Genomic DNA, 114,539 nt, shown 5'->3' on the forward strand with positions numbered 1-114,539 from the left:
GGGAGAAGGCTATGAAAGATAAAATAAATTCCAGTTCCCCAGTGCAGAGAGTTATGAGGATAAGTTACAGGCTGAAAGCGGCAATTAATTTTGTGCTTGTAAAAATATTAAATAAAATATATAATTATTTTGTAAAACAAATAAAATTATGAAGCGTGTCTATAAATATTGTTTAAACGCCTTGTTAGATGGAATTCTATTCTTGACCTTTCCATTCGATGATTACCAAGTTTGAATAGAATGTTGAATAAAAACAACCAAATTTGGCACATTTATTTCATATTTTCAAGCAACTTTCTCCAACGCCCATTTAAAGTCTTCTTATTTTTAAATCCAAGAGCAAGAAGTAAAGTGAAGTCCTTGAACTTTCCACTTGAACGAGGAGGGTCTAACACCTTGATCCGCTTCGCTGCTTAGATAAACAGAGTGTAAGTGCATTTAACAATCGACTGCCCTCAATTACACTCCATGGCCAGAGAGAGAGAGAGAGGAGCAGGGAGAGGTTATAAAGCCTTAAAGTAGCATTCGATATGCGTTGCATTTCATGTGTAAACAGAGCCTGGCAGCTCTGAAAAGTACTGCGAGTACTGTAAGTACTTGTGTAAGCATAAGCACAACAGGGTTGCCAGGTAGCCAGCCAGGTGGAGCGGTGAGGGCAGCCATAAATAAATAAGATTAAGCGGGCCACTCGAGTCCAGTGTCTGTGCGAAATGAGTGAGATGAGGCATCGCGGGGTGGCGGAAAATCCCACCGAACTTGCAACTCCCTCGCACTACAAACAACGTGCCCGGACTTGAGAAACATGAAATAAACATTTGCCACAATGCGAAGGACACCAAAAACATTTCCGCAATGGCATTACATTGCGAAAAATAAATAATGCAAAAAGTTGGTTAAGCAAACAACAAAAAGTTGGTTATTCAAATGTAATATTAAAAAGTGAGAGGTTAAAAAATGAAATGAATTAAAATTAAAAGCCTGATGTGATGGCTTGCAATTTTAGAAATCAGTAATTACGTTAAACATAGATATTATTTTTACAAATAAAAATATTATGACTGATGAATTTAAGAGGGAGAAAAGAGTAAAGAAAAAAGAGCTTAAAATCAAATTAAAAATGTAATAAAGTTGCAAAACAGAATTTTCTACAAAAATAATATTATTTTTGCTGTATTTATTCAGAAAGACGACGTTGCTTTTAAACATCACATTAGGTATTGCTTTAAAGCTCGAAACTAAACTCGTTTTAAATACCATTAAAAAGGTTTCTTAACATCTCAATTGTATCACCTCTTTAAGTCAAGTGTAGAGCCTTCAAAGGCAAACCGAGAAACAGGAGCTGACTGCATTCGGAATCAGCGCTGCATGTTCAAAGTCTGACTTTTCACAGCGTCTTGCGGAGTTCCTTTTCTGCCTCCCAGGGATCGTACACCACCACCACCACCATCGGCAAGTCCTTGTGTCAGTTCTACTCATAATTCAGGAAGTGTGCAGCGCATTTTGTACGGCGTACTTGCATTTCATAACAAGCTGGGCTGCCTGTCTCTGTCTCCAGGACAGCTTAATAAATGTCATAAAAAGTACCCGAGCGCAGAAAGTTCTTCTTTTTTTTTTTTGCTCAAAATCAAGAGCCAACTTTCAAAGTTAACAATTTAATTTCTGAGCAGAGCAGCGTTTTAATGAAATTTCCATTTAATAAGTAACGAAAACAGAGAGTGGCGGAAAATGCAGCCAGGCATTGTTCGCTTTTAATGAGCGCGCAAATAGCCAGCCCGCAAAAGAGCGCTACAAATTTGCACATAACATTAATGCTGGCAAACATTTTGATAATTAATATAAAAATCAGTGGGGCGGCCAGCGCATGCTGTCTGCATTTATTGTTGTTTAATTAATCAGCCATTGAGCACACACAGTGCGGTCGCACGTGGACAATTTGTCATTGATTAATTAAAAATCTGTGGCACCTAAAAGTTGCAACTAAATGGGGAAATGTGCAGAATGTGCATTACCACTCAATGGGAATACTGAATGCAATATATGTTAATGTTTAACAAACTGGTTGTTCATGGATTAAGCCTATTGTTGCGGTTGCAGATATTAATATATGAAATATCACACAAATGCTTCAAATTTTATGAAACCTTTGTAATGTCTGTGAAAGCAGATTGTTTGTTATTTAACCGACAACATTCTTAAATAATTGCAATTTTTTACAATGTGATAATACTCGTCGTTTTGAATATCAAACGATCTCCATTGTTTGCATTTTAAAAGCTTAAACTGTTAACTGGATAAAATTTGCAACTGTTAGGCTCAATCACCGAAAACGCCTTTCATGGGCCTAACATTTAATGTACTTGCCAGAATTTTCCACTTTAATGAGCCTTAAATCATGCCTGTGAATTAACGATTTTGCAGCCCACTTTACGAGAACGTTCTACAAATTTGCATTGTTTTTTACTTGGTATTAAATAATTAGCCGCGAATGAAGCCCGAAAAACAGTTGCAATTAGCGGCACACAAATTGCACTTAATTATATAATAAATTCAATTGACAGCTGCACTTTTTGTCCAGGACATTGTCGCCGGGATTTCATGCATAATTCTGCATTATTTATGGGCTTAGTCTTATCTTTGTTTATGCACTTGTTTGCCATTATGATACAATTATCGCGATATTTAATACTATCGATACTCGCGCCATTTTGTGATACATCACAAAGTTTGCTGCCGACTAATTGGCTTTTGCGGTTTTATCCGATTGCCAGAATGACGTTAATTGTGATTAAATCTCAGCAGCACTCTCCCCTAGCTCCCTTCGCCCCCAGCCATTTACAAAGTGTAATTGAAGATTGTTGCTCGGAAAATGCTTACAAAACCTATTTCATACCCTCTTTCCCCACTCCCTTTACAATCTCTAATTTGCCTCCGGCTGAAGGCACAAAAATGGAAAAGGCAAAATGGCAAACTGAAAATTCAATCAAAAGTGTATACAGTACGGAATTTCATCAGGCATTCCTCTCCATATCAAAGCACAAAAAAAGGGAAGAACAAATATTACAAATAGATTTCAATATCTGGATAAATTTATCAGAAAACAAAATGCACAGCCAGAGCAAAGTTTTTCTTTCTTTAGCCCAAAAGTATCTTTTTTCATCGGATGGAAACTTTTTTCAGGGAAAAAACTTTGTTGTTATGCGCAGATTTCATTTGGATTTGTTTAAAAACGAAACATATTTCCTTGCCGGCCCCGAGATTCAAATATATAGTATAGGTATGGCGGATAAGTGAGGGGCAGATGCAAATTGGGGAACTGGAAAGGCACCGCACAATACCAAACGGCAGGTGAAACCCGCGCCAGACTGTAGACCAACAAACATTTACATAGATACTTCACTTCGTTTGCATATTTTTAGCCAGTTGATTGAGGGGTAATCGCGGGAGTATCAAGTCAATCGAAGAGATAACTCAAAAGTGTCTCTAAAAATTGGCAAAACAAAAATATATTACCTTTTCGGATACCCAATTCTTTTCTCTACCCAATTTATTCTTAGTTCTTGTATTGAAATATAAATTCTGTGACTTAGGTAATCCACAGTTCCAGCAAATCCTTAGTGTAATCTCGCCGAGTCGACAATGTGCCCATTGGAATTTACATGCAAATTTGTTTTGTGCAATTTCCAATGATTTCCCATTCGCTGATAGCTGATGGCCGATAGCACCCCAACGGATGGCCAACGGCGGGAGGATGAGTTGCTGCAGGCTTAAAATCTGTGGTCAACTAACTGTCAGCGCATATTACGCATACGCCCCATGTGCCTAGCCAATGGCTAGGCAGAATGATAAATGACGTCAGCCGGGCTGGGTCAGGGCATATTTTGCGCTGTATTTAGCAGCTAACCAAGCCGTATTAATTAACTTTTATGATGGGCGGCGGTGCGCTCGCAAAGTGGGCCAAAGAAAGTGGGTTAGATGAGTGCTCTACTGTGCGTATGCGTAATATTTCATTATACAGCCGCTATGGCAACCTCCCACTGCTTGCTTCCTTGGGATTTTATCTAGGGCTCTCCTTTGGGGGCCCACAAGATTTATTGCCTGCTTGAGAGATAAAGTCATTATGATGGCATTATGAAAAGGGAAAGGCGACGCCGTGCGGCATTTAGGAGATATGAATCTTTGATGCATGTAATTGCCCCGGAACTCTGTCCATATGTGAGTGTCTGTGTGTGTGTGTGAGTGGCCCGGTTTATCATTGATTTTCCTCAGGCTTTACCATTTATGGTAATTTCGTTCTTCCGTCTTTTTATCGCTTGTCTTGCACTAATTAAAATTTCATTAGCCACACTTCGCCAGGCCATCCATCCATCCATCCATCCATCCATTCAACCGTTCATCCCTGGGCGACCCTTTGAGTTTTGTGATCCCCCACCCGCAGTGCATTAATTATGCATGTCAGAAGTCAGGGCGGCTGAAACGCTCGGCTGACAGCTGTCACCGCAGACAATCAACCGTGTCCCGCCCCAAAGCGCGCATAATCAATAATTTCCGCGGTTGCCAAACACACACGTGTCATTATTATATTACTAGAGTCCTTTTCGTCGCACCTGAAGCTTTTGAGATCGGTTATTAAATGCCCCTGTCCTAGAGTCCTTGTAAGCATTTCACAAGTTCTCGTTTCGCTCATATACAATCTTATTAATTATTCAGTTTCCCCTTCCCAAAAATGCGAAAATCGGTCTGTCCCGATTTGTGCCTCAAAATATCAGTGTTTTCCCCATTACAAAGCCAAAAATTGTCCAAATATGAAATGTCATATGTCACAATAATCGTAATTCGATTGCTAAGATTCCCAAATGATTTGCATTCAAATCTGAGATACTTCAATTTTTTACATTTTTCGCAAATTTTTATGATGGTACCCCTTATAAAAAATGCGAAATTTGGGCAAAAATTAATTTTCTCAAAATCGAAAAACGAGTGATAGGGGTTTTAGGTATTGGTCGTTAGCAGCACAAAACAGTTGTTAATTTAGCTGTAAGTCTTGTTTTGACCAAGATAGAGCTAAGAAGCCGCAAGTAATATTGCAAATTTCTCTCAAAAATTGGTTTTTTGTGTTTTTTAGCCTTTAAATCAGCACTTGCAGCAAGAATCAAAACAATAATGTTAAAAGTAAGTATAGTGGTTTTAAGTTTTGGTAGTCAGCAGCATAAAACAGTCATTGTTTTAGTCGTGCCGCTTGTTTTGACAAAGTTACAGTTAAAAAACGGCAAAAAATCGTATCTCTCTTCTGTCAAAAGGTCGTATACTTGATTCCGAGCCTAAAATATCAGTATTTTGTTCATTACAAAGCCAAAAATGGTCGAAACATGAAATGTTATACCTCGTTGAGTTCGTATTTAAATTCCCCGTCGAACTATGTACCACGCTCAAAAAGTAAATTTTTTGAGATTTTTTGGAGATTTTTACGATGTTCAAAAATGCGATAACCGGTCTGTCCCGATTTGAGCCTCAAAATATTAGTATTTTGTCCATAACAAAGCCAAAAATGGTCGGAATATGGAGTGCCATATGCCGATAGGCTTGTTTTTCAATCTATTTTTAAAATATCCAAGTGCCATTGAAATCTGAAGAAAAAAATATTTTTTCAAATTTTCATAAAAATGATGATGGTACCCCTTACAAAAAAGTGAAATTTGACAAAAAATTTAATTTCCGAAAATCATCGTCATACCCACATAGAAAGTTTGCTTGGGTCGTTAGCTGCACAAAACACTCTTCTTTATAGCTTTGTGTCTTATTTTCACTGAGTTATAAGGATAATGCTGGTAAAAATATCTCAAATTTGGCTAAAAAGTTGTAATCTTGATTCTATGCTCAAAATATCAGTAGAATTCTCACAACAAATCGTCGGAATACGGAGTGTCATACCTCGTTGAGTTCGTATTTTAATTCCCAGTCGAACTGCATACCAGGCTAAAAGGGTAAATTTGTTGGGATTTTTCGGAAAATTGTATGATGGTATCCCGTACAGAACCGTTCAACCCCCCAGTCTGTCCCGATTTGTGTCTCAAAATATCAGTATTTTCCTCATTACGAAGTCAAAAATGGTTAGAATATGGAATGTCATATCTTGTAGAGCTCGTAATTTTATTGCTATGATTCCCAAATGATTTGCATTCAAATCTGAGATACTTTAATTTTTTACATTTTTCGCAAATTTTGATGATGGTACCCCTTATAAAAAATGCGAAATTTTGCCTAAAATGGATTTTCTCAAAATCGAAAAACGAGTGATAGGGGCGGCAAGTAGTGGTCATTAGCAGCACAAAACAGTAGTTATTTTGGCTCTGCGTCCTGTTTTGACCAAGATAGAGCCGAAAAGCCACAAGTAATGTTGCAAATAAGTGTCATTAATAGGTTTTTGGATTTTGTATCCCAAAATATCATTATTTTGTTGATAACACAGCCAATAGTGGACGAAACATGGAATGTTATACCTCGTTGTGTTCGTAACTAAATTCATCGTCGAACTGTGTACTTGGCCTAAAAAGTACATTTTTTGAGATTTTTCGTAAAATTTTATGATGGTACCCCTCTCAAAAATGCTAGTATCAGTATTTCCTTCATAACAAAGCAGGTCAGGATATGGATTGTTATACCTCCGTATACTTATATATGTTCCCGAACTGCAGCTAAGCACACATTGTATTTTGCTTATGCCGCCCTGAACTTTTCCGCCTTTCTGGCATAGTCCATGTTGGCAGCCTTTCAAAACTGCCAAAAGAAATTGCAGACATAGACATGGCGCCTACACAGTGCGCGACAAAAAATTGCCGTCGAAATGGCGGCGCCGATTCGGAAAGGCAGCGGGTCAGCGATGCCAAACGGCATTTCAAGGTGCACCCTTTAAGTGCTCGACATCCGCCGCACTAAGTGGTTTTGCTGATCAAAAAATGTCGATTAAATTTTGTCGACTTCTGCCATTCATTGAGATAGCAAAGTTTGGAATTGAACTGTTGGCAGAAGATTGTGTCATGCATTATGGCCACGAATGAAAACCTAATCCAGATTTGATAGTTATAAATTCAAAACTATTTAATTTGTAATATTTTATGAATTTGATTTGAGTTACTAAGTTGAGAGTTAAGCCAGTAAAGCATTTTCGTTTTTACTTTAACGAAGTTACCGTTTGTGGAAACTTCCTTTTCCTGTGAACCGAATTCAAGCCCCGTCTTTAATCCGGTCGACTCATTTCCCTTTTGGCTTTCCGAATTCTTGCCTTGATTGAATTTCAGTGACTGGCTGCCGGCGGCTGCATCGATAGCGCATATGTTGCCAGTTGCTCGCATCGTGTGGCAAGAAGTTTATTGGAATCGATCGGAGCTCCATCCACGGCTTGGAGCCTCGAAAAAAACGGGGAGCTCAGGCCCGTGCAGTCGCCATTTGCATACCAAGTGGAGTGGGCAACGAAGTGCCAGGGAATTTACCCAGATTTATGTTAATTTATTGAATCTAATTTGATTTTCTCTCACTGTATCGATATGTTCAGTGTCTGTCCGGGAGTAAATCTCGACTGCGAATAAATTCAATCAAGTTTGGTGCATAAATTACACCTTTTTGGCGCCACGCAAAAAGGTGCGTGTCCTTAAGTTACGATAGGGCAAGGCCATTGAAATAACAACAATGCGGCGGCCATTTGTTGCTTTACGCTTTATGTTTATAATGGCAAAAGTTTTGAGGGTTGCCTTTTTATGTCTGTGATATTTGAAGAGGCCCGAGGTCAGGTCATTAAAATGGCAGAAAGGTTGCCCACCCGACTTTCCTGCTTTGTATTCATTAAGTAATTGAGGGAAAGGTGGAGTGCGGGCACAAAGCATCTGGGGTTCTTCTTCTGTGGCATAAATTATTTATATACTAATTTAATTATTATTTAATTTGTCATGATGAGTTGCGCTGGTTAATTTTATAATGATTCCTGTATACGGTATCCTTGCAGTTGCCTGAGTTCCATTTGCTGGATAAAGTAGACCATGCCAGCGGAAATTACTAGATTTAAAAGGAGCCTGAAGTGTCCTGTTATGGTTTTTAAGTTAATATAGCTGCTTCTGTTTATTCTTAACTTATTGGCCAAAAAGCAAATCGAAACAGGTTGACGGTCGCAAATTGAGATTCCTGAAAGGCACTTTGAATACAAATATATTAAATTATTTTGAATAAATTTTAATATAAGTGTACCAACCATTACATCCAGGATATCCAACTGCTTAAAGGTAAGACGCTTCCAGCCATTTCCAGCCAGAATTTCCTTCAGTTCGCAACTTTCATCTGCTTTGAAATTCCAGCTTTTTGCCATCAAGTTGAAATACTTCTCCTGATGTACATTAGCTGCAGCGAGTAGCAGCATCCACAAAGCCAAATGCCAGGATAAGATGAGTACAGATTTCATGATAGGATTTCCAAGATTTTGTATGCTCTCTTGTCCATTCCAAAAGGCTTCATCTTCCAGATCCTCTTGGCTCTTTTGCTTCTGCACAAGCTCAATGGCATTAAATCGGAAATATTGAAGGAGTTCTGCTATTCGAAAATACATGATGTATAGGAAGCATACATAAGACATTCTGAAGTAATGCCCAGCGAAGATGTTCATGTGCTTGTGAACCGAAAACAGATAACGAAGATTGAACTGAAACAGTTTTAAATTCCTTTGTAAACTTAACTCCCTTAAGGTTTCAAGCCATCCTGCATTTATCAGATGATAAAGAATGTGCAGCGCCCATATAAGAACAAACATCAATCGGGGTAGTCCCATTAGGTAGTTGGTAACTTGAAATATTTCAGCAAGGGTGATGGTTTTGGGTTCGCCACTCATTTTAGGCCAGTTGAAATATAAAATTGTCGCTCCAAACACATTCAGTAAGAGAAGCAAGAGTATTCCGTAGATGAGAACCAACCAGGAACATTCCAGGATTAAATGTTTTCCCAGCAGAGCTTTCAACTGCTTATATGCCGATTGTCCTTCATTTACCACTTTCCACAGATAATTCTTTTTGGCCAAAGACCAAATTAGAGTCAGGAAGATATAGATGCTAGTTAGCTTCTCGCTCCATAGTTTGATTTCACTCCTTAGAGGTCTCTTCTCAATATTCAAGGAGTTAACCAGTTGACTTTCCCTTTCCCAATGATAACTCACAAACTGATGGATGACCAATATCAACGTGATAAAAATAGCAGGTAGAAATCGGCACAAGTTTGCTTTTTGCTGATATATCCTTTGAGAGTTACTGAACCTCAACTGAAGAAGCCCAAAAAAGTGCAAAGGAAATCGCAAAACTTTGACTATGTTAAAGATGAAACGAAGTCTCGCCATTTCAGAAAAGAACTAAAAGTTCTCAGGAATGGTATTCATACTATGATCACTCTCCGCAGCCATTAAGTAATTGATAATTAAGTTAATGTGGCTCATTTCGGTGTTTATTATTCACTGGAACTCATCGTAGAAGTAAAAGCGATAGACTTGACTAATTGTTTGGGTCACATTGCCATTGAAATCGTCCTGGGACTCATACTCGTAGTCAGGAAAAGTTAGGTTTTTGTGGAAATAAAGGCGAATAACAAGCATCAATAGAAGTTCACGGATGTGGGTTCTCAGGCAGCTTCTCAGCATAGTTAATGAAATTCTCATTTTGACACATTTGAAGCCAAAAGTTGTTAGATGAAAAGGCATTTTGGTTAACTGCAAAACTGGGTAGTTGTTGGAGAACTGAAAGTGGATTAAAATTACTTCGAATTGGTTAAGCCAAGAACTCACCATCAAAGTAACTACATCCTGTTTGTACTTCACTTTTTCACGCTTTCTCATAAAGGTTACTCCAAAGGCTTGTGGTAAAGTTCTATGTTGCAAGAGCCGCCAGGACTTCAAAACGAAGTTGTTGGGATCATCTCTTAGTTTTAGGTAATTCCTCTGAAATTTTCTATGCTGCTCTTGTAGATTAGAGGCAATTATCAAAATGAGGGTCAACATGAGTAAGTGTAGAGCCAAGGAAATCATTTGAGCAGTCAGTTGTGGCCCAGAACTATGAAGAATCATTAGCATTTTAACCCCCGGCTGGATCATGAAACTTATAATGTGAAGGGCGAAATATCTGGAGACGCTTTGATGAACGCGCCAAATAACCGTTTGCAGCCGTAGCACTCCCTTTAATATAAACAATCTGTCACTTCTCATGTCTTGGCAGAGAAACACATTCAGAGATCTGTAGATACAGCTCAGCCAAATCAGATAGTTACCATAGAACAACAGCTCAAAGTGGTAGATAAATCCCACGCCGAAAATAAAAATACTCTGATAGATAGAATAAATTCTCACTTTCCATAGAAGCAGCAAAATAATCATTGTTAAGAGAAGTAAGGTGTAGATACATTCTCTGTGGATCTTCACGCACAGTCGACTGCCAAGAATCCTTTGCATTGATTTGTGGACACCAGCACATTCATTCAGAAGCTTCGCCAGATGTCTTCTCAGTATCAAAAAGTATACATACAGAGGAACATAAAGCAGGAACACAAACTGATCGTGGATCCATCGATAACTGCAGCAGAGATAGAGCCAGCTGGTAAACAAGTTAACCAAAGCCATTATTTGCACGTAAAGTTGCTCGTCGCATATAAATTTCCTCAGCTGCTCGGAATAACCCACGTTATAGAAACCCAAATATAGGCCGATCCTTCCGGTCTGATACCACACACAAATCAAGTGACACAGGCAAAAGCCCCTGGCCGTTGCGTGTCTCTCCATTCCCGGTAATGGACTAAGTAACTCAACTATCTGAAAGTTATATCGGTAACAGCAATAAACTGTGCATTACATTTATAAATTGAAGCCCTCTGAAAGGTCGTTTATATCATTTGATGACAGGGTATATCGTCATAAGATGTTATCGTTAAAGTAATTAATATAATTAGGCAAGACAAAGTGCTTTGAGTATGTTTAGTCCTGTGTGGCTTTCTTTTCTTGTTTTCCGATTACATTTAATACACTTTACCTTTGTGCTGATGAAACTTCCCGGTATTCTTTTTGACAGTCATTACTTTTAAATATATTTATATAAAGTTTTGTTCATAAATATGAAGAGCATCAGCCGCTATCAATTATATTCCATTGTTAACATACCTCTCAGTGCCCTTTCCCCCGGAGAGAATTACTTGCAAAAAAACGTATATAACGACAATCATATTTTATGCTCTGTTTATTTGTGGAGTTGCACTCTGGACCGCTTTAACAGTTGACACTCGGATGTGGAAGTGGATGTGGCCATGGATATGGCTATGGAATGGGTGGAGCACTTAAAATGGCATAAAGCCATAAGGGGTCACCTCTCCCCATCCTCTTTCCCGATCCCGTTGCACCTCTATCTCTGTCTGGCCATCGCTATCGCACCGGAGCTCATTCTGCCCCGGTTGGTGGCATCTTGGTCGAAGTTTTTCCTGACTTTTTCATCGCCCGGCAAATGGTTTTACACGCATGTAACTTCCCCCAGCTCGCATATATGTATGTATGCTCGTATATGAATGCAATGGGGATCTCCATTCTACGGTACAGCACAGCATGTGTGGCCGCATATAACAATGGCAAAAAGTGCATGTTTTTATTACAAATTGCAATTGTGAAAAATTTTATACATGGCCGCATCGTTGTCCTCTCGTCGCCGCATCGTGTCACATTCCGGGACCTTCGTCCTGTAACCGGCGTGCTACGGAAAAAAGGAGCGGCCAAACAGCAGGAACCTAGGGGTGCACTTGGAGAAATAAGAACAAGGTTATATTGCTTTAAAATGAGTTTACCAAGCTATCAATCTAGATTTGCCACTATTAAGCCAAGTAAGATGGAACCAACATGGAGATGGGTGATCCGATATTATTTAGTTTAGTTCTTTGAGTGCATAAAAGGTTTCGAGCCTGGGTGTTGGTAGCTGTTCCTGTGATAGTGTCGCCAAAAATAAACTGCCACATAAAACTCCTACCGCACATCCTGTCTGTGTCCTTGCCACTTGCCGTTCGGGCTCCGTTCTTTTTGCTCGCTGCGTGCGGCATGCATAAAGCAAATGAATTTATTTTTCGACTGCCATTTTTTCAATTTAAATGCTTTTTGCCGTTGGCTAGTTGGAGAGTCTTCTCTTCTTTTCTTTTTTTTTTTTTACTTTAACTTTTTATTGGGATTTTTTTTTTTGATTCGACGCTTTATCCGAACATTTTTTTCGTCGATTTCGCTGAGCTATAAATTTTTGCATATTTTCATTAGTTGTCAGAGATGCTTTTGATGATTTATGCATGTTTTTGATGCTCTTTCGTTCGCCCTTTCTGCATTTTTAGAGAGCCCCCAGCCGGGCCGGCGATAAAAAATAAAACAAACAAACTTATTAAAAATGTAGTTTGGTAAGGCAAAGTTTTTAAGCTAATGAAAATTGCTGCAGTTGCCGGAATGTTGAATGTTGAATGTGGACAGCTGCGCACTGAACAATCCTGTGGATTTATAATGGCAGACTGAAGTGGAGCAACTTTGATGGTAAAAATTGTGGCAGACTTTTGTCCAATTAAGCCATGGAGAGGCTTAGAAAATTAGATGAGCTAAAAAGTCTATGGGAAACTATCTGCGTAAACATACAAGTTTTAGATCAGCTGACATGATAAAGCAGTTAAGAGATGTGGAAAATGACTCATCATTAACTTAACTAGATAATTACAGAGCGTGAGCATTTCTAGCTCAAACTCTTTAAAAGTTAACTTAGCCAGTTTTCCAGTTTAAGCTAAAATTTCCTCTTGAAACGCCGAATAATAACGCAGCCTTTTCCCCATTGACGTCTTATTTAACTGCCGTCGTAAATTCGCACATAATGAAGTGGTCGACGGATATCTGGCATCTCCTTCGGTTAGGTGTGATGTGGCTCAGACGGCAGCTGCTAACGCTGATTGTGATGTTTCCAACGCCTACATTCCTGCAGCATTTCCTCCGCCGACTGACGTCTCTAATGATTGTTTGACAAACATGCCCGGCTAACTGTCTGCCTTTCTTCCTGCCTTCCTTCCGACCTTCCTTCCTTCCAGTCAGCTCAGCTCGACGAACCCAACAGCCTAGTGTCCCAACATCGGCTGGTCGGTCGGTCGAAGCTCTTTATTGAATTCCAACGTGGCGCCCGGACTGGTCCTGGGTGTTTAGTCCTTGGTCCTTGCCATCCTTGGGTATCCGTGCCTGGGCCGACATGTACAGGATTTTAAAAATGCCACATAAAAGCGCTGAACGCTACGACACGAATTCAAAATTGAAATGACAAAGTAAACGGCGAGCGTTGGAAGTTGAGCATGAAGGATACACCTGAAGAAAAGTTGTTGTCATAAAGGGAATTTATGGTTTAACATTATAAAGCAGTTAGCATTTGAGTTGAGACTTACCTAAAATTTCTTTCTGTGCACTGCTAACAACAGCGTAGAAAAGTCGCCTAAGGAAGGAGCCGCTTGAGTTTGACAGTTTTGGGTTATGCTGCGATGAACATGGCCGATATGCTGCCATGCAAATCTCCTTCGCAAGTGGCAAGTGGCAAGCGGAGAGTGGAAAGTGGGTAGTGAGTAAGCAGCGATTGAGACCTGAACAAATTAATCGCCATTCGGTGCTGAGCTGAAAGTCAGGTCTGACCGAGTTTACACACACTCTCCCTTTTTTTCGTTTTTCTGTCGCTTTTTTTTCCTGCCAAGGTGGACTTCTGCGGCGAATTCCCAGTTTGCAAATAAATTAGTTTGCTACGTGAGCGACGCAAATCTGAAGTGGGTCTGACAGCGGTTCGGGTAAATTTTAAAATATTTAAGCGTGTGCAACTTATCGATTTGAGGACTGACTACAGAGTCCGCTAATTGAAGTGGTTTCAGTCTGCGGCGATGTCATCAATTATCCGCAGCTCGAGAATGCTTTTTCCTGCTAAAAGCATTTGCCCAGGGAGCCAAGTACAAAACAGAGATGCACCGCGAAAGTTCTGGGAAATAAGTTAATAAAGTTAAGGTCATCTTGTTTTTTTATATGAAGTATACAAATTTTATAAAAAATCCACTTTCTTTAGCGTTGCTTCAAGTTTCATTCGATTTCCTTGTTATTTAAGCACTACTCCATCAAAAAGTATCTCAATTACTTTAAAATTTGTTAAAATAAATGTTTTTAATTGCAAACTATTCAGTCCTGCGAAACTTTTGCTATATTTTACCACTGTGTAACACAATCCTCACATTAGAGCTAAGTACTCACCAAATTGTTATGGCCCCCTATCGCATTTTTGCTCCTTTGACTGCACAGGACTACTCGTCCTGTTGCCGTCGATGTCGTTAGACCAATTAGTTGGAAACATGCCCCTGTCAGCGCGGTTGCACAAACTGCTCTGCGTGTGCCACATTGTCAGCTACTTCGATTACCAGAAGAAAGTCTGCCACTTGCTATGTCTGTACAGCCTTCAGTACGATGAGGGCACCCAGAAGTTCGACTTCGTACATCGGTTCTCTAAATACTTTTGCCATTTATGGAACACCTCTTACTTCATGAACTACATTTTCCTGCTAATGCTCATCGCCTGCCTTGTTCCCATTGTGCTCATTTCAAATGGATTTCAGAAAAGGTTCTTAAATTTGAAACCTATTCAGAGGACTAGGATCCTCTGAGCCTAACTATCGACAACTTAACATTGAATGCCTATGTTTTGAGCCGTTCACTAGGAGAATAAAACCAACAGAGGCCTGGACACTTGCCAAACTCTCGAGAAATAATTATGCAAAGCACGTCTGCTGTGTGGGTTGCACAACCGAAATAAAAAAGGCTGAAAGCAAAACCAATAAATCAAAGGAAAAAGGATGCTAACCCATTCATTACACAGCAAACACTCAGCGGGCCTCAGCCACTTTTGTCCCACTCTGTGAAAACATGCAAAATGTCAAACTGGAAATCTATTAAATCACTAGAGGGGTTAGAGTTGTTCGAACCTTAATTAGCCCATAGCTGTGCAACGTGGCGTATGATTAACACGCGAGTAATGAACGTCACTGATACACGGTTAGAAAATATAACCTAAAGTTTGTTTGTACTTCGAGTATTGGTTAGTTTTAAGGAATCTTAAATAATATTAACTAACTTTTGGAATACCAAAAACTGAAGTTTTCGATTTAAGAAATGTTGAAATGCCGTCATTTTTCCCATGTGTACCTATGGCTGTTCCTCTACGGCCTCTAATATCGTTCAGCTGTGAATGATTGAATTAAAATCCATTCGTCGGACCTGGCATAATCAATGGAATTATGGCCCGGCCACGCCCACTTCAGTTCAGTGCACAGGCGGAAACTATTTCCGGGATTTCTAATTTTCGAACAGTCAAACAGTCGAACCGTCGAGTCCCGCGAGGCCAGTTGACTGGAAAATCTTTCGATTAACTGCATTCGCATCGGGGTCCCTGCAACATTAATGAGGCACGCCCACCGCCCATTAGCAGCCTTATTGTCACTAGCCAGCCCAACCCCCACACAAATGCCAGCCCACCCACCAAATTTTCGGGCTTAATTGATATGCATGTGAGTGGGTGGGTTGGTAAATGCAATTTCCTTGTCGCTCCTGCTGCTACTTGCTACTGCTGCTGCTGCTGCTGCATTCTCTAATGAGTTCGAAATAATTCCCTGTTATGGCATAGCTATCTACCCTTCTATATACACCCCATTAAAGGGCCCCAAAATCATTTGATATGCGGCCCAATAAATTGTGTAGTTGTGCAAAAATAACAAAAATAACGAAAATTCGAAACCTAAAAGAAGCGGAAAAACTGAGGATGGGAGCAGAAAAGCAGAGCTTACGTATTGCAATTTGTGCAAAATGCAAATTTCCTCACTGATGACAGCCGCAATTTTGTGCTCCATTGTTGTTAGTGGCATTCGGGCTATTGCTGTTGTTGTTGCTGTTGTTGTCATTGTTGTTGTTTGCAAACGTCCATTGTTAAGGACATGAGTGTGGACTTGTGTATATGTGTTTGTACGGACACATGTCCACAGACAAGGACAACTAAATAGAAACGCATTAGGAATATTCAACTTAAAAATAAAGAAAAGTTAAAGGAGTTTTTAGACATTTAAAAACAGTGAAAAAAGGAAACTTTTCTAGCATTCAATAGGAAACACATAACTTAAATGCTTTTTTATCGGTAACTAAAGAAGAAAGTTTTTGCCTTGATGACCCTCTGTAAATGGTCTTAGCCTTGATTGTTCTTGGATGTCAGACAGCGTCAGGCACATACCAATAAACACAGCAGCAGGCCGGGCCAGGGCAAAAGCCAGAGCTGGTCTGAATTCCTGACTAGCAAATGTCTAGGCATCGTCCATCGGCCATTGGTCATTGGCCACCGGACAACACAACAATGGCTGACCAGCGTCAGCTTTAGGCTTACTCCCCAGATCCTTCCTTGTCCGCCCTTGATTAACAATGATGGGCATTATTTTTGCAAATAAATTCTGATGAGCAGATGAGTTGAGGCAGTCGAGGAGGAGGTCAAGGCAAAGGAATGCACTGTTTGTCCAATCGTTGACATTTTTCCATGCTCAAGTTGCACTTTATTGATTTATGGCAGTCAGCGTCAATCATTGGGCCGTGTTCTGGCCAGGCCGGGCAGGAGGCTCATGGTTGGTCATAATTGCACATTTGCTAAGAGCAACAAGGACACACTCCTTAGAGCCTGGCGGAAGCTTTTAAGCAAACAGGATGTGCTGTGCCTGCGCCTGTGCTTGTGCAACAGCTTTTGGGAACAATACTTACAAGTCCGAGAAGTGGAAGGCAAAACAATGCATTTGTTATGCAAAGCCTTTGATGTTGTCCTTCGACCAAAGTGCTGAGTCCAGGAAGGGGCTATGTGGATGCAGACGTAGATGACAAAATGATTTTGCAGTAAGCGGGCAAAACACTTTTGCCATTTTATCGGAAAATGCTCTCAAACTTTCGAGACCAGTTTCCAGTTTGAGGCCTGGCCAAATGGGTCAACAGCGACAACAACTTGGCTGCCCTCAGAAACTTTTTCGAGTCAAGAAAATATAAAGAAAGCTGCTCAAAACAAAATAATTAAGGTTCTTCAAACTTATTGACGTTTTTTGTGAACGGGTGGCGGACCAAGTTTATTTTCCTGAAATTTTCACAGATAATAATTAGGGCAGACCGCAAAATAAAAAAAAAAACATAAAAAAGAACAAAAGCCAGGAAGTGGCCAAAAGTAAGCGGCACAAAAAAAGGGGACGCTTAATAAATATAAAAAAGCCGGCTAGGACAGCTAAAGAAGTGGGAGAGTGGGGGTTAATACCCTGCTAAATTCCTACATAAACGAATGTCGGGCGCACTTAGCAGGCAATTGCGAGATAATTTAATTATGCGCCACTCCTGGCAGCAGCAGAAGCTCCAGGATAACAGGATAATGATAACGAAATAAGCAAACCGAAGGGGCTTACACCACATTCAGGCCATAAAACGGGAGCACAAGAAGAGGCCAGATAAAATGTAATGAAAAATGGCCAGAACGCTGGGTGTGTGCTGCAGACCGATAACAATAATATCGGCTGTGCGGCTTATACAAATTGCGCTCGACTTAATTGCCAACCGGAAGCGGGCAAAACTTGTCGCCGGATGCGATGTATTCTATATGTTTGCCACCGAACGGACAGGTAACAGCTGGATATTCCAGTGAAAAGCCATGGCCATGGCATTAAGCATAATTAGCGTGGAAATAATTTATTCAAGAATCGGAAAGGTCAATTGCGGGCAACTCCACTAATTGCCGTTCTCTTGTTTTACACATTTTCAATTTGAAATTCGGTTTCATTTCCATCAGGGATTATGCAAAGTTTCCAACGGGTGTCACATGGCCATCACTTGTGAATGATGTTTTGTGGTGAAACTAATTTAGCAGAGGTTAAACTGTTTGACTTTAGTTGTTAGTTTGCCTGGCAGTGTGATGATTATGTGGTACTATTTAAGTAGTTTACCGGTGATTATTGAAGTTAATAAGGCAAAAGACAGCAGTTTATTTACTGTTTAAACTAAGTATTTACAATTTTTGCTTTGACAAATTCATTTCTTTATAAATAAAATGAAGTATAAATTAAGAGAGATCTCTCCTTCCTCACAAAATTTCCTTGAAAAGAGAAAATTCATTTTTTTTTTATTTTCTAAGAACGTAAAAGTTCCACAAAATATTTTTCACAACTTGCTTAAACTTTTAATCAAACAATTTTACTTTGCCTTCCCAGAAATGCGAGCACTTGCTCTCCACCTACACGCATTTAAAAAGGGCTGCACTACTACCACCACAGCTGACTACAGTTTTCCATTTTCAACACATCCGCTTTCCCTTGGCCGAAATATCCCATATTCTCCAACACATTTCCCGCTGGAACCCAAGCCAATGGGCGATTTGACTTTAACATTACGGTTAAGCATGCATGTCAAGCACATTGCCACACTGAAAAGTTTGTTGCCCCAGCTGCAGTTGCAGATGTAGTTGTAGTGTTGCCGCACTTGCGAATTGCAGTTGCAGTTGCAACTTGCAACGCCTGCCCGTGTTGGTATTGGTGTCGCCCTCAGGCGGAACGCCTTGGTGCCCCCGTTTCAGTTCCTTGTGCAATAATTAAGTGAGTGCCAAGTAGAGTGAAGCGTGAAGCGTCGCCGCCGCCGCCGCTCTCATTTCCCCATTTACCGCCGGAGCCCTCCTGCAAATTCATGCGTAAACAAAACAAGCAAAAGCTATGCTTTTCAGGGTTCAGATTTAGGGTTACCCTGTGATCAGCTAAATATAAGTATTCAAATTCGTTGCCTACATTTTGGGGCTGCCTTGACACATATCCTAATTTGTCCTTATTCCCTTTCCCTTTGAGATAAGATTTTTTTAAGCAACGCATACCCCCGTAAACTGCAATACCCATTACTTTGTAAAATGAGCCGGAGATTCTGAAAAGGAAGGCAGAAGTTCGACAGGACGTGTGTGTGTGTGTTATTTTGGCTACCCTCGCGGGCACCGAACGCGGCTGAGTAAACGTTGCACGCATGAGAAATCAAAAGCAAGCAGCACCAACAGCGGACTTTCACCACCCACTCAGTTACCCTCTTGGCCACCCATTCCGCCCCTTAAGTGGCAGCTCCTTATGCTCCTCATTTTGCCGCTTGTTATTCTTATTCTCCCTTCGCAGCGACGACTTCTTCGAGGGAACTTCTGCCTGGCAAGTGCTCCAAACTGTAGCCACATGCACAAGACGAGTGTGCTGGTCCAGGGGAGCAATGTGGCCCAGTTAAAGGAAATGGTGAATTACAATAACTGGGGAACGTAAGAGCTGCAGCTACGGATAAAGAAAGATGGAAAATTAAATGCTTAATCGAAGCTGGGGGCAATTAACAAGGCATTAAAGCTGAGAAAAGAGGCCATCAGGGTGTCTGCACAGAATCAAGATAACAGAAAACTCTTGAATTCAATTTAATTTTCTTGTATTTCTACTTATATTCACTTACTTACCCTAAAAAGTGGAAAAAATCAAAGAATTATTAGAGAAGCTAAAAGTTGTTATCATAATCATATAAATTTATCGGACAGCCTTGGTCAGTTATTCAATGAACATAACTTGGAACTTTATCGCTCTGAAAATTGGGACTTATCACAAACTTCCTTTTAGTTTTGAAAATCCGAGAAGAAACTTGCTGAATCCCCCGGTGAATGATTGAAGTTTTTCTGCGGTCCTATCTTGCGCTTTAAGTTCACTTGTCTTAACCTGTTCCGAAACTGAACTTGAAGTTTTCCTTAAACGCTCTCGACTCGCCTCGAACTTTCAGCTCGAACTGGAAGTTTTGGCCTTAACAAGGACACGTAAGCTGCCGCAACACGCATTCACTTATTTCGCCATCAAAATGCTGGCACTTGAAATCAAATTTAAACATCTCCCACGATCCCGCACACACACATTTATTTATCCCCTGCGGGGGTGGTGTTGGCAAATGTGCGTAGTTTTTCTCCATTTTTTTCTATATTTTCCTCTTTGGCCCCATCGTGGCTTCTTTTGAGACGAGCGACACGTACTTCCGCTCATAAGCCAAAGGCAAACTAGGCGAGGAGCGAAATGGTGGCGAACTAAAAATGCTAAAAAAGGGGGCAAACAAGAAGCCAGCCACCAAAGAGTCCACCTTACACTCTACCTCATACTTTTTAACATTGTAACGAGATAATATTTTTCCAACATATTCGTGTGCGCCCAGGACAAGGCTAAATGATATTACCTGAAGTAACATCAGCCCGACTGACAGACAGGTGCTGCAGTCGGGGGGGCGTGGCACTGGGCGGGGCGAGCTTGTACAACTAACGGAAACCGGATGTGCTCGGCTTGGCAGTTGTGAAGTGATGTTTAGGCCAGGATGGCAATGCTCGCAGGCAACCAACCGCCACTATGTCTATATATGTACGAGTATATATATACGTTGAAAGCGATGTGCGAAGTCGCCCATAGGCATCATCGAGTGCCACGTTTTATGTCTTGCCAATGGAAGCCTGGAGCAGACGCAGCGACTCCAGTCGAGTCACACGCTTCGATGTGACTGGCAATGGCTGTGTGGGCCCGACAGGCAGTGCTGTCGAAACTAGCTGATTTTAAATGGTTTGATTTTCTTAAATCATGATAGTTTCTGGACTTTATGTCTTTAACCCTGAATAGATTGAAACTTATTTAGTTTTATCTTAGCCAGCTTAGAAGGAAATTAAGACATAGTTATGGGCTGACTATAGAAATAGTTGCAGTAAAATAGTCAAATCAAAATGAGATGTCGAATGCCAGCCAGATTCTGCTTTGCCAGCACTATTGCGTTCCTGTGTGTTTGACTGTGAGTAGAGTTGTTATGGCCCCACAGGCGCCGCTCACACTTGCTCCTTGCCCCGGCCTCTGCCGAACTCACCCACTAAATGTGACAGCATAAATCGCTGCCAGTGGCAGTGGAACAGAGGGTGGGAGAGACAAGATGGGGGATCTGAGAACAATAAAGCCATATTGGCAATTTAATGTGCTGCAAAACATTAGAACATTCGATTGCCACTCTGAGAACGACAACACGCATACGCAGCGTATGCCCATGCCGATGCCAATGCCGATGCCGAGGAGTGCATTTTAAGCAGCTGAGCTGAGCACGTAAACAGAAACATTACCAGTGCACTTGTGCAGCTGGAAGGCAAAACTAAGTTCGCCGTTTACTTATCTTTGGCAATGCCCAACACGTATCCACATTAAGTCACACAGCCCACCACCCACCAACCACCAAACCACAACCTCATCTCCTTACCGGCTTTTCCCATCCCTTTTCCGAAAACAACTTCATTTTCAGCTGCTGCCTGCCAGATGGTAGCTGGGCAAGACCAAAAATTTCAGGAATTTTTTCTGGCTTGCCATGACCCTCATTCGGCAGAAACATTTTCACAGGGCACCATTGTCATTTGCATACTTTGCGTTGCAATTTTCGTTGCGAACTTGTAAATTTGACTTTATATATGCAAGGTGCAAATCTGTTTAGCGTCCCTCGTGTGCCACCAACTGCATCAAAATGCATTTATGCAAAGGCCAATGGAACTTACAGCGAAATTAAGTCACCGTGGCCGGAACATCTGACTGATGACGGAGTTGAAAGCGCGGAAAAATTACTGCGATAAAAAGTATATATCAATGGCAGCTGATGCGGAAACTTTGCGGCATTTGCATGGAATATTCTTGCGGTCGTAAAAAAGAAATATTTAACTTCATTCGTTGAGTTTTTTTTCGTGAGTTATGGAAAATAATTACCAATAAAAAATGCGAGAAACTGTAATTAATATGGGAATAAAGAAAGAAAGAATAAAATATTTATATTTTCGGGAATTCGAATTCGCTTTTGGAATAAGAAATATCAATTTAAAACAAAGTGACAATCTCTTGAAAATTATATACTTTGTAAACTTTTGATATATGTATATAAAAGTTAATTCTTATTCCTAGATTTCCCAATATTGTTGTGTGTTAAACCCAAATAAGGTCAAATAGTTTACGAGCTCTCCATAAATAGCTTATCGCTTTGACAGAGCACATCTCTCACCAGTAGTTGATTTATATTCAAAAGTGTGTCCAGACATAATCTCTGCTCACCAAAAAATATGCTCGTAAATGTCAAAACACTCTATAATGAGCTAATCAAGCAAACTCCAGGACAACAGCATAACAAAGTTGTTTGCGGATAAATGCAAATGGCTTTCGGTTTTTCGTTTTTGGCCACAAGCCGAACTTTTACGACGGCATTACAGAGTCATAAAACATTCGACTTTATTTGGGATAGCACCTAGATTGGCGGATGTAAAACAAAAATGTTGAACGCAGCACAAAAGTATAAAATCAAAATTACGAATAAAGCTTATGATTTCCAGCGATTTGCGCCCTCAAGCCATAACATTTTGCCAACTTAAATTTTGACAGACTGTTTTCTAATAAATTATGACGCAGTTTGTGGTGTTTGCTAATAGCTGGAAAGTCAACGAAGCTAATGCTGTTGACACAGGAAAATGTGGGGAAGAGCCATACCCCAATCGTATTACGTATACGCCATGTTGAGCGCATTTTGGCAGAATGGCAATTGACTTTAATTACTTCGCCTCCAAAAAGTCATACGGACGTCTGGGTGGGTATGGTGTATGTTAGAGTGTGTGTGCTTAGCACACGATGTCATCAGATGTGTGAAGGAAATACATTTGGTAGGTGGCCAGGGGGTCAAAGAGGAAGGAACTTTCATTAGTTTTTGGGCTGCTTGCCCGACTGCCATGGCGGAAGCCACTAAAAGTCTTTACATGGCAGCCCAGCTCCTCCTTCACCTACATATGAAAACAGTTTGTGAAATTTAATTTTCAGCACTCTTGATTTTTAAATGGCAGCGGGAGAGAGGAAGAGAAGAGTGCAATGAAATTTGCTGTTAATTTGTACAGAAACGTCTCTATTAAATTTTAAATTGGTTTTCTGCTGAATGTTATGAATTGCCTCAAAGTGTGGCCACCAAAGGTTGTAAATGCATGTAAGGAAAAAAAGAGGAAAATAGGACGAGAAGGAAAAATTGCCATGTACTCGCTGCGGATGCTTTCAATGGTATGAATTCAATGGGAAGGAAGCGCCTGAATGGACAGGGTATGCTGCATATCTGCTTGTGAAAAGAATCAGGTGCACAGAAAGAAGTTTTTGCACTCTACGGCTCTTTTAGTGTCCTTAAGATTGTGTTTCTTTTTAAAGGAATGGGAAAATAACTAATAAACATTGTAAATCATTATGTTAAAGTCAAAGAGAATCTTAAATGATCTTTTAAGTGAGATTTAAAGTGTTTCTTCACTTCTTATACATTTTTAAATTGATTTCCCAGCCATTTCTTTTCCGTGCAGGAAGGTGCTGGTGAATAAAACCAACTGCTGTTGCGGGATGCGTGTGCAATCTGGCAATAAATATTTTATATTTACAATATGCTGCTCTGCTGGGAGCCTGCAGCAAAGTCGGGCATATTGATTCTCCTCGAACGTTGGCAAATAGTTGGACGAAAAAGAAAGCTCAAATTGTATTGTTATTTAAATCGTTAAAATTCGCCAGCTGAATTCTTAATGGTCGTGTAGATCCACTTTGAATTTTAGTTCGTTTCGAGAGGCATTCCTCTGGGCCCAGTAATTCTCTGCCGTTTATGGCATGTTTCCCTTAAATGTTTGCTCGCTTTACTCAACGGAAATCGGTTGATGCTGCCACTGGACAGCCGCACCGGAAGTTGTCTGTTTTTTATTTTATTTGATATCTTTTATGACGCTGCATTTTGTGGCATGTATGGGCCGGGTCAGTATGTCTGGCTTTATTGCTGCCAACTCCTTGGCCTGGCCAATTACACAAATATACAGAAGCTTCGGCCTGGCTGTTTGGGGACTGGACCGTGTTGCGCATCGTAAATGAGTGTGGATACTTTTACTGGGCTAATGTCTGGCCAAGCGACTCATTGGAGGCTATAGCCATGGCATAATAAACATGCACTGTAATTAACATTTTATGGCATCGTCTTTGTTACATTTAACAGCATAGTTCGGGCGACGGACATTCTTGGCTTTAATAGGACATCATGTAATAATGATTCTAAATTAAAACACTGATTATTTTAACTGCATTTGAGATCATATTTAAATGCTCCTTCACTTGTTCTTCATAATTATCAACAAATATGTACAGCATTTATAAATGAGTCGCAGTTTATATTGCTTATTAAGCCGTGTTGTGGTCAATTAATCAAGTTCCATGGATTTAAAGGCCTTGCTGCTTCTACTTTCTTCTCACTCTCTTAAACTTTAAAAAGAATATGGTTAAAAATGTTTAAGTTTTAGGTTAGAACACCCTTACGATGGGTCTGTAATTCTTTTGCTCTTCCTTCGTGAGTTTCGACCATTGCCTAGCACCACGTTTTAGCCTTTTCCTCATGTCTAAGCCGTCGTTCATCTTTTGGTATTCACGCAGAAAGGACATGAAGGCGGAACCTATCACAGGGCTCGAAATACGTTTTGTGGCCTTGAATGACGTTTTCTTCTTGGCTTGATTTCGCAAACTGTAAACGGCTCTCTTCTGTTTGGTCGTCGGTTTCCTTCGTTTGATGGCTGATTTTTTCGGAGGTTGACTAGATTTTACCTGCACAGTGAGTTATTTGAAGAATATGTTTTGGAAGGATAATCGTATCACCCACTTCAAAATGTTTTTTTTGGAGGAGTGAAAGCTTCCCCCATGCACTTTCCCCGAGCCGCTGAGCCTCCGCGCTGTCCAAGTGGGCATGAGTCTTCTGGAAACACCTTAAGAACTTCTTAAGAGCCGAGGTCTCCCACTGAGAGTAGGGATTGAGAAACGTGGCTCCCATAGGATTGATTAACTATATCTGTATACAAAAAGGCCGGTACTATAAATTTTGTCAATAGACAATGTCTTTACAAAAGATATAGAAAATATTACAAATTTTGGTTTAACTGTGTTACAAGTCATTACTGAACTTACGTTCCTTAAAATACTGATAATATTATCAAAGCCTGCCGGTCTTTTTTTTACTTTTTCAGATGATATTTCATTACATGATTACGTAGCTTACAAGTTGATAATTAAATTTGCTGGGAAACAAAAACATTTCTCTTTTCCTTTCCCAGTCGACTTTATTATTTTGAGAAGTAATTAAGCAAACTTTCTACAGTCTTTTCTTATGTCTTTGGATTTTGTTTTTATTCGTAGGCCATCACGTTTGACGAGCCTTGACATGCCCAACAAGAACGAAACGAAGAAAGTCATGAGGGAAAAATAGGAAAAGAAAAACCAGAATGGGCCCCAATTTTCTACGTGCACACCATAAAGTTGATGTGTAATTTGTTTTTATATGCATTCAACAGAACTTGCCAAATTCTATTACAAGTTTACAATTGTGTTACTACGGCAGAGAGCTTTCCGACTCGTCTTCACCTTAATAAACCATAACTAATGGGGTCGCACAAGCAGAAGTATCTCCTTGTGCGCTGGAAATGTTGCAAAATTCTTCAAGAAGGCGCCTTTAAAGCGTCGAAAGCAGCTTAGCAGCTTTCAATTTTGCACAATAACAACGTAAAGAAAAATTGACTGAAGGACCATGTTGATGGGAGGGCCAGAGAGGAAAAAAGCAAACAAGTAAATGAAATTTCCGTTTTCGAGCAGCTCCTCCTCCTGCTCTGCTGTTCCCGATCGTTTAGTGTATCAATAACTGAATAACAGGCTAAAAAGACTCTGTTTGGCTGCTTTGTTTGCTTCTGCAATTTGAAGTGCCGGAAATATGCTTTAGCTTTATGGGCTTTTCTGCACATCTCTCTGCCAGCTCTCACAGATAGACTCTTGGCCAAAAAGTTGCCTCAAATTACTATGTCTAGCCGCCCAGGGAGTTACATCTCAGCTCCTCCGAAGAGATAATATCTTTTGATTAGTGGCAACCGCAAAAACTTTAATTAAATTCGCACACAATTCTCTGCTAGAAAGTTTATGCAGCATTTGCCATGTCACCAGATAAGTTTCCACCGCCTGGACACACGCATGTGGACTAGAGCACTTCGGCTTTTGTTTTTCCGTCCGGACCCGGGCTTTAAGTTTTACAATTCAGAAATAGCTCAACGGAGAAAAGTTTTCCCCGAAGTTATGCAGAGTTGAGCGGGCGAAATCGAATGAATTAATTAGTGGATTTCAAATGAAGCCAAAGAGCTTCCGCCAAACCAGAAACCACTTGAAGCCGTATTCTATTGAAAATTCATCTTTAATTCATTTTTGTTTATTTATTTGGCTTTGATAACTTTGGACATTGTTTAAGGGCCTCGGTTGATTAAAGGCCACTGTTCGTCGGAAAATCTTAAGCTGGGTAATTCGTCTTAATTAATATTAAAATATTGCTGTTTAAATTACAAATTCTCCTCAATAGAGCCAAAATACTGTATTTATTTTAACGACAGAATCGTAGCTCAGTAAAAATGCATTGTTATTTTTTATTTAATTTATTTATTTAGCTTTGGTAACTTTAAAGACACACGAGTATGAACTCCCTCATATTCCTATGCCATAAATTTCAACCAGGGCGAATCCAGGACAAAGGCAACGGCAGCCAGCGACTCGCAACACACTCCCCAGAAATAACTCATATCGAATTGCACCATTTGTTGTTTTGTCTCCCTAGAGGATATTGAGTTACGCTGGCTGGGATTGGGATGGCATTGGGTGTTGGAGGGCTGCGGCTCGTTGGCTCCCGTTGCCCGATGCCGATGGATCGCCGCTTGGTGGCATTTTTATTCTGTTTCATTTTTAGTTGCTTCGTTTGACGCTTTCGATTTTGATAGATTTATCACAGCTTACAAAAATAAGGCGAAAAGTAAAACAATAAAACCAAAAAGGAACTCTATGCAAATGAAAAATTTAAAATTATGTCCATTAATGGGATGATGTAATGGCCATCCGTAGCATTGAGCCACGCCCACGCGCCCGAGCATCAAGTTTATTCTTCGCTCGCACTCTTTGACCGGGGGACGTGGGCATCGCTAACAATGGGATGCAATTAACATTACACCATCCTTACATATCGTCATCTCTACTAAAGTACAAAAAAGCTAGAAAATCAAAGGGGTTTTCCCCCTTGCCTTTTGTTATATAAAATACAATTGAAATATGCTTAATCTATGACTAAAGTGTTTCTTATTTCGTTGTCGTTCACCGACTATTTGGAGCTCTTCTTCTTTTTGCTCTTGGGTATTTCCGCCCACAGCCGGAAGAAGTACTCGTCGCGTTGTAGCAGCCTGCCGCGGGCATACGAATGGATATCCGCATCCATGTTGTGGTCACGCAGCCACGAGGAGGTGTTGCACGAACTCATCTCCGTGCGCGGCTCGTCCGGCAGGCTTTCATGACCTGGATTGAATAAAAATGAAAATTGTATAAGTTTTTGGGAAATTTTGAGAAAATAAGCAAAAATTGAAACTCACCAGCAGTCATGACCTTGTAGGGCTCCTCCGATTCCAGAGGTTCACTCAGACCAATCTCGTTCTTCGCGAATATGCGAATCATGTATTCGTGGTTCTCCTGCAGATCTCTAATCTGGAATTTCTGAACGCCAGCTGGCACACGACCCACCTCGATCCACATGGTCTTCTTCATGTCCCGTATAGCAATGTGGTAGCCGAGCAGAGGCGCACCTCCATCTGACTCGGGTATACCCCATTCGAATATGTGGGCATTGGCGGCAAGAACGCGCGCCTCCAGTGGAGCGGTCGGTGGTGAGGGTACGGCTAAATTAAAACCGATATTAGTAGAGGATTTACATAGAGGGTCTAACCATTTGGACTTACTGGCATGTGTCTTGAGCGATATGCTCTCGGTGACGGCTGGTGCACCTAGTCCAACCTCATTCTCCGAAGACACACGGAACCAGTACTCGCACTTCTCCTTCAGATTGTCAATCGTGTAGTGCAGCTGGTGAGCATCCAGTGTAATGACCTTAGTCCAGGTTGTAGATGTTGAGGAGCGTTTCTCCACACAATAACCTGTAGGGAAAGTTAAGGGTCAGCTGGGATCTTCAATATATTTTAAAACGTGGTCTGGCTTACCCGTGATTTCTGATCCACCATTGCGGGCTGGCACCTCCCAATCCAAAGTAACACTTCGGCTGGTGACATCCGGCGCCCTCAAGTTCTGAGGTGGCGATGGCGGCGCTGTATATTAAACACACAAAATACCATTAGAATTCGAACATTGCAAACATTTAAATATGTTTTTCTATTACTCTTACGTACCTAGCACTTCATTATCTTTAGCTGTTGACATTTTGGGGTTAGAATATCGCAGGTTTAAGCATTAGTGGCGTTTTAAAATAAAGCAATTGGCAAAAGGAATAAGCAACTGTGATAAAATGAAAATTGGCGCGGAAACTTACTTATCTTGCGTCCCACGACAATCTTCTCCGTGGTCTCGAACGCCTCGCTGGTGCCAACCTCGTTTCTCGCATAGATGCGGAACAGATAGCCCTTGTTTCTGACCACCTTCTCGACATGGATGTTGGTGACAGTGCCTAGAGATACACCCACCGATCGGTATATAGTTTCAGTCTCTTCCCTTATCTCCACAATGTACTCAATGATCTTTGAGCCGCCATCGGTTTCGGATGGCTCCCATGCCAAGTTGAAGGAAGTATCGTTCATGCCAGACACAGTGGTAGGACCACGTGGTGGCGATGGTTTTTCTGCAAATTTATAAGGAATTTATTTAATGGAATATTTTCTTAATGTTCTTTAATTAATATCTATTTATACTTTAAGATAAACTCACCGAACTTCTTAGTTATAGTTACGGGATCACTTTCCGTTGGCTCAGACTCGCCAATGGGATTAGCGGCCACCACACGGAACATGTATTGCGCATTCATGGATAGTTTTTGAACTGCATACGATTTAATGTCTTTGTCAAAGTCGGAGACCTTCATCCAAACATTGTTTTGGACATCGCACTTCTCCAATGTGTACTTGTTAATCTCCAGACCACCGTCATCAATTGGAGGCGTCCACTCCAGGGTGATCGAGTCCTTCTTAATGTCCTTGATCTCCAGAGACTGAGGCCTGCTGGGCTTATCGATCACCTGAACCGTGCATTCAACGTACGTAGAGCCGGATTCGTTGGTGGCCGTCACGTTGTACTTTCCGGCTTGTTCGCGGGTCACCTTCTTAACGGTGTAGGTTGAAGTAGTCTCTGTGGTCTCAATGGTGACCGTTTTCGTGGTCTTCTGCTCGACCTGCTCCTTGTGCCAGGTCACAGTAGGCTGTGGATAGCCGCTGACCGTCGCTGGAATGATGAGAGTGCTGCCCGTGCGCAGTTTCTGGGTTAAATACTTGTCCTCCACCTCGAGGATGGGCTTCTGCTGCAGCTTCAGGCGGCACGAGGTCTCCACGGAGCCCTTCTCATTGGTTGCCACGCACGTGTAGGTGGCTTCAGTCTCAATGGTTGTCTTTTCAATTGTGTACTTGGCCACGCGGTTCTCGTAGCGAATGCTGCTCGACTCAAACACCTGGCCGTTCTTCTTCCACGTCACCTTTGGCTCTGGAATGCCGCCGAACACGCAGGACAGCGTCACCTCCTTTTCCAGTTCGCTGACCACATCCTGCAGTGGTTCCCGTACGCTGGGTGCCTCGGTCTCAACCTTGGGGACCAGTCGAATGGGTGGCGATAGAGGCGAGGGCGGCGATGGTCCAACTTCGTTAACTGCTATCGAACGGAACACATACTCCGTATCGATTTTCAGCTTACTTATGGTATACGTAGTGTCCTTGATCTTTCTAATTTCAGTCCATCTAAAGTGGAAGAATATTACATATTTAGTACTTGCACACCTCAATTTTTGGCTTATTTTACATTTCTAGGTTACATTTGTTAAGTGCAAGAATTAAATTTTGAAAACATTGCTTAGAACTTACTTTTCTTCCTTAACATCGTGATACTCCAGAATGTACTCGATAATTTCCGACTTGCCATCGTCCTCTGGCGCCTTCCAGTAGAGCGTAATGGAGTCGTGCATTATCTCCAAGGGTTGGGGAGTGCCAGGTGCCGTTGGCTTGCCTAAGAATTTGATTAGGGTTCTCAGTTCCGCACCAATTAACTTGCATATAAGCTGGGCTACTTACGCATAATGACTAAATGTAGGCTGGCCTCCGCCTCGCCCACCGGGTTAACGAGCTTAACGGTGTACTCGCCCTCGTCATCGTCGACAACCTTTTTGATAGTTAGCGTGGCTGACTGCTCATCGATGGCCGGGATTGTCCGCTTTGACTTGGGTATGACAACCTTGCGCATGGTCCAAACAGCCTCGGGCGTTGGTACGCCCGTGTACTTGACAGTGAAGGTGGCATCGTCGTTCTCCTTAACCTTGATGGTTTGATCCTTGTCAGATGTAATGACGGGTGGCAGCTTGAGCTCCTCGACGCACAGCTTAGTGCTGCTAGTGACGTTCTCGGCCACACAGCTGATCTCACCAGCATCTTCATCGCTGGCATCGTGGATGACCAGTCGTCGAACAGTTCCCTCGACGAAGACCTCATGTTTCTTGTTAGGCTTGATTGGCTTGCCCTTCTTGCACCAGGTAACCTCAACATCGGGCTGCGATAGCTGCACTGTAAACTCGGCATCCGTAGTCTTGGTAGCCAATGTAACATCCGGCAACCGGATGACAAAGTCCACAAGTGGTTCTTCTACAGTCAGCTTGCCCTTGGATGTATGATCACCCACCTGGACGGAGTATTCACCTGCATCTTCTGGCTTGGCCTTAACAATACGCAAAGATTGCTTCTTGCCATCGATGGACAACTGAATACGTTCATTGAACACAATCTCCTTGCCGTTCTTGAACCATTTGACCAAGGCATCTCCCTTGCTAAGTTCAACCTCGAAAACGGCGTTCTCACCCTTTGTCACCGAAATGTCCTTCAGCGGCTCAACGATCTCCGGAGGCAGCTCGATGACAACCAGTTCACAACTGCACTCCTGTCCCTCAATCTTGCACGTGTACGTACCCTCATCGTGGATGGTGGTATTGCGGATAACGAGACGACGTGCCTTGCCATCCTTAATGAACTCGACGCTCTTATTTTCTGGGGTAATCTTCTCACCGTCCTTAAACCAGGTAACTTCGGTGGACTCGGTCGTAAGTTCGACGTCCAAAATGGCAGTATCCTTCTCGGTTACTTCGTAATCCTCCAAGACCTTGATAAAGTCAGGCTTACGCTGCAGAACCTCGACAGTCGATTGAGTTTCTTGCTTTTTAACCTTGCATGTATAGGATCCTGAGTCACGTAGGTTCGTATTTCTGATTACCAACTTATGAGTTTTTCCGTCTTCAACCACAACACGATGATCCATGCCGCTGAGTTCCTTGCCATTGAAGAACCATTTGGTGGAGACCACGTGAGAGGTCTCGCACTCCAGTGTAAGAGATTGTACCTCTTCGATGGTGATGGTCTTCTTAAGTTTCTTAGTGAAGGTAACTTCATCAACCTCCACAATTACACGGGCACCATGCGACGTTTTGCCCACAGGGTTACTGGCAATACACTTGTAGTCACCCGAATCGGTTTCTGGATTGGCATCCTTGATGATGAGCTCGATGTTCTCGCCATCATAAACCTGCTGAATGCGCTCGCTGGGGAACAATGGAGCGTTGTTGAACAACCATTGAACCTCTGGCACCGGATTTCCGGAAACCTTGGCAGGCAAGTGGATCTCGCCCTTCTGTGGAACATTCTGCTCCTCAAAGCGTTCCACGAAGAGTGGTGGCTCCGCATTGCCGCTTGTGGGCTCTAAATGTAGAAAATTTATATTATTATTAGTAGTTGTTGAATATACAAATTATTTTAAACAAAAACAGAAAACAAATAACCTACCTTCGATTGTTAGATTTGCAGTGGTCTCTACACTGCCCAATGGATTGACGGCCTTGACCGTGTATTCACCCTTCTCAGACTTTTTAGGTGTGATCAGTGTAAGCGTATGCAAATCCTTGTCGGACTTGGCATTCTTAACGGGCTTGCCATCCTTGAACCAGGTTACCTTAGGAGGTGGATTGCCCACAATCTGGGTGGAAAGCACCACACTTTCGCCTTCGCGGATGACCATGTTGCGCAAGGGCTCCAGGATTTGCGGGGCTTCCTTATCGGCTGTTCGCACCTTCAGAGTGATGGGCAGGCGTGCCTCGCCCTCACGATTGGTGGCAATTACCTCGTAGGTGCCTTCCTGTGATTTCTTCACCTTGGTGATGTGCACCACACTGCAGTACATGTGCATGTCCGATTCGGTAACGATGCGAACGTTCTTGATCTCCTCCTCGTCAATATCCTCGCCATTGAAGGTCCAGACAATATCCGGTTCTGGTACGGCCACCAGTCTGCACTCGAGAATCACATTCGTATTCTCGTCAACATACTGAGCCTTTGGTTTTTTGGAGAATGTCGGTGGAATGCCCTCCAAAATGTCAGCCAGCGACGATTCACGGGACATGCTGCGACGTGATAGGGCTGTGGCATCGGAGCCGTGATCGGACAGTGGACTCTCCACAATCAGTTCCGTCGTGCTGGATGTGAATCCGGCAGCGTTCTTGGCCACAACTGTGAACTGGCCGGCGTCCTCGGGGAACACCTCGCGAATGATCAAAGTAGCCACATTGTCATCATCATAGAACATTTGGAAGTCCTGTGAGGGCTTAATAATAGCAGTTTCACGGAACCAGGCAATCTGTGGTCGTGGGTTGCCTTCCACCTTGCATTCGAACTGTACCGTGTAGCCATCAGGAGTATGAATCGGCTGAAGTTTCTCAATAAATCTCGGGGCAATGGGTTTGTCTTCCGGTCCAGGACCTTAACAGTTCACAATCACAACAAAAACATCAAATAATTGGTAAATAACGAAACGTGGACGGTTACAAATAATTGTTAGATTACAAATATACAAAATTTTTAAAGTTATTGCTTACGTTCAAACACAGGCAGCTTGTCGATTTTCTCGTGCAATTTGTTCTGCACGTACTGCGCATATTCCTCGGGCTCCATCAGATATTGAGCTGGAACCCAGCCTTCCTCCTCCGTAATGCTCTTCTTGACATACCACCACTCAGAGCTGTGGCGTCCAACCACTGTTACCTTCTCACCCTCGACAAGGTTTATGGCCTCATCGTTGTCGGCAATGTAGTTGCAGATGGAATACATAACATTCGCATTTTCGGATTCTAAAATGTATAAAGAAGAGTTTTTATATTTTTATTATTTTTTTAAATTAATGTTTACTTACCTTCAACATCCATTTCTCTGGTAATATTGAGGGAAGCTCCATCTGCGAAAAACGTAACATTTTTAATATATTTTCTCGAAATTGTTTTCATTATTTTTGAGTTGTGAACAATGAATGGTTAAGCGTTAGCAACCGACATTCAAGTTGGGTATTTTTACCTTGCCACTCTGATATCATATAAGCTGATATTTATTTATGTAAAAATAAAGCATTTTGAGTTTTATAAAGATTACCGTTGTCGGTGGCAAAACCAACTTACCTTCGTTGAAAAGTTGTTGAATAACTTTACGTTTCTTCTTGAAGGTGAGGGAGTCCTCATCGTAGGTTACCGAATCGCGTTTAGGATGTCTGATACCAATCAGGAACTGTTCTTCCTCCTCATCCTGAATGGAGTAGGCTGGCTTGGGCTGTTTCTTTGGCTTCAGCTTGAAGTCCACTTCATCTGGCGGTAGTTCCTCAATAAAGTATTCTTCGGGTTCATCGACTTCATCGATAGTGTCCTCATCGTCGCGAATTTCGACAATGGCCTCTTCACCATCATCGTAGTCTTGCATGATCTTGATCTTGGCCTCATCGGCTGCTTCAGAGAAGGTCTTCTTGACGGGTTTCTTAAGCTTTACTTTTCCGGACATGGATATCTCCTCCTCGGCATACGAATCCAGGGCAATGTTGAATTCCTGGTCGATGTCTTCTTTGGTCTTGGTTGATTTGGCACGGAATGTCACGTTTTCAACGTCAGCGTATTCGGGAATGTCTACCTTCTTACGGTGCTTCAGTTTTTTCACCGTGTAGGCCTCCTCACCCTCGTCTGTGATCTGCAGAGGCTTAGGCTTTCTTCGCTGACTAACGACGAACTCTTCAACGTCGTCACCCTCTTCGTATTCCTCTTCTAGGCGCTGGATAGAAAGTTCAGCAGCAGCTTCATCCACAGTTGTCGGTTTTACTGGCCGTTTCTTCAGAACAGTTGCGGCCTCCTCAACGCCCTCATTAATAGTGTGAGGCTTTTTAAAGGATAGACTGAACTCTGTTTCTTCGAGATCTTCAACCGTTGGCTCGAAGGGCTTCTTCGGCTTCTTGCGAATGACGACTGCTTCTTCAACGATCTCTTCTTCTTCAATTTCGACTGGCCTTTCTTCAACAACAGTCTGCTTTAGCACAAGCTCGTCAGCAGCCTCCTCAGCAGCCTTCTGTGGCTTTTTCTTTTTCTTGAGCTGTACAGTTTGGTCAGAAGTTTCCTCGGTAACCTTCTTTTCCTTCGGAAGCTTTACATCAACAGAGAATTCTTCTTCTGTAACTTCCTTCGGCGCCTTCGGCTTCAGAGTGACTTCGGCCACCACTTCTTCTGCCTCTACGGGCTCCGGTTTCTTGAGTTTCACAACCGCAGCATCGACAATGTCCTCCGGCTCAGGCTTTTCTGATCGCTTTTCAAACTGGACTTCTTCAATCACCTCTTCCTCCACTATCGGCTCAGGAATTATTTCTTCTTCCACCTTGACTGTTAGCTCTTCGGCTTGTACTTCCTCGACAGGCTTCTTTGGTTTCTTCTTCACGATCTTGGCTTCTTCCTGAACTTCTTCAACCTTTGGCTTCGGCTTCAAAGTAACTTCGGCCTCTGGCTCTTCAACCACTGAAGCAGGCTCTGGCTTCTTCTTGGGTAAGGTTACTTCCTGCTCCTCAGGAGCTTCTGGCTGAGTTTCCTTAACGCCAATCGTATACTCAGTTGGCTTTTCTTCGACGACTTCTTCGATTTCCTCAATAATTTGGACTTCTGGTTCTGCGGGAACTTCCTCAGTCAGAGTAACTTTAAGCTCGGCAGCTGCTTCCTCTTCCTTCACTGGTTTCTTAGACTTCTTCTTAATCTTGGCTTCCTCAGAAACTTCTTGTACAGGCTGCTTCGGCTTAATCGAGAATTCAGCTTCGGGTTCTTCGACAACCTCGGCAACTGGAGCCTTCTTTTTCTTCTTCTGGATGGTGAACTGTTCCTCAGGCAGCTCTTCTACTGTGCGCTCTTTTTCGGATTCCTTAACTACGAAACTGAAGTCATCAGGTTTTTCTTCTGGAGCCTGTGGTTCCTCTATGATTTCAATTTCTTCAATTTCTTGGACAAGTTCTGGAGATGGTGCCACTTCTTCAGTGATTGTTATCTTGAGATCAGCGGCCTCCTCCTCGGTTGGCTGTTCGGGGACAATAGCAATACTAGTCGTAGCTTCCACTTCATCGACAGGCTTCGGAGCAGAAACAGTAACTTCCGCCTCTGGTTCCTCCTTGACTTCTGGCTTAGGCTTCTTCTTGCGAATGACCCTCACCTCCTCCTCGATGACTTCCTCGACTAATTCTCGAGGAGTTTCCTCAATGACTCTAACCTTGTGTTCTTCGAAGACTTCGGGTTGCGGCTCTTCCACAATTGGCTCAGTTACCACCGGCTCTTCCTCGACAACCTTTTCTACAGGTTTCTCTGGCTGAGTCTCTTTAATGCCAATTTTGTATGTCTTTTCTTCCACCACCGGCACCTCTTCCTTGACTTCTGTGATTACCTCCTCTTCTTCGACTTCCTCAACTATAGGGACTTCCTGTGGAATCTCCTCAGTGATCTGGATCTTCAATTCCTCAGCTTCCACATCCTTTACCTTCTTTTTGGGTTTCTTGGTCTTGATTTGAGCTTCCTCGGTAACTTCTTCAATGGGCTTGCTCTCCTTAAGAATGATTTCTGTTGCAGGTTCGTCGGCGAAAGTGACAGAAGGCTTGCGTTTTTTCACTGTAAATTGGGCCTCGCTTGGTTCTTCAGGCTTAGCTTCAGTTTCAGAGACGCGAATTTTAAATTCTTCGGGCTTTTCTTCAACAACAACTTCCTTCTGCTCTTCAATCACAACCTCGGGAGCTTCAATCACAACTTCTTCAGGAACAGGAGCTTCAGTTTCGACTACCTTTATCTCTAGTTGAGCCTCTTCCTCGGTTTTCTTGGGCTTTTTAGTTTTCTTCTGCTTGATTTCAGTTTCCACAGTTGTTTCTTCTGTAACCTTAGGTTCGGTTATTACGAATTCGGCTTCGACTTCTTCAGGTTTCTTCGGCTTTTTCTTTATGACAACTTCCTGAGGAGTTTCTTCCTCGGGCTGTTCCTCAACTTCGACTACCTTTTCAGCTTCAGTTTCCTTTAGAGTAATTTCATAGGAATCGAACTTTTCAACAACCTTTTCTTCTTCAACCTTGGGTACTTCTTCAGGAATTTCCTCAACCACTTCGGCTGGCTTTTCTTCCACCGCTTCGGTTTCTGTGATTTGGAACTCATAGGTCTTCGGCTTCTTTGTCTTCTTCTTTTCTTCCTGCTTTTCAACCTCGACAACTGTTTCCTCAATTGGTTGGGCCTTTTCTTCTTCCTCCACCACCACGATCTTGTCCTCCTTGATTTCTTTAGAGGGTTTCTTCTTGGTCTTTTCCTTGACAACGATTTCCTGTTCAACAGGCTCTTCTGGAGTGGGCTCAGAGAGTTTAAGTTCGATTTCAAACTCTTCCGGCTTCTGCTCGGGTTGTTCAGCTGACAGCGAAATTTCTGCCGAAACTTCTTCGGGTTGTTTTTGTTCTTCCTTTGGTTCCTTTAGGGTAACCTCGAATTCTTCGGGCTGCTGCGGCTTTGGCTTCTTCTTGCGCGTTACCACCTTCTCTTCAATAACTTCCTCCGTAGTTTCATGACGCTCATCGAAATCAATGACTCGAACTTGGTGTTCCTTTGGTGCCTCCTCGGGCTCCAGCACGGTAGTTGTTATCTTGTACTCAACAGGAATCTCCTCTGGTACTTCCTCCGGCTTGGGTACTTCCTCAGATACTGTGACTTCCGATACAGGTGCTTCCTTGGTCTTCTTCTGTTTAACCTTAACTTCCTTTGGTTTCTCGGATTCGACGGGCTTATCTTCTGGTGCCTCCTCTTCTTTCACAGATACCTCGAATTCTTCAACCTTCTCTTCAGGGATCTCCTTCTCCTTCGATGGGGCCTTCTTAGGCTTAGATTTCTTCGGTTTCGGTTCGACTTCTTCAGGCTTATCTGGTATTTCTTCTGGCTGAGGCTCCTCCTTGGGTTTCACCACAGCTTGCTCGATAGGCTCTTCAGCCTTAGGAGTCTGGGGTACAGGGCGTAGCTTAATATCTGAGTCTGTCTCTTCTGGGGCATCTCTCTCGGGTATACGGAACTTTACTTCTTGTTCGGGTACTTCCTCTTCCTCCTTTGGTACACCAGGTACTATCTCCGAGATAATGGTTTCCGGTTCGGGCTTCGACTTATCTTTAGGCTTATACTTAGTCTTAGAAGGCTTCTTGGGTTTCTCAGGCTTCTCTGGATGATCGATTGGCTCAAGTTCCTCGGGAACATATTCAGGACTATCGAATTCAGTAGGTTCGAATGGCGGCACAATAAACTCTCCTTCCTTGGGCTCCTTTGGTGTTTCCTCAACAACAACAACCTCCTTAGGTTTCGGTTTTAGCTCAACTTCTTCCACAGCTTCCTGAGGCTTCTGAGGAATCTTTTTGAGAGTAACATTTTCAGGTTGTTCTTCCTCCTTTGGCTTCTTCTTGCCCTTGCCCAGCTTGAGTTTTACGTCATCTGGTTTCTCCTCAGGCTTTGCTGGCTTTTCAGGTTTCTTATAAGGGGCCTTTTCCTCAGGTTCTTCCTCGCTACTAACGTATTTCTCGTACTTTTCAAGTTCTACCTTTTCTAAATCATCCTTGATCTTCTTGATTTTCTTAGTCTTCTGCGGCTTGAACTTAAGGACTTCTTCAGCCTCTTCAATGTTACGAGATAGTTCTCCATTATCTTTTATGGCTCCAATTTCAGTTATTTTCGGAATTAACGGAGCCGGAGGGTATTCGACCATGACCATACGAGCCTTGAGTCGGAACTTGGGCAGTTGAACAGTCTGTTCCTCGGCAGGTTTCTCCTTACGCTTACCAGGCTTAAGCTTCACCGTTTTGGGAACATCAGCAGCCTCGACAATAGTCACCTTTGTCGGCTTCTGTTCCTTGCGCTCGATTTTCATCGGCTCAAGAGTGGCAAATTCTGGCTTGAGTTTCTTGGGAACATCGAACTCAATTTTCTCGTACTTCTCCAGTTCGGTCTTCTCGATTTCCTGTTCCAACATCTTTCTGATGATTTCATCATGGTCATCTGTCTTCTTTTTGACAACCTTCTTCTTTTTAGTCTTTGGCTTAGTTACATCCTCAGTAACTTCTTCTGTAATGGGTTGTTCCTCCTCCTCTTCAAACTCTTCCACAATAGGCTGGGATTCCACAACTTCGGCGACTTCGTCGATAACTCGGACCTCCAAAATCTTTTCGGGCTGCTCTTCCTCGACGGGCTCCTCGTGAATGATGTTAATTTGATAATCTTTTTGAACCTCTGGCAGTTCACCTGTTATAAAAAATGCATAAGAGGTTAAGTCATTGGTGCTTAATACTATAGACAACCCCGGGGAACCGTGCATTGCTTTTGCAAAGCAAGCTTTTCGGTGAACTGGACAGAAGACATATTTTGAGGCTGTATTTACATAGAGAGCGGTTGAAGGAAAACATTTAAAAACCAAAAGAAAGGAGTAAATACAATATTTTGATTATAGAAACATTTAGGCGGTGTTTGGATTAGGTTAGGGATGGCGTGATGTTTAGGTACGTTAGGTAAAAGACAACGAATTTCTACACTACTTAAATGATAACAAAGTTATTCATGCATAAGAGATTATTATAGAGTTACTGTGTTGGAAGGCTTTAATGTTGAACTGGAAGAGATTAGAATCGCTATAGAAATGGCTCAAAATAGGAGAGCCAGAATCCAACAGCGAGAGAAAAGAAGAGAAACATAGGTGGGGTAGACGCAACAATTGGAAATCAACGTGGCTTCAAAGGGAAATAAACATATGCGAAGGACACAGACAAAGGAGCAAAAGGCGCTGCAAGGGCGGCAGGAATTCGAAGGCTCCAAGAACACTCTGCTAATAACTTACTTGTTTCAACGCTTTTTTGTGTGTCTGGTTTTGTTTTCTTATGTTTAACTGTTTTCTGAATTGTATCTTTAGTGTCATCTTGAGTAGGTTTCTCTTCTTGTGCGCTTGGTGTAATTTGTGCATTGGCTGTGTCCTCGGGTTGTGCAATTTGAGTTGGTGTGATCTCTGCTGTGTCAGTGGTGTCTAAAATGGTCTCTGTCGGCACGTCAAGTACTTGTTCGTCTGTGGGTTCTGTCTTTGGCTTAGAAGTCTTGGTCTTCTTGGGTTTGGTTGTGTCAGGAACTATTGTTGCTGGCTCAGTTGCTTCTGGTTTAGCTTGTTCCGGAATAATTTCCGAAGGAGCTGGCTTACTAGGCTCCTCTGGCATTTCTACCTTTTCATATTTTTCAAGCTCTACCTTAGGAATTTCTTCTTCTATAAGCCTTTTTACATAGTCATCTAAATCGTCCTTCTTAACCTTCTTTACTATTTTCTTAGGCTTTGGTTTTGGTTTCTCTTCAGCCTTTTCAGGCTCTTCCTGAATAACCTGTACTGGAGCCTCTTCTGGTTCTTCATCAACGATAACTGTAACTGAATCGTTGTCCTCGCTTTCAATAGTGGTAATCTTAAAGGTCGTTTCTTCTTGAGGTCCCTTCTTCTTCAAAACTCGTTTGGTTATCTTTTCTTGAACAGGCTTTCCCTCTTCTGTGATAACCTCTTGGACTTGTACCTCAACAGGTTTAACTTCCACAACTTCAACTGGTATTTGGGGTTGTTCAGGAGCATCTTCTTCTACTATTTTAACCTCTGCTATTTGATCTGGAACAGGACTTTCATCTTTGGGAACTTCCTTGGACTTAACCTTCTTATCTTTTTTCGGCTTTTCAGAAGGCGTTTCGTCCACTACATCAACTATATTATCTAATGGCTTGTCCTTAACTGTTGGCTCGAATTCTATTTTCTCATACTTTTCAAGCTCAGTCTTGGGCGTTTCCATGTCAATTAACTTTTGTATGTAGTCATGAATATCATCCTTTTTAACCTTTTTGGTTTTCTTTTTGGGTTCCTTGGGCTTTTCATCCTGCGTTATGGGCTCAGGTTCATACTCTACAATAGTTATTTCCGCTTCAGGCTGATCGTCCTTAATCACTTCAATAATCTCAATTTCCCCTTCACCTTCCGGTCGTTTTAACTTTCTTCTGGTGGTAATTTTCTTATGTGTTTCACCGGTATCGTCCTTGGTTTCTTCGACCTTTGTCTCGCTTTCAATTACCTGAACTGTAAACGGCTTTTCCTCAGGCTGCAAGACATTTTCCTCCACAGAAATCTCGTATTTCTCCTCGAAAGGTTGCTCTGCCTCTTCTTTTTGTTTTTTAGGAGTCTTCTTTTTCTCAGGCTTAGGTTCTGTTTTTTCTTCATCTGCTACAGAAACACTGAATTCCTGAACATCTGGTTTTTCTTCATCAGACTCAACTTGTTTGACTTCAAAAGTCTTTTCTACAGTGTCTTCTACCGGTTGTTCTTCGTGAACTGTAACTACAGATTTTGGTTTCTTTTTCTTCTCGGGTTTCTTAGCCTCTTCAACGAGCTCTATTTTGTGTTCAGGCTCTGACACGCTTGGAGCTGATTCTACAACAGTTATAAGATCATCATTAACTGGATAATCCTCCGGAAGAGACTCGATAACGGCAACTACGTCCTCTTCAGGCACTTGTTCCTGAACGGAAGGTTGCTTTTCTTTCTTCGGTTTTTTCTTCGATTTCTCTACGGTTGGCTTAGATGGAGAGTCCTCGGTAATGGCCACAACGTTATCAGATTCAGTAGGCTGTGGTACATCCTCTTCAATAACGGACTTGATAAAGTCTTCGACTTCGTCCTTTTTAATCTTCTTAGTTCGTTTCTGTTTAGGTGAAGGCACCTCCTGATCAGGGGTTTCCGTAGGAACCGTGGTTGTGACAGTTATTTCAGATTCATTTGTGTCCTTATCAGTTACCTCGACAATGTCATGAACTATTTCTTCAGGACCCTTCTTCTGTTTTATCTTCTTAGTCTTAACCACCTTTTCCCTTACTACTCCCTCTTCATCTGGAATCTGCTTGGTCTCTACTGTTTCTTCAAGAACCACTATTTCGAATGGTTTTTCTTCTGGCTTTTCCGGAATAAACTCCTTGACTGAAAAAGTTAGCGTCGGTTCCTCTTTGTCACCTTCTGAAATTTCAGGAATCTCTTTCACTGGCTTTTCATCGATTCTCTCTTCACTGTCTCCTCTTGGCTGTTCTTCAGACTGCTTGACTTTTTTGATAGGTTTCTTCTTCATTTTGACAGGCTCGTCTAAGTCGATCTTTTCGTACTTCTCCAGTTCGGTCTTTGGTATATCCTGTTCAATAAGCTTTTGTATATAGTCATGAAGATCGTCTTTCGGAACCTTTTTGGCTTTGCGAATCTTCTTTGGCTTTTCCTCCTGAGGAACTTCTTCGCTAACAGGTTCGGCCTCTTCTGTGGTTACAATGACCTCGTACTCTGGGGTACCTCCGGTCTTAGTTTCCACAATTTCTATAATTTCTTCCTTGGGGCCAACTTGTTTTTTGATCTTTCGTTTGGTTACAGTTTGCGTTAATGTTTCTCCCTTGTCGTCGATGATTTCTTTCTCTACTTCCTCAGTTTCTATTTCTTCGACCTGGAAAGCAGGTTCCTCAGATGGCTTACTTTCTTCAGTTTCAATCACAACTGCTTCATGTTCAGAGATTGGCTCTTCTCTCAAGCTTTCTTCAGACTTAACTTTAACAAGATAGTCTTGGCTTTCCTCCGAAACTGGCTGCTTGACAGGTTTAGTCTTGGATACCTTTTTGGTCTTGGGTTGTTTCTGCTCCTCAGCCACGATTTCCTCCTTGACTCCGATGCTATACTCAGGAGATTCTGGTGACTCCTCTGAAACGGACTCAATCGTCTGCTCTACATCTTCCTCCTCCACCACAGGAGCCTTGATATCTGCGGTTTCTTTTTCTGTGACCGTGAACGTTTTTGGAGATTTCTTTGATTTTTTAGTTTCTTTCTCCTTAACTTCTTCTTCACTTTCAACTAAGTCAGCAGGAACAGGCTGAACGAACTCTTCAATAATATTAATGACGTATTCCTCAACTTCGTCCTTCTTCAACTGCTTTGGCTTTTTAACGATCTTCTTTTCTGGCTTTGGCTTTTCTTCAGAAACTAAGTCGTTATCGCTGCTCAGCTCAACAACTGTAACTTCGGCTGTAGGCTGATCCTCACTTGTTGTTTCTGTGATCTCAAAGATGTGCTCCTTAGACCCCTTTCTACGCGATACCTTGCGTTTCTTGACAGTAACTTCTTTAACAGTTCCCTCTTCCGTTGGTTGGGTAACGACTTCAACCGTGCTAGCCAATTCTTCCAATGGAGCAGGAGTCTCAACCTTTTTCGTTTTCTTTGGTTTCTCCTTTTTAACTGGTTTCGGTTTCTCTTCAGAAGACTGTTCGACTGGCTCCTCAGCTTCAACGAATTCGTCAGAAATATTCACAAGGTAAGCAGAAGTGTCCGTCTCTTTTGGTAATTCCTCGACTTCCTCTATTAAGATCTCAGGTTCTTCAACGTCCTCCGGTTCTGGGATTATTTCTTCCACATCAAATTCATGAATGGTAACCGGCAAACCATCAACAACTTCTATTGTCTTTTTATGGTGAGTCTTTACTTTCTTCTTGGGTTGCTTTGGCTTCACATCCATTTCCGTCGGCTCGTATTCTTCTAGAGGTGTTTTTGTGATTTCCTGTTCGATTAACTGTTGAATGTACTTATCAAGATCGTCCTTAACTGGCTTCTTCTTCTTCACTTTTTGAAGAACCTTGACCGGTTGATCCTCGGCAACATTTGGAGAGTCTTCAGAAGGTAACTCTGTGGTAGTGAATTCGATGTCGGCCTCTGGCTTGTTCTCTTGATATGTTTCTGTTATTTCAATGAGATACTCCTTATCACCTTCCTTCTTCTTAAGCTTCTTTGTTGTCTTAACTTGTTTTACTTCCTCTCCCTTTTCGTCTACAACATTTTGTATAACAGTTTCAGGAGCCATTTCTTCAATTTGAATTTTCTTTTCGATTGGTTTTTCGCTTGGCTTCTTTGGAGTCTTGATTTTGGCCTTAGGTTCGACGGGTTCTTCCCTAACAAGAGGCTCTGTATCCTCCAACTGCTCTTCCAATACATTAATTACATAGCTCTCAACGTCTTCAGGCTTAAGTTTCTTTGGTTTCTTGATTACTTTCTTTTCCTTAAATTGAACAACTTCTTCTTTTGGCTTTTTGTCTGTTACCTCGACAATAGTAACTTCAGCCAAAGGTTCGTCGCTAGTTTTTGTCTCAGTTATTTCAAAGATTTGTTCCTTCGGACCTTGTTTCCGAGAAACCTTCTTCTTTTTAACCTGAACCTGCTTAGTAGAGCCATCATCATCCGTAACTTTCACAATTTCCACGACTTCCGCAATGTCTTCAATAACTGGTTGTTCAGTCTCCTCAAACTTGTATGGCTCGTTAAACTCTTCCAGAACATTAATTACATAGCTCTCGACTTCATCAGGCTTTAATTTTTTCGGTTTTTTAATTGGTTTCTTTTCCTTAAGTTGTTCTACGTCCTGCTTAGGCGATTCATCCGTAACCTCGACGATTGTAACTTCGGCCAGTGGTTCGTCGTTAGTTTTGGTCTCGGTGATTTCGAAAATTTGTTCTTTTGGACCCTGTTTACGGGAAATCTTCTTTTTCTTAGTTTCAACCTGTTTTGGTGTGCCATCTTCTTCAATAACTCGTGTAACTTCTACAACCTCAGAAATATCCTCAATTATTGGTTGTGGTTTGTCTTCTTTGTCCTCTGAAAGTTCAAATTGGACGGGTTCATTGAACTCTTCCAAAACATTGATTACATAGTTCTTGACGTCTTCTGGTTTCAGTTTCTTCGGTTTCTTAATTGGTTTCTTTTCCTCAAGTATAACAATGTCTTCCTTTGGTTTTTCGTCTGTTACCTCGACAATAGTAATCTCAGCCAAAGGTTCATCACTACTTTTTGTTTCCGTGATTTCGAAGATTTGTTCCTTTGGACCTTGCTTCCGAGAAACCTTCTTCTTTTTAACCTCAACCTGCTTGGTAGAGCCATCATCCTCGGTAACTTTCACAATTTCCACGGATTCCGCAATTTCTTCAATAACTGGTTGTTCAGTCTCCTCAAACTTGTATGGCTCGTTAAACTCTTCTAGAACATTAATCACATAGCTTTCGACGTCTTCTGGTTTCAATTTTTTCGGTTTCTTTATTGATTTCTTTTCCTTGGGAAGTACACTCTCTTCGGTTTGCTTTACATCTGTAACCTCAACGATAGTAACTTCAGCCAATGGTTCGTCGCTGGTTTTGGTCTCGATGATTTCGAAGATTTGTTCCTTTGGACCTTGTTTCCGAGAAACCTTCTTCTTTTTAACCTCAACCTGCTTAGTAGTGCCATCATCCTCCGTAACTTTCACAACTTCCACGGATTCCGCAATGTCTTCAATAACTGGTAGTTCAGTCTCCTCAAACTTGTATGGCTCGTTAAACTCTTCCAGAACATTAACTACATAGCTCTCGACTTCTTCAGGCTTTAATTTTTTCGGTTTTTTAATTGGTTTCTTTTCCTTAAGTTGTTCTATGTCCTGCTTAGGCGTTTCATCCGTAACTTCGACGATTGTAACTTCAGCCATTGGTTCGTCGCTGGTTTTGGTCTCGGTGATTTCGAAAATTTGTTCTTTTGGACCTTGTTTCCGAGAAACCTTCTTTTTCTTAGTTTCAACTTGTTTTGGTGTGCCGTCTTCTTCAATAACTTGTGTAACTTCAACAACCTCCGAAATATCTTCAATTATAGGTTGTGGTTTGTCCTCTTTTTCCTCTGAAAGTTTCTCAAATTGGACGGGTTCATTGAACTCTTCCAGAACATTGATCACATAGTTCTTGACGTCTTCTGGTTTCAGCTTCTTCGGTTTTTTAATTGGTTTCTTTTCTTTAACCTCTTGGACTTCATCTAGAGGTTTTTCCTCTAAAATCTCAATAATAGTTACTTCACTCAACGGTTCATGGCTAGACTTCGTCTCGGTTATTTCGAAGATTTGTTCCTTTGGACCTTGTTTGCGGGAAACCTTCTTTTTCTTAGTTTCAACCTGCTTGGAAGTGCCGTCTTCTTCAATAACTTCACTTACTTCTACAACTTCTGCGATGTTTTCAAATTGGACGGGTTCATTGAACTCTTCTAAAACATTGATCACGTAGTTCTTGACATCTTCCGGTTTCACTTTCTTCGGTTTCTTAATTGGTTTCTTTTCTTTAAGTTCTGGAACCTCTTCTTCGGGCTGTTCCTCTGAAATTTCAACAATAGTAACTTCAGTCAAAGGTTCATCACTAGACTTCGTCTCGGTGATTTCGAAGACTTGTTCTTTTGGACCATGTTTGCGGGAAACCTTCTTTTTCTTAGTTTCAACCTGCTTTGGCTTGCCGTCTTCTTCAATAACTTCTGTTACTTCTACGACCTCTGAAATATCTTCGATTACTGGTTGGGGTTGGGGTTCCTCTTCAACGATCTTTGCCTTAAACGATTTTTTAGTTTTTGGTTTGGGCTTATCTTCTGAGACCCTAGTTTTCAGATCCAAAGGAGCTTCTTCTGCATGTTCACGATCTGTTTCCTTTATGCTGATCTCTTGAGGCAGTGAGTCTTCCTTATCGGACTCGAACTCTTGTATGGTTATCTCGTGAACAGTAGTCGGTACTCCATCGATAATCTCTGTAGATTTTTTGTGATGTTTCTTAATTTTCTTGTGTTTCTTTTCCTTTGGAGAGAGCTCCGAAACAGTAGCTTCGTACTCATCGAGATCCACTTTAGGTATTTCTTGATCGATAAGTTTATAAATATAATTATCCAAGCTTTCAGTTTTTGGCTTTTTCTCCTTGACTATTTTTATTTTATGCTCCTCCTGAGGCTTAGACTCAGTAGCTGGTGTTATTTCAGTGGTCTGAATAACAAGATCTGCTTCTGGCTTGTTTTCTTCAAAGGTCTCAACAACTTCAATTAAGTATTCTTTCGGTCCGTGTTTCTTTTTGATTCTTCGTTTGGTGGTGACACGTTCAACCTCCTTACCCTCTTCATTGACTACTTTTTCGGTAGTGGTTTCCGGAGCCAACTCCTCAATACGAATAGTGTATTGAGATATATCCTCAGCGGGAGACTCCTCTTTCACTGGTTTGATCGGTTTCTTTTTCTTCTTTGGCAAACTGTCCTTTACTTCCACTGAATACTCCTCCGTTTCCGGAATTTCATCTGATTCTACAACCTCGGTTGTATACTCTGTGACGGGCAACTCTTCAGGCGTTGGTGTGGGCTCAGTTTCGGATATTTTAACCTTTTTCTGTTTTACTGGTTTCTTCTTTTTATCCTTTGGAAGGGTTGAAACTTCTTCCGATTTAGTTTCTTCCGAGACAATAGGTTCATCACCTTCCTCCTCTACAACCGTAGTAACAAAGGAACTAATATCCTTTTCCACAGAGCTTTCCTTGCTAGAAAGTGGAGCAATATCCTCCGAAATTTCTGCGATGTGTTCCAACGGTGCTTCTTCGACTACTTTGACAATGTACTCCTTAAGGTTTTCCTTCTTTACCTTTTTAACCGATTTCTTTGGTGCTTCCGGTTTTGCAAGAGCGGGTCCGTCGGTTGTATCTTCAGAAATTTCAGTTGTTATGACTATAACCTTTGCATCTTCTAGATCATCGACTGGTTTATCAGATTCAATTATTTCGATTTCGTACTGCTTGGAGCCCTTTCTGGTTTTCACCTTTCGTTTCTTTACTATTTTCTCATCCTTAATAATTAATACTTCAGGAGCCAATGGGACAGCCTCAAAATCTTCCTCAACCACCACTATGGGAAGTGATTCACCTAAGTCTGCCAGAATTTCATCCAAAGCCGGAAGGACTTCTTCTTCTACTTCCTCAATGACTTCCTCTGGAGTACGTTCAGAATCAATCTTTTTGATGAGGAACTCATCGTATACCGGAACTATCTCGGTTTCAATCGATTCTTCTTCCTTTATTAATTTCTTTGTCTTTGGCTTCTTGGGCTTTGGTTTTTCGATTGGCTCATGTTCTGTGACTCCTACTTGAAGAGTTTCGCCTTCATCGACAATTGGTTTCTCCACCTTAGCCTTGAGCTTCTTGGGTTTCTTTGGTTTTCCATCAACATCTATTTTCTCATATCTTTCCAGCTCTGTTACTGGGATCTCTGCATTTATGAGTTGCTGAATATAAGCATCGAGCTCGTCCTTTTTCATTCTCTTAGTTTTCTTTGTGATCTTCTCAACTGGGCTTGCTCCAGCTTCTTGTTCCTTAGCTTCACTGGAAGTTACAGTGATTTCGTAGAGGGGCTCTTCACCAGGGGCGGCAACAGTTTCTACAATTTCCAAAACCTCCACATCATCTCCCTTCTCATGTCGTATTTTACGCTTTTTAGGTTTATCCTCTTCTGTGCCTGACGGCAATTCGGTCAGTTTGACCTCATAGAAGTCGTCCAAGCTGGTCTCATAAAACTTCTGATCTGGTTCCTCCATTAACTGTATGACAAAATTATCAAGTTCCTCCTTGTTCATTCGCCTTACCTTCTTTTTAAGTGTTTTTGTTGGTTTTTCGTCGGCTTGTACAATTTCAGAGCTTGTGACAGTAACTTCAAAGATTTTATCATTGCTATCTTCAGGAGAAATTTCAACTATATCGACAATGTTCTCTTCCTGTTCCGTCTTAAGCTTCAGCTTCCGTTTTTTCTTGATTTTCTTTTCAGGAGCTTCACTGCTTGGCAATGTTTCAGCTGGAGCATCTTGAGGTTCCTCTTCTAGCACCTCGAACTTGAACCATGGCTTGAGCTTAACGTCCTCCTTTTCATCTTCAGGTTTTTCTCCTTGGCGCTTGCGTAATTCAAGGTTATCGTCTGGGATTTCTTCAAGTCCCTTTCCTTTTCCGGGAGTTATTTCGTACTGATTCTTCTCTGGCGTAGGAGTTGGCCTCTTTTTCCTTTTATATTTAGGCTTCTCCTGCGTAGACGTTTCCTCAGCTTGAGAGGTGTCCGACTCTTCTGGGAACTCAGAGGTAGTTTCATGGTCCTTAAGCTCAATGGGTTCAAACTGGATTCCCTCAACAGGCTTGTCGGCCTTTTTGGACTTCTTTTTCTTGGTCTTTTCCTCTTCAGTTACCTTTGATGGCTTTTCAACGTCTTCCTCCTCTGCGACATTGAGCTTAACCGGTTTTAAAGTTACTTCCTCAACAGCCGTAACATCTTGCGGAATTTTACCCTTTCCAAGCTTAAGTTTTCTAGTTTCCTCTGGACTTTCTTCCTTTGTCTTTTTAGAGCGTTGGTATTTCGGTTTTGGTTGCTCCTTATCAGAAAGTTCTGAATGCTCTGAGTCGAATGTCTCCAGATCCGCCTCTTCCAACTCCACCTTTTCGGGCTTGGATGGCTTGAATTTCCTTGGACGTAACTTCAATACCTCTTCCGCTTCTTGAACATTCCGGGAAAGTTCTCCGGCATCGCGATTAGTTTCCAATTCGGTAACCACATATGGGAAGCAGTAAGGTGCATATGGAATAAACCTGATCCAGCTCTTCAGCTTTTTGTTCTTAAAGGATGCTTCATTTTTCTTTTTCTTTTCCTCCTGGGGTCTTTGCTTAGGTGCTTTGAGCTTAAGCATTTGAGGGAACTCTACCACCGAACTTATTTCCACCATTTTAGGTTTCTTGAACTCAACTTTCTCTATTTTCATTGGAGTTAGTTTCATTGGTTGTTTGAAGGACGAGTCGCGACGAGCCCTCTGAGGAAGTTGCATTTCTGTACGCTGATAAGGTTGTATTACAGTCTTTGGAATCTCTTGATGTATAAGGAACTGGATGTAGTCATCCATTTCATCCTGTTTCGACTTGACCACTTTCTTTTTCTTTGGCTTTTCCTTTCGTTCAACTGGTTTCTCCTCAGCAGTAACCTCCTCAACCTTACCTTCTACCTTCTTTGTCTTTCGTTTCTTAGGTGTCTTGTCAGTCTGTTCCCCAGTACCCTCAACTATATCAACGGTCTCGTCAACTTCCTCTATAGGAGTATCTAAACGTTTTTTCTGTTTTGGTTTTTTGTCTTTAGTTGGTTTTTGTATGCTGTCTGCACTTGCCTCTTCAGGTTCAGTGATTGTGTACTCTTTGTTGTATTGGTCTGTTTAAGAAAAAATTATGTGTTTTGTGTTAGCACTAAACTAGTTTTTACACTTATATTTGCATTTTATATAATGCTTTAAAGCACACGAGCTTTGTACGTAGCAAAAGTACAAAGGTATGCTTTTATACTTGCATGGGTTAAGATATTACATTATTTAAAGTGTGGGTAATTCTTCCACAAATCAAGTCCACTTTCACAAGCATAACAAGAACATTCTGGCTTGAACTATTAACATTTTTCATAATGAAATGTAATCAATTTGTAGAAGAATGACCCATGTACGTATTTGGCTTGTTGTGTATAGTTTTAATTTAGGGTTCCACGTACTTTGTAGTGAATTAGATAAGTTTGTTAGTAAATATATTTTCCACAAAATATCCATTATGTTTTTGTGTATGCAGTCTTTCTAATTTATAATATTTATATGTAAATGTATAACCAAATGTGGAATTGTAATCTACACTGCCTAACCTTATTAAATGAGTATTATGTTTATGCTTTAAAAATGGTGTAGATGTGGTATGCTTGTGTATAAATATGTTTATTTTTGAGAAAAAATTCACCTGTGGGCCCGCTGACTTCGGTAATTTCAAGGTGTGATTGTGTCGTGTCTTCTGGAATGAGTTCTGAATCACTGAGGACTTCCTCAACAACGACGCCTTCCTCCTGGGAAATACGCTTGTTTTCAGTTTGTATGGTTGTTTCTCCATCATCGTTTTGAACAGATTTAAATGTCGTGATGTAAACTGGGTGTTCCGTTTCTGTGTAATCGGCCTTTGGTTTCTCCGCTGTTTTAATGCGTTTATGTTTGTTTGTGTTTTGTGGAATGATCAAAAAAATATGTTATTAAAGGCCTATATCACAGATACAATAATAGAATAAATTTATGAAACAAAATTTCGGAAAAACTTGGATTTTTTTGCGTATACTTCAATGGCAGTCTTTTATGTGAATTGTGTGTCTGAATAGTGTGTATGTATGTGTTCTTACCCTTCGGCTTGTGTGGCTTTTGTTTGTGTTTGGAAACCTTTTCATCATCGAGTTTACTAATATCAATGATATCAGCAATATTTTCATCGCTTACAACTCTGATAAGGGAGACGGGCTCCTTTCCCTCTTCATCAATCGTTTGAATTTGGAAATATTCGTCGTCATCAGGTCCGCGCTTTTTAAATGTTCTTGTTTTGGTAGTCTTTTTCTTCGGCTTCTTATTTTCGTCTAATTCCTCTGTAAAAACGGTTTCCTCAGGAAGTTCTTCTATCGGTATGGGCGTAATGGAGATCTCGTCAGCAGGCATAACCTCTATTTCCACTGTAGTTAGTGGTTCCTTATCTTCCTCTTCTATTATTTGAACTGTTGTAACTTCATCCTTATCCTCGTCAATGTTCTTTTTGAAAGCTCTAGATTTAACCGTCTTTTTCTTCCTTGTTCCATCAGGTGAAACAACTTCAAACTCTGTCACAAGTTCAGGTAATTCAACTATTTTACTATCATCCGGCTTAGATTCGGTTAATGGCTGTTCTTTTATTGTTACCGAATATATGGGCTCAGTATTTTCCTGTTCAATAATTCCTATTTCAGTCACTTCTTCAGTGTTACCAAGTGCTGGCTTTTTAATAACCCGCTTCTTAGTTCTAATTTTCTTTGGGAGACCTTCCTCATCAATAGCTTCGGACTCGAAAACCTCATCAGGCAGAACGACCACTTCGGAAATCTTTTCTTCTGGGAGCTCGGGGAATGGTAGCTCAAACTTTTCTACAGATATTTTAGTTTTTGGAGCTTTTTCATATTCCTCGACTGTTTCGATTTTTGTCACTTCCATGTTCGGTCCTTGAACTTTTTTGATGATTCTTGTTTTAATAACCGTTTTTGTTGGTGTTCCATCCTCTTTTTCTGAAAGTATAACTGATTTTCGTTCAGGTAATTCAAATACCGTAACCTCATCTTCTGGTTTTTGAACGATAACTCTCTTTTTAAGCTTCACTTTGCCTACACTAGGAGTACTTAAATCAGTTTCTTCAACAGTTATAATGGTTTCCGGTTTCTTATCAACCTCCTCAACCGTTTCGATCTTTGTAACTTCTTGCTTGTCTCCCTTTACCTTCTTAATTAAGCGAGTGCGAATCTTCTTCGTCTTCGGCTTTCCGTCTTCGGCAATGAATTCTACCTCACGCACATCTTCCGGTATTTCTTCAATCTCTTCAGGCTTTTCTTCCTCGTATGGAAGTTCTTCGACAGTGACCGTTGTTTCAGGTTGCTTGTCGTCCTCCTCAACGGTTTCAATCTTGGTAACTTCTTGTTTGTCACCCTTGACCTTCTTTATTACGCGAGTGCGGATCTTCTTCTTCTTTGGCTTGCCATCTTCAGTAATAGTTTCCACAACTCGCACCTCTTCGGGAAGCTCTTGAATCTCTTCAGGCTTTTCTTCTTCGTATGGAAGTTCTTCGACAGTCACAGTGGTTTCAGGTTGCTTGTCGTCCTCCTCAACGGTTTCAATCTTGGTGACTTCTTGTTTGTCACCCCTGACCTTCTTAATTACGCGAGTGCGGATCTTCTTCTTCTTTTGCTGGCCATCTTCAGTGATAGTTTCCACAACTCGCACCTCCTCGGGAAGCTCTTGAATCTTTTCAGGCTTTTCTTCTTCGTATGGAAGTTCTTCGACAGTCACAGTGGTTTCAGGTTGCTTGTCGTCCTCCTCAACGGTTTCAATCATGGTGACTTCTTGTTTGTCACCCTTGACCTTCTTTATTATGCGAGTGCGGATCTTCTTCTTCTTTGGCTTGCCATCTTCAGTGATAGTTTCCACAACTCGCACCTCCTCGGGAAGCTCTTGAATCTCTTCAGGCTTTTCTTCTTCGTATGGAAGTTCTTCGACAGTCACAGTGGTTTCAGGTTGCTTGTCGTCCTCCTCAACGGTTTCAATCTTGGTGACTTCTTGTTTGTCACCCTTGACCTTCTTTATTACGCGAGTGCGGATCTTCTTCTTCTTTGGCTTGCCATCTTCAGTGATAGTTTCCACAACTCGCACCTCCTCGGGAAGCTCTTGAATCTCTTCAGGCTTTTCTTCTTCGTATGGAAGTTCTTCGACAGTCACAGTGGTTTCAGGTTGCTTGTCGTCCTCCTCAACGGTTTCAATCTTGGTGACTTCTTGTTTGTCACCCTTGACCTTCTTTATTACGCGAGTGCGGATCTTCTTCTTCTTTGGCTGGCCATCTTCAGTGATAGTTTCCACAACTCGCACCTCCTCGGGAAGCTCTTGAATCTCTTCAGGCTTTTCTTCTTCGTATGGAAGTTCTTCGACAGTCACAGTGGTTTCAGGTTGCTTGTCGTCCTCCTCAACGGTTTCAATCTTGGTGACTTCTTGTTTGTCACCCTTGACCTTCTTGATTACGCGAGTGCGGATATTCTTCTTCTTTGGCTGACCATCTTCAGTGATTGTTTCCACGACTCGAACTTCCTCGGGAAGCTCTTGAATTTCTTCGGGTTGCTCCTCTTCGTATGGAAGTTCTTCGACAGTGACCGTTGTTTCAGGTTGCTTGTCATCCTCCTCAACGGTTTCAATCTTGGTAACTTCTTGTTTGTCACCCTTGACCTTCTTGATTACGCGAGTGCGGATCTTCTTCTTCTTTGGCTTGCCCTCTTCGGTGACGGTTTCAACAACGCGAACCTCCTCGGGAAGCTCTTGAATCTCTTCAGGCTTTTCTTCTTCGTATGGAAGTTCTTCGACAGTCACAGTGGTTTCAGGTTGCTTGTCGTCCTCCTCAACGGTTTCAATCTTGGTGACTTCTTGTTTGTCACCCTTGACCTTCTTGATTACGCGAGTGCGGATCTTCTTCTTCTTTGGCTTGCCCTCTTCGGTGACGGTTTCAACAACGCGAACCTCCTCGGGAAGCTCTTGAATCTCTTCAGGCTTTTTCTTCTTCGTATGGAAGTTCTTCGACAGTCACAGTGGTTTCAGGTTGCTTGTCGTCCTCCTCAACGGTTTCAATCTTGGTGACTTCTTGTTTGTCACCCTTGACCTTCTTGATTACGCGAGTGCGGATCGTCTTCTTCTTTGGCTTGCCCTCTTCGGTGACGGTTTCAACAACGCGAACCTCTTCGGGAAGCTCTTGAATTTCTCCGGGTTGCTCCTCTTCGTATGGAAGTTCTTCGACAGTGACTGTTGTTTCAGGTTGCTTGTCGTCCTCCTCAACGGTTTCAATCTTGGTGACTTCTTGTTTGTCACCCTTGACCTTCTTGATTACGCGAGTGCGAATCTTCTTCTTCTTTGGTTTGCCCTCTTCGGTGATGGTTTCAACCACGCGAACCTCCTCGGGTAGCTCTTGAATTTCTTCGGGTTGCTCCTCTTCGTATGGAACTTCTTCAACAGTGACTGTTGTTTCAGGTTGCTTGTCGGCCTCCTCAACGGTTTCAATCTTGGTGACTTCTTGTTTGTCACCCTTGACCTTCTTGATTACGCGAGTGCGGATCTTCTTCTTCTTTGGCTTGCCCTCTTCAGTGATGGTTTCAACAACGCGAACCTCCTCGGGAAGCTCTTGAATCTCTTCATGCTTTTCTTCTTCGTATGGAAGTTCTTCGACAGTCACAGTGGTTTCAGGTTGCTTGTCGTCCTCCTCAACGGTTTCAATCTTGGTGACTTCTTGTTTGTCACCCCTGACCTTCTTAATTACGCGAGTGCGGATCTTCTTCTTCTTTGGCTGGCCATCTTCAGTGATAGTTTCCACAACTCGCACCTCCTCGGGAAGCTCTTGAATCTCTTCAGGCTTTTCTTCTTCGTATGGAAGTTCTTCGACAGTCACAGTGGTTTCAGGTTGCTTGTCGTCCTCCTCAACGGTTTCAATCTTTGTGACTTCTTGTTTGTCACCCTTGACCTTCTTGATTACGCGAGTGCGGATCTTCTTCTTCTTTGGCTTGCCCTCTTCGGTGATGGTTTCAACAACGCGAACCTCCTCGGGAAGCTCTTGAATCTCTTCAGGCTTTTCTTCTTCGTATGGAAGTTCTTCGACAGTCACAGTGGTTACAGGTTGCTTGTCGTCCTCCTCAACGGTTTCAATCTTGGTGACTTCTTGTTTGTCACCCTTGACCTTCTTTATTACGCGAGTGCGGATCTTCTTCTTCTTTGGCTTGCCTTCTTCGGTGATGGTTTCAACCACGCGAACCTCCTCGGGAAGCTCCTGAATCTCTTCAGGCTTTTCTTCTTTGAATGGAAGTTCCTCGACAGTGACTGTTGTTTCAGGTTGCTTGTCGTCCTCCTCAACGGTTTCAATCTTAGTGACTTCTTGTTTGTCACCCTTGAGCTTCTTGATTATGCGAGTGCGGATCTTCTTCTTCTTTGGTTTGCCCTCTTCGGTGATGGTTTCAACAACGCGAACCTCCTCGGGAAGCTCTTGAATCTCTTCAGGCTTTTCTTCTTCGCATGGAAGTTCTTCGACAGTCACAGTGGTTTCAGGTTGCTTGTCGTCCTCCTCAACGGTTTCAATCTTGGTGACTTCTTGTTTGTCACCCTTGACCTTCTTGATTACGCGAGTGCGGATTTTCTTCTTCTTTGGCTTGCCCTCTTCGGTGATAGTTTCAACAACGCGAACCTCTTCGGGAAGCTCTTGAATTTCTTCAGGTTGCTCCTCTTCGTATGGAAGTTCTTCGACAGTCACAGTTGTTTCAGGTTGCTTGTCGTCCTCCTCAACCGTTTCAATCTTGGTGACTTCTTGTTTGTCACCCTTGACCTTCTTGATTAAGCGAGTGCGGATCTTCTTCTTCTTTGGCTTGCCCTCTTCAGTGACGGTTTCAACAATGCGAACCTCCTCGGGAAGCTCTTGAATCTCTTCAGGCTTTTCTTCTACGTATGGAAGTTCTTCAACAGTCACAGTGGTTTCAGGTTGCTTGTCGTCCTCCTCAACGGTTTCAATCTTGGTGACTTCTTGTTTGTCACCCTTGACCTTCTTGATTACGCGAGTGCGGATCTTCTTCTTCTTTGGCTTGCCCTCTTCGGTGATGGTGTCAACCTCGCGAACCTCCTCGGGAAGCTCTTGAATCTCTTCAGGCTTTTCTTCTTCGTATGGAAGTTCTTCGACAGTCACAGTGGTTTCAGGTTGCTTGTCGTCCTCCTCAACGGTTTCAATCTTGGTGACTTCTTGTTTGTCACCCTTGACCTTCTTGATTACGCGAGTGCGGATCTTCTTCTTCTTTGGCTTGCCCTCTTCGGTGACGGTTTCAACAACGCGAACCTCCTCGGGGAGCTCTTGAATCTCTTCAGGCTTTTCTTCTTCGTATGGAAGTTCTTCGACAGTCACAGTGGTTTCCGGTTGCTTGTCGTCCTCCTCAACGGTTTCAATTTTGGTTACTTCTTGTTTGTCACCCTTGACCTTCTTGATTACGCGAGTGCGGATCTTCTTCTTCTTTGGCTTGCCTTCTTCGGTGATGGTTTCAACAACGCGAACCTCCTCGGGAAGCTCTTGAATTTCTTCGGGTTGCTCCTCTTCGTATGGAAGTTCTTCGACAGTCACAGTGGTTTCCGGTTGCTTGTCGTCCTCCTCAACGATTTCAATTTTGGTTACTTCTTGTTTGTCACCCTTGACCTTCTTGATTACGCGAGTGCGGATCTTCTTCTTCTTTGGCTTGCCTTCTTCGGTGATGGTTTCAACAACGCGAACCTCCTCGGGAAGCTCTTGAATTTCTTCGGGTTGCTCCTCTTCGTATGGAAGTTCTTCGACAGTGACTATTGTTTCAGGTTGCTTGTCGTCCTCCTCAACGGTTTCAATCTTGGTGACTTCTTGTTTGTCACCCTTGACCTTCTTGATAACACGAGTGCGGATCTTCTTCTTCTTTGGCTTGCCCACTTCGGTGACGGTTTCAACAACGCGAACCTCCTCGGGAAGCTCTTGAATCTCTTCAGGCTTTTCTTCTTCGTATGGAAGTTCTTCGACAGTCACAGTGGTTTCAGGTTGCTTGTCGTCCTCCTCAACGGTTTCAATCTTGGTCACTTCTTGTTTGTCACCTTTGACCTTCTTGATAACGCGAGTGCGGATCTTCTTCTTCTTTGGCTTGCCCTCTTCGGTGACGGTTTCAACAACGCGAACCTCCTCGGGAAGCTCTTGAATCTCTTCAGGCTTTTCTTCTTCGTATGGAAGTTCTTCGACAGTCACAGTGGTTTCAGGTTGCTTGTCGTCCTCCTCAACGGTTTCAATCTTGGTGACTTCTTGTTTGTCACCCTTGACCTTCTTGATAACGCGAGTGCGGATCTTCTTCTTCTTTGGCTTGCCCTCTTCGGTGACGGTTTCAACAACGCGAACCTCCTCGGGAAGCTCTTGAATCTCTTCAGGCTTTTCTTCTTCGTATGGAAGTTCTTCGACAGTCACAGTGGTTTCAGGTTGCTTGTCGTCCTCCTCAACGGTTTCAATCTTGGTGACTTCTTCTTTGTCACCCTTAACCTTCTTGATTACGCGAGTGCGGATCTTCTTCTTCTTTGGCTTGCCCTCTTCGGTGACGGTTTCAACAACGCGAACCTCCTCGGGAAGCTCTTGAATCTCTTCAGGCTTTTCTTCTTCGTATGGAAGTTCTTCGACAGTCACAGTGGTTTCAGGTTGCTTGTCGTCCTCTTCAACGGTTTCAATCTTGGTGACTTCTTGTTTGTCACCCTTGACCTTCTTGATTACGCGAGTGCGGATCTTCTTCTTCTTTGGCTTGCCCTCTTCGGTGATGGTTTCAACAACGCGAACCTCCTCGGGAAGCTCTTGAATCTCTTCAGGCTTTTCTTCTTCGTATGGAAGTTCTTCGACAGTCACAGTGGTTTCAGGTTGCTTGTCGTCCTCCTCAACGGTTTCAATTTTGGTTACTTCTTGTTTGCCACCCTTGACCTTCTTGATTACGCGAGTGCGGATCTTCTTCTTCTTTGGCTTGCCCTCTTCAGTGACAGTTTCAACAACGCGAACCTCCTCGGGAAGCTCTTGAATCCCTTCAGGCTTTTCTTCTTCGTATGGAAGTTCTTCGACAGTCACAGTGGTTTCAGGTTGCTTGTCGTCCTCCTCAACGGTTTCAATCTTGGTGACTTCTTGTTTGTCACCCTTGACCTTCTTGATAACGCGAGTGCGGATCTTCTTCTTCTTTGGCTTGCCCTCTTCGGTGACGGTTTCAACAACGCGAACCTCCTCGGGAAGCTCTTGAATCTCTTCAGGCTTTTCTTCTTCGTATGGAAGTTCTTCGACAGTCACAGTGGTTTCAGGTTGCTTGTCGTCCTCCTCAACGGTTTCAATCTTGGTGACTTCTTGTTTGTCACCCTTGACCTTCTTGATTACGCGAGTGCGGATCTTCTTCTTCTTTGGCTTGCCCTCTTCGGTGACGGTTTCAACAACGCGAACCTCCTCGGGAAGCTCTTGAATCTCTTCAGGCTTTTCTTCTTCGTATGGAAGTTCTTCGACAGTCACAGTGGTTTCAGGTTGCTTGTCGTCCTCCTCAACGGTTTCAATCTTGGTGACTTCTTGTTTGTCACCCTTGACCTTCTTGATTACCCGAGTGCGGATCTTCTTCTTCTTTGGCTTGCCCTCTTCGGTGACGGTTTCAACAACGCGAACCTCCTCGGGGAGCTCTTGAATCTCTTCAGGCTTTTCTTCTTCGTATGGAAGTTCTTCGACAGTCACAGTGGTTTCAGGTTGCTTGTCGTCCTCCTCAACGGTTTCAATCTTGGTGACTTCTTGTTTGTCACCCTTGACCTTCTTGATTACGCGAGTGCGGATCTTCTTCTTCTTTGGCTTGCCCTCTTCGGTGATGGTTTCAACAACGCGAACCTCCTCTGGAAGCTCTTGAATCTCTTCAGGCTTTTCTTCTTCGTATGGAAGTTCGTCGACAGTCACAGTGGTTTCAGGTTGCTTGTCGTCCTCCTCAACGGTTTCAATCTTGGTGACTTCTTGTTTGTCACCCTTGACCTTCTTGATTACGCGAGTGCGGATCTTCTTCTTCTTTGGCTTGCCCTCTTCGCTGACGGTTTCAACAACGCGAACCTCCTCGGGAAGCTCTTGAATCTCTTCAGGCTTTTCTTCTTCGTATGGAAGTTCTTCGACAGTCACAGTGGTTTCAGGTTGCTTGTCGTCCTCCTCAACGGTTTCAATCTTGGTGACTTCTTGTTTGTCACCCTTGACCTTCTTGATTACGCGAGTGCGGATCTTCTTCTTCTTTGGCTTGCCCTCTTCGCTGACGGTTTCAACAACGCGAACCTCCTCGGGAAGCTCTTGAATCTCTTCAGGCTTTTCTTCTTCGTATGGAAGTTCTTCGACAGTCACAGTGGTTTCAGGTTGCTTGTCGTCCTCCTCAACGGTTTCAATCTTGGTGACTTCTTGTTTGTCACCTTTGACCTTCTTGATAACGCGAGTGCGGATCATCTTCTTCTTTGGCTTGCCCTCTTCGGTGACGGTTTCAACAACGCGAACCTCCTCGGGAAGCTCTTGAATCTCTTCAGGCTTTTCTTCTTCGTATGGAAGTTCTTCGACAGTCACAGTGGTTTCAGGTTGCTTGTCGTCCTCCTCAACGGTTTCAATCTTGGTGACTTCTTGTTTGTCACCCTTGACCTTCTTGATTACGCGAGTGCGGATCTTCTTCTTCTTTGGCTTGCCCTCTTCGGTGATGGTTTCAACAACGCGAACTTCCTCTGGAAGCTCTTGAATCTCTTCAGGCTTTTCTTCTTCGTATGGAAGTTCTTCGACAGTCACAGTGGTTTCAGGTTGCTTGTCGTCCTCCTCAACGGTTTCAATCTTGGTGACTTCTTCTTTGTCACCCTTAACCTTCTTGATTACGCGAGTGCGGATCTTCTTCTTCTTTGGCTTGCCCTCTTCGGTGACGGTTTCAACAACGCGAACCTCCTCGGGAAGCTCTTGAATCTCTTCAGGCTTTTCTTCTTCGTATGGAAGTTCTTCGACAGTCACAGTGGTTTCAGGTTGCTTGTCGTCCTCCTCAACGGTTTCAATCTTGGTGACTTCTTGTTTGTCACCCTTGACCTTCTTGATTACCCGAGTGCGGATCTTCTTCTTCTTTGGCTTGCCCTCTTCGGTGACGGTTTCAACAACGCGAACCTCCTCGGGGAGCTCTTGAATCTCTTCAGGCTTTTCTTCTTCGTATGGAAGTTCTTCGACAGTCACAGTGGTTTCAGGTTGCTTGTCGTCCTCCTCAACGGTTTCAATCTTGGTGACTTCTTGTTTGTCACCCTTGACCTTCTTGATTACCCGAGTGCGGATCTTCTTCTTCTTTGGCTTGCCCTCTTCGGTGACGGTTTCAACAACGCGAACCTCCTCGGGGAGCTCTTGAATCTCTTCAGGCTTTTCTTCTTCGTATGGAAGTTCTTCGACAGTCACAGTGGTTTCCGGTTGCTTGTCGTCCTCCTCAACGGTTTCAATTTTGGTTACTTTTTGTTTGTCACCCTTGACCTTCTTGATTACGCGAGTGCGGATCTTCTTCTTCTTTGGCTTGCCTTCTTCGGTGATGGTTTCAACAACGCGAACCTCCTCTGGAAGCTCTTGAATCTCTTCAGGTTGCTCCTCTTCGTATGGAAGTTCTTCGACAGTCACAGTGGTTTCAGGTTGCTTGTCGTCCTCCTCAACGGTTTCAATCTTGGTGACTTCTTGTTTGTCACCCTTGACCTTCTTGATTACGCGAGTGCGGATCTTCTTCTTCTTTGGCTTGCCCTCTTCGGTGATGGTTTCAACAACGCGAACCTCTTCGGGAAGCTCTTGAATCTCTTCAGGTTGCTCCTCTTCGTATGGAAGTTCTTCGACAGTCACAGTGGTTTCAGGTTGCTTGTCGTCCTCCTCCACGGTTTCAATCTTGGTGACTTCTTGTTTGTCACCCTTGACCTTCTTGATTACGCGAGTGCGGATCTTCTTCTTCTTTGGCTTGCCCTCTTCGGTGACGGTTTCAACAACGCGAACCTCCTCGGGAAGCTCTTGAATCTCTTCAGGCTTTTCTTCTTCGTATGGAAGTTCTTCGACAGTCACAGTGGTTTCAGGTTGCTTGTCGTCCTCTTCAACGGTTTCAATCTTGGTGACTTCTTGTTTGTCACCCTTGACCTTCTTGATTACGCGAGTGCGGATCTTCTTCTTCTTTGGCTTGCCCTCTTCGGTGGCGGTTTCAACAACGCGAACCTCCTCAGGAAGCTCTTGAATCTCTTCAGGCTTTTCTTCTTCGTATGGAAGTTCTTCGACAGTCACAGTGGTTTCAGGTTGCTTGTCGTCCTCCTCAACGGTTTCAATCTTGGTTACTTCTTGTTTGTCACCCTTGACCTTCTTGATTACGCGAGTGCGGATCTTCTTCTTCTTTGGCTTGCCCTCTTCGGTGACGGTTTCAACAACGCGAACCTCCTCGGGAAGCTCTTGAATCTCTTCAGGCTTTTCTTCTTCGTATGGAAGTTCTTCGACAGTCACAGTGGTTTCAGGTTGCTTGTCGTCCTCCTCAACGGTTTCAATCTTGGTGACTTCTTGTTTGTCACCCTTGACCTTCTTGATTACGCGAGTGCGGATCTTCTTCTTCTTTGGCTTGCCCTCTTCAGTGACAGTTTCAACAACGCGAACCTCCTCGGGAAGCTCTTGAATCTTTTCAGGCTTTTCTTCTTCGTATGGAAGTTCTTCGACAGTCACAGTGGTTTCAGGTTGCTTGTCGTCTTCCTCAACGGTTTCAATCTTGGTGACTTCTTGTTTGTCACCCTTGACCTTCTTGATTACGCGAGTGCGGATCTTCTTCTTCTTTGGCTTGCCCTCTTCGGTGACGGTTTCAACAACGCGAACCTCCTCGGGAAGCTCTTGAATCTCTTCAGGCTTTTCTTCTTCGTATGGAAGTTCTTCGACAGTCACAGTGGTTTCAGGTTGCTTGTCGTCCTCCTCAACGGTTTCAATCTTGGTTACTTCTTGTTTGTCACCCTTGACCTTCTTGATTACGCGAGTGCGGATCTTCTTCTTCTTTGGCTTGCCCTCTTCGGTGACGGTTTCAACAACGCGAACCTCCTCGGGAAGCTCTTGAATCTCTTCAGGCTTTTCTTCTTCGTATGGAAGTTCTTCGACAGTCACAGTGGTTTCAGGTTGCTTGTCGTCCTCCTCAACGGTTTCAATCTTGGTGACTTCTTGTTTGTCACCCTTGACCTTCTTGATTACGCGAGTGCGGATCTTCTTCTTCTTTGGCTTGCCCTCTTCAGTGACAGTTTCAACAACGCGAACCTCCTCGGGAAGCTCTTGAATCTCTTCAGGCTTTTCTTCTTCGTATGGAAGTTCTTCGACAGTCACAGTGGTTTCAGGTTGCTTGTCGTCTTCCTCAACGGTTTCAATCTTGGTGACTTCTTGTTTGTCACCCTTGACCTTCTTGATTACGCGAGTGCGGATCTTCTTCTTCTTTGGCTTGCCCTCTTCGGTGACGGTTTCAACAACGCGAACCTCCTCGGGAAGCTCTTGAATCTCTTCAGGCTTTTCTTCTTCGTATGGAAGTTCTTCGACAGTCACAGTGGTTTCAGGTTGCTTGTCGTCTTCCTCAACGGTTTCAATCTTGGTGACTTCTTGTTTGTCACCCTTGACCTTCTTGATTACGCGAGTTCGGATCTTCTTCTTCTTTGGCTTGCCCTCTTCGGTGATGGTTTCAACAACGCGAACCTCCTCGGGAAGCTCTTGAATCTCTTCAGGCTTTTCTTCTTCGTATGGAAGTTCTTCGACAGTCACAGTGGTTTCAGGTTGCTTGTCGTCTTCCTCAACGGTTTCAATCTTGGTGACTTCTTGTTTGTCACCCTTGACCTTCTTGATTACGCGAGTGCGGATCTTCTTCTTCTTTGGCTTGCCCTCTTCGGTGACGGTTTCAACAACGCGAACCTCCTCAGGAAGCTCTTGAATCTCTTCAGGCTTTTCTTCTTCGTATGGAAGTTCTTCGACAGTCACAGTGGTTTCAGGTTGCTTGTCGTCCTCCTCAACGGTTTCAATCTTGGTGACTTCTTGTTTGTCACCCTTGACCTTCTTGATTACGCGAGTGCGGATCTTCTTCTTCTTTGGCTTGCCCTCTTCGGTGACGGTTTCAAGAACGCGAACCTCCTCGGGGAGCTCTTGAATCTCTTCAGGCTTTTCTTCTTCGTATGGAAGTTCTTCGACAGTCACAGTGGTTTCAGGTTGCTTGTCGTCCTCCTCAACGGTATCAATCTTGGTGACTTCTTGTTTGTCACCCTTGACCTTCTTGATTACGCGAGTGCGGATCTTCTTCTTCTTTGGCTTGCCCTCTTCGGTGACGGTTTCAACAACCCGAACCTCCTCGGGAAGCTCTTGAATCTCTTCAGGTTGCTCCTCTTCGTATGGAAGTTCTTCGACAGTCACAGTGGTTTCAGGTTGCTTGTCGTCCTCCTCAACGGTTTCAATCTTGGTGACTTCTTGTTTGTCACCCTTAACCTTCTTGATTACGCGAGTGCGGATTTTCTTCTTCTTTGGCTTGCCCTCTTCGGTGACGGTTTCAACAACGCGAACCTCCTCGGGAAGCTCTTGAATCTCGTCAGGTTGCTCCTCTTCATATGGAAGTTCTTCGACAGTCACAGTGGTTTCAGGTTGCTTGTCGTCCTCCTCAACGGTTTCAATCTTGGTGACTTCTTGTTTGTCACCCTTGACCTTCTTAATTACGCGAGTGCGGATCTTTTTCTTCTTTGGCTTGCCCTCTTCGGTGACGGTTTCAACAACGCGAACCTCTTCGGGAAGTTCTTGAATCTCTTCCGGCTTTTCTTCTTCGTATGGAAGTTCTTCAACAGTCACAGTGGTTTCAGGTTGCTTGTCGTCCTCCTCAACGGTTTCAATCTTGGTGACTTCTTGTTTGTCACCCTTGACCTTCTTGATTACGCGAGTGCGGATCTTCTTCTTCTTTGGCTTGCCCTCTTCAGTGACAGTTTCAACAACGCGAACCTCCTCGGGGAGCTCTTGAATCTCTTCAGGCTTTTCTTCTTCGTATGGAAGTTCTTCGACAGTCACAGTGGTTTCAGGTTGCTTGTCGTCCTCCTCAACGGTTTCAATCTTGGTGACTTCTTGTTTGTCACCCTTGACCTTCTTGATTACGCGAGTGCGGATCTTCTTCTTCTTTGGCTTGCCCTCTTCAGTGACAGTTTCAACAACGCGAACCTCCTCAGGGAGCTCTTGAATCTCTTCAGGCTTTTCTTCTTCGTATGGCAGTTCTTCGACAGTCACAGTGGTTTCAGGTTGCTTGTCGTCCTCCTCAACGGTTTCAATCTTGGTGACTTCTTGTTTGTCACCCTTGACCTTCTTGATTACCCGAGTGCGGATCTTCTTCTTCTTTGGCTTGCCCTCTTCGGTGACGGTTTCAACAACGCGAACCTCTTCGGGAAGCTCTTGAATCTCTTCCGGCTTTTCTTCTTTGTATGGAAGTTCTTCGACAGTCACAGTGGTTTCAGGTTGCTTGTCGTCCTCCTCAACGGTTTCAATCTTGGTGACTTCTTGTTTGTCACCCTTGACCTTCTTGATTACCCGAGTGCGGATCTTCTTCTTCTTTGGCTTGCCCTCTTCGGTGACGGTTTCAACAACGCGAACCTCTTCGGGAAGCTCTTGAATCTCTTCCGGCTTTTCTTCTTCGTATGGAAGTTCTTCGACAGTCACAGTGGTTTCAGGTTGCTTGTCGTCCTCCTCAACGGTTTCAATCTTGGTGACTTCTTGTTTGTCACCCTTGACCTTCTTGATTACGCGAGTGCGGATCTTCTTCTTCTTTGGCTTGCCCTCTTCGGTGACGGTTTCAACAACGCGAACCTCCTCGGGAAGCTCTTGAATCTCTTCAGGCTTTTCTTCTTCGTATGGAAGTTCTTCGACAGTCACAGTGGTTTCAGGTTGCTTGTCGTCCTCCTCAACGGTTTCAATCTTGGTGACTTCTTGTTTGTCACCCTTGACCTTCTTGATTACGCGAGTGCGGATCTTCTTCTTCTTTGGCTTGCCCTCTTCGGTGACGGTTTCAACAACGCGAACCTCCTCGGGAAGCTCTTGAATCTCTTCAGGTTGCTCCTCTTCGTATGGAAGTTCTTCGACAGTCACAGTGGTTTCAGGTTGCTTGTCGTCCTCCTCCACGGTTTCAATCTTGGTGACTTCTTGTTTGTCACCCTTGACCTTCTTGATTACGCGAGTGCGGATCTTCTTCTTCTTTGGCTTGCCCTCTTCGGTGATGGTTTCAACAACGCGAACCTCCTCGGGAAGCTCTTGAATCTCGTCCGGCTTTTCTTCTTCGTATGGAAGTTCTTCGACAGTCACAGTGGTTTCAGGTTGCTTGTCGTCCTCCTCAACGGTTTCAATCTTGGTGACTTCTTGTTTGTCACCCTTGACCTTCTTGATTACGCGAGTGCGGATCTTCTTCTTCTTTGGCTTGCCCTCTTCGGTGATGGTTTCAACAACGCGAACCTCCTCGGGAAGCTCTTGAATCTCTTCAGGCTTTTCTTCTTCGTATGGAAGTTCTTCGACAGTCACAGTGGTTTCAGGTTGCTTGTCGTCCTCCTCAACGGTTTCAATCTTGGTGACTTCTTGTTTGTCACCCTTGACCTTCTTGATTACCCGAGTGCGGATCTTCTTCTTCTTTGGCTTGCCCTCTTCGGTGACGGTTTCAACAACGCAAACCTCTTCGGGAAGCTCTTGAATCTCTTCCTGCTTTTCTTCTTCGTATGGAAGTTCTTCGACAGTCACAGTGGTTTCAGGTTGCTTGTCGTCCTCCTCAACGGTTTCAATCTTGGTGACTTCTTGTTTGTCACCCTTGACCTTCTTGATTACGCGAGTGCGGATCTTCTTCTTCTTTGGCTTGCCCTCTTCGGTGACGGTTTCAACAACGCGAACCTCCTCGGGAAGCTCTTGAATCTCTTCAGGCTTTTCTTCTTCGTATGGAAGTTCCTTGACAATCACAGTGGTTTCAGGTTGCTTGTCGTCCTCCTCAACGGTTTCAATCTTGGTGACTTCTTGTTTGTCACCCTTGACCTTCTTGATTACCCGAGTGCGGATCTTCCTCTTCTTTGGCTTACCCTCTTCGGTGATGGTTTCAACAACGCGAACCTCCTCGGGAAGCTCTTGAATCTCGTCCGGCTTTTCTTCTTCGTATGGAAGTTCTTCGACAGTCACAGTGGTTTCAGGTTGCTTGTCGTCCTCCTCCACGGTTTCAATCTTGGTGACTTCTTGTTTGTCACCCTTGACCTTCTTGATTACGCGAGTGCGGATCTTCTTCTTCTTTGGCTTGCCCTCTTCGGTGATGGTTTCAACAACGCGAACCTCCTCGGGAAGCTCTTGTATCTCTTCAGGCTTTTCTTCTTCGTATGGAAGTTCTTCGACAGTCACAGTGGTTTCAGGTTGCTTGTCGTCCTCTTCAACGGTTTCAATCTTGGTGACTTCTTGTTTGTCACCCTTGACCTTCTTGATTACGCGAGTGCGGATTTTCTTCTTCTTTGGCTTGCCCTCTTCGGTGATAGTTTCAACAACGCGAACCTCTTCGGGAAGCTCTTGAATCTCTTCCGGCCTTTCTTCTTCGTATGGAAGTTCTTCGACAGTCACAGTGGTTTCAGGTTGCTTGTCGTCCTCCTCAACGGTTTCAATCTTGGTGACTTCTTGTTTGTCACCCTTGACCTTCTTGATTACGCGAGTGCGGATCTTCTTCTTCTTTGGCTTGCCCTCTTCGGTGACGGTTTCAACAACGCGAACCTCTTCCGGAAGCTCTTGAATCTCTTCAGGTTGCTCCTCTTCGTATGGAAGTTCTTCGACAGTCACAGTAGTTTCAGGTTGCTTGTCGTCCTCCTCAACGGTTTCAATCTTGGTGACTTCTTGTTTGTCACCCTTGACCTTCTTGATTACGCGAGTGCGGATCTTCTTCTTCGTTGGCTTTCCGCTTTCAGAGATTGTTTCAATAACTTTTACGGTTTCTGGCATTTCTGCTATTTCAGTTTCACAGAAATCAGTTTTTTGTGTTGGTGTCTTTTGTTCTGTGTGTGTTGTGTCTGTGCTTTGTTCTGTATCTGTGTAAAAAAGTGTGCATTTAGTTTATGGTACTGTTTGGGTTTTGTGGCATTGCTTTGTTTTGTGTAATATGTGCTTTGGGTTTGGAGGGTCAATTGGTAGTGAAAGTAATACGCCTTTTTTGTTGAACTTCTTAAAATACACCTATAGATATACTTACCCGAATCTAATTTTACCATTTTATCTAAACTCTTCGTTAAACTCTCTAACTTAATATCATCCTGTGTGTTTTTCTTCCGAACGCTATCAGTGTCATCTTTTAAAATGTGTAATGGTGCTTGTGACTCAGTCGTCGAAGGCTGTGCTTCTTCATGTGTTGTTGTTTCAAAGTGTGCAGTCTTAGGCATCAGCTGTGGTGTTTTAAGCGTGGACTCTGACACAAATTGTGTAGTTTGTAAGGCATTTTTAAGGTTCCCTTCTATTAGGGTTGGTTCGCAAACCAGTCTCGATGCTGTGGTAATGTTTATTTGTTCTGTTGTTACTGAATTATTTGTATCGAAGATTGTTTCTGCAATATCCTGATGTTTGTGTGGCTTTTCCTCTAGTGTATTAACCTGCTTATGTGATTCTGTTTGTTGGTAGAGATACGTACTCTGCGATGTGATTGATGGTGTCAAGGGTTTTTTGTCAGCTTGAAAGTCAATAATTTCCTGAACAGTTCCTTTCTCATGTAGCTCGTTTGTTAAAGGTGCAACTCTCATATTAGATGGCTGCGTTTTTGCGTGCTCGAAACTTTGGGTTTTGTTTTCCAAAAGTGGGCTTACACCTTCACAAGGAAGATCCTCGCTGTAAACAACGTTTTTGTGTAAGACTGTTTCTGGAATTGCTCGAAACTCATTCGGTGCATCTATTGCAAGGTTGCCCAAGGCTGGTGTCGTAGTCACCTCTTCTACTTCCGAGACCTTCAGCTCCGAAACTACATTTGTAACTGTCGTGAGGTTGGCAGTACCTGGCCTAAAATCACCATGACCTTCAATGTTTTCGTAAACGTTTACAATTGAACTCTCCGCTGGATTAAGAATTGGTTTTACAGAGCTGATCGCTGTAGTAGATTTTTCACCAAACTGATTCACAATATCGGGAGTTTGCTCATAAGTTATTTGTTCAGAAACCTTTGTAGCCTCACGTGGAGTTGGCTGAGATACGTGGGCTTTTTCTTCAGCCGGAATTTGAAGTTCAAATACTTCTTGAATGGAAGTCATGCTCACAACTTCTTCAGTAACTAAAGATTCATTTTCAACATTGGACACTTGAGCAGTGCCGTCTAGTATTTTAAGTTGGGGTAGGGCGTCTTCTTTTAAGAATGTCGACTGTATGGTTGTCAAATGTGCCTTGTTGATATCTGTATTTTTCGATGCCTTGACATATAAGCCGTGCTCTTTTTGGTCTTGAATGTCTTTTGTTATTTCGTAAGCATTTACTTCCGAAACGGTTGTATGTAAACTTACTTGATCTGTTTTGATTTTAGCTTGAACTCTTTCATCGTAAACGACATCAGCTTCACTTTCCAGTTCCAAAGGTACTTGTGTTTCTACAATGTGCGATTGATTTATTTTATCGTTAGGTGTTAAAGTAGCTAAGAATGGAGTTGGCTCTTGGGGTAACTCAATACAACCCACATTTTCAATTGGTACCACCTCAGTAACAAGCGTCTCCCGCTGCGAGCCTTCAATAAAAGGCTTACCGAAGTACTCCTTTTGCATTTCATCTAAGACATCTTCCTTTTGCATTATAAGGTTATCAGTTTGAACCTGAACTTTATTGGACTCTACTACAGTGACTAGCTCTTCATGAGCCTTCTGCTCAGCAACCTGAGTATCGTCAAATTGTACGGGAGATTCTAATGGGAGCACATCCAATACTGTGGTACTCTGAAGAAGATCTACAGATGGTTTTGCTTTAGCGTCTTGGGTAGGAACAGACTGTATATTTGACTCCTTTTGGAAAACTCGAGTTTGATGCGATTCTGCTGTGGCCTTATACATTGTATCGATGGACTCGACACCGGAAACAGATGATAAATCTGTTTTATTCAGCTCTTCAGATTCCTCTATTGCATGGGTTTCGGAAACATTTACTTCATGTTGTCTTCCCTCATAGTTCGTTTGAGCAAGTATTGCATCTAGAGGCGAAGTTAATATATAGTTAGTTTCTTCCACAGGTTGCGTTTTCGTAGTCACCGCCACGCCAAGCAGCGATGTTACATTATCGGACGTTGCTACGGCAGATGGCTGTTCATGGGTCTTTAGTTCTTTCTCAGCTTCAACAGTTTGCTGCAGATCTGTAGCATGAACTTGAGCGAGCCCATGTGTGATTTCCGCTTGATATTCTCTATGTTTAGGTGTCTCTTGGGGTTGTCCCATTCCTTCGTACAGTGTGGCCTCGTCCACGAGCTTAGCATGTAGATTTATGATATCATCCATGATTTTGGCTTTCTGGCTTAGGGTAGCTTTGGGCTCAAATGTTTTTTCGGATTCCAATACACTTTGATCCTCTGCGATTATCGATTGATTTAGGTTATCCAGAATCTTAGTAGCGGCTAACTGATCAGAGGATAAGCTATCAAGTTTGTCAGCTATATCATATGCAATGTGTCCAGTGACTACTGTATGCTCATAGGGTACTATAGACTTCTGAGGAATTAGGCTAACAGGGGTAGTCGAGTCTGGTGCCTTTGTTACTGAGTCGTAAACAATCGTTTCAGATAACCCTGTTTCATTTAAAATATCAACTTTGGGAGAAGCAAATTTGTTCGATACATTGAAATCCTCCAAGTCACCGGTGCTTTGGTTTTCTTGGATGCCTTCAATTAAAGGCAACTGAAGGAGCTCTAAAGCCACTGGTCGTGCGTTCTCCGGTTGCATGGGATTAGATTTAAGATCCTCCTCCTGCTCGAACGTGCCTTCCTGCCGAACTAGTGCTATGCCCGTCGTGGAATCCAATGTTATTTTTGTAAGTTTTTCACTTGGCTGGCTAATATCCTTCAGGATCTCCTCTTTCTCAAAAACTTCAGTTTCTCTAACATTTATCTCGTGGAAACTTTTTATTGAAGATTGAATCGATTCCTGTCTGGGTAAACTTTCGTTCAATTCGGAAACATGAACAAGGACGTCTATCTGTTCTAAGAGAGGGATTTTCTGGGTGGATTCATTTAGTTTCGGCTTAACTTGAATTTGGGGTGTAATATTTTGGTCTTTCAAGTCCATTGTACTTTCACTTGCAATTGCAGTAGACGTCTTCAAAGCTGTTGTACTTTCAATTAATTTTATACTACCAACAGATGCTTTGCTATAATCAGGTGTATCGTAGTCGCTTAAGGCTTCACTGGGAATGATTTCCTCAACGTTTGGTAGAATGATTTCCCCAATATTAACATGCGCCTGCAGTTTAGGCTGTTCCTGTTCCACTAGTTCGTTCAATGAATCCATATGTTGAGGTCTAATGGTGTTCGCCACAGGCAAAGCTGCTGAAGTTCCAATAGTAGCGCTCTGCGTGGAGTGAGGCTCATCAGCTGATAGAATGATTTCCCCCTCTAGGGTTAAACATGAACTGGTTTCAAGGGGCTGCAGCAATCCAAACTGACCTTCTGTTGTATGCAACTGAGGCTGCACTTCTTCCTCTCGTGGCCGAATACTTTCTAAGGTTGCCTGCTCCCTAACATCTGTTCCAAATTGATGCGGCATGCTAATATCTGCTAACACTTCCAATGGTTTGCTGTCTTTAGTGCTATCTACTGCGGACTCCAAAGGAATAACTTCCAGGCCCTCGGCATGCTTAAAAACGTCGGTGACAGCTTGGGCTTTGCTAAGCTTCTGATTGGGTTGAATATCAATAAGATCTGTGCTGGTCTCTGTGATTTGTACATTAGTCACATCCAATGATTGTTGGTTCTCATCCAGAACTATGGAAACGGTTTTGAGTTCAGGCTGTTGTGGGTGTTCCATAAGACTGGTACTCTCTAATAAATCGGGCTTACTTGCAACTCCAATTGACATCGTCTCAAAGACTTGATTGGCGGATGCAGAAGTTATCTTCTCCGCAATGATATCTGAAGATGTTACGCCTGGTTGAATTTCAAGTGTGCTTGTTACCTTTAACTCGGCAGGAATCATTCCTTCGGTAGCTGATTGCGGTATCGGCTCTACAACACCGGGCAGGATCTCTTCCTTCTCCGCAGTTGTGTCCTGTTTAATCTCCAGGGCAGCCTGCTTGACGAAATCTAAATTGGCATCCACCAACTCTGGAAGAGCTGAAACAAGTCCTTCTTCTGTTTCAATCACGGTTGAGGCCTGAACCTCTGCAACGACCCTTGCTTCGGCTATAATTACTTTGCCTTGGGCTGTCTTCCTGTCATCTTCTGGTACCAAGCCGATTGAATCAAAGAGGTCCTCTTCCTTACTCTCTGCTGTTCCGTATGGCTTTGTTAAAGTGCTCTTTGCAGGTTTGGTTAGTTCTACAATAGGTTCGGTGAGCTCAACTGCCGTTTCAACCACGTTTGTTGTCTGCGATTCGCCAATAATCAATGCACTTGATTGCCCCAACGTTCCTTCGGCAGTTTCTGGAATATCTTCCACTTTCAAGTCCCTTGAAATCTGTTCATTTGAAACTATTTCCAGTGTAACGACATGTTCCTGCGTATGCATATCCATAAAAGCCTCTTTTGTATCTGTCTTGAAAATAGGCAAAGCCTCCTCGATTGGACTCTGTGAATCTGCGGTGATATTCTGTAAACTTTGAGCTAACTCAAATAATTCCAAAACTTTAGTTTCGGCAGTTCGTTTCTGGGTAACTTCCCCTCCTTCCAAACTTTCAAATGGTTCGGTCTCTTGCACCTGAACTGGGATCTCCTCTGCCTTAATTGTAAAATCAGCTATGCCTTGCGTCGGTTGGATATTGGAAGGCATTTGCTCAAAGCTTTCTAGCACTTCTGTTACGCTTCCACTAACTGCCTTGTGTTCAATAACAGACGTCGTAGATGACTTTGGAGCCTCCTTGGTGTCCTGTGGCAACTCGCCCAAAGAGTCTTCCGGTTGGCACTCGCTAATTCCAAGGCTGATGTTAGGAGTAACTTGCGGAGCTACATTTTCACCAATTGGTTTCGCTTGACTGACGTCTGGTCCAACTGTTTCAGTACTCATTACTTCGGTGATAACTAACTCCTCCTGATTCAGCATTTCCTGCTGAACGATCTCTTCAGTGGTTTTTAAAGATTTTAGCTGTTCAATAGTTTCCAGTATAGGTTGTTGTTCTGCGGTTAACTCATGTGACAACAATATGTCTCCATGTGCTTGTTGAGCTACGGTCTTCAACGGCTTGAGATCCTCGATAGCTTCTTCTATGCTTGTACCTTCAACAAGCAAAGGGCGCGACTCTTTAATCTTTCGCTGTGCCTTTACGGATTTTGGTATTCTTGATGGTAACAAATCCCTTGGAGAGTCATCCGTCTTCGTTTCGGCCACACTCACTGCGTAATTTTGCCTCACTTCGACATTTTCAGTGAGCTTGCTCTCTTCCGGCTTGGGAGAATCCCTCCTCTCTTCAATATCATCGAGAGTCAAGCATTCCTCTTTGATGGGCAATACCTTCTGAGGTAGTATCTGGTCTTGAACCTGAGCTGGAATCGGTTTCGGTGTAGAAATTTCAGTGGTGACTGCAACTGCGACTGTTTCGAGCGTGTCTATCGGTAGATTTTGCGTGGATAGTGTCTCGTATGCGGGCAGAAGCTCTTCGATTTGCTCAAGAGTTTCTGCCTGCGGTGATCCTGTGGTTTTTTCGTGAGCCAGTGTTTCTCTTTGTTCGTATTTGGTTGTGGACTCGGAATATTCCTGTTCCTGTTGTATGTGTTTTTTATGCTTTTTGGTTTTAGTTTTCTTCTGCACAATTTGTTCAGACTGAGCCTGTACTTGCACTTGTTCTTGTATTTGCACATGATCTTGTTCTTGCTGTATGAATTGTTTTTCCACTTTTGTGGTTGCTGTTTCTGCGAATGTAATGTAATTAAACAATGACAATGTCGACCTCTCGTTGTGTTTTTCATTAAAAACAATTTACTAACAATGATGTTAACAGCTTTAAGGCCGAGCAAGCATCATTCATTTAGTATCTGTGATGAAATATAAAGCGAGCGGTAAAGCAAAATGACGGGCACATCAAATGATAGGACGAATTCTTTATTCTATTTACAGATGGAATGCAAACAGACAGAAATCGTAGATAGACCTTACCTCATTTAACATCCGGTAAACATCCAGTCTGGCGTGCAAAGGATAAAGCTCTTCTACTCTTGAAATTGAATGCATATTGCTAAAGCATTAGAGTGTGCGAAAGTCAATAAAAGTTAAGCTTATATGGTACAAAGTAGCAGCAAGATATTGAACTTAAAATCAGGTAGATATAACTTTTAGTGGTAGTGATTAGCGGTTAATGGGTAAATTTATTATTCAGTGTCGTCTTTTTAGAATATACACATTATTTGTTTTCGTTTGGCTTAACAAAGATTTAATTGTTATATTCGTAAAGACAATATTTATTATTGTTTTTGTATTTGTATTTTTTTAATAATATTAATTAGGCTGTAGTTGAGTAGTTCGTGGGATGGTACATCGTTACTGGTGGGATTTATTTAACTGGTGGTTTGTTTTTTTACAGGACATCTGTGTTTATGTTCAAACCTTCTTGGACAATTATCGTTCGTTCCTCAACAAATGTTTCCTCTGTCGATTATGGTTTGGGATTTTATTGGCCGTGTTTTGGGATTGGCACGAAAAGCGTAGGTAAGTTTTACAAAGCAGAGTTACATATTAAAAAAAAAGAGATAAAGAAAATTTTCAGTAAGCAATAACAAACATCTCCTCATATATAAAACGCTTTCAGCTAAGATAGCTCCTGTTTTCGAACTGACACTCACCTATTTTCACATGCGTGATGGCCTCGTGACTTTCAATTATTTGCGATGTCTCTACTATTCTCTAGATTTCCGTGAATCAAATTAGATAGAAATGTTTGAAATATGTAAATATCCATCTGCCCATTGTTTTCAGATGTATTTCAGATATATTTAACTCAAGTTGAAATGCAAAAATTAACCCCAATCAAGGAAACGAAAATGAAATTTGAAATATTCTTTTTAAGCATTTCAACCGTCTGCACAGAAAAAGTTTAAAACGAACAAAACAGAAACACATTGAACATAATTCAAACCTCCTTTCCACAAATCTTCCAGTCCTGCGATATGAAGTCCTCCCTAACAAACTTTCGTATGACGATCTCAATGGTGATTTCGTACGTCTGGATCATGCGTATGAAGGCCTTGAAGCCGACAGTAGCTGCCAGGATGGTCTCGTCCTCATTGGAAGACTCGCTCAGAATTTGGGAGATCAACTCTTCGTGACCTTCTCGCTCAACGAGCTGCACCAGGGCCGATTGGGACTCAGGTTTCTTCAGGGATATGAAAATGTTTTGCTCATACATATAGGTAATCTCGTAATGTTCACAGCCGTAGCGCAATAGCAGTCCAATCGTGGCCAAATCTCTGAGGGCAGACTCGCCAATTTGGCCAAACGACTCGGCCTCAATTGACTCGAGCAGCCATTGGACTTCTTCGTGGTGCGATAGCACTTGAACGTCCTCAATGGTTATGATTTTCTGGCTGATTTTCGTGCGAATAAGTTCTACCGTTTTGGTTATTTCTATCTTTTTGCTAGATACGTAACTTTCTTTCTGCTCTACTTTCACTTCAACTTCATCTTCCTCTTCCTGCTGAATTTTCTCCTCAATCTCTTCGACCTCTTCGATTTCTTCCACTTCTTCGATTATCTGACTGCTGCGCTCTTCCGCATCGGCAACTTTACGATCCTTCACTTCCATAACCTCGGATACTTCGCTCTTCTCTACCAGTATAGACACGGGTTGCTTTACTTTGATCACATTCATTGTGGTCTCTGCCGTGCTGGCTGGAATAATTCGGATTTCTGTCTTTTGCACGGTCTGTGATTCTGAGGCCCCGGATCTCTTCACTACGGATTTTTTGCCGGCCTTCTTCTTGACAGTGGTCTTGACTTTGGTCTCCTCGACTATGGTGCTTGTGGATGATATGTCGAACTTGGCGCGAGTCATCGCCATGCCAATCTCGTTTATGAGCTTGCAGTTATAGTAACCGCAGTCTTCGTTTGTAATTTTCATTATTTCTAGCGTTGCTTCCTGTTCCTGCACTACCATGCGATACTTTTCAGATGCCCTAAGCTGAACGTTGTTGAAATACCATTGAATATCTAAAGTCGGAAGGTTAGAAACCAAGCTACATCAGGCCCCGAAACTAAAACTCTTTCGCATACAATACCTGGTATCGGGTTGCCTGCAAACTGTATCGTAAACTTGGCTGTTTCGCCTAAGGCAGCACGGCAGTCACGCATTTCGTTAAGTAGTGATGGCGAGCATTTAGCAGCTATAAGCACAAAGATGGCATAATATCTATGGATTAGACGCTACTCAGAAAATCTAAAAGCGGGAGGAGTGGATAGCTGCGTGTTTATCAGTGTACTTACACAGAACAATTTACAACGAGTTGGTTTTGTGTGGCTTTGAGTGCATACATTTTTGTCTGTTTGATTTTGAAATCATGTGATAAAGAAAGAGCTATGAATAATAACACTAAAAACTTTTTTAGATACATGCAACATTGGGTTATTCGACACAATGTGAAGTGTAGAGCAAGCAGCGTTCTGGGAATGTTATAAAATTTCTTTAGATTGGATTGAACACTCTTATAAAATGTTGGGTTAGCTTAAATTTAGAATAGTTGCAAATTTCAAATAACCAATTACTTGCAGATGATATACAGATATTGATACTGTAAGAGATACATTTTATATACGAAAGATGGAAAGAAAAATTTCAGTTTATACTAAAAGTTCTATTTCTATTGGCGTTTACTTTTTGGATAATTTGATTCATAGAGGGCATTGTGGGTTCGGGTTCGGGTTCGGGAGGGGTCAAGCCTTAGAGCTGTAAGGGACTGAGACAATCACAAAGCTACAGTTTGATTGGGGAAGGGCACTTCACAGGTTCACATATTTGTTGCTGCTGTACGATACAACGTATTATACATGGACAAATACAAAATAGAGACGAAAATAGAATAAGACAGGAGACAGAGGACAGAGAACAGACTTTGTGAATATTTGTAGTTTTGTGGTTTAAGACAAAGGCACAGTAGACATTTGTGTGTTGGTAACACGAAATTAAAACACATATACACATAACAGTGGTAACAGAGCGCTGGCATTAGTTGAGGATACATACCTTTGAGAGCCACCTGCATTTCCTCCATCTGAGAAACCCATTCTGGCTTGCGGTAGTCCTTCGATCCAACGATGCCTTTTGGTATAGATGTGAACATGGTGGAAGTAATAAACAACAAATCATTATTATATTTGCTTGACGAATAGTACGAACAATATCTGTAAAGTTTTTCTGGTTATCCTTTCCCTAAAATAGTATTGCCTTTTTATAGTATATATTGTGTAAAGTGGTGCAAGTGTTTAACATAAAAGTGTAAGGGGATAATTGGGTTGGAATAAGGGAAAGGGAGATTTTATAAAATGCAGCTCCAAAAACCTGAAAAATAATTGTACTAACAAAGCCAAATAACAGTTGATTCATATTATAGATTGCACTGTATACGGAATAAACCAAATTAGTACCTTCGACGGCGAAGAGGGCCGTGGTCACTGCCACACCAAGTGGATTGTATGCCTCAAAACTAATTGTACCCAAATCATCGGGATAGACGTGGTTGATAACTAACACTGAGGTGCCGTCCTCAAAGTTTTCGATCTGATATTCCTCGGAGGCGAATATCTGCTCGTCGTCGCGCAGCCATTTAACCTTCGGTTTTGGTTTTCCAACGACCTTAACCTCCAGCTTCGCTTGCTCGCCCTCTTTGGGCTCGATTTTCTCTGGTAGTTTTTTAATTATTTTCGGTGCTTGTTCGTCGATTGAGAGGGTCTAGAATAGTTTGCGTTATTTGGAAGATTAGCATGAAAACTCCTTCGCTAGAAATCTCAAGTACAACAATTACGCTTACTCTATCAAGGAGATCCTCCTCAGATCCTGTGAGTCCAGTGATTTCAGAATCGGGGATATATTCAAATGCTAAAAAATACACATTCGAAAGCATTATCAATATAAGCGTGTCTCCACACGGAACTTCGTTGCAACGAACTCAAAAAATGGGAAATTATATACAAAAGAGCGGATCAGTGGGATGTTTAGGAAAATGTGAGGGAACGATTTTAAAAACTTGATAGACAGATAGTAAGACTTTCAAAACAGAAGATTCACATGCAGGCCTACAAGGCCAGTTAGTACGAAAGGGTATTCATAGAACTCAGTTGTCAGGAGAGAGTGTAGTTATTGGGAAACCTATGTAGGTGGGGGATGCATGTAGTGTGTAGAGTGGCACTACTTCCAGCTGATTAACTAGTTAACTACCGATAGATACTATCACAAGTACCTTGTATTTTAACGTTTGTCTTGCTCACGCTCTTGCCAATCTTATTTGTGGCCACGCACTCGTATTGACCCTCGTTTTCGGGGAAAACTTCTGTAATCTGCAACTGGCAAACGCCTTGCAAGTCTTGCGATATCGTAGTTTCCTTGTTCTCAGTGATCTTTTCCGCATTGTGGTACCACTCCACCTTAGGAGTGGGTTTTCCAGTAACTTGGCAGGTCAGCAGCAATGCTTCGCCATCCATTACCTCTACGGGTTGGATGAGTTCCTCAATGAAACGCGGCGATTCGAATTCCACTGCCTCCTCTTGGGGCAGTGTCTCAATTAGGTTGACGGTGGCCGTTGATGTCACCGAACCACCCACATTCTCGGCTCGGCAAGTAAATGGCCCGACGAATTGCTTCTGGAAGTCCTCAATCAGCAGCGTTGACTTATTAGCCTGGCTAACGATACGCACTTCGTTGGAACTCTTGACTGGTTCATTATGCACGAACCACTGGAATGACGACAGTGGTTCAGAGTCCACCACCGCTTCGATAATAGCCACTTCATGCTCGCCAAAGTATTTAGGTTCAAGGGGTTGAATAAATCTTGGAGGTCTAATTTGCTCATCGGGCTTCTGATCTGAAACCACCACTGATCCTGAGGCCTTGGCTTCGCCCACCTTGTTCTTGGCCCAAATTTCATACTTTCCAGTTCGTTTGCGGGTCATGTTTACAACCTTAATAGTAGTTGTCGTCTCCGTGGTTTCAATGATGATCTCCTCATTCTCGATAACCTCACGGCCGTTGCGCATCCATTTGATCTCTGGCCTAGGCAGGCCGTCGTATTTGGCTTCAAAGAAGAGGGTACCACCAGTGGGCACAACAACGGCATTCAATGGAGTTACGGTGGGCGCCTTTAGTATCTCCCGAGGTACTTCGTCAACCCGACTAAGAATATTGGCATTTCCAATGGCTCGACCAAATTGATTCTGGGCTTGCACGGAGTAAATCACGGCTTCATTTGGCGTGGGGTTGATGACCTCCAGGGCCACATCACCAGTTTTCTCATCATAGAACATTTGAACTGTTTCGCTGGGGATAACTTCCTCTATACCTCTGTACCATTTGACCTGAGGATTTGGCTTTCCTGTCACTTGACAGGTCACCGTAACCTTCAACCGCTCGGGCTGCTTCTCCTCAGTAAACTCAATCTTAAGTGGTTTCGTAAACTGGGGTGCAACTCCTTGTTCTTTTTCTGTTTTCAATGTGAATAAGTAGTATTTAAATATTTGGTGTGCTTGTAGTGTAAGGTTAAGGAATTATATACATAAAGGTTGGGGTCAAGGTAAGTTAAGTTTGCAATTTCAGATTGGCTTAAAAACCTCATAAAAAGATGGATTTCCGTTGTACCAAAAAGAAAACGGAAATCCCTTTTAAAACCTATAATTAATGGAAACTTACCTAAAATAATGTTGGTACGACTTGTTGCCACTCCAGCCTCGTTCTTGGCCTCACATGTATAGACGCCAACATCGCTGGGTGTGACCTTGGCAATCTTCAGCTGTGCCACCTGCTCGACGACAGTGATCTCGTACTTCTCCGAAGCAAACAGTAGGATGTCGTTGAAGTACCAGTTTATCTCTGGGAATGGAACACCCTCCACCTTGCACTCAAGGACGGTGGGTTCTTCGGGAACGCATTGACGAGGACGCAGTTTCTCTGTGATCCTAGGAGGTTTGATCTCCTTCTTCTTCTTTTTGACCAATTTGCGTTCTTGGCCAATAACCTCGGAGGTGGTCGTCTCCTGTTGGTTCTGCGTAAGCTGCTGATCCTCTATGAGCTCCTCGTCGGCCACCTTGTCAATACCCTCTTGAATGCGCTTCTGCGTGATCAGCTCCAGTTCAGGCAAAGGCTGACTGTCATCGAGAACCACGCGACGTTTTTCTTTCTTGATGATGTTCGAGGTCACCTTCATCTCCAGATCACGTCGGACGTCCTCCACATCCAGCTCGATGAGCTGTTCAGTCGTAATAAATTGAGGTCTTGTGTCTTCAGTCTTCTTGAGTAGGGTAATAGTCTTTTGTGAGATCTCCTGCGATATTTCGTCCACCTTTTCGATTTCAGCAATGGCTGCTTCCAGCAGCTGGGGTTGTCCTTCGATGGATGCTTCCTTGAGTCGCTTCGTGCGCTTCTTGTGTGCCTTTTGCTTCGCCTCTGGCGTTTCCTCTGTGGGCACAACTTCCTCTTCTGGCAACACGTCTTCTGAAACTGCCACAACCTTGACATCGTCCACTGGCAACTCTTCCACTTGATCTTCCTCTGCAATAGGTTCGTCGAAGGGCTCGGCCACCTCTTCGGAGACTTCGTCCACCGAGGGTGTGGCCGTCTTCAGCTTGGGCTTCTTTTTCTTTTCCTTCTTAGCCTTGGGTTCCTTAGGTTGCTTGTCTTCAGGCAACTTAAGAGGTTCAAGTTCAAGATCCTTCTCTTCGATTTCCGGTTTGTCTTCTGGTACGAGTTGTGGACCGGGTATCGCCTTCGAGGGCTTCTGGGGCTCTTCCACTGGTTTTGATGGAATTGGCTTTAGTTGAACCTCTTCAGGTTGCTCTTCGGGCAATGGACGGCGTTTACCTGATGGCCATTTCTTTTCCTCCAATACTTCCTCGACCGGCTTCTTCTTTTCTCCTCGCTTCCACGGTACCTGAGGTTGCTCTTCCTCGGGCTTCGGCTCCCTTTCAAGCTCGATGTGTTCGGCTTCTTCAAGTTGGGTTGGCTCAGCATCAGGAATTTCGGGCAGGTCTTCGTGTTTCGGCTTCTTCACCTTCTTGATCTTACGCTTCTCCTCTTGGACGATCTCTTCCTCCTTTCTCTCGACATGTTGCAGGTCCACTTCCTCCAACGTGACTTCCTCGGGCTTGATTGATGTGCGTTGAGTTGGTTTCAAGCGCACCTCCTCGATCGTCGCCTCTTGGGGCAGCTCTTTCTTTGGTCGAATGACTCGCTTAAGGGCAACCTCTTCAACCTTCTCGACAATTTCTTCTTTTCGTGGCTTTGGCTTGGGTGCAAGCTTTTGTTCGGGAAGAACTTCTTCGACAGGAAGTACTTCGCGAATTTCTTCGACTGGTTGCACCTCTTCCGGTTGAGCTTCCTCCTCCTCAAATTCTTCAACTTCTTCAACTGGCTCTTCAGTGGAATCTTCAGTAGCACTCTTTACCTTAGGTTTCTTCTTCTTAACGCGCTTCTTAGTCACGTCCACGATTTGATCTTCGGTGGTAACAACGAACTCTTTCACCTCGAATTCCGTTTCCGAGGCTTCAGGCTGTGAGGTTTCTGACACAACGGCGGTCTTTTTCACGGGTTTTAGCGTGACCTCTTCTACTTGTTCTTTCTCGGGCAGAGGGCGTTGTTTCCTCGGCGCAGGTTTGAGCGAAACCTTCTCTACTTGCTCAACTTCCTCGGCTTTAGGCGCTTCTTTAGGCTTCTTGGGCTCTTCAGGTACGGGTTCTTCAATCTCTTCGATTTGCGGCTCCTCAACCTGCTCTGGTTCCTCTACGGTCTCCTCCTCGGTCACCTTCTTCTTGGGTTTCTTGACCTTTTTCGTCTTTTGTTGCTCCTCTAGAATTTCTTCCTGGGCTTCGATTATTTCTTCCTCTTGAGGAGCTTCTTCCACTTCGGTAGTATCTAAAGTCTTCTTTGGTTTCTTCACCTTTTTCACCTTTCGCTTCTCTTCCAAAATTTCTTCTTGCTCTACAACCTCTTCGTGTTCTTCAATAAGCTCTTCTTCTGGAATTTCCTCTTCAGGCTGTTCTTCAACATCAGTCTTTTCAACGGTTGCTTTGGGCTTCTTTGCCTTTTTGACCTTTTTCTTCTCTTCAACAACCTCTTCTTGATCTTCCACGATCGTTACTTCCTCCTCGACGATCTCCTCTTCTGGAACTTCGTGTTCTGGCTGTTCTTCCACTTCCTCAGTCTTCTCGACAACAGTCTTGGGCTTCTTCACCTTCTTAACCCGGCGTTTTTCTTCAACAACATCTTCTTGTTCTTCAACAATCTTAGTTTCCTCTTCGATTACCTCTTCTTCGGGCTGTTCCTCTTCGGTCACTTGCTGAGTTGGCTTAGGCTTCTTTGTTTTCTTAACCTTGCGTTTTTCTTCAACAATTTCCTCGAGTTCTTCGATTACTTCTTCTTGAGGCAATTCTTCCACCGGCTGCTCTTCAATAACCTCCTCAGAAGCTTCCTTTGTGGGAGTTGGCTTAGGCTTCTTTGATTTCTTAACCTTCCGTTTTTCTTCAACAATTTCCTCGAGTTCTTCGATTACTTCTTCTTGAGGCAATTCTTCCACCGGCTGTTCTTCGATAACCTCCTCAGAAGGTTCCTTCGTGGGCTTTGGCTTGGTCTTCTTGATGCGACGCTTTTCTTCAACGATAATCTGCTCTTCCTCAACCACTTTCTCGACTTGGGCATCTACCTCATCGGGATGCACTTCTTCAACGGGTTCTGGCTTAGGAGCCTTCTTCTTGCCACGCTGCCAAAGAACAGGCTCTGGCTTCTCCTCCACCTTTGGCTCATCAGGCAGAACATCGACTGCTTCTTCGTATGTCTTGACTGGAGTTTCCTCAATCTTTTCCTCAACAACTTGTTGTGGCTGCGGCTTCTTCTTCTTTCCGCGTTCCCAAAGCACAGGTTGTTCTTCAGGCTGGATGGGCTTAATAGCCTCCTCTTCCAGAGTGTCGACTGCAATCTCCAATGTCTTGGGCGCTTCCTCGATAACTTGCTTTTCTGGCTTCACCTTCTTACCTCGCTCCCACAGAACTGGCTGTGGTTGTTCAATGGGCTTAGGTGCCTCCTCTTCCAGGGTGTCCACTGCAACCTCGAGAGTCTTTGGAACCTCCGGGATTTGCTCTTCGGGCTTTTGGGGCTTTTTCTTTCCGCGTTCCCACAAGACAGGCTGCGGTTGATCCTGCACTTGAGCTGGAATTTCCTCGGGCAGTTCATCTGTGGCTTCTTCATAAGCTTTCTGAGCAGGCTGCTCTACTGCTTGTGCCACGGGCCTGGTGCTCTTTAAGGGTTTCAGTTGGACCTCCTCAGTCTTTTGAGCCTCCTTTGGACGAATACGGGGTGTTGGTTTCAACGTAACTTGCTCGACTTTCTGTTCTGGCTCCCGTGGTGGAATCACGCGACGGACAGCCGTCTTCTTGGTTTCCTCCACGATCTGCTGTTCAACTACTTGCGATGAGGTTTGCACCACTTGCTGAGATGTGATGGTCTCCTGCTGAGCTACCTTCTTCTTGCCGCGTTCCCACATGACTGGAACGGGTTCTGGCTGTTGGACAGGAGTCGGTTCAACCAACTCGTCGTGAGCCTCTTCGTATGTCTTTTGTTGGGGTTGTGGCTTCTTTTTTCCTCGCTCCCACATAACTGGCACGGGCTCTGGCTGTGGGACGGGAGTGGGTTCAACCAGTTCGTCGTGCATTTCCTCGTAGGTCTTTGGTTTCTCCACGTATTCTTCCTGAACGGGTGCCGTCTGAGGTTGCACATATTGTGGCTGCTCCGGCTTCTTCCTACCACGATCCCACATTACAGGCTGTTGCTGCAGCAGCTGCTGCTCTTGGGTATCCTGACGCTCCTGTAAATGAAGCAATGAGGAGTCTTCCACCTGAATGAACTTTTGGGGCTCGCGTGGCTGACGCCAGCTAAAGGCCTCCTGCTGACTGCGTTGGTTTACGATCCTTTGGTGTTCATACTGCTCCAAGCTCATCATCTGCGAGTCCTCAACTTGCACGAATTGTTGGCGCTGAGCCTCCTCGATAAGGCTCTGTTGTTGGACTAACTTTTGTCTTTCAGTAGTCTGGGAGATAACCGTGTCCTCGACTGAAGTTAAAGGCTGCAATTGTGGTCGCTGCTGTTGCTGGCGCCAATTGACAGCTTGCTGTTCGCGGATTAATCTCTGGGCTTCGAGTTTCTCGCGCTCTGAGACGTGCATAATGTTTACATCCTCGGTGGTGATAAACTGCTGCTTATAGATATTAGACTCTTCATATTGCTGCAGTTCATCTCGTCGTAACACCTTTGATATAGAACCCTTGGAGCTTTCATCAATCATGACGACTGTCTCATCGGCTCTGCCTGTTTGGTACTCCTCTGTAATGGCCTGCTGAGCCTGCAGATGGCGCAGTTCAACTTCCTCAATCTTGAACTTGTCGATCTGCTTGGTCACCTTCTGAACACTCTTGAGCTGCTGGCGCATCTCCTTCCAGGGAATGAGATCCTTGGCGTTTTGCTGTTGGGTGATCAGCTTATCGATCTGATCAGTCATCTCCATGATCTCTACGCTTTCCATGCTCTTCAACCTCTGAATTTCCTTGGTGCGCTGCACCTGGTCTACCTGAGCCTGCTGAGGTAGCTGCTCATCAGTTTCGATTTGACCCTCCAGGGGTCGCAGATAGACCTCATCCAAATCGAATTTATTGAGCTGTTCTTGAACACTTTCGACAGCTTTGAGCTTTTCTCGCATGGTTATCCAAGGAACTGCCTCCTTTTCGGTCTTGCCAGCAATAATCTGCTCCAAGGTAGCACCTAAGCTCATGATTCCCCGATCACGTTCCGTTTTGATAGACTTCAACACAACCGTAGCTGCCTCCAATTTTGGTGTGGGCTTCTTCTTCTCAATTGGGGTTGCCTTCAAGCTAATAGTCTCCTCGGTCCATGACTTCACCGGCTCAGGCTTAAAGCCTGGTAAAAAGACTCCCTTGTCCAGAGAACGTCCACGAGTAGGACGTGATGACTTACGCCACGGAATCACCTTTGTTGCAGGCTGCAACGACTTGCTGCGTACTTTCTGTTTCTTTTGACGGGATCTCCCCTGATGCGGACCTTGGCCGTTGACGCCCAGGAATTGACCAAACTGCTGGCCTGGTTGTTGGCCAGGTTGGAAAGCGTGGGGCGACTCAGGGGCACTGTCCTCCCGACCAGAGGAAGAGGACTCATCTTCGGCGGAATCAATCGTTCTCAATTGAAAGGCCGAGATGCGTCGTTCTAAGGGAAATCAAGGGGAAGTATCCATTTAGTAAAACCACGGGGAAAGGTGACAACAAAGCTAAGGGCATCCAGAGTTCGAATAAGGCGAAGATTTCTTTTATTTTTAGGACACTCACCTTGGATTTTGTATTAAACATTTTAAATTCGTTAAAAAAAAAAATAGAAAATAAAACTGGTAAAAGTTTGCAATCAAAAGTATGTAAAGTAGATATACCCTAGTTTGTAATAGGTTAGGATATCATGGATTTTACTAATTTCAAGAAATCGAGATCTCAAAGCGAAATCTGTTTATAGCATTATAGAGACTTCGAGTGGACTCCTACATCTGCCACTTACCTGTCCTCCGCCATGCAAATTTTATGCTTTGCTTGAGCACTTAAAATAAATCATAATTCGTATTCATATGCGAACAATGAACTTGAATATTTAAAATTAGTTTTCTGAGTATCATCAGAGCATACATTCGAGGCAGAACATGGGCAATAAATAAGGCTGCTCGGTCTGGTCGAGGAAACCCAAAACCCTCCATCCAATAAATGTGGGTGCGTGTGTAGACCACAAATCAAATATTGCCCAGACGACAGCTCATCTGCGTTGACCGTGAAAAAAGCATAAATGGGATTGGGCCCTAGGTCAATACATATTTTTGATAATTGGCATTGATAAAAATAGGTGCGAGTAGTCAGTGCCGGAGTGAGGTCGTGGTTTATCTATGTTTCGTGATTCACTAATCGGCTGTGACGAATCCACTTGAGGATGATTAAAACTGCATTAGCCTGCACCTAAATCTGGCACATTGTCATGACAGCAATTGAGCAAGTCGTAACGAATAGTGACATTCGTTTGACTTCAACTCATCATCATCAGCTTTATAGGATGTGGTCGATGAGGAGATGAAGGAGGAGGTGTGGGGATTGGGATTGTGGCCAGGCAAGTGTACAATTGAGAGCGAACAATTCAAATGCCTGTGTATACATTAAGGCCAAAAATAGATATCTGATTAGTGGCGGCTACGTCACCAGGTGGGGCTGCTCAGTTCAGCCATCGGCAGAGCTACTACAGATTTATGGGCGGGGTGTGTCTGCTTCGATATTCTCGTATCCCATATAGACTAGCCAGAGCGCAGTGCGGCGCACTCCAACGATCTCAGTCGGATGTAGACAACAATCGGCCGCAGAACAGAACAGATCATAAGGTAGACAGTTCTTGGGTGGAGTACATATATACCCCTTGCATCGGCATTACCAACTACCTACCTGTACCTTCCCGATTTCCTGGCGGTTTGGGTGACAGGAAGCAAGCAACAGCGGTGCAAGTCAATCAGCGGTAGCAGCAACAGTGTGGCAAGAAGGAGCATTTGGCAGTTATCAAAAACAAGTTTCCAATCATAATGCATTTTGCTTGGATTTATTTATAGACGCGGTACTGGTTTTAAGTATTAAATACATGAGAGATACAATTAAACAACAGAAGAGTGTACGCGAGTGTTTTCATACGAGTGTATTTAAATAGAAACAAATCAATTAAAGATCAATGTCATCGGAAAGTGATCAAACATAAAACATAAACATGACGGATAATCGGAATTCTAGATACAGTAGATAAGACTTAAAACGAAGGTCGCATGAGTTTTTATGATTAATTTTTTAGTAAAGCTTCTCGCCACAAAGGAAAACATGTAACAAAAAGTAGTCAACATATTGGCGGCACAAGCGGCAAATTCAATTGAGATTCGTTTGGATTTGTACACGAAATGGATGATTGATTGATTGATTGTTGGTGAACGAGAACAAACAGTATGGTAACGAAACGAATTAGTATAAAGCGGTAATAAAAAATGAATAATAAAATCTCATGCAACATCACTACAAAATAAATAAAGTTCAATTAAATTAAATTCAATTAAATAAACAATACAAGTTCATCGACATATAAATATCTCCTATTATCAACATCATCATCATCATCGATGGATGGACTGAAGGACCGGAGCGTACGGTTCGGATTTGTTGGTAAAAGTCATCTAAGAAATAGTATCTTAAAGCATCCTATCGAACCCTTTCTAACATGGATTTCTCTTTCAGAAGGGGACACTACAATGGCGAAACCATCACTTGAAGATGAGGATCTGCTTCGGCCTGGCAGCTAAAAATATTTAAAACTAAGTGCAACTATGAATCACAGAAGCTCGCGGCTCGATGACTGAACAGCCGTAACTGATTAATCTAATTAAATTCGTTTCTGCACCATAAACAGAATCATCAATTCATGTTCTTCTCTAATGGCCAAGTGCATGAGTCGCCCGACTAACATCGGTATATCTCTCATCTCTGCCTGATCCACCTTATAGACAGCAGCAGAAACAACAACAACAGGTAATTTATCATTCTGTTTTTTTTTCTAGAACCTAAGAAAAACCCTGTATGCCTAAGCAAATATATTTATTTCGGTTTCGGTGTTTTCGTTTTATTGAAAGAAAATTGAAATAAATTTCAAGATTTACTTGAGAAAATATATAAATGTTTTTCATTGTAGCTGAAAGCCGAAAGCTAGAAATCCAGACAGCTACGCCCTACTAAAAATAGCGAAACGGATTTTTTAACGCTAATCTATTGGAAATTAGTTCTCGAAAGCCAAACATTCTCCAAAAAGAAATTGAAAATAGAACAGCCACTGGGCGTACATATGCTTATATGTCAGAGTTGTATGGCAGCTGAAAGGCTTTCGATATTTTCAGTTTGGTCTCTGCTCGATTTGTGCTAGTTTTTTGCGCACGTTCACTGGGGGTAAATGGGGAAATGGAAAATGGGAAATGTGTATCTGTTAGATACAAGATACGCGCACCACTGGCATCGCCATGAGGCCCACGGTGAGTGTGCGCTAGATGTGTCATCCATAATATTTTATGCTAATATTCAAATGAAAAATAAAACTTTCACGCTCGAGCGGAGGCGGGACAAATGTGCGTTTTGCACACGGCCCCAAAACTATCCTACTCATAGATGAGGCACATAATATCTATACTCGTATAATTCTATAGGTATATTTACGGACGGGAACGGGTACTGAAAAAATATTATTATGTATGCTTAAAGTGGCCTGCTTGGTAAATGCTCAGAGTACATAAGCTGCCTGCCTGCCGTATTTATAACTCAACTCAAGGGGCTAGAGATCTATATTCAACATTTGCTTTTGAGTCATTTCCACTTTCACTCAGAAATTTTCAAATTTCATTTAATGGCTGCTGTTGTTGCTTCTGCTGCTGCTGTCTTGGCCGAGCCAGAAAGAAGAAAAATGTTCTATAAATATTTATGTTGCAAAATACTTGTAATTATTTTTATTATTTTTCAATTAAAAATTGCTTTCATTTTTGTAGTTTTTTTTTTTGCGATTCTTTTTCGAATACGTTTTTCTTGTTAGACATCTTTAAATTAAATATTTTTGCTGCTTTTCTTTTTGACATTTTGCAATGGTTAGTAAAAATAACTCGTTCGTTTGATAGTTTAGAAAAAAATCCATGTTGAAAGTTTCGACAGGTTCGCTTTAAAATATTCTTCACTCAAACTTTTACGACTAGTAGTTGATCATATATATAGGTAGGTTGAGGGGTAGTAGTAACTGTTTGTAATACGTCAGTAACTCGGGGATTAATAGTAAAAGTTCTTCACGGTCGTTGTTTTGTTTTTGTTTTTGTTCTTTTCTTTTTCTTTTTTTGAGCATTCTTTGGAGTTGGTTTGTTGATGTTGGTTGGTTTGTTTGTTTGTTTGAACACGGTTCGCTTACGTTTGGTTTTGCTTGGTTTCGAACTCTGGATTCGGTTTTGGCTTAGTCTTAGTTTAATCCTTACTTTTAACAGTCAGTTTGGCTGAGGATTCGACCTGGCCGGTGGACGAGGTTACGCGTACAGTGAAGATGCCCGAATCCTCCTCGTAGGTGGTGCCAATCAGGAGCACAGCGCTGTTGCCATCGAAGATCATCTACAAATATGGAAAATTATTAGTTTTAAATTTATATTATCAGGTAGAATTGCTGGTAGCTATGGTTATGTTTGACAAATTTACATAGTAAGATGCGAAGAGAAATTTATTTTTAACTCAACCCACCTGGAAATCGGGTGTTTCTGGGATCAGCTGACCCTCGCGGAACCATTGCACGCTGGTGGCCTTCACTTTGCCGGTCACCGTCGTCTTGAACTGGGCAGGCATGCCCTCGGTGACGGAGACATCCTTGAGGGCGGTGATGGTGGGCGGGGCATCCAGGTTCTCGATGGGACGAACCTTCAACTGAGCGCTGGTCTGAATACTGCCCAGTTTGTTCTCGGCCACGCACTTGTAAGTTCCCTCATCCTCGGGGAAGGCCTCTGAGATGACCAGCTGGTAGTATTCGCCCTGGCGGCTCATCTGGAAGTAACGCGATGGCTTGACAAAGTTCTCGCCACGCATCCAGCGTGCGGTTGGAGTGGGCTTGCCATCCACGCGGCAACGGAAAACGACCTTGCTTCCCTCCTCCACGGACTGGCTCTTCAGCTGCTCCACAATGTGTGGGGCCTTCTCACTGCCTGGAGTGCTTGGTTTCTCCGGCTTGCTGGGCGACTGCACAACGCAATCGCCATCGCAGCGGGCCTCTCCAGCAGCATTGACAGCCACACACTCGTAGCGACCGGAATCCTCGGCGAAGGGTTCGATGATGAGCAGAGTGTGAACATTGTCCTCCTCCAGCATCTTGAACTTGATGCTTGGCTGAATCTTCATGCCGTTCTTAAGCCAGTAAACGTCCAGGGGACGCGTTCCCGTGACCTTGGCATCGAAGCGAGCCAGCTGTCCGGTGGCCACAGTGGTGCTCTGGATGGTGGTCACAAAGCTAGGTGGCTGAATGCCTCCCTTTCCGGCACGACGACGTTCCTCGACTACCAGATTGGCACTGCACTTGGCGGTTCCTCCACGGTTTTCAGCCACACAGGAGAACACTGCTGAATCCTCGACGAACACCTGGCGGATGATAAGAATCGACTTGCCGCTGAAGGTGTGAATCTGCAGATCTGGAGAGTTCTGAATGGGGAAGCTCTCACGGTACCATTTCACCGTGGGATTGGGCTCTCCATCGAATTCCACTTCAAACTTGGCTTGCTCGTTTTCAAATACGCGGCAGGGTTGGATCTTCTTGGTAAAGACCGGAGCCTTAGCTGGTTTTACGGGACCCTGAACAACGCGCTCCTGAATGGTGCCTTTGTGCTCCACCTCGGTGGTCTCAGTGGCGGTGATCTTGCGGGTAATCTCGAGGTCACCCTGGATCTCCTTCTGGACCTGCTGTTGCTTGTTCATATGAACCTCACGTCCATGGACAGAAGACTCAGAGGGTTCAGCGGTGCCCTTGGGTGGGGCAGCCTGCACCTGAGTGGTGCTGGTCTTCTCCTGACTAAAGGGGCAGAAATAGGATTACTCAAGTTATCTAGATAATTGGATAATTGGTAGAATGCTTGTAAACTTACAGATTTTCTTCGTAGGATTGGGCCATGCCCTTGGCCTGAGAGCTGCTCACGACCTTCTCGCCGGGAATGGCGTACTGATGAGTATCCCTACGCAGGTTGGTCTCCTTCAGTAGCTGCTCAGTTTCCAGTGTCTGCAGTTTGTTGTAGTAATCCTCGCTCTTCTTGGCCTTGACGTTTTGCTGCCAGTCGGGAGTGGGTGGTTTGTATTGCTTGGGCTTCAGATGCTCCACGCCCTTCAACACATGGGTGCTCTGCTCGGAAAGGACCTGCTTACGCTCGTCGAATACCTTCTCCAGCTCATTCTCCTGGCGCTCCTTCTGATAAGCGGCTAGTTCGTAATCATACCATGCTAAACAAGGATTCAGAGGATTATTCAGTGCTCCATAGATTTGATCAAACGATTATACTTCGTGAAGGCAGTTATAGCTCAAACACATGCGTTTTCTGGTTGATATTTTAACGTTATAAAATAAATTACATGCCATAAGACCTTAAAATTATTTACAATGGAGCGACTTAGTAGAAATTATGATTTAAGGGTTAAGATTTCAATGGGGTTTCCACAGAGGTTCACTAGCTCTTTTGGTATCTTTTTTAAGGGGAACAGCAAATGAGTAGATAAAGAAAGGGGGTCAATGACCAGCTGGATGATAACCACAGTTTATAACAGACGGAAAGTGCACACGCAAAACTACGTTATAACCATATTACCCCGGTTCCGGCAATACATAGGAAGTCCCTTTCCTTGGTTTCCTCTGTGCGATCTCCTCTCTTGAAGTCTCTCGCCGACTGGAGTACCTTATTCGGTTCTTATTGGGGGATTTTTTGGGATTTGGAAAGCTTTTTTCTGGGACTTTGGGTAATTTGTTTTTGTTGTGTTAACAGTTTTAACTACTGGAATGTGGCTATAGTGCAATTAACTTGGGTGCTACGGCTATGTAAACTTTTGTGGCATGTTGTATGTTGGAATGTATATATTTACAATGAGTTTCTTATTGTGATATAGCATGTGGTGTCCATATTAAGTTTGGTCAGCTAAAGTCTACTGCGTTTTAAAATTGTTAACGTTCTAATAGCTGTTATATAAGTAATCGATTCCAGATCTTCTGGCGTGTATTGAAAATTAGACTTACGACGTGGCGAGTTCTTTAGCACATTACGATAGTCGTCCGAACGGGCAACAACCTTGAGTTCAGTGCTGGCAATCGATTCACCCACTGAGTTGCGGGCAATTACCTCCACCTTGCCGGTATCGTACTGACGTGTCTTCGGAACATCCAGATGGAACATACCATCGTTGGTCAGCTTGTAGCGGGAGCCCTAAAGAAGACCATTCCTTAGTTTTACGATCTCTATATTCAATCTTTAGTGGACTTACGTGCACAACAGTGTGTCCATTGATTAGCCACATAACTCTAGGACGTGGGTGTCCGGTTACACGGACACAGAACCTAGCTGAATCACCTTCCTCCACAGTCTGGGGTTCAAGCTTGCTTACAAAGACCGGCTTGGTTCTGGGCTTGGCATCGGGATCAACCTCGTCGGGAACCCTAAAAGCGAGAACCAAATTTATTATATAGAACTCGAAGGAACCTCCTCCTTAATATGGTTAATAATGTTAAACGAGACACTTACACCTGCCATGAGGCTTCCATTTCGCGGATGCGGTCAATGCTCTGCATGTGAGCGGGCAGTTGGGAGTCGTAGACAATGCCTGGCTTGCCAGAAACCTTAATGAAGGCACGTGTCTCATCCTTGCCATACAAGTTAGTGGCACGGCACACGTACTCTCCACTGTCTTCGGGATAAACCCAGCCGAAGTTCATGGCCACATAACCGAAATCGTAGATGGGCTGGAAGCGATTCTCTGCAGGGGAAAGAATATATTTAGGACTGAAATGTTTCTACTTCCTTAAAGAACATACTGTGCAGCAAGGGCTTGCCATTGAAGAACCACTCGACCTTCATGTTAGGATCTCCCACAGGAGCCAACTGACATTCGAATTTGGTCACTGCCATCTCGGTAAGAGTGAGCTGTTCTTTGATCTGGGTGACGAAACGAGGAGGCTGCTTGCGATCGGGATCGAAGAGATCATCCTCGGTCAAATGCACCTCAGAGGTATACTTCTTGATGGTGGCTTCCATTTGGGTAAGAGCATCCGAACGCTTCATGCCGCGAGGCACTTGGTTCTGGAGCAAGATAGTTGGCAGTTCTAAAACAAAAAATACATTAAAAAACAGAAAAGGAAAGATGAAAAGTCCAACGTACTCTTGCAGGACACTGTGGCCCTTGTGCGATCTTCGCCATGATTGTTGATGGCACGGCACACGTACTCTCCGGAGTCCTCTCCGTAAACGTATAGGATATCCAAGGAAACAAAGCCCATGTCAAAGATGTTCCTGTAACGGTGTCCAGAAGGCAGGGGCTTGCCATTGCGGTACCATTCCACGCGCAGGCTGGGATCCGTCTTGGGTTCCACCTGGCACTCAAATCGCACGGCCTCGGCTTCATCGACAGTCACCGAAGTGATCTGCGTGGTGAACTTTGGTGGTCCAAACTCCTCCTCAACCACTTTCGGGGCCTCTGGGATGCGTCCGCGCTCCAATTCCTTCAACTTTTCGGAGGTCATGCCTTCGGGCAGCTGCGATTCATACACAATATTGTGTTTACCCTTGCAGGTGACCTTGGCGGTGGTGGTGGCAGTGCCCCACTTGTTGGTAGCGCGACAAGTGTACTCTCCAGAGTCCCTAGCATAGATGTAGTCAACATCCAAAGCAATAAAGCCAAAGTCATTGAGCTGATGGACCCTTGATCCAGTAGCCATGACATGACCGTTGTAGAACCATTCAATGCGCATGGTAGGATCGCCCACAGGCTCAACACGGCAGTCAAAGTGAATGGGGCCACCTTCGGGCACATCCAGATTGTCCTTAATGTCTTCGGTGAACTTGGGTGGATTTGGCTGTTCGTCATCGATAACAAGCTCCTCACGCTTGTGCATGCTCTCCTCCAGTTTCTGCAGGCTCTCAGTGCCAGTGCGGAAGTTCGAGGGCAGCTGGGGCTCCATAACGATGCCCTGACGACCCTTGACCTGCAACTTGCAAGAGACGGTGGCTTCACCATGCTTGTTCGTGGCCTTGCAAGTGTACAATCCCGAATCGCGTTGATAGCAACCGGCAATTTCGAGAATTACGAAGCCAAAATCGTTGATGGTCTTGATACGGGAGCCAGCCCACAAGGCCTTGCCATTGTGGAACCAATCCACACGCATCGATGGGTCGTTGATCGGCTGGAGACGGCACTCAAAGTGAGCCAGAGCATTCTCGCCGATGACCATGTCGAATGGTGAGGTGATGAACTCTGGTGGCTTGCCAGTATCGTCATCTGGCACAAATTCGGTGCTGCGGGAGCCAAGTCCCTCCAGTTCGGCGATACGATCGATTGTTCCCTCCATTCCCTTAGGCAGCTGAGATTCCATGATGATGCTGCGCTTACCTTGGATCTTCATTGTGGCAGTGGTCACAGCCTCACCATACTCGTTGCTTGCACGGCAAGAGTACTCGCCGGAATCCTCGGGATATACAGGAGAAATCTCCAGAATGACGAATCCAAAGTCGCAGAAAGTACGGAAACGAGAACCGGCCTTCAATGGACGACCGTTCCAGTACCACTCGACCTTCAACTTGGGATCATCGGCTGGGGTAATCCTGGCCTCGAAGTGGGCATTCTCACCTTCGCGCAGATTGTCGATGTTCTCCAGCGGCACAGTGAATACAGGAGCCTTGCCCTTGGTCTCTTCAGTAGTCTCTTCGCGAGTGCGGACCATGCTGTACTCCAGGTTGGCGATCTTCTCCAGACCACCTTCCATGCCTCGCGGCAGCTGGGAGTCCAGGATAAGGCTTGCCTTCGAGGCACACTTAAGCGTAGCACGGGTGACATCCTCGCCATACTTATTGTGAGCCCTGGCCTCGTATACTCCGGAGTTCTCCTCGTAGCAGTACAGGATATCCAGGATGACGATTCCGAAGTCATGGAAGGTTCGGAAACGGTGACCATGTGGCAGTTTCTTTCCATTGAAATACCATTCCACCACCAAATCGGGATCGGTGATGGGAGTCAAACGTGCCTCAAAGTGAGCAGACTGTCCCTCCACCAGTTTGGTTACATCCACGATCTGGGTAATGAACTTGGGTGGCTCAGCGACCAGAGGAGCGGAAGTATCTGTCTGTTGTCCTTGAGGGCATTCCAACTCCCGGATCCTCTGCAACGAATCAGGCTGCAAACTGTCATAGAAGACTCCTCCACGGCCTCCACAATTGAGAGTGGTGCGGGTAAAGTCCTCGCCGTACTTGTTCCAAGCCCGGCAAACATATTCTCCGCTGTCATGATCCTGCAGATAGGAAATGTCCAAGACGACGTATCCAAAGTCGGACACGGTCTTGATGCGGTTGGAGTGACGCATCAGCTTGCCATTGTGGTACCACTCCACCTTCAGTTCCGGGTCGTTGACTGGGATCAGAGTGCACTCGAAATGAGCGGATTGACCGTCCTTCAGGCCCTGCAGCGGCTGGATGTGGGATGTAAAGCGCGGCTTCTGGCCCCTTGGCTTGTCCACGCACTCAAGGTTGCAGCTGATTTCAGCGGTTCCATGCTTGTTGGTGGCGCGGCAAGTGTAGGTGCCCGTGTCCTCGATCTTGGTTCCAAGAACCTCCAAGGCGACTGTACCGAAGGCGTAAATGGTACGCACACGGTGGCTGGCTTCCAGCACCTTGCCATTGTAGAACCACTCGATGACCATGCTTTGGTCGCCGACAGGAATAAGATTAGCCTCAAAGTGAGCCAACTCACCCTCACCAATGTCTGCGATGTTAACAAACTCGGTGGTAAAGCGTGGTGGGATACCCAGATCCGGTTGCTCTGGCTTAGAGCCATCCTTGCGCAGGGAGTCTTCCAGATCCTGGATCTGTTCCAAGCCCTCAGCTCCCTTCGGGTGCTGGGTAGAATCGATAATGTTCTCCTTGCTCGAACAGAAGATGGTGGTTGAGGTGAAGGCCTCTCCAGCCTTGTTATAAGCCTTGCAGGTGTAAATGCCCTGGTCACGGGCATAGACCTCGATCATGTCCATGGTAACGAAGCCGAACTCGCTGGTCATCTTGAAACGAGAACCGTGCTGCAGCATCTTGCCATTGAAGTACCACTCGATGAACAAGTTCGGATCCTCCTTGGGTTCTACGTTGGCTTCCAGATGGATGGGTTGAGCTTCCGACAGATGGAATTCGGCCTGCAGTGGCTTGGTCCATACTGGTGGTGGATATTGGGTCTCAGGCTTGGTAGATTTGCTGGTATAGCGATTGGCTAGCTCCTCCTCGGTTTCCTGAACAGCCTCAAGACCGGCCTCACCCTGCGGATGCTGGGTGTCGAGGAACATGGTCTTGCCACCAGTGCACTTGAGCGTGCCTGAGGTGGTAGCAGATCCCTTGCTGTTGGTGGCCTTGCAGGTGTACACACCACTGTTCTCAGCATAGGAGTTGGTCAGATCCAAAGCGCAGTAGCCAAAGTCATAGATGGACTTGAACTTGGCAGCGGCCTGCAGTGGCTGTCCGTTGTAGAACCACTCGATAGACATGGTGGGATCACGAGCAGGCTCCACATTACACTCGAAGCGCACGTTGTCGCTCTCCTTGCACTCGATGTTGTTCAGATGAGTGATGAACACAGGAGTCTCGTAAGTCGGCTCTGGAGCCTCAGGACGTCCCTCCTTGGGTGCCTCCAACTCACCAATGCGAGGCAATGAATCCGGATGCAAGGATTCAGCCTGAAGCCAGTGACGATCTTCGATCTTGAGAGAGGAAGTCGAGACAGCTTCTCCAACCTGGTTAGTGGCCTTGCAGGTGTAAATAGCCGAATCATCAGCACGCAATCCGTTGATGGACAGAGTGACCAGTCCGAAGTCGAAGGTGCTGCGGATGCGGGATCCAGTGGTCAGAGAAATACCATTCTTGAACCACTCAATGCGAAGGTTTGGATCGGCACGTGGCTCCACTTGGGCTTCCAAGAGGACGTGCTGACCCTCATGCAGCTTGTCGTAGCTCTGCAGATGGGTGGTGAACACTGGAGCCTGCTGGGGTGTTGAGTCCACAAACATTTCTGGGACGCGGTTCATGGCAGCCTCCTTCAGCCTAATAGCTTCCCAAGACTCCGGAATCAAAGGCTGACCATCGATGTTAGACTTGGTCTTAACCTTCATAGCAGTGGAGGACACAGCCTCACCAGCGGCGTTGTAAGCACGGCACATGTAGACACCAGCGTCCTCTGGCACCACGGCAGTAATGTCCAAAGTGACGAAGCCAAAGTCGTGGGTGGTGCGCAGGCGGGAGCCCATTTGCAGCTCCACTCCATTGATGAACCACTCGAACTTAAGCGAAGGATCACCCACAGGCACGACACGTGCTTCGAAGTGGGCATGAGCACCTTCCCACAGCTCCGACGGGCCAGTGAGCAGTTGAGTGAAGATGGGCTTCTCAAAGAGACGCTCAGGCTCGCTTGGTCGTGGGGCCACTGGTTTTTCCAGCTGGTGGATTCGGCTAATGCTGTCTGGATGCTGGGTATCCATCTGGATGCTGGCCTCGGACACCACGCGCATAGAAGCGGTGGTTACAGCCTCGCCCAGAGGATTGACTGCGCGGCACATGTACACGCCCTCGTCCTCCTTGCGGATGTGCGAAATATCGAGGGAGACGAATCCAAAGTCGTGCTGCTTGGTGATACGCGAGCTGTCCTCGATAATCTTCTCGTTGCGGTACCACTCTACCTTCAGGTTGGGATCTCCAACAGGAATCAAGCGCGCCTCGAAGTGAGCCGTCTGGTGCTCATTGATCCTGTCGATGTTCTGAAGAGGTTGAGTAAACACCGGACGCTGGCGTGTTCCAGGCGTCTCTGGCTCCTGGCGCTGATGCGGCGCCGTCGACTCCAGCTTGCGGATTTTCTCCAGACCCTCGGGATGCTGGGTATCCGAAATGATGGTACCACGCGGAATTACGCGCAGATTAGTAGACGAGACAGCCTGTCCCAAAGCGTTAACAGCACGAACGGAATATTCTCCGGCGTCCTCGGCCACAGCATGGGTGATGTCCAAAGAAACGTATCCAAAGTCAAAGGTGATGTGGAAACGAGAAGCCGAGGGCAAAGGCTTGCCATTGTGATAGAACTCAATGCGCAAGTTGGGATCGTGAACTGGAGCGACCTGGGCCTCAAAGTGAGCCGTCTGTCCTTCGTAGATCTCAGTTGAGCCGCGAAGTTCGGCGGTGAAATGAGGAGGACTAATAGGAGCATCTCCAACCTCGGTACGGGCGTTAGGCACCTTCGATTCCAGCTTCTGGATCTTCTCCAGAGCATCGGGATGCTGGGTATCCAGAATCATGCTTCGACGGTTCAAAACGCGAACATTGCAGGTGTTTACAGCCTCACCCAGCTGATTAGTGGCCTTACAGATGTAGGTGCCGGTATCCTCGCCATAGACATAAAGGATGTCCAAAGCGACGTAGCCGAAGTCGTGGGTGGTGCGGTAACGGTGGCCTGTAGGCAGTTGCTTGCCGTTGCAGAACCACTCGATTTTCAGGTTGGGGTCGTTGATCGGTTCCACTCGGCACTCCAAGTGGGCGTGTTCGCCCTCCTTAAGGTGTTCCAGGTTGCTCAGCGGAGTAAGGAAAATGGGCTTCTGGCCCTTCTCCTCCACCACGGGCTTAGTGGGAGGAGCATAGTTCTCTAGCTGGCGAATCTTCTCCAGACGCTGAGCATCCAAGGTGTCCAGGTCGAGTGTCTTGTTTGCTGTTAGAAAGAGAGAGGATGAAAGAGTATTAGTTAAATCTTGAAAATTCCTGACAAGGCTTCGGAAATTACCTGTTACGTTTACAGCACAAGTCGTGACAGCTTCTCCAATGGCGTTCTTGGCCTTGCACATGTAGGTGCCAGTGTCTTCGGCATGGGCATACAGAATATCCAACGCCACGAAGCCAAAATCGTAGGTGGTCTTGAAACGGTGACCAGTCTGAATAGGTCTACCATTGCAGTACCACTCCACCTTCATAGTGGGATCATTCACAGGGATCAAAGTGGCCTCCAGATGGACGGGAGTTCCCTCGTTGACCTTGGCATTACGCAGTGGGCGTCCAAACTGAGGACGTTCGGCATGGAACTGCTCCTCGTCGGTCTTCCTCTGGAAGCGCGAAGAATCTTCCAGATGCTGGATCTTGGTCAAAGCCTCCTCGTGCTGGGTCTCATGGATGATGGATGAGCGCGAAGAGACGTTCAAAACAATCGAGTTGACAGCCTCACCCAGGTTGTTGGTCACTCGGCAAGTGTACTCGCCGCTATCCTCTGCGTAAACGGTCAGAATGTCCAAGGCGGCAAATCCAAAGTCGTAGGTAGTACGGAAGCGATGACCAGTGCTGAGGGGTTTTCCATTGTGGAACCACTCCACCTTCAGATTGGGATCTGGGTAGGGCTCAATGCGGCACTCGTAGTGGGCACTCTGACCCTCGACCAGATTGCTGGGACCAATCAGCTTGGTAACGAACACCGGAGCGGTGGTCACCGTGTACTCCTCCTCCTCCCTACGCTGGTACCTGCTGTGATCCTCCAACTGGTGGATCTTATGCATGGCGGCCTCGTGCTGGGTCTCCAGCTGAATGGACGTCTTTGATTGGACAATAAGCGAGGCGGAGGTCACTGCCTGGCCCAGCTCGTTGACAGCCCGACAAGTGTAGGTGCCGGAGTCTTCGGGATTCACATACTTCATGTTGAGGGCTACATAACCGAAGTCGTGCATGGTGGTGGTGCGGTTCGATGCTTCGATGGGTTGACCATTACGCAGCCACTCCACCTTCAAGTTGGGGTCTCCCACTGGGATCAGGCGAGCCTCAAAGTGCACGGCCTGGTTCTCAGCCACACGGACATCCCTCACCGGCATGGTGAAGACGGGAGCCTGGGACACAAACTCATCTTGAACGCTGATACGCTGACGCTTGGAACCATCCTCCAAATGCTGCAGACGTGGCAGAGCGGTCTCGTGCTGCGACTCCAGATAAATGGATTTCTTGGTGTGCACGACCGCCACAGCAGAGGTGATGGCCTCTCCCACGGCGTTGAAGGCACGGCAGGTGTAAGTGCCGGCATCTTCGGGCAGAGTGGACATAATATCCAAGGCCACAAAGCCGAAGTTGTTGGTCTCAGTGAAACGAGAACCAGACTTCAGTGGGAGATTGTTGTGGTACCACTCCACGCGCATCGACGGATCAGATACGGGAATCAGGCGGCACTCGAAATGAGCTCGCTGGTTTTCCTTGATCTCAACGTTCTTCAGGGAAGTGGTGAAAACTGGAGCCTGCTTGGTGCTCTCATCGATTTCCTCACGGCGGCTATAGCGCGAGCGATCCTCCAGGTAGTGGATCTGCTCCAAGCCAGCCTCGTTCTGGGTGACAGTCACAATCTGCTCACCGCTGCGGCATTGCAGCTCCACTTGGGTCTCGTCAGATCCAATCAGGTTAACAGCCCTGCAAGTGTATACACCCGAATCCTCAGCAATCAAATGCACGATGTCCAAAGCCACGTAACCGAAATCATGGATGGGACGGAAGCGGTGACCCACGGTGATGGGACGGCCGTTCTTAAACCACTCCACCTTCAGGTTAGGATCGGTAACAGGCTCAATCTTGCATTCAAAGTGGGCGTGACCACCCTCACGGGTGTTGGTCAAGCTCTTGGGGTGGGTAAGGAAGCGCGGACGAATGTTGATCACCTCGTCGACGAACTCACTGCGACGATGACGGGTCGAGTCCTCCAAGTATTGGATCTTCTGCAGACCGGATTCGTTCTGGGTCTCCAAAATCAGATCGTTCTTTGCGATAATGCGCACGGAACAGGAGGTGACGGCTTCACCAAGTTGGTTTCTGGCCTGGCAGGTGTAAACACCAGAGTCGACGGCATAGCAGCCAAGCAGATCCAAGGCCACATAGTCAAACTCATAGGCAGGACGGAAGCGATGACCTGTCTTTACAGGTTTTCCATTCACGAACCACTCGATGCGCATGCTGGGATCTCCCACGGGCTGCAGACGGCACTCTAAGTGCACATTGGTACCCTCAATGGTTTCGATGTTGTGCAGACCCCTGGTGAACTGGGGTGCTTGCATAATGGTGATATCTTCCTCCTGATGGTGGCGGCGTCGCGAGTCCTCAAGCAGTTGGATCTGCTCAAGAGATTGCTCGTTCTGGGTTTCAGTAACAACATCCGTGTGATCAATCACGCGCACGCAGGCTGAGGTGTGGGCTGTACCCAAGTGGTTGGTTGCCCTAACAGTGTACTCGCCAGAATCCGCAGCCGTTGCCTTAATGATATCCAAGGCCACGAAGCCAAAGTCATAGTAGGTGCGGAAACGGGAACCCACAGTAACGGGACGTCCGTTGTGGAACCACTCGACGCGCATGGTGGGATCACCCATCGGCTCCAAGCGGCACTCCAGATGGATGTTCTTGCCATCGTGGATGGGCTTGGGATCGCTCAGGGGAGTGACAAACACCGGTTTGGACTTGGAGATCTCCTCGATGTCGTACTGAGGCTCCACGAATGGCTTGTTCTCCAAGTTTTGGGTCTTCTCGTACAGGCCGCGGTGCATGCTAGATGTGTCGATACTGGAACGAGCTAAAATGGAAGAAATCTTAGTCATTGTATCTGTTAAAGGTCATTCCACTTTGTACTTACTTTCCACTATCATCGTTGCTTGCTGCTGAGCTTCACCTAGCTTGTTCCTGGCCACCACGAGGTAGACGCCAGCATCCTCGGCGCGCACCTGGGAAATGTCCAGGGCAACATAGCCGAAGTCGTAGTAGGTCTGGATTCGGTTAGCGGCGGTGATGGAGCGACCGTTGTGGTACCACTCGATCACTAGACCCAAATCGCTCTGGGGCTCAACGCGAGCCTCAAAGTGAGCGCGCTGGCCCTCGAGAATTTTGGTGGTGCCCTTCAGAGGACCAAGGAAGCGGGGAGCCTGCGTGACGTAAGTCTCCTCCTCTTCACGACGCCCGTAGCGCGATGAATCTTCCAGATGCTGAATCTTTTGCAGACCTCCCGGGTGCTGGGACTCCGAGACGATTTCGTTCTTGGAGATCACAGTCAGCTGGGCAGCGGTGGTATCCTGGCCCATGGCATTGTAGGCACGGCAGGTGTAGATGCCGGCATCATAGATGGTCAGCTGCTTAATGGTCAAAGCCACGTAGCCAAAGTTGTGGTAGGTGGTGATTCTGGAACTAGCCTCCAGAGGCTGTCCATCTTTCAGCCATTCCACCCGCATGGTGGAATCTCCGATGGGTTCCAACCTAGCCTCGAAGTGCGCATGCGCGTGCTCGCGCAGATCCAACTGGTTCTGGATCGGTGTCTTGAACTGAGGCGGGGCAATAGCCTCGGCAGCCTCCTGGACATGGCGGCGCTGCTGGGACTTACGATAGTCCTCCAGTTCCTCCACCTTCTCGATATAACGCTGCTGCTCTGGAATTCCCAGATCAGCAGTGACTTGGGAACGCGAATGAACGCGAATTGAGGACTGACTGATGGCTTCTCCAATACGGTTCACCGCTCGCACGGTATAAGTGCCAGCATCTTCGGCCCTCAGGTGCAAGATGTTAAGGGAGACGTAGCCGAAGTTGAAGATGGCGGTGATGCGGGAGCTGGCCGTAATGGGCAGTCCGTCCTTGTACCACTCCACTCGCATGGAGGGATCATTAACAGGTGTAACCTGAGCCTCAAAGTGCACGTTCTTGCCCTCCTCGAACTCTCCGAGATCGCGGAGCGGACGGATGAACTGCGGCGCCTGATTTAGCTGCTCGTCGATGCTCTCAGTGCGCTGGTAGCGAGAGTAGTCTTCCAATTGGCTGATGTACTGCAGACTGTTCGGGTTCTGCGACGACTGCTCGATGGAAGGACGCTGCACCACGGACAGAATGGCGCGGGATTCGGCCACTCCACTGGCGTTGCTCACGCGGCACATGTACTCTCCGGAGTCGTGGCCCATGATGCTCAGCAGATCCAGAGCGATAAAGCCAAACTTGAAGACCGAAGTGGCTCGGGCACCTGGGGAAAGAAAACTTTAGCCCTTTTTCTTTTTTATTAATGTGAAGATTACTTACTGGCTGCCAGCGGACGTCCATTAAGGTACCACTCAACGACCATAGTCGGATCACCGACTGGTTCGATGCGGGCCTCCATGTGGACGCGGCCACCTTCGGTCTGCTGCACATTCTGCAGCGGGATGATGAACTGGGGTGGCGGATAAACGCGATCCTCCTCACCAGGTCGCAGATGGGGCTTAGCGCGCTCTACATGGCGCAGGTAGATGATTTCAGGGCCAGGAATGGGTCTGATATAAGATGCACTCTTTTAGTAATTTCTCAAAACAATTTTGGCTAAGTAAAAACTCACTCTGGCTCGATGACTTTCGTTGGTCTCGGGAGATTGAGACGACGTTGCTCATAGCTTGGTTGTTCCCTAGGAACTTCGACATACAACCTAGCCCTGTTAGCGGTTGATCCAGCGATGTTCTGGGCGGTACATTGATACCATCCAGCGTCGGCGGCAGTTACGCGCGGAATCTCCAGGCAAGTGGCTCCACCGTCAATGCCCACGAAGCGCTCGGCGGTGGACGAGATCTGGACGCCGTCCTTCTGCCAGGTGATACGCGGCTGCGGGGTTCCAATGGCATTGGCACTCATGGTGATCGGCTCGCCTTCGCGCACAGTCATGGTGCTGAAACGTTGGACAAATTGTGGTGCGACAACCTGTTCCTTCTCCAGCACATTAAACTGCGCCTCGATAGCCACTTCACCGGCCTTGTTGCGGGCCAGACATTGGACAGCTCCGGCATCCAGACGGGACACATTGGTGATCATCAGCGAGTGGCTGCCAGATTCGTTTACCAGAATCTTGTGCGAGGCATCGTCGCGGACTTGGCGGCCGTTGATCAGCCAAAAGACCTCGGGGTAAGGATTGCCAGTAACACGGCAATCGAACCTGGTCATGCGACCCTCGGTGACCTCGCGATCTCCAAAGGCTTTCACAAAAGATGGCGGCAATGCCTTACCAGCCTCCAATTGCTCGGCCGTTGCGTCCACGGGTTTAGGCTCGTAGGCCGTTTCCGCAGCGGGTTCCACGGCCAACACGGCGGATGAAACCACACAGCCCTGCAGATTCTCGGCGAGCAGAGTGTAATGACCGCCATCGCGAGCCGTGGCATTCTTCACACGGAGCGTTGCCACTCCACTCGAGTAAGTGATCTCGTATTTCTGCGAGGCCACCAAACGCTGGCCATTATGGAACCAGGTCAGGCGGGGCTTCGGGTTAGAGCCCACACGAGCCGTAAAAACGGCATCGGATCCCTCGATCAGCTTGGAGCTGCGTGGCTTCTGCGATATCTGCGGCGCCTGGGCAGGACCCTGGTTGCGGTCCAACTCCTGGGAGAGCTGGGAGTCCTGCTCGTATCCAGAACGACGGGTGATAGCCTCACGGAACGAGACCTCGCGGAGCAGCCTGTACTCAAAAGTATCCACACGGAACTCTTCCTCAATAGAGGTGTACGAATATCCATTGGAGTAGATGTTCTTCTCCAGATTCTGAATGGGCTGCAGGGCGGGCATGGGTGCTCCCTCCGGCTGGATGTAGACGCTGCAGATGGCCTCGCCGTACTGGTTACGGGCCGTGCACGTGTACTCGCCCTCGTCTCCGGGTCCGATCTGGTTGATCAGCAAGGACACATCGCCGGTGGCCTCATTGTAGCTCATTCGGAACTTCTGCGACTCGAGAAGGGGTGCGCCTTTCCGGGTCCAGGTTACGAATGGCTTCGGGTTGCCACGCAGGCGTCCCTCGAACAGGGCGTTGCCACCCTGGGCGAAGCGAGCGTTCTTAAAGATTTGCTCAAAGACGGGCGGCGAGATGTCGCCCTGGGCATACACGTGTGTCAGCGAAGGTGGCACATAGGCGCCTCCGATGCTTCCACCATGATGTTGATGCACTGTAAGATTACATATAATAAGGATTAATGCATTTTCAAGGATGCTGGGGAAATGATAGCAAAAGCAGCATTATTTATTATGAAAAAAGCATTTCATTTAATTCACAATTTTTTAAAAAATAATTTCCAATATTTTTTAATCCCTCACCTTCAACTCTATTATAATGAAATACCAAATCAGCAAGTATAGACCCAAATCGACTTTTTATAGTCAATGTAACAATCATTTTAAACAATTATAATTTTAAGTTTATTTATGATTGAGTTATGTAGAAAATTATAAAAATATAAAATTGTGCGATATTCAGAATAGTAAATATGTAAAGAAATACGGGAACTTATGTTTTTAAGTCTACTTTCTGTGCAAAAAAATGAAATAATAAGTTAAAAAAAATAATTTTGTGACAAGTTTCTCAAGGAGATATGATTATTTGCGTTAATTCTTTTCCTGCTTTAATAATTTTAATTATTGTTCTTTGTTTTATAAAGGTACATTAAAAAATATTACAAAAGCCTCTTTAATAAAGATTTAAGAATATAAATCCAGAAATTCCCCAAAAGATATTTGAGTACGTTATCATTAATTGAACATCCAAAAGCTTATATCAAACTTACTATCTTAAATTCATTCACATTAATTGCTTTTGATGCATATATTTAGTTGGCACACGTACTAAACTATTTATAGTTGTAATCTCACGAAAGTAAACACCTTTAAATAAATATCTATATCCGTGTCTGCACCTGTACATATATATTGTATATATAGGCATTTGTTTATCAATTGAAAAACTTAAAGTGTGTCATTAACGGTATGTAGATATAGGTTGAAGACTCTCAAGACAGCTGATCGGAAGAATTGCGCGAGGTAAACAAGAACGGAAATCAGCTGACGGATCTCTCTTTATATTATCCTCTGCTACCTTTGCTTCTGATTTCTCTCATAAGCTTCGGGTTAAGATCTTCGGGAAATGAACTTCGGGTTTTTAGTATAAGAGAATACAGAGACCGTACTCTCTCACACCTTGCACTCGCCATCGTCAAGGAATGTAAACAAACGCTGGGTAGACGAACTCTTATACGGTTTATATATAGTATCGGTATATGTATATGTATATGTATATGTATAGGTATATAATTAGACTCATATTTCGGCTGTGTTCATCAATTAAGATTTAAGCGATGAAACATAAGTTGACACATCAGATATATCTGTGTTTGCGTTGGAAACTTTTCAAAACTTTTGAAGGTGGATTTTATTTTTGATTTTTGAACATTTTAATGGTGACACATGTGCATGTATATCAGAAAAACAATAATTAAAGATAATGTGTTTGAATATGTTTCTAAATTCCCCTTTGATTTCTTATATCTTATATCTGCTGATTCAAGGTAGATTAATCGAGAGATATAAAACAGATTTTCTGGATTATGATCCAAATGAAATAAACGAATGTTGGCCGTATTTCAATCTATATTTGTATATTTGAATTAGTCCATTTCTGAACATCTTTTCCTGTTTATTTTACAAATATATAAAACAGATTTCGACGGCGATTTTGGCACCGATAATTTATTTTTTTAAGGTATACGTTTTTGGAACATTTTAGTCTGTCAAGGTGCATTCTTTTATTTTTATTTTATGATACCTACGTTTATATGATATTTAATATTTCCAAAAAGAAAAAACAGATGTTCTCGCCAAGGACATACAAACATTTTGCTCAAATTACTAAAATAAACTGCAACCAAATGTTTTAGCTCTCATTTTATGATATCAATATATAATATTATATAACGAATTCAGAGAAATTTTATTCCTGTTTACAAAAACCAAAGTTTACACAGGTGCAATCAGGTGAAATATGGCGCCCAAATGTAAATGTTATGGTCAAAAAACTTGAATTCTCTTAAAAGAAATCAATCTAGTTTTGATTACAAATTACACTTTAGAACCATCCTAATATTGAAGTTACGTTACACAGAAATCTGATTAGGTTTATGGTCTAAACATAAGGATTTGATAGCCGTTGACGCATTTAAATCTTTATTTTTGAAGTGGAGAAGTTATGAAAAAATCACCACCAGAATATGTTAATAAGTTTAGGAGGCCTTGTATAATCGGTACGATAAATTATTTGAAAGTATTTTGCTCATCTTATTCCTGTTACAAACTTTGTTAGAGTTAGAAAATATATGACTTTATCCTACAATCCTTTAGTTTTTCTAAAGTGACAGAAGAACATTACTTCAATTTTAATGAACGTGGAATCGTTAAAAAAAACTAAATATTTCTCTATTCATAAAGATTTCAGATTATTTTTATGTGTAAAATTCCCATTTCTGTGATTTTCTAATTTGATTTAAAACAAAAAGCATTTAATGATTTCAAGGCCATTTTAGTGAAGCAGCAAGCAGGACGATGAATAGCTTTTTTCTGGATCCTTTGGCCAACCAGCGGAAATTGCTTGGGGACGATGGGGATTCTAAATCCACGGTGTGAATCCCACCGAGCCTCGCAAACTTCCCCTGTGATTGGCCGCCCTTCAGGCAGGGACATTCAAGGACGCAGGTGACGAACACAAGGACGAAATGAAGGACTGACCTTGCCGCTGGGTGGTGACTTGGCTGCGCTGGACATGCTGCTCGGTGCGGCTAATCCTTTGCTGCTGGTGCTGCTCCTGGCTAGAGTGCGAGTACTCCTGGGTGGAGTATTGCTGCTGCACCTGCTGTTGCTGCTGCTGCTGCTGGTTTTGCTGTTGGTACGGGTTCGGATTTTGTCGTTGCATTTTGATGCGTTATATATCACTATATATCATTTAAAATGACAACCAAATCGCTGCAGAATGAACTGCACTGTAGAATTGAACACCTCGCGATCACTCTTTCTTTGATTTGCTTCTTCACTTGATATACTTCTATATATATTTATCTCTCTTTGGTCGCTTCTTTAAATTGCTGAAATAAAAATAATAATTTTGAAGGGATTTTCATTTTGAGTGGCAAGAACAGAAATCGACGACACTCGGGTTATTAATCACTGCGATTTTGGCCAACATTTATTTTCGTTTCGTGGTTTTTGTATCTTTGATTTACTTTTATGTTTGCCTGTCACACATTTTGTTTAATGGCTTTCAATTTTCGTTTCTCGATATGCGAGTAGATATAAATCAGGCGAGATCACAGATCTCTTCGCGTGACGTTCATATCAGCCATCCTTCTTCATATTCATTTTCATATTCTTTGCCTGTGAGGCTTTCCAACTATTTTTAGCCACGAGAATATTTCACTGCGACACACAGATACGCACACACACACTCTCTTCACACATACACATACAGAAGCACAGTAGCACAGTCGGTGGTAGCTTCTTATTTTTCACGGGGCTATTAATAAACATTTTTCTGGTTTCTCCTATAGGAAAACCTTGCATTGGCCCAATGATCTATGTAAAAGAATTTTCACAACTTTTGTGGAATTATCTTGGCTGTTCCAGCGGGTAATCCTTGCCAGGATCAGCCAGGATAATGCACATTCATACACATGGCAGGAGCGTATATACGAGATCGTTTGATATGTGCAGGTTCGACTATATATATAGATCGCTTGATATCTGTTTGCACACGATTTCACAGTCCATTCGTTGAATTGGGTGCGGACCCACGAAGTGGAGCCACCGAAGCACCGATCCGATACGATCCGAATGGGAATCGGAATCCGAAACGAAGCACCCGATCGGATGGTATTTTTAGATATTTAGCGCACTGAAAAATTCTTTCGGCATTTTTCTCGAAGTGGTTTCGTAACCAGAGAAAATTTTCATGAACACTTTTTTTCAATCACTATTCCTTCAGGATTTTCCTTATTTTTTACACTTCAGACTGATCCTTACTCGAAATTGCGTTATCCTTTCGACGTTCTATATATATTTGCGTGTGTGCGGGACTCTAAGCGAACGAAATGGCTGCGAACGTATACATATATCTGTACCGTATGGTGCGTTTAGATATAGATATATGTATATTCTTTTAAAAAATATCTATTTTCAAACTGTTTCAAGTCATAATCCCCGAGACTGAAACCAAGACGTCGATCGTTAGTGAGGTGCGAGCGAAGAATGACAAAATCTCGCGGAGAATGCGATCAAGTAGCTGTGCCTGCCCAGCCGAACGCCGCCCGAGTCCACACGATCTCTGAAGATCTCCCGCCGAGAGAGAGGTGGAGAGCTCGGCTGGTGAAGATCTTGCTCCACATGAGATATTTTTGCATTTTCCTCGGGACACGTCTTGTGGTTGTTGTTGTGGGAAAAACTGTGAGAGTGGTGGATACCCTACACATCACGGTGGGGCATATAAGTTGTTGTAAGAATTCAATTTATTATAAAGGATCGAGGAGCTTAGAAAGCTAAGTTTTATCCATAATCTTTTTTTTACTTTGTCCGTTAAAAATTAGATCCAGACTTTTGTATTTAGTTAATATTATAGTTTAATGTTAATATCTAGGTTTATCTTAATTTCACTACAACTCCATATCGGCCCAACTTAAATTGGTTGTCAGACATTTGCCCCAGGAGACTCGGTAATTTGCCTTGGATCGCCACGGAGAGCGAGATATCTCCTGGGAGTCTTGGTAGTCTCCCGCAGCTTTTCTCTGGCTCTCTCGTTGGGATTTCAAAAAGTGTTCGGGTTTTGAGTAAGTTGGCTAAAAATATATGGCGATTTATTTTTGACACGTATTTTTCAACATTGTGTGCACGAAAAAGAACAGATAGAAGCCATCCCATAGAAATTCTAGATACTGTTAGAATCAAATGCATACACACGGCACAGATCCGTATCTATTGATTCCAGCCAGATAGCCGTTCCTTATGGTGGCCTCTTTAGCAAGAATCGGACAAGGATATATCCGTCAGAGTTGATCTTGAACAAATAAATAAGAAACCAGTTGCAAGAGAATCTTGGAATTATTCTTTGCATAATCTAATTAAAGGCTTAGGGGGATTTGGTTATGCCTTCGGGTTTCTTTTTCACATTTTCCACATAATTTATTTTGTTTGTCTAAAATTAAAACCACATAGATGTACGAGTATAGATATGTATGAGATTTGGCTCGTCCGCCCGTTTGATACATATAACTTGATTATTCATTTAGTGTCTTAATCATCAGCACAGAGATGTGGTTTTAGTGGCCAATTGGCAAAAATGTCGCAACTTTCTATTTCTTTTTAGCCATTTCAGAAAAGCTCAAAAACAAATTGCACCTAAAACGACAGCTAGCTAAGACCTTTTATGGCGAGGAGTTGCCCCAAGGCAGCCACTATATGGCTGTATACGGCAACCTGGTTTGCAATGGTCATGCAATATTGTTTTTTATTGTGCACAAATTAATTGTTAACATGGCTGTGCTAGTAGTGCCAGCAGTAGTAACAGCCACTCAGTAACAGAATCATTAAATTACAAACTCGGCGAAGTTGATTCTAGGCAGCCAGGCGCAGCGACGGCAAAGTTTCGACTGTCACCGACTAGATACAAATGTATCTACAACCATTAGAGTGCCTCTGGCAGAGATAAGCCAAGAAAGAGGCAAGCTTTCTTCTGGCTAAAAGATCCACCAAAACAACAACAGGAGCAACAGTTAGCCGGTTCTGCAAGGCAGATTGCAAAGACAGTTTACGCTTGTTGTTAGCGATGCGCTACGAGTATGAATATTAATACAGTGAAAACAATTATGCAACTTCATGGTCGATTTAATGTTATTTATGATCCATTTTGAATTAATTCGAAATATTATATCTCTACATCTCGTTAAAGAATTTAAAGGAAAAGCAATATCTATTGACCTTATAATTCCCAAGTCTGAAAAGAAAATGGTTTTGTTATATTCCACAGAATTATGTAATAAAAATTGTTTTTACTCTGAAAGATCTGCAGATCATTCCGCCTTGTCCTTATATCTAGTTTTTCCAAGTGCACAACTTTTCCAAGCAACCATCCGCTTGACAGCTGTCCGTAAGATTAACAGCACTTATCTATCTGGCCAGGCTGAGGCAGTATCTGTATCTTATCGGAGATGCTTTGTGCAAAAATATTCGCCCAATTATGTCACGGCCCGAGAATGTGCCAACAAACACAACACGTATACAAGAAAACATTTCACTTGTCTTTTAATTAGTATTATTAATGGTTTAGTACATATAATAAGGCAACTGTTGTTTTAGTTCATTTTAGTTTTGCTCAAAAATTAGTTTGGCTTCTCTCTTGGCCCAGCTCTCGAACTCGGGCGATGCATTCAATTTACTGCAAACAAGAAAAAGAATTCGAGTTCAATTAACGATCGTACAAGAGACAAGATCGACAGGATGGAACAGATGCTGGATGAGTTGACACTTGAGCGTTGGAAGCAGGCAACATGCAACATGCAGCAGGCAGCGAGAATGATGGATATAGAATCTTTGGATTATATGCTTGTGAACTGAACGCCACCTCCCAAGCCGCTCAGCTCTGGCGACCCCAAGCCAAGCCAATCCCATCTTAAAGTTATAAATACACTATGCTTGTTTTTTTTATTGTCTTTTTCACCCAGATGTAATGAGTCGCGTAAGCAGATCTGCATTGCCAGAGTCTCGTTTTGGCATCGAATTTCGCGACCATTGCAGCCAGTCTCAATCTCCATCAGAATCTGAATCCCAAGTCCCAGTCCCGGTCTTGGTGCCCCCCATTCAGCAAAACCATAAAACCGAAACGGAACGTCGACAACAACGATGTTGCGGCGACTGCGCCCCAAGAGCACTGCATGCCAAGCGGCAATTTAGGTATAAAATGTCCAAATGTGGTCGAGGTAATCCCTCGGAGGGGTACTACAGCTACTATAATATCATGATAGAGTTTTTTCACTTTGAAATCTAATTTCTGTTTGATATGATTTATGATTCCGGATTCTTAGTTTTATTTGTTTCTTAGGATTTATTTTAACAAACACGAAAGAGTATCCCTAATTCGACTCTATAGATACCCCCTTCCCCTTAGCCTTTTCATATCAATTGTTTATACAATTAGCCACACGAGTCGCAGTCAAAGTCTCCACCTCCCAGCGCCACTGTCGAACCTCCCTTTCTGGTAAATGAAAGTTGCAATGTGGTGCAGAGCAGAGCGGTGGCTGTAATCTATATTTAGTGATTTTACATGCGGTACCTCAAAGATATTCGAAATATGTGTGTATGGATTGCGTGACATGGCGAATGGATGCGAGATTGAGAGATCGAGACTGCCCATTTTGTAGTTAGCAATTTTCCAGATCGCTCTGCGATCACAATGCAGCATTTAGCCAATGATTAATTATGGATTTAATATGGAAACAACATTAAGCTGAAAATGCAATTAAAATGGTTGGTTTTTGTTTACCTGTTTGTTCACGTAGCTGCGGCTCCTGGCTGAAATCCGAAATGGACACGGTCTTTGTGCTGACATAGCTGATGGACTCTATTGTGGTTTCCCACTTCTGGAATGTATTGATAGTGTCGCTGCGCAGAGCTCGGCTTGACTGGGAATGATTTGTGTTCCTCAATGGTGTCGAGGAGCGCAGTGACATGGTCGATGTGGCCGAACCCAGGGAAGAACTGGCCGGTGAACTGGTCGACGTGGAGGAGAACGAGGCTGATTTGCGCAAAGGCGTTTTATTGACGCCATTATCCAGGGGCTGTTCCGTGGCCTCCGGCGCCGGTTCCTCTTCGGTTATTAGCAAGCAATCCGTTTGCGTGCCTTGATCTGCAGGAAGGTACACGGAAAGAAATATATTTGTAAATAAGTACGAAAATATATTTCAAAGTAGAGAAAAAAGTTGAAATTCTTCATCATTTTTGGAAGTATTTCTATATCAATTCTTAATGGAATACTTTTTATTATATATTTCTTACAGTGTTGTAGATAGTTTTGTGGAATTAGAAACGCGGAAATGATTGGAATCTTTGATTTTTATGGCTGCACTGCTGCGTTTTTATATTCCTGCTCAATTAGCTGAAAACAATTAAGTTCTAGCGCCTTTCTGGCAATTAGCGGAATTCGTGTTTATGCTAAAACTTGGCCCCGATTTTCATCAGAACAGAAATCGCTGCACATCTTCAACACACCAACTTGTCTATTGTCTGCGTTTGTTCGCTGTTTTGTTTGCTAATTTACAGCGTGCGTATAAATAAATAAGTTGCCAAGATTCTTTTCGCCCCGCGAGAGTGACTGACTTGGCCAGGGTCATCAACGCGTGGCGGCACGGATGCTTCGTATCCCATTCCCAAAACCATTCCTCAGTTGAGGCTGCCTGTCATCGGGGATTATGCAACAGAATCCGCGGCTCTTTCAAGGCGCCAGTCCCTCAGTTTGTTGCGCCCAATTAAATTAAATCTATGCATATAGACATTCAAATATTTTCATGTTTGCACAAATGTTGGGCGAACTGAAGTGCTAAATGCTTCTAGCCAACATCTGCGCAGTTCTGGGCCAATTCCTTAAGTTTTCGAACTGCCGCTGGTTTATTACACTTTTTCAGCTGGCCGTGTGGGTGTGAGGAAAACAATTTTACGAGCCTCCCAACTACTTTATAGTATCCGATTCGAATGCCTTTGGCTCTTATCCAGTTTATAAACATATATTTTTGGTTAATTTAGCTATAGATTGTCGCCGCAGCCCAGAAAATCTCACTGAAACCAAAGCGGAAATAGTCTTATTTAAATTTATATGTGGCAAGTGCGCCGCCGGCCATAGAAAATTATCTGCCAGAAAATATTAATTATATAAAACAAATATCTATACATTTTCGCGAAACGACGTAGTTCGGCTAAGGATCTTTTAGTATAGGTCATTAGGTCTCGTATGATCTTAAGAGTCCTAAATTATTCTGCATTTATCAAAAGTGCGACCACGCCTTTGCCGTGTTGACCAATCTAAAATAATATCATAATAAAGCACTCAACTGGATCCCCCATCTAATGGATCACCAAGTTGTTTCCTCATCCACAGCTTTCTGAGCCAAACAAAGAAAATCTAAGAAAATATGAACGAAAATTTGAAGTGGCAAGGAAAAACTGTGTGTGGTTTGTGACTTGTTGCGCTGAGTTCATTTGCTATTTTAAGAAAATTACCCAATTAATTTAGAAAAACACAGAGAGCAGGAAAAAACCATAATGTTTGTATATCTGCGGAAAGACTCATCACCAAAAAATGTAGATGGGACACTTTGGTGGTCAAATTGTGGCACATATTTTGGCATTTGCTGCCGCTGAAAATCCAGGCAGTTTAAAAACGTATCCACGAAGGCCTTAATGTTTGCCTTTGGGTATTGGAATCTGGTGAAATAACATTTACCATTTCGCTCTGGCAAAACACAGATATTGTGTTTGCTCTAAAGCGAGTGAAATTTTGCGAATGTGCCAAATAAAAAAAGATTTTCAGCGAAAGAAAAAAGAGAAATATACTACACAGGCCGGACACGGGCCGAATATTTCTGTTTCGCATTGAAGAACGCCACACGCGAAATGTTTTTCATATTTCTACAACGAATTAAATTCTGACATAGTTTCATATTTTAAATATACTCGTATACATCTGACAGGGTTTTATCGGTGCGGGAAGCAATTTTATGAATCATTAAGGTGCAATATCTGGCCATATGTTCGCATTCAAAATCCGTTCTCAATGAAATTACCACGCCATTATATTTTCGCAAACGATGCACTAAGCACTGGCCATGATGCTGCAAATGACTCAGAGTGCTTGCATTTGGCCTGCGAGTAGGATCTGATTTGTTTCTTGGACCGCTGCCTAATGACTCGAACACTTTGGCCAGGCACACTAAGCACACAATTAGAATTGGCAGATTGGCATGCGAGGACCTTGAACCGCCCAACAACACCCACCATTACCATTCGACCACTCTCTACCACCCACCCACTGGGGACTAATCATCGACAGAAGTGTGTCATATGTCCCAAAGTAGGCGGTGAATTTGGGTTTGGCAGCGAGGTTGCTCATAGCTGTGTTAAAGACAATCTAGAACATTAGTTCTAGGATATTATCTTCCCTTAAAAATTTAATGTTAAAAACATTACATTATTCTGAATAAAACACTGGATAATATTTTAGCCAATTTGATAGATATTTAACTTGGCTATTTCTACCGAAAGTTTTGGCTACCTAATCTTCTAGTAGTTGGCAGCACTGCCGGTGTTTTGGGTTCGGTGTCAGTGTCAAGGACTCTCTAAGGCCTACATACTGGGCCTCATTGCCTTGACAGCCGAGAGTGTTTATGTCTGGCCCGTCCGAGTTTCCTCGCTGGCCCCTTTGCTTCATGAAATTTTTCGCATTTTCGCGTTTTACTCGCGGGCTGATTCTTGGCAAGCGATCGCGACAAAAAGAAACTGCCAAGACCTCTCAGATAAATAAACACTGCCGAAAGTCAAATAAATCATTTATGAGCAGCAGAACGAAACTTAGTCGGTCCGTCAGCCGCCCACCCACAACATTTTATTCCACACAAATCCAAACATTTGTTTAGCTGTTTTTGCTCGCGTTTTTTGAATCATCTTCTGACCCGATTTTGAAAGTAGTTTTTGGCCTAGTTAAAATATTTATACGGCAATGAGTAATGGAAAGCGAATGATGAAAATTAATTAGTGGACTAAGTGCTTATGATGAATGGGAACTTAAAGTTCTGTAATTCATTCAGAAACTATATTTAAGAAATGAATGGATAATTAATGGGGAAGGGAGATCAAAGGATAAAGAAAACTAATATCAAAATTAATCTGGAAAATTCTGCTCAAAAGATCTGAGAGATCAATAATAATGTAAACACATCTAGTAAACAGCGAGAATAATAA

General features: G+C 43.9%; 4 protein-coding genes across 8 annotated transcripts; all 4 read right to left on the reverse strand.

Moving 5' to 3' along the window:
- Positions 1-7,963: 7,963 nt before the first annotated feature.
- On the reverse strand, positions 7,964-9,367 carry LOC108113598. The gene is made up of 2 exons (XM_017224255.1): positions 8,240-9,367; positions 7,964-8,182 (listed from the first exon to the last, which is right to left on the reverse strand). Exons 1-2 carry the CDS (start codon positions 9,365-9,367, stop codon positions 7,964-7,966), a joined length of 1,347 nt encoding a protein of 448 aa, XP_017079744.1.
- A 111-nt stretch (positions 9,368-9,478) lies between these two features.
- LOC108113661 lies at positions 9,479-10,795 on the reverse strand. The gene is made up of 2 exons (XM_017224338.1): positions 9,809-10,795; positions 9,479-9,760 (listed from the first exon to the last, which is right to left on the reverse strand). Exons 1-2 carry the CDS (start codon positions 10,793-10,795, stop codon positions 9,479-9,481), a joined length of 1,269 nt encoding a protein of 422 aa, XP_017079827.1.
- Positions 10,796-23,888: 13,093 nt separating this feature from the next.
- LOC108113643 lies at positions 23,889-25,067 on the reverse strand. Its single transcript, XM_017224316.2, has 3 exons — positions 24,791-25,067; positions 24,454-24,735; positions 23,889-24,399 (listed from the first exon to the last, which is right to left on the reverse strand). The coding sequence occupies exons 1-3, from the start codon at positions 24,956-24,958 to the stop codon at positions 24,376-24,378; spliced, it is 474 nt and encodes a 157-aa protein (XP_017079805.2). The 5' UTR covers positions 24,959-25,067; the 3' UTR covers positions 23,889-24,375.
- Positions 25,068-26,551: 1,484 nt separating this feature from the next.
- Positions 26,552-107,782, reverse strand: LOC108113606 (titin). 5 transcript variants are annotated; one of them, XM_041817930.1, is made up of 34 exons: positions 107,565-107,782; positions 106,278-106,630; positions 102,088-103,672; positions 101,796-102,025; positions 100,375-101,739; positions 97,516-100,314; positions 91,885-97,443; positions 91,541-91,828; positions 91,251-91,482; positions 90,994-91,165; positions 90,749-90,935; positions 75,899-75,973; positions 74,937-75,041; positions 73,799-74,868; positions 73,506-73,566; positions 73,270-73,311; positions 66,759-72,578; positions 66,287-66,597; positions 59,183-65,221; positions 50,616-51,726; positions 50,189-50,413; positions 39,393-49,622; positions 33,668-38,803; positions 33,409-33,450; positions 33,095-33,346; positions 32,010-32,978; positions 30,258-31,925; positions 30,051-30,192; positions 28,912-29,927; positions 28,520-28,825; positions 28,194-28,298; positions 27,936-28,130; positions 27,573-27,875; positions 26,552-27,498 (listed from the first exon to the last, which is right to left on the reverse strand). In XM_041817930.1, exons 2-34 carry the CDS (start codon positions 106,459-106,461, stop codon positions 27,308-27,310), a joined length of 48,015 nt encoding a protein of 16,004 aa, XP_041673864.1. In that variant the 5' UTR covers positions 106,462-106,630; positions 107,565-107,782; the 3' UTR covers positions 26,552-27,307. The 5 variants fall into 5 exon arrangements, with proteins under 5 accessions (XP_041673864.1, XP_041673860.1, XP_041673861.1 ...); XM_041817926.1 differs by lacking the exons at positions 50,616-51,726; positions 59,183-65,221; positions 66,287-66,597; ... (2 more) ...; positions 73,799-74,868; positions 74,937-75,041 and adding an exon at positions 28,380-28,400 and having other exon boundaries at positions 26,553-27,498; XM_041817927.1 differs by lacking the exons at positions 50,616-51,726; positions 59,183-65,221; positions 66,287-66,597; ... (2 more) ...; positions 73,799-74,868; positions 74,937-75,041 and having other exon boundaries at positions 26,553-27,498.
- Between the last annotated feature and the right edge of the window lie 6,757 nt (positions 107,783-114,539).

The sequence above is a fragment of the Drosophila eugracilis genome, unplaced genomic scaffold (genome assembly GCF_018153835.1).
Source record: "Drosophila eugracilis isolate 14026-0451.02 unplaced genomic scaffold, ASM1815383v1 contig_2088, whole genome shotgun sequence".
NCBI classification, from domain to species: Eukaryota; Metazoa; Arthropoda; class Insecta; order Diptera; family Drosophilidae; genus Drosophila; species Drosophila eugracilis.

Excerpts from the sequence above, each read along its gene's own strand:
- LOC108113643 (XM_017224316.2), bottom strand. The coding sequence starts at position 24,958 with ATGGGAGCCACGTTTCTCAATCCCTACTCTCAGTGGGAGACCTCGGCT. Across the intron at positions 24,736-24,790 it reads TCCAAAAAAAACATTTTGAA|GTAAAATCTAGTCAACCTCC; the intron begins GTGGGTGATACG and ends CTCACTGTGCAG. Across the intron at positions 24,400-24,453 it reads AAAAGAATTACAGACCCATC|TTTAAGAGAGTGAGAAGAAA; the intron begins GTAAGGGTGTTC and ends TTCTTTTTAAAG.
- LOC108113661 (XM_017224338.1), bottom strand. The coding sequence starts at position 10,795 with ATGGAGAGACACGCAACGGCCAGGGGCTTTTGCCTGTGTCACTTGATT. Across the intron at positions 9,761-9,808 it reads AGGATGTAGTTACTTTGATG|TTCTCCAACAACTACCCAGT; the intron begins GTGAGTTCTTGG and ends ATCCACTTTCAG.
- LOC108113606 (XM_041817930.1), bottom strand. The coding sequence starts at position 106,461 with ATGCAACGACAAAATCCGAACCCGTACCAACAGCAAAACCAGCAGCAG. Across the intron at positions 97,444-97,515 it reads TTGTGCTGTAAACGTAACAG|CAAACAAGACACTCGACCTG; the intron begins GTAATTTCCGAA and ends TCTTTCTAACAG. Across the intron at positions 74,869-74,936 it reads TGCAGGCAACCCGATACCAG|ATATTCAATGGTATTTCAAC; the intron begins GTATTGTATGCG and ends TTCCGACTTTAG.
- LOC108113598 (XM_017224255.1), bottom strand. The coding sequence starts at position 9,367 with ATGGCGAGACTTCGTTTCATCTTTAACATAGTCAAAGTTTTGCGATTT. Across the intron at positions 8,183-8,239 it reads TGGATATCCTGGATGTAATG|TGCCTTTCAGGAATCTCAAT; the intron begins GTTGGTACACTT and ends TTGTATTCAAAG.